This window comes from Triturus cristatus, chromosome 12 (genome assembly GCF_964204655.1).
Source record: "Triturus cristatus chromosome 12, aTriCri1.1, whole genome shotgun sequence".
In the NCBI taxonomy this organism is placed as follows: Eukaryota; Metazoa; Chordata; class Amphibia; order Caudata; family Salamandridae; genus Triturus; species Triturus cristatus.
In genome coordinates, this window is record NC_140595.1 from 87,672,708 (window position 1) to 87,816,886 (window position 144,179).

Genomic DNA, 144,179 nt, shown 5'->3' on the forward strand with positions numbered 1-144,179 from the left:
GTGATAAACCAGACCCAAGCACCACTCAAGGATACACGAGAGAAGCACTGTTAGCCCTCTCGCACCATACATGCTTTGATCATACACCGTGCTAAAGAACTCACCCAGGGGATACGTATGGCCCGTTCTCATGCCTTGCCTGTAAATGGTGCTGTCTGGGACAAAGCCAGATGATAAGGCAGATGGAACCGGACATCCTTAAATTGTCATGTATATATTTTAATGCGAGATCAGTACCAAAGCATTCAGTCAATATTTGGGACACACTTAATGAAAGGAACCCCGATCTTGTTTTTAATCACAGAAACATGGCTGGATAAAAACAACTCCCCTGACGTTGCTAATGCTCTACCAGCCAACTACAAAATTGTCAGGCAAGACAGGAATGGTCGAAAAGGAGGGGGGGGGGGGGTAGCGATATTGTTTAAAGACCATCTGACTTGCCAGCCCGTACAAGTAGCCCAAGATGAGCACGAAACACTATCTTTCCGAATACTCCATGACGGTCTCACTTTACTGGCCGGCGCTGTGATATACAATCCTCCAGGTCACCAAGCCGAACTAAGTACCAGGTTACTTACCCAACTCCTACCGGTTTGCCTGAAATACAAGAACTACTTAGTAATAGGTGATTTTAATGTTCATTACGAAAAAGTTGATCATCCGGTGGTCTCAAAACTGGAAAGTGACTTGCAAATTCTCCAATTAAAGCAATGGATCAAGGAGCCCACCCACATTGCTGGGCATACCCTCGACCTATTATTCTCTAACATTGAATCAACAGTCATCCAAGAGATTAAACCATTACTATGGACAGATCACTCACTCGTATCATTCTCACTGGAACTACCGGTTAAAGTAACTCAACCATACAAGCCCAAACAGACACAGACAAATAACAGAGCGTGGAGGTTAGTTACCGACACATCGTTCCAATTACACTCGCCCCCCCACCCCCACCCCATCACCCTGTCCCTGAGTGAGCTCCCGGCGAGCACAGCTGCAGCTCACCTTGAGTCTGAAATCAGAACGACTTTGAACCAAATCGCCCCAAACTAAAGCCCAGACGATCGCAAAGACCTCTCACTGAGAAATGGTTTACACCCCAACTCAAGGCACTTAAAAGAAAGTGGCAACATATCGAACATCAATGGAGACTGTCCAAACTGGAACCAGACAGATTTCGGTACACAGCTGAACTTAAAATATACAATCACGCTATAAAAATGTGAATAAAAGCTACTATGCGCAACGAATAAACGAAAACTGCAATTCAGCTAAAGAGCTATTCAAAATAGTTAAAGAACTTAGTAAACCAACAAGCAGGTTCCAAATCCTTCCCCCTTCTGTAGAAGCTTGCAAAAAAATTAGCAATTTCTTCTCGGACAAAATAAGCCAAATATACTCCACTGTTAGTCCTACTACGGAAATAGACATTACGAGCCAGAAATTCCAGACCCCACACCCAGAAGACATATCGGAAATGAGTAACTTCGCTCCCCTCACGGAACTTGAGGTTTTGAAGGCAATGGGCGAAGTTAAGTCAGGATCCCCCCTGGACCCCTGTCCACACTTCATTTTTGCTCAGACAGCCCCAACCCTCTGTCCACATGTCACCCAGCTCCTCAATAACTCACTCAACACTGCCACTTTCCCAGATATTTGGAAACAGGCAGTAGTAACTCCTCTGCTTAAAAAGGCAGGAACAGACGTTCTCAATCCCGAAAACTACCGCCCAATCTCCCAACTCCCATACCTATCTAAAGTTCTGGAGAAGTTGGAGAACAGACAATTATCTAATTACCTTGAATCTAATGACCTGTTGGACCCCTCGCAGACGGGTTTCAGGGCTACCAACAGCACGGAGGCAACGCTACTGGCAGTATCGGATAACATCAGGTCCTGTACTGACCAGGGAGGAGCCGCAGCTTAGATACTTTTAGACCTGTCGGCAGCGTTCGACACGGTCTCCCATAACAGAATGCTGGAAACCCTTCATAAAAAGGGAATCCATTCTACAGCGCTAAAATGGCTCAGCTCGTTTCTCAGTAACTGAACACAAACGGTTCGACTAGGTCATTTCCAATCCAAACCCAAGACCATCGGCTGTGGTGTCCCACAGGGAGCATCGCTAAGCCCCACTTTATTTAACACCTACATCTCATCTCCGGCGGAAATCAGTAGAAAGTGGGGAATTGGCATCTGCTCCTATGCAGACGACACACAGCTAATGGTGGCTCTTGAGGAAAGACCTGAAGTCACCAAAATAAAGCTACACAATTGTCTCTCAGAAATGGCACAATGGATGCAGAAGCATTGCTTGAAACTAAACGCAGGGAAAACAGAAATCCTGCTTTTTGGAGGGGCCAAGTCGATTTGGGACGCCACGTGGTGGCCACAAACACTTGGGGCTGCTCCAATCCCTAAACAATGCGCAAAAAATGTGGGCATCTTCATTGATGACACCTTATCCATGAAGGACCATGTGCGGGCCCGGTGTGGCAAGGGTTTTGCCACTCTGAAACTGCTACACAGGCTTTTCCCATGGATCCCACTAGACTGTAGAAGATCAGTCACGCAGACCCTGCTTATAAGCCAACTTGACTACGGAAACGCCCCATTTGTGGGCATGAATGAGTCTCTCTTCACGCGGCTACAGGTACTTCAAGATGCCGCAGCCAAGCTAGTGTGCAATAAAAGCAGACTAAGCTCAGCATCAAAGTGCTTGAAAGACCTGCACTGGCTTCCCATGAGCCAAAGAGCACTATTCCAAAACGGCCCCAAAATACTTCAGGGGAAAATCGAGTTCTATGTCCCTACAAGGAACCTACGGTCTTCGTACCAAGCACTAGCCAGAATAAAACGTATAAAGAAAGTAAGGTCCGGAGGGCGCTCCTTCTCATATCTGGCAGCCAAGAGATGGATCGATCTCCCCATAGACTTACGACTCACATCCAACTATCTGGAGTTCCGGAAAAAACTGAAAACTCATCTGTTCCCTAAAAACTAATACTTACTTGCCTGTACCAGCAGCCTATTACCCTCTTTTCGCTATTAGCGCCTTGATTTCCCCTGGGATGAATGTCGCGCTCTATAAATAAATTAATAAAAGAAGACTTCTTAATTCGTTGGAAGATACAGGACTAGTTCCTTAAAAGAAACATCATAATAAATGAATAATTATCTGATAAAAGGTATTTAGATTTCTCCAATCTACCTTGGGCCTGATTATGAATGCCCTGGTGGGTAGGCAGTATTTATTGTACCCAATAAACCTTAAAATAAATAAATGCAGACTTACACTACAAACAATGGCTGGACACCATGGAAATGAACATTTTCAAAGAAGATGTTAGTACCCACAGATGCAAAGTTGTAACTGCTATAGACATACATAAAGGTGAGTACTAAACTGCAGCATGCCAAGCTTACTCTAACACTTGGTGTCATTACCCACTGGACATTATACTTGACAAAGATCCTCTCTCTATGGCGCTGACATTTTTGGTTGCCAATGCATATTAGAGGGCATCTGTGTTAGTGGGCATGTCAGGCATTGCTATAGGTGTGGAGGTGATGCCTGTTAGTAGATACAGGAACATATGCAAATGAGAGAACAACATGTGTTATGATAATCTGACAAAACGATAAAAGAAACTGAGGAGGATATGGGGGTTTTGTTAGCAAAGAATGATGAAGGATTATAAGTGAAAGGGAATAGGGTAACAGGTAAAGGGTCGTGAGAGCAGAATGATAAAGCACACACGCAAATACGCATGCATTTAAGACAAATACACATGCATTCAAGAGCAGGGAATAGTTTGTTAAGCATTGTTAGAGCTGCAATAACGGCTGTGTAGAGAATTAGGTTAAATGTTTAGGAACACAAATGACGAAATGTTTCTGTAACCAATGTGTAACTTATAGTATTTTCTTTTTTTTAAACATATTTTATTGATTTTCTTAATAACACAAGTTCTGCTTTCAATGGTGTACATTATTTGAATCACCATTAGTATACTGTATATTAGATCTCGACAGAAATCAAACAATGGTATTGTCAATAAATTACTAGTAAGATAGTCTTACAAATTTAACATTTACAGTTTCATTGTATTGTAATGTCTAGCGAGGTGTCATTACCTCCATACATATAACACAGTAGAGGCGCTTTCAGGGTTACACCACTCATTTCAGTCCTTCCCGCTTAACCTAAACTAACTAGGTTTCCCACCCCTTAGACTCAGTGCAGCGTTTACATATTCATATTGATAGTCGTTTCTTAACCGTTATAGTTCGTGACATAAGTCCGACAATTGTTACCTAATCTATCATATAGTATTGCAAGGTCCAGGTCTCGACATTGCCCATTTTTTGTTGTTGTTTGACACCCTCAGCATTCTAATATTGCCCCCTTAACAGTAACTGTACCTCAGTTGCTATAAATTCCTCCAACAGCATGTTCCATTCCAGTGAGATAGTTTTTTTCCGTAGCCCCTACTTTCTTCCCTTTGTAACTCTGCACTTTCAGAACTTATAGTAACTTAATGTTTGACTTTTTTGTAGTAAGGATTTTCTGACTCTGTATAGTAGCAGCCTGTGAAGCAGAAAATTGAGACTGGCTGCTTACCTATGTGGAGACGGTTGCTCTCCCTGTCACAACAGTAAAGAGCTGTTTTAACCTTGCTGAGAGGAGTCTGGCTTTTTCTTTATTTTAAGTTACCCTGCAACATTTGGCGAACCCGCATAGAAGTCCCTCTTGCCCTCAACCGCCAGCTTCCACTGAATACCGCCTTACACCCACAGCACAGATCATGGCACATCTTTGATGAGGTAAGCAGACACAGTGAGATAGAATGTTTACATCTTCGAGAATTGCAGAAAGCTGCTCCACTGCATGAGAAACAGTTATGGAAGGCTAGAGGATGCTCCCATTCAGGGAATGACCTTATAGACAAACATCTACATGTAAACAAGTGATGCCTCAGGCTTTGCTTATATAATTTCTTGATCAGCTGCATTTACCAGCCTACATTTCAAGAGATCACTTGTCTGCGCAAATACAAGAAGGCTTGTTTGTTCCCAATTTGTATGATATGCTTACTATGTATCTTCATAACTGCACTGTCTGCCAACAATTCTCTCCCAATCCCACATTGAGGGTGATCAATTCTACCATTCCACGAGCACAAGGTACTTTTAAAGCTCTCCATTTTGACTTTGTAGACATGCTAGATAGGTGTAACAACTATCAGTATCTTATAGCTGTAGTTTGTGTTTTTTCCCATTGTATTGAAGCAGGACAGTGTGTCTATTATGATGCTAAGTCAACTCCTGCCTTCCTGAATCGCGAGGTGATTCCACGCTGGGGAATTAAAGGGATAACATCTGACAATGGCACACACAATCTTCACACACCGTACGGCAATGTTAGGGATAAAACATACACCAACCTCCGTTTATCATCCCCAAAGCAATGGCATCGTTGAGCACCTAAATGGCCTGCTAAAAAATAAGATCCGCAAGCTATGCGCCACGTTGCAAAAGAAGTGGTTGTATTGCCTACCATTGGCACTCTTTTCCCTTAGGAATAAGCCTAGTTCTGATCAACACCTGACTCCCCACCAGATAGTGACAGGGAGACCTATGAATGTACAAATACCTGCCACTAGAAGTAATGCACAGGTAAAAAGCTCAGCAGAAGTTTTAAATGATGAAATGCATGCTTCCCTCTTTGAATTAATCAAAGTTGCAAAGTTAATTACTAAACAGGTAACCAAAGAGAAGGAGAAGTGTGCCACTTGAAGCGACCTACCAGTTGTACACATAGGTGACATTGCTCTTGTCAGCAATTGTGTCTCAAAATAGAGACAGCCCAGGTTCGATGGACCATTTACAGGGACAATGGTAACCCCCACTGCCCTCAAGGTAGATGGCAGTAAACCTTGGATTCACCTCTCTGATATCCAGCTGAATCCAGTATCACGCAAGCATCGTCAACAAGGTAAATGGAACAAGAAGGGGGAAGAAGATTGTCATTGTAATAATACCCCCTATACCTTTGCCTTTGGACAATTTTTGGGATTAACAGAACAAAAATTGTGTATTTTTGCTTTCCCTTCCCTTTTTTGTCTCTTAATCATATCTTTTCTATTGTTGCTCTTTATAGCAACATATATTCTAGCTCTAACATCACACATCTACGAAGAGAACTCTCTATTTATGCTGTGTCCGGTAGTGTTCATACCAGATTATCAGATAATATGTGGTATCAGCATATATCAGACATAGGTTCAGAAAGTACCAATGAATCATGTTTCGTTTGCACTCTAATTCCTCATGCCATAAGATCAGATAGGCTACATTAAACTAAAGAAGCGCCCCCAATCACAGCTCTATGTCTTTTGCATCTTTACTTGTGTAGGATCAAAGCCCGTATTCAACTAAGACATGTTTAAGTTGCACATTTTTTAGTTAATGCCACAAAATTTTACTTTTTAGCAGAAGTTTTATATATCCTTATAGACAGACAGGACATTAAATATGAGATAGCACAAATTAAGAAAACAGGTCATCCTACTATTGCAGAATGGATACAAATGGTCTTAGATTTAGGGTTTTTTGGAGTCTCACGCCTGCACACCAAGTGTGATAGTTATTTAGTAAATCCTTTACCCCCATATTGTGTTCATAGGCCAGGTCTTATGGTTACTGGATCAGTTTTGCCCATGATCAATGGCATTCTGATATCGAATCTGATAAGAGGTTTTGAGAGCAGAATGATAAAGCCCAAACGCAAATACGCATGAATTTAAGGCAAATACACGTGCATTAAAAAGTAGAAAATAGTTGGTTTGTTAAGCATTGTTTGAGCTGCAATAAAGAATGTGTAGAGAATTAGGTTAAAGGTTTAGGAACAAAAATGACTACATGTTTCTGTAACCAATGTGCAACTTCTAAGTAACTTAATTGACTTTTTGCAATAAGCATTGTCTGACTAAGTATAAAAGTAGCTGCCTGAGAAGCAGCAAATTGAGACTAGCTGTTTACCTGCATGGAAACGGTCACTCTCCCTGTCGCGACACTAATGAGCTGTTTTTACCTTGCCAAGAGGAGTCTGTCTTTTTCTTTATTTTGAAGTTACCCTGCAACACTGCACTACCATTTGTAAGCGAATAGGGCAAATCTGGTTTGGGGTTGTAGAAGCTCCGCTACAGCATGTTAAACCTCTGGCTACTCTCCCACTCTCACCACATGACCCCTTTTCTTTGCAAATAATATGATGACCAGCATGTAAATTTATTGAATTCTACATGTTGAAGGAGACAGGTTTTCCTATATAAGATACAAAACTTGACAGAAGCCCACACATGGCACTCGGGCTCCCCAGACCAACCAACACCACCTGGAGCATCGGGCACAGACCCCGGCGAACAAATTAGGCAAAATTCTCTAAGTAAGCATTCTTCATAAGCATTCTGCATTACCAATCCATGTTACAATATGGATGTAACATAGCTCCTGTGTCTTGCAGTCCACAACATAGTATGCTCTTTCAACATATCCTCTCCCAAAAAGTTAAAACAGAAAAGCACTCATGCAAGTATGTAGAACTCATTACCAAGTATGTTTAAGTGTGCCTCGACTTTCAACAACTCGACACAAAATCTTCCAGGTACTTGTGGCCTTACTTATTCTTCCCGATCTCCTTTTCTGGCCCCACCATTATCAACAAATGCCCCATTATGAATACACTGACCATCATCAGGCACCCCACTGATATCTGAAGCCCTACTGTCAGCATTGGTCTGGATCTAAATCATCAAATATCTAAAAAATGAATGGAGAAATGCTTTCAGACAGCCTATCCACTAGCAATCGTTCAGGGTAGCGTTCCAACCCATCAATATTGTTTCTCATTATTGACACGTCAGATGAGACCTATAGTATGCAAATCAACCTTGGACCTGCTCCAATAGGATCAGCTGAGCCCCAAAGGCCAAGCCAGGTCCTTTCTGAACCAGAACACAAGTAATACTTTACTGGCTTCAGTCTAGTTGAACCTCTTGAGTCAGATGAATCTTGGTTGTAATGGCACAGCGAGCAAAGGATTAGTGTCAGGGCATACCCATGCCCACTTAGGACATTACATAAAACACACAAAAGATGATGGGAGGAATACTTGCATATAGTCTAAACACCCCATTGTCAACACACTAACCATCATTATCAGGCATCCCACTAATATCTATCTAAGCCCCACTGTCAGCATGATCCGTATTTAAATTAGGTGCACACTAACGCAGTAGTGCCATCGTAGGGTTTAAGGGCATCTATCCCCTTTCTCATATCATTCATCTGTTATCCAACAACCAAGTTCACACCTATATCCAACACGCTGTCCTCTGGTACTTTCCAAGTCACCTTATATTCCACCTTTGAAACGTTATGCTTGCTCCACCACCTACAGTCTTTCACCCTTAGGGACTTCATGGAAAAGTTTGTAACCGTAGTTGCTGGTTAGAATTTTGAACTATTCCATCTACCTTACATTGGCCTCTTGAAATTAACTCGGTCCAATTCACAAAAATCACTGTGCCTGGCACAATGTAAGGCATTGTACATAACCTAGCTTTTTTCCTGAATTATTTTCACTCTTTCATTCAACAATTTTACATCAACCATTCTGTGTGCCTTGCCACATCTATACTGAAACCCCCCAAAAAAGGGTTAACTAGGTTACTGGCATGTGTCTGCAACATAACTGAACAGACTCCTAAGGTGGTATGAGTGTATTATAATAGCCAACCCTCTTAACTGCCTCCTGCCCATCATAACCTGTAATTATGGCCAACTGTATAGTTTCCTTTATCATTTGGTTGGCTCTCTCAACCGTACTATTATCCTGAGAACTATATAAGGCAACCACTGCATTAAAAGAAGTTCCCTGCACCTTTTAAAACTTCAACATCCTGTGAAGGATTGAATACCACTGTCCAACACCAATGTTTTGCTTCGTCCATCTAACTGAAACACACCATCCAAAACCTCAGTGACGTGTTGATTAGTTGGTTCGTTCACAAATTCCTAATATACCATCTTGGATTGGTAAACAACAAGATAATTATATACTGCATATCCACAGCTAGGTTACATAGTGGGCCAATAAAATCAATAACCACCTTTTCCCAACCCTTACTGGCAAAGACCAATGGCCAAACAGAGTGTTAAGTCAAGCCTTTAATAACCGTTTCTTGCACGGTACATGACCCATAAGCTTCTCAATTTCCTGGTCTCTTACAGGCTACATTTAGTATAGATGTATCCTTTTTTGAGTGTCAATTTTACTAACATATTTCTTATTGGAGAACTTTATTTTCAGTACCTCCATACAAGGTGGAGAGACCATATAGTTGAATTTAACTAGCAGCCCACCCACTACTCATTTCATCTTGTACTTTGGCATACGCTTGAAACACCCTTTGCAAATATTTGTTCTAGGGGGCCATCCTTTGGTAATTTCACCTCTAACCTATTCCAACACAACATCAGCTTTGGATGCCTTATTGCACTTTTAAGTGTGATAAACCTCTTTACGCTACTACCCCATCCAACAAACATTCTAGCTCATCAGCTACTTCCACCTAATGTCCCTCATTGATGTGGCATATTGAAAGGGAATAAGCCTGCCTTTTGTTTCAACTTGACGTGGGTTGTACCTCAAACTCAGCAGCTGCATTTTGCACAACAGGTGTATCAAGCAAGAAAATTACTATTTGCCATTATTTTTCAGGCATCACTTTAGAAACAATATTCAACCCTTTGAAGTTCAGTCTTTGAGATAAATGTCAATCATTGTTACTGGCATTTAAACTGCATATTTACAGAGTGTTTCCCAAACAAATATTTTTCTGTGTACATCTATGGAAAACGTTCAGTAGTAGGTCAATGTAGTAAGTTCCAATTGTTTTTTTCCCTTGTTTCAATCATTTTACAAGCACATCTATATCAGTGTACGTTGTTGTAATTCAACTGTTGCTCACCATTTAATTTTACACTTAAATGTTGCTTACTGCCTCCCAAAGGTTGGGGACCCCTGTTGTATGCATGAAGGAATGATTGATTACCACAAATGCAACAGTGGAGAGCTGTTGTGTAGTGGAGCTCACTATACACAGTTCTTGTCTGCTACCACATCGCCTGTGGTATCCACCTGGACAACCACAGTGACCCCAACACCACCGCCCTCTTGGGGAACCTCACCAACATAGGACTGAAGCAACTTGTCTCTACCCCCACTCACACAGCAGGACACACACTTGACCCCACCTTCGCTGGAGGAAACAACATTTGCTTCAGCCACACGACAGAACTGCTCTGGAACGACCACCACTGCATCCATTTCTCCTTTACGAAACCCACCGCACACAAGCACACACACCTTCTTCCATGCCGAAGCCCTCACCAGAACGCCACGAAGACACAAGAAAGCCAACTGGATCACCACGGCTGTCCAAGAATCCAAGTGCTCCTGCCGACGACTGGAAAAGACGCGAAGAAAAAGCAAAACCCCGGAGCACCCTCCACCTACAAAAGAGCCATCACAGCACACCACCAACTCATCAAATCAACAAAGAAAAACTTCACCCAAGACAGAACCCTCTCCAATGCCCACGACTCCAAGGAACTCTGCGCCATTGTTAAAACTGGGGGTCTCTAGTTGGCAAAGGTTTGCACCTATGTCCAAAGAGGGGTCTGAAAGTATTGTCGGCCTTATTCATAATTATTGCAATTCTCTTCTCTTGTTGTTTATGCATAGAATGTGGACCAATGCTCTATTCCCTCTGTATGTCCACGCGTACTACTTGTGTACCATCTAAAATGAATGTTCAGAATGCAAACGACTGTTTAGCAATAGAACGAGAAATTTGTGAAATGATGTTAATTGATATTAACGATGTACATCATACCCCTTAGAAGGAACAAGAAAATGTCTTAGCTTATGCTAAAGGGTCGTCTGTGGAAACGTGTAAGATTTTACATTAGCATAAGCAACAGCCATTTTGGCTGTGGTGTCCATTTTGTTTCCTTCATAATTCTTCCGTTCTCTGCTGTTCGCCTTTTCACCCTGCTTGTGTCATCAACTTTAGTTGACCTCTTTCGACATGGCTAAGCAATGTATGTGCTGGGGGTTTGTAGCTGCTGGTGCACCTGGTCTTAGAGGCTATCTATTGATCGTTTACTGCCGTCCTCTGCTCTTCGCCTTTTCACCCTGCTTGTGTGAGGTCATCTAATGATAGTTTACTGCCGCCATAAGCATTCCTGCTCCCCCTCCTTATTTGCTGACCAAGTGGTCATCCATCTGCCCTTGTTTTCTGATAGCTGTTTCTAAACTAGTTCTTTCCGTTCCTGTTCATATGCTTACATTGCAATAAAACTGTATAGAAGGACAATGGTTTGTGAATTCAATGTGCCTCCTCCTACAACACTTGAGAGTGTTGTGTGGACGTGGTCCCGCTCATTAGTGATTAATAAACTTGCTGTTTTATTTCAACTCCAGCGCTGTTTTCTCTTTGTTAGTCTTCGGACCCATAGACGAGATGGTGACCCTGCACCAGTGTGCTCACTTTTGGGTACATTTCCACAGCTTCAAGTCAGGGTAAGGGGGCTACACTCCTAAAATAACCCCTGCTCAACCCTGTGGTAGCTTGGCACGAGCAGGAAGGCTGATCTCAGAGGCAGTGTGTAAAGCATTTGTAAACACATACAGTATACAGTGAAAACACTACAGATGGACACCACACAGATTTTATAACAATAAGTATTCTTTATATAGACTTGACACAAGACCCCAAATGACAAAAATCCACAATACAGTATGAAGAAAATGACTTAAATGGTAGAAATAGCTTAGTTCAAAGAGGATGGTAAATGTGACACGTTTCTCACAAAGTACCTTTGGATGTGTCACGCATGATAAACAAAAGGTTCGCAGGGAGAACGATGTGCCGGTTCCATGCTTCGGGGGAGGCGATGCGTCTGTTCCTCAGTGATTGCGCAAAGTAGGCAATGCGTCTCTTCCTTACCACAGAGGAGGTGATGCGTCGATCTCATGTTGCGTCCCGATTGCGATGCGACAAGATGGAGCTTTGATGCGATTATCTGGTGCGATGCGGCAAGATGGCGTCTTTGATCTGATGCGACGACGTGAAGGCGATGCCTGCACGCCCGACGGCGAATCTGGAACTTCTGAGCGGCGACAGGCCCAGAGACACGCTTTTCTGGTGATGCGACGACGAGCAGCTGCGACAGACACACAGCTGCGACAGACACACGCTTCTCCGGTGATGCGACAGCGACACGCTTCTCAGATGATGCGACGGCAACAGCTGCGGATGTGACACGCTTCTTCTTGTTGAGTCGCGCTTCCAGCTCCCAACAATACGCAGGCTTCTGCAGACAGGATTCCCAGCAAAGGAATTTAGGGGGGAGCTGGTGGTGAAGTCTTGTATCCCTGTGTCAGTTAGGATTATAAAGATGTTATAATCAAACTGCCCATTCTGGCCTTTTGGGACAGGTAGCCTTGCAATAGCGAAAAACGAAATTGGTTGTAATTCACTATCAGGACATGCCACACACACCCGGGCATGTCCTACCTTAGGGGTGGCTAACATGTAGAAAAGGGAAGCTTTAGGGACTGGTAAGTGGGTGCACTTACTAAGTCGACATGGCAGTACTAGACTGCACACAGGCTCTGCAATGGCAGGCCTGAGACACAATTCACAAGCTGCTTCTGTAGGTGGCACAATCAGCGCTGCAAGCCCACCAGCAGCATTTGATTAACAGGCCCTGGGCACACATGGTGCACCATACTAGGGTATGACAAGTAAATCAAATAAGCCAATCATGGAGTCACTAATCCATTACATCAATTTAACTTAGGGAGCACTTGCACTGTGGCACTGAATAGCAGTGGCACAGTGCCCAAAAGCATCTAAACCTGCAAATCATTTAAAAAAAAGAGGAGACATCAGCAAAAAATGGAAGGGAGACTCACGCCAAAGGTACCAGGTCTAAAAGCCATCATACAGGAATTTGCCAAACCCAACAGCGAAACAACCGACGTCCCTCCCTCTGCAACAAACTCAGCTCCTTCTTTCACCTCAAGATCAAGGCGCTCTATGACAACTTCCACGAGCAAGACCACTGCACCGTGCAAACCCCAACGCCACCCAACAGACCCTCCTCACCTGGACCCCTCTCACCAAAGAAGACACCCTAAAGACAATGAAGAGCATCCACTCCGTAGCACCTTCTTACCCCTGCCCGCCGCACATCTTCCACAGGGCAGCCACTGCCATCGCACCTGAGCTACGCCGAACTATCAACTGCTCCCTCGAGATAGCCACATTACCCAACAACTGGAAGCGCGTTGAAGTCAACTCCCTCCTAAAAAAGACCTCCGCAGACAAGACAGACCTCATAACTTCAGGTCCATCTCACTTCTTCCTTTTGCAGCCAAAGTCATCGAAAAAGCTGTCAACACCCAGCTAGCACACTTCATAGAAACCAACAACATCCTAGACACCTCTCAATCCGGATTATGTAGCAACCACAGCACCGAGACCACCCTCCTCGCCGCCACCGACGACATCCACACCCTCCTCGACCAAGGCCATACGGCAGCCCTCATCCTCCTGGACATATCGGCAGCCTTCAACACCGTCTCCCACCGCACACTAGCCACCAGGCTCCACGACACCGGCATCTAAGGAAAGACCTTAGACTGGATACGATCATTCCTCCCAGGCAGAACACAGAGAATAAGACACCCACCCCTCCTCTCAGAACCAACAGAGATCAGATGCGGAGTACTCCAAGGATCCTCCCTCAGCCACACACTCTTCAACATCTATATGGCCCCCATCTCAACCATCGTCAGAAACCATGGACTCAACATCGTCTCCTACGCCAATGACACCCAGCTCATCCTCTCCCTCACCATGGAACCCAACATCACCAGGCACAACTTCCAAGAAGGGATGAAAGCATTCGCGATCTGGATGAGGAACAGCTGCCTGAAACTCAACTCAGATAAAACGGACGTCCTCATCCACTGCACCGCATGGGACGACACCTGGTGGCCCCCACCCTCAGAAACCTACCCACCCCAACAGACCATGCACACAACCTCGGCATCATACTAGACCCATCACTCACCATGAATCGCCAGATCAACGCCGTATCCCCTGCATGCTTTAACACCAGCTGCATACTTCGCAAAAACGTTCAAGTGGATCCCCTCGACTCCAGGAAAACCGTCACTCACACACTCATCACCAGCAGACTGGACTACAGCAACGCCCTCTATGCCGGAATCAACAAAAAAATCCTCCACAAACTCCAGACCGTCCAGAATGCCGCAACAAGACTTCTCCTCGATATCTCACGGTACAACCACATCACCCAACACCTCTGTGACCTACACTGGCTCCCCGTCGAAAGAAGAATAACTTTCAAGCTGCTCACACACGCCTACAAGGTCTTCCAGAACACCCATCCCCAATACCTCGATGACCGAATCTCCTTCCACGCCCCCAAGAGAAACCTCCACTCAGCCGACCTATCCCTAGCCACCGTCCCACCCTTTAACAGGTCTAGAGCAGGTGGAAGATCCTTCTCCAACCTCGCAGCCAAGACCTGGTACGAACCTCCCCTTCACCTCCGACAGAGCCCGACACTGCACCAATTCAGGAAGGACCTCAAGACCAGGCTCTTCGAATGACCCCAACGGAGCAGCTCACACACACACCCAGCGACTGGAGACCCTCAAGGGTGAATAGTGCGCTTCACAAAACCCTGATTGATTGATCCTCACCAGGACCACCTCTCAGCTCCTGTCACTCCAGCACTCTTCTTTCATGGACAGGATACTGAAGGTACATACTGCTCTTACTCTCTCTCTGAATGTAGTTAACCCCTCCTACAATAAAACCACAGACCTCTGGATATCTGCTCCTTAATCACATTCATGTTCTATCACCCCTCCAAGCGTTTTATCCTCACAAAGTAATTGATGTTTATAAATCATACTTGGCTCCCCTATGTAATAGATTCTGAGCTCAGGCATCGAGCTACCCCACATGGAGCCTGGTGGAAGTCATCATGCCTCCTCGCCAACACCTAACACTTTCTGTGACATTTCCAGAAAAGGCTTAGTAAACCAGGGAAAGGAAAAATGCCAGTGCACAATACCACATATTAAGCTTGAACTGAAATGGAGACATATATGCTGGGGTGCGAATTTCGTCATGATCTCGATGCACCATGGAATTGATGAGGGACAGTCCCTTAGTGCCCACACCGAACACAAAAAATCTAAAATTTCAGCAGCACTGTTGTCGAAGAATATTTAATATGTGTTTTTGCTCTCTACCTGCTGTTTTAGCTCTCTACCTGCTGTTTTAGCTTGGTCTAGGGCACTTGTATTGTTCTAGGTCAATTTCAGGGTTCAGCTGATATATATTGTTTTAGATCTAAAGACTGTTTATTTGGGTCTTGCCTACTGGACAGCGCATGCAATACCTGCTGTGAGACAAACTGTGCAAAATAAACAATTGATGGACAAAATGTTGAACAATGTCAAACATTCACCCCAGTACAGAGATCTGTGCCTCAATCCATCGTTTTTTGCTCCCCGTGACATTCCAGTTTAAACCCAATCATAACCAAATGAGTCTTGACCCTGTTCCCCATGGAACGGGTATTCCCAGACGTGGGGTCCCGTGCTCTCCATGCCACTGAAGTCAAGCTGGCCTGGCTAATAAGGGGTAATATCCCGAAATCGGTCCCAGGATTCTTTAATTACAGTCTAGGGAAGACCTGGTCTGGCAGTTTGGGCTGGCCTGTTCCCATGAGGGGCAATGTCAAGACTGATTTGCATACGGCTGGGTCCAAACTGGGGTGGCATAGTGAGCCAAAGAACAATGGATTAAACCCAGATCTCTTGACTGGGGTTGAGTGGTTGCAAAATGTCAGCACTTCGTCCATCATCTTGTTGTGTTTGCTAATTTTGCCCTAAGTGGCCAAGGGTATACCCAGACGTGGGTCCCTTGCTTGCTGTGCCACTGGATTCAAGCTAGCCTGGCTGATGGGGGACGATACCCCAAAATCAGTCCCAGGTTGCTTGTTTCTGGTTCAGGGAGGACCTGTCCTGGCAGTTCAGGCTGAACTGTTCCCATGAGGGGCAGGGTCAAGACTGATTTGGCTATGGCTGGGTCCAAATTGGGATGGCATAGTGAGCTAAAGAACGATTAATTTAAACCCAGATCTCTTGACTGGGGTGAGTGGTTGAAAAACGTTGGCACTCCGTCCATCATCTTGTTGTGTTTGCCATGAGACATACTGTGGGGTTACCAAGAACATAGAGGGGCTTGGTTTCACCCACTGCTTACCATTTGGTGTCTTTCCTATCAACCTCATTTGCCTATGTGTGTCCCAGCTTGTCCAACTAGTGCTTATACCTCGCAGGAGCACAGCCTCTTTACTATCTGTTTTAATTTGCTGGCTTCCATGCTTCCAATACTTGCTTTTCAAGCACTACTTTTTCTTTCGGATTAAGCACTCCATGGAAATGCAAGTGTACTTCTCTTGCCCAGCACTCCATATTACTCTCCATCGCCTGCACAAATCTTCTGCCCCACTCCTTGTTGCGATCACCCTGATGTACTTCCACCAGTCACTTTCTCACTCTTATGGTTCTCCCCCGCCCACTCCATGTTGCTCTTTCGCCCATTCGCTTCCACCCGCGCTTCACTTTGCACTGCCATCTGCTTTCACCCACTACCACCCTCTTTGTTGCTACCACCCACTAACCCCCTCACGTGTTGCTTTTACCTCGCCAAAAAAAAAAAAGCTTTTGTACTCCGCCCCCACCCTCCTTTTTTTTTTTAAGTTACCAACCCAACTTGGATCACCTGAAACTACAAAAAAAAAAAAAAAAAGCAGCTACATCATTTTGTAGGTGCATGCATTTTGTGTATGTGCCTACAAATTGGCATGGCCAGCCACTTTAAAGGCTTTGTTTAAAATTATTAAGCCATGCTAAGTAGCATCTGCAATGCTATTCTATATGGCTACAAACCATTGGCAAAGCCTATAGGTACCCAAAGTCGAGACCTACTGATTTTGATAAAGCTGGTTCCTCCAATCACTGCAACAATCAACATTGGGTAATGGGTCAGCCCACGTCTGCCCCTGCCCTAACTTACTGACGAGGATGACGGTCTCTTTCACAAGAAGCACATAAACTAAAGTAGTTCCCTTCAGTGATAGGGACTAATTACTGCGTGTGCTATTGAGAGGCAAAAATATTGTCTTTTAGTCAATGTAATTTCTTTTTGTAATGGCACCCAGCACCTCCTACTATGTTTTACAAAACAACATGACAAAACAAAAGAAGCGATGGCAAAGCCAAAGGGTTAATAGCAAATACTAGACCCAATGGCTTTGCCAATTTTTGTTTAATGTTTTCGTTATGCCCTACGATTGCAGTTCTTTAGAGTTTACCTTCTCGATTAATATTTTTGCTGGTTTTCACTGTATGCACTTTTTTGTGATCCTGGTTTTCCGCCATTACCGGCAGGTTTAAGTGCTTTTGGAATTTGGTTCACTATCGCTGCTCAGTTAATTTGTATATGTTTTAATGAGCCATTCTGTGTCTTCCAGGTCGTGTAGTTTGCATAGGACTGTGATGCCAGATTTAGCTGGTGCATATTCGATCAACTTCCGTATCTATTTTTGTAGTTTTGGCTTGTTCCCTGTATCTTACACTGTCTCCAGGTCAAGACCGTCTCGGGAGCGGCACGTCGAGGCCCAGGAGGCGGGGCGGGGAGGGCCAGGCCCGGGAGGCGGCAGTTCTCCTCCTCGGCTCTCGAGCTTCCTGTCGCCGGAGCAGCGGTGGAGTCTCGAGGACCGTGCCCGCTCCTTTCGCGAAGATGCCGGACTTCATGGCGGTGCTCTCGGGCCTCTGCATCATCTTCACGGTCGGCATGTTCACCACGGGCCTGTGAGTGTCCCCCACCCCCCGGCTTTCCCTCGCCTGCGAGGCCCCGGCGCGCGCTCGGTTCACGCCTCTTGCGTTGACGTGTCCGGGCCCGCGCCGCCCCCTCAGCACCGTGCTCGCGTGGCGCCTGCAGCCGGACGATGCGAGGGGGGTGCCCAGCCCGGAAACAAGCCTCTCACCGGTGACGAGGCTTGAGTGCATACAGACCCCTGAGTGGGACCTAAATTTGCAATTCATTTAGTTTTCGGATTCCAAAGTTTTCACCACAAAAGTTCAATTGGAAGGAAAAATGATCTGCTTACCTATTGCGTCGTCATTTTAAGTTGAAATGCTCTCCCCCCTAGTTCCTGCTCACACCTGCAATCGATGCCCTAATTAAGTGCGTTGGACTTTTTCTGGTGCACGTTATGTTTTTGTTTATTAAGCATGTACAGCAACTAATGCGTCAAGTGCAGCCAAATGGAACACTTGTGAGATGTGAGAAGGAAAAGCGAGGAAGACTTAATGAAGTCATTCTAAAAAAACAAGGCAGTATTTCAAAATAAACAAGACACGTTTAAGTGGAAAAAAACATACGATATTCATTCTGATATACTGCGAGTGAAATGACGACACAAGGGAGTAGGTTTTAGTTCAAAAGTTGTGACAGCTAACAGACGAATGTTTAAAAATTTTACTGTAAACTGTTAGTAATGCGTGTGGTGCTTCAGGCAAATTTAATGAAAACATAAGGTAAATAGACACATTTTTTACCAATGGTAATAGTGTTTATCGTTGTTTATTAATAGGAGATGGGGGAAGTGGAGGCTATAATGTGGAAAACTGTGAATGGAAGGATCTTCAGCTCCAAAGAGGTTGCTTAAGGGCTGGTCTGCCAGTTTAAGATGTCAAAATAGTCACTCCATTATTTTTTTTAAAATATGTGAATTGAACTGCTAGGAGGGTCCCTTGGAATTAATTAAAGATTGCATATTTCAATCTTCCAGTTGCTTCCCATGGTGTTGAGGAGGCTGGATATGTTATCAAAAAATATGTGTCAGTCTTGTGAAGAACATTTCAAAGGCCATGTGATCCACTCATACATGACAAGTGCTACAGGGTGGGAAATGGCAGGAGGCATAGTTGTCAAGTGTTTCAGGCCCTTGTGTGATGTGCTGCTTCAGTCCAAGTGCTTTTCTTTAAATTCTGGGACTTGTAGTAATGTGTTATAGTGGAATAAACAAGACCTCAAGTCCCAGCATTTAAAGAAAAACCCTGGACCGGAGCACCACATCACGCATGGAAACTTGTAAAGATGGCAGGGCTGCTGAAGATCTTATGCTAGCCTCTAGAGGTGCCCACATGAATCTCTTTCTAAGCTGATATGAGGTGCACATGTTTGATCGAATAGCCATTATGCACTTTATACATGTAATGACTTATTGTGAGGTGACTAAATGTAAGGTGAAGATGGGAGAGTTCACCACTAGCCTAGGCATTGTGTAGGAGTAGGTTAATTTGGAGCGGTAGGTTAGTAGAGAAGACTATATACTATTGTTTGTTTCTTGAAGGTAGAAGCCGATGCTGGGATATCAGGCCAGTTGACAGTCTCTGTTTTCCCGTTTCTCAGTACCATGCTCTCATTCATGTTAACCTGTAAAGTCACTAAACCGTTCCATTTCTTTCTACCCCCTGATTCACAAATGCCAGTTTGTCTGATAGTAGGACTTTTGAGACCGCCAGATGGCCAATGGTTAACAAGACCACAGCAGGATTGATTAGGAAGTGTGGTAGTGCTCTTGGACTGTGTATCAAAGTGTTTAATTTCAGGTTGTTGGCAGTGTCACCAGAACTGCATGTTAGGGGTGTTCTGCCTACAATTGAGCTATGATAGACAGACAATTGATATTACTCAAGTACCTCTCTTTGCAGTTCCCAACATGCTGGCATTAAGTATGTAGCTGAGAGCCTTAAATACTAAGTCGGCATTTAACCACAACAACAGAACACATGTTCAGTACTTTAAAAAAAAAAAAGTAATTGCATTTTTATTACAAATGGCTTCTGCAGGAAACCCTTATTTGGATTAACTGTATCGAAATTTGACTATTCACTGCAGTGACCTCACAATGGTTGGTAACCATTTTGGTTTTTGGTGACATGAAACCCTGCTCGTGCTTCGTTCTTGCTGTCTGTTTGATGTTCCTCAGAAACTCTTGGTGAAAACCATCTCCAATATTCACAGTTAGAACCTCTCTGTTAAAATGATCCTCATTATTCACAGTTACTATCTTTAATTCTGTATATTCAGCCATCTTAACATTCTCATTCACTTCTACATCTCAAAATATGTGGTTTTGAATTCTCACAGTATGGGTTCATAGGTTTCTGTGTCATTCATGTCGTAATGTCACATTGTAAAACCTTCCCACACAACCAGAACATTAGCTCACAAACAGACTGTTTGTATCTCACTCGGTACAATTGCTGTTTCAAGAGCTGGTGCAAATGTTGACGTATATGAAGGAATGAGATAAGTTCCAGAAAAGTATTATAACAGAACAAATGGAAAGGTTTGATGCCTTAAAAAGTTGAACACACAACTTGAAAATATTACACAGTTGCAATTTTATACTCAAAAATTGTATGTAAAAGTTTGTATTAATTGCATAGCTGAGGTGGGTGGAAACATCAATGAACTGACTCGAGTAAACTTCCATTCAAAAATTATTATTACATTTAAAAGCTGATGTAGCTCGACAGGTTTATTTGGCTGCTTATGTGATCTCTGTGTACAACCTTTAGATTACAGGTTTGCATCTTTGACAATTCACTCAGTCCTTCTCCTTACTGAATTAATTAATGTGGGTATCATCTAGCTTGTTAATGGTTAGATCGGTTACCAGCATTTGGACACATCTTATTTGCAATTGGTAAATTGGCTGTGGAAAGTTTGTTTACGAGTAATAACTCAAATGAATGTTTTGTGTCCGTGCTTGCAGAATGCCATGTGCATGCCCTCTTGATGTGTACATTTCAAGATCAATAGCACTACTTCAGCTCTCATCTTAATCGGTTTATTTTAAGTTAGTAGCTTTAACAGGTCACATACATATGCCCGCCTTTTAATTAGCTTTCAGCCAACAACTCTTTCCCTTTCATCACCCACGGTGCAATCTGTTCCAGCACTCAAGTAATGAATTCTACCTACCACCTGAAACATCTTTAATCCTGTTTACTTATAGATGGTAACTCACTCACAGAAAGATGCCAGAACACTCACCCGACTTCACAAAAAATCTGTCAGACTAAATTACTCACGAAAAACCATTGTCTTGGGGCATGTTCACAACAAAACAAACACCTTGAGACTAAGCCAAACATATATTAGATGACTGTTCTCCTCATCAAAGTGCTTCGATTTAACACTGAGTGATAAAGAAATGCACATTAAAATATATTTAGTAAAATAAACAACTAAGCAATAAGTGTTGATATACATTTAAAACAATTTTGTGAAGACTAGAAGCGACATTTGGCATAGAAAGTACTTTAAAAACCCTACTTTAAAAACACTTTGATATAGTACCACAAATGAACTCTGACTACCTTTTAGGAACTATCAGTCAATGCAAATTGTTAGCAGCAGGTTACAAGAGTATTTTTTCAGGAAAATTAATCTCACATTCATGTCTTTCTTTATTCCTTGGATGCTTTCTAAATAAGAGCAGCAGGTGTCGCAAAGTTTTAATGTGAAAAATATAATTGCATAGTATGTTATTAGCAGGTTTCCACGTGTTTTATTCGGAATTCCTGATGTAATGACGTGAGTGACATGCCAATTGCATTTCTGATCCACCAGATTGCTTTCAAATCGTGTGGTTAATGATTTTGCAAATATGTTAGAACGTTCTCAGGAGCTGGAATGCCGAACCCTTCACTATAGAATGGAAACTCTGAGCAAGTTTGAAAGAAATTAAGTCTTTTATTAGATAAAGAAGAACACAAAACACTCGTTAATGGCAGAAAATGAGATTTTTTGTGCTGTTAATGCGCTCTCTACTCCTTCTGCATCTTCCATGCCATAAAACGTTATAATTGAAAAAAGTATCTCCCACTTATGAACTCTATTTCTTTTAGTGTGCCATTCAACATAGATTGGTATTAACCTCCCCATACCGCACTTCTTTAGGCCTGGCGCTAGCTAAGATCGTTTGATTTTATTATATGTGTAATGCCCTGACTTGCAGGTAGGGGTCCTTCAGTCAGACCTCGTCATCCATTGAATGTGAACTGTGTAACAGAACTAGTAATCAAATGAAAAGCACATTAGAGAAACTCAACTCCTGGAATGCGACACACAAGTGGAAAAAATAAGCAAATACAATTGTTAATAAAGCCAAACAATGGTAAGGAATGTGCTGTCCAAAAGCCCACTGTAAATATTGGTATTGCCCACAGTAGGTCTATCCTATAATAGACTGTTAAAAGCTATCTGTAGGGAGGATCTAAAATAAGCAGCTGTTGAAATCTGAGGGTGGTATTTAATACAAACAGACTTAAACCACAATCTCTTCTTTAATTACTGTAGGGCAACAGAGTAGAGTATGTTTGATACTATTCATTTGTCTGTAAAGTAGTTCCGAGAGCACATGGGTGATTATTAGGTTGACATATGTTATCTTTCCCACTCCCTAAAGAGAAGAGAAGCTACATACTACTCATTTTGCAGAAATTGTGCAGTGATGTGCAACAAGCTTGCAAAAAATGTAAGTGTGCTGCTGCATCTTCACACATCACGAGTGCTCTGCCAGCCTTACACTTGGGAAAGTCCCGCAGTATGAAGGAATTTTCCTACTTCCAAAATAATGAAGTCAGTTTAGCCGAACAAGGTCCTGCGTAAGTTTGTTAATGCCTTGTTTGACGTTTTCTGATCTAATAAGTGACAGTGTTTATGATGCACCTACCTCCCGGGGATCTCTTGGTTTTCGTCTTAAGAGCTGCTTAGCCAAACAAATGAGGCTTTGGGTTTTTCTTAAAGTCCAAATGCTGCATGAAAAACTGATTTCTAGATTCAGGGAGATTTGTGACTGGAGATCGTTTAAGAGGTAGTCACAACTGATTTTAGTGTATTGTTTGAGCTTCTTTACGCCATGTATTGCTGTGATTATATAGAGTTTGGAACCTGATAGCAGCATTAGTTACCATCAGTTACTTTACACTCGTATTTGTCTGCCAAACAGCAGGCATGTCAACCGTACTGGATGACGGGAAGGGGATACAGTACAGCATTAAATCTTGCGGCATCAAACAACAAGAACAATCACCCTCTAATTATTGAAGTTTATTGATTCTCCTAAAATAAGAACACATTCATGATAAAACTCATTCACAACTCTACATCAATCTTAAAATTGTTTGAAAAGTCACCCCCTGATCACGTTATGAGCGGTACTGGTATACCAATTGCATATTGTGCACTATTGTTAGAACTGTGATCATTCGAACACTCTAGGGCCCTCTAGGATTGTGTATTTAGCCAGCTTGCATGTTGATTACCAGTTCTGTTGATCATACTTACTAATGTACAGTGCTCTCAACACTCAATGGTCCAGTCCATGGTTCTCAAGAATCATAACTATAAAAATAGAACTCTATGTCCCTCATTATCTCGGTCATGGTATTTGCCTCCCTCCCCGCCATCACCCCTGGAGTATCAGTAAATCCCTGGGTTAGGAGGAATTAAACAAGATTACAAGATGTAGTCTAAAAGTACCCTCAAATGGGAAGAATTATAGATTGAATCTGGAGTATCGTACATGATGTGGCTGGTAATTACTCATTTGTACTGGGAGTTTATCCAGAAACATTGTATGTGTGACATACCCCAGGTAGGTTATCATGGATTTTGTGATACCAGTCAAGCCGGTAATTCTTGTTACTGGCCCCATCTGGATTAAAATAGAAATTATAATGAGGCCTTATGTCTGGATCTTACTCGTATCCAAATTCTAATACAAAGACAAATTACCTCAGGTGTATGAGTTTCTTGCATGTTGGAGCCGTAGGACCTGCTACTACGATGGGTGCTTACGGGCACCAGTTTATTACTCAGGTCTTTTGGTCCTGGAAAATCTAAGGTTTCTCACTGCCTTTTCTTTTCGCTTTCTTCAAGGACGGACCTGCGAAAGATGTTTTCTACCAGGAGCGTGGACAATATTCAGTTCCTGCCCTTCCTTACCACAGATCTGAAGTAGGTAGAAGCCACAATGCAAATGCACAATGAATTGGTGCACAGTGAGGGGTTTAATGTCCAGGAGCCTACTTGCATGGGTTAATTGAGGGTTGTGTTGGTAAAGGTAATTTGTAGAACCTCTTATTTATGTTTAACTGACTTTCTCTCTTTCCTGCCTTTCTGCTCTTTCATTGACGCTAATCAGTCAGATATTAAAGTCTTTCTTTCTCAAGACTAAGGTTGCCTTGATAAGTTGCATTATGTCCTTTTTGAATTCTCTTCTGCTCTCTCCCTTTCCTCACTCCACTCATAACGCCACTGTGTAACTCTTCACTTTCCTTATTGTCCCTTTGAAGGCATGTTTGGAACCTAAAGAAAGGAGGCTTGAAAGGGATTCTTTCCAAGATCTGCCAATGTTTTGGGTGTACCCCCCTGTCAGGCTGTATCTCCACTTTCTTGTGAGCCACTTCGTCTCTAGGGGCCATATGTAGGTAACATACTATTTACCGATTCATAAATACCGAATTTTACCGATTCGGTATTTATGAATCGGTAAATAGTATGTAGGTAAACAATCGGTAATTATTACCGATTCGGTAAATATCGGTATTTATGAATCGGTATTTACCGAATCGGTAATAATGCATCCCTTCCCATTCATTCCTATGGGCCTGGAGGCCCATAGGAATGAATGGGAAGCCATTTACTATTACCGATTCGGTAAATACCGAATCGGTAATAGGGGAAGCATAATCATGGGTGGCAGGGTGTCACATTGACACCCTGTTGCACCCCTGATTCGTGCATGTGTGCACATGTGGCGCACATACATGCCCTAAGGGCATGTATGTCTGCCACATGGCACTTTTAAAGCAGCCAAATTTAGCTTTTTGATAGGTATTCGTTATTTAACATCAACCTGTAGTTGGTGTTAAATACCGAATCCTTACTACTGAAATTCACTCACTTGAGTGCTCCCTACATATGATTTAAGGATTCGGTAATTTACCGAATCTGTATTTTACCGATTCGGTATTTTACCGATCCCTTACTGATTCGGTAAATTACCGAATCCTTAAATCATGCCTCCTACATCTCACATGCCTAAATACCGGTCGGTAACGGGATATTTACTGAATTTCGGCCGTTACCGACCGGTATTTAGCTACCTACATGAGGCCCTATGTCTCATTTGAGAGAGTGGAGGTAAAATCAAAGAGTGATAATTCAAGCATTGTGGACACTTTACAATCAACCAGCCTTTTTTTAATTTCAAAAATGTTTTATTTGGTTTGGTAAGCAATTTTATCTAGCTGCAAGCTATCTAATAAGCCTATCTTCAATGGCCTACTGATATACAGGCCACCTGGACCGAAAGCAAGCTTTTTAGAAAGCTTCAGAGATATTTTAGAATCATGTATGCAGTTTTCTAATTTTACTATTTTAGGTGATTTAAGTTTTCATTTAGAAACTGACCACAATAAAGACTCAGAGCAACTCATTGATATTTTAAGTGGTTTTAGTCTTTCTCAGCGGGTGAATTCCACTACCCGTGTAGCAGGTCCTTCCCCGGGACGGCATTTTCTCCAACAAACCAGACTTAAAGGTTGTTGATATCCTATCTATTACATGGTCAGATTATAACACCATACTTTTTATCTTAGAAACTGTCCAGCCCTCCCATGCTACTTAAAATTGTGTGCAAATCAAGGATGTCCAAGCTTGGAACTAAATTATTAAAACAGACCTGGTAGACGTCCTAGACAGATCTCACCCCTCAATAATGAAAGATTCAAACTAAACAGTAGGGACATATTCTGAGTGGGTAAGAGTCTAAGTCACCAAATGCGCCCATGTCGAAACTATTAAAAAACACAGAAAAAGGCCCTCTACCCCCTTGTTCTCTCCTCAGCATAAAGAACTATAACAAAAATGTAAAGGCATGTGAAAGTATGGAGTAAAAATTATCTAAGTGAAGAGAAGGCCAGATACAATAAATATATTCAAGACTACGAAAAATTGATTATCGAGAAAATTAAAAATGTCTTGGAGAAACTTTTACTTAGCAAAGAACTTCACAAGGGAACTTTTTTAAACGGTTCAGATTCTTTCCAGGCTTTCATCAAGTTATATAATGGCTCCCCGACAACGTTTCTGTGATCACCTAGTGGAAATTTTTAAAAATAAAGTGGAGGAAATTCATGGCAAATTAAATGCTATGGGAAGGCTCTCAGTCCTGGCCAACAAGTATAGATCTCATAAAAAAACACCTACTGCAGTTTTTCCCCTCTCGTGAACAAAAGAGTAGTTGAACATGTTTGCCAAACAAAATCAGGGCTCCTTCTGACCCCTGCCCACTGAAAATTGACCATGATATAGCAGGGGTGGTTGTCCCTCCCATTACTATGCTACTGAACACCATCATTGGCTGGTCTCTTGTCCTTAGAGTGGAAAAAAGGCTCTGTCCACCCATTGTTGTAGAAACACTCATTAGATCCAAAAGAGGTAAAGAACTATCGCCCTATATCTCGCTTACCCTGAAAAACACATGAATATTGCACTCTAAATTTTTAGATGAGAATGAGATCTTGGATTCGGCGCAATTTGGGTGCAGGCGAAATCACAGCACAGAGTCTGCTCTGGTCTTAGCCACAAAGGGGTTGGGAAGTATCTTGGATAACAGTGGGAAGGTGGCAATGATCCTGCTGGAGCTATCCACAGCCTTCGACACTGCACACCCTGCAGTCCAATGTAGAAATTGGAATCAGAGGCTCAGTTCTTGAGCTGTTCTTCTCTTTTCTCTCGGATAGAGACCAGTAGGTTGCCCTGGGAGATTTTGTATACAAATCCTTTTCGCTGCCACATGGGGTCCCTCAGGGCTCATTGTTGAGTCCTACGCTCTTTAATATTTATGTGGCGCCCTTGACAAGGCTGATCTGCTCTTTTGGTTTTGCCCCAGTGGCGTATGCAGATGATACACAAATTGTCGTGTCAATCTCGAATGATGTTGATGAGACTGCACACCACTTGAATAACTTCATGAGTGCTATTGGAGAATGGATGAGTAATAATAGCCCTAGGTTAAATTCGGACAAAACTGAAGTTCTCCTCTTTGGTAAGGACCCTGCCTTCTGGGATCAACGCTGGTAGCCTCAGGTGCTTGGTTCTCTTCCAACTCCGGTACCCTCGGTTAGGAATCTGGGAATTCTTTTTTACCCCAATTTCTTCTTCAACGACAGATTAACAAACCGATATCTTCCTGTTTTTTTCTGTTGCGCACTCGAAGGAAAATTCTCCCTTTCATCCCATATGAACTTCAAAAATCAGTGGTTACTGCCTTAGTATTGTCAAGGCTGGATTATTGCAATGCCCTATATCTATGCATCCACCAGCGCTCTCTGAAGAAACTTCAGTGCCTACAGTTCCCAAGTTCAAGCCAATTCCCGGGGCATTACGATAGTTCCATTGGCTCTCTGTGAAGAAAAGAGTCCTGTTCAAGCCCGTATGCCTAGCACATAGGACGCTTTACGGGGAAGGCCCAGCATATTTAAAAAAAATGTTCTTGGTATAGCCCCAGAAGAACCTTGCACTTGAATTACTCCAAGACAGTCAATGTCTGCAAAATCAGAAGAAAGAAATGGGGAGGTAGGAGCTTTATCCATACTACAGCACAACTTTGGAATAACCTACCTGAACACCTCAGAGGCCAGTCTAATCTATTCATTTTCAGGAAGTATCTTAAAAACTGGTTATTCTCCTGCCCGGTGTGAGCAACTATAAGCCTTTTAATAAACATGACCTTCTCCTGTTGCTGTGATTAGTTGTAGGCCATTTTTGGCCGCAATCCATAGCTCAAGATGTGCCCTATCTCAATGTAGCAGATATAAGCACCAAGACGCCCTTGACATTTGTGCGCTATACAAACGTTTCAATATCAATGTCCAAATCGATGAGCTGTACCTAGAATACAATACATAAATAGATAGATGCAGTAATTGTTAGCTCAGGTGCAGTTATAATTACAGAACCTGTGTGCTCGTTGGATTTGTGGGCTAGAAAGTTGGGATGCATAGAACCCCCTTCTGGACCTGTATGTGAATTTTGCACTGACGACTACCCCTGGAATGCACGTTTGCACTTTAAGCCCTGTACTTGTAAGTCATGCAGCCAGTGGCAAGAAGAAAACAAATGCGATTCTCAAAGCTGTTGCTGTTCCTTTCTGACGTTTACACTCCTTCACCCTACTGTAGACCTCAGCAGCAAATAGAAGGCCTATAATGGGTCAAGCCTGGGATAAAGATTCACTTCTGTTACATAATTGGGTCTAGTGAGCATGGTGAGAATTATAGACTACCTTCATTCCTTTGCCACTGAGACATTTTATCATACATATGCCATACATTTTTGGAGACACAAAATAACTGGGCTCAAGAGATAACAAAGACACCATCTGTTTGGTTCAGATTTAAAACTAGCCTACATTTTGGCATATTCACACATTAGTATAACTGGGTAAATAACCCCTGAACCAAATGCACCAACACCATGTGTGGTGAATGCCAAATATATGGATAAAGAGGTTTTGCTCCTAGTGTTCCCTTACTGCCCACTTTTGACTAGCTTGAAGTTTTTCCCACTACAGGCCATACTCCTCCACAGACTCACTTCTGTAGTGTTGCCAACACCAAAACGCATGTAGCCAAAGGGCAACACCTTTTACACTTCTACAGTTTAACCTGCCATTGTTCCTACTCGTGTTACCCCAATATTCTGGGCAAGATGGCGGAATCAGAGAATTCCCTGGTATCTCACCACCCAACAGCCCTTATGCCCCCCAGAAATCCTCAACCAACCACTGATCTTTTAGTACAAACCTGTCTACACATACATACAACATTCTCCTTTGAGAGACCTTGACTTATTTGCAATCTGTTCTTCATTTTTGAATTTTACCCCAACTATATTTGATAGGTTTGAGGAGAGACAGCTTATCTCTTATTATGCAATTAGCCACAAATCTACTTAACTTTGAAGGGTTGAGGAAAGTTGATCCTACTTCCATCAGTTTCTGGCTTTTGACCATCTCTCACAACTACCCTACTGTAGTGCCTTTTGTTATTTTGACAGAACCCTTTTGGCTCCCAACGGACACCGTAGAACTGTGACGTAGGTGTCAGAGCGCAATGCCTTGAAAGCTTGTTTTAGAATGTTGGATTCGCAGTTACATGCAGCAGAATAAAGAGGTGTAATATTAAGCTCCGTGTGTGGCGTAGTCGTTGGTGTGTACCCAGGCTGGGAAGACACTACAAATGGTGGCAAGATACGGGATAAGTAACCTGAAGAACGACCGTGCTCTCCTAGAGGGTTTGTCATGGTCCAAGCAGACTCATGCGTGCCATGTGTGTCGCTGTCGAAGAACAGAATCAACTCTTCATGCACGTGCAGGCAAAGCTCAACTGCAGTCACTGTAAAGCAAGTGAAGACAACGGAAGCGCTGTAAAGAATCTATACGTTGATGGTCGAGAACCTGTTGGTCAAGCTATACGTGGATGGTGCCGCACTGTCACACAAGATAAAAGTGTACATTATACAGAATGTTAACGCTGAAAGCAGATTCAACCTGGTTTATGAAGCGCAGCCGCTAATAATCATAACTTGCAAAATAACGCTGCGAACAGAAGCGCTGCAAGGTGGAGCTCAGCCAGGTGTTAGAAAATGTAAATTGACATTTAGAAGAAAATAAATAAATGACTTATTGAATACACTTAAGAGAGTCATCACATTGGAGCTCTCCGTGAAGTTGGCTCAAGGAGAAATGTTTGGTGTTGCGCTTATGGAGCCAGCCATACCTGAAGTGGTTCATTCACAAAGTTGCCGAGTGGGGCTCAGAACAACTTCACAGGTCTTCAGAAAATAAGGAGACCAGACGACTCTCGGAGTAGTGAACATTTTGAGATGGTGGCAAAGAAAGTCACGTTTCCAGCTCTCATTAAAGATGAGTGAGAAGCCAGCATGTCGCAGAGTCTCACAGACGAGTTGCAGACACAAAGTCGAAGGGATCCACCCAAGGTGTCAGTAAGTTTCACGCTAGTCTACAACGCTGCTGCATTTTTTTCAAACCACCACTACCTTACGATACTGCCAAAAAGCAAAATATTGGCCATAGATGGACTGTGTGGCTGGAAACATTTGATGATCTTATTGATGCATTTGAAGAGACTGATAACAAAAAGATTATCAAGTGTCTCAAAAATCTTACTTGTGATGTGTGAATGAAGTTATAAAGAAAATGCTGTAAACTGACAAAGAAATTCCATATTGTCAGATTGAAGAAGCTCTGAATCTCAAGTTTAATCCAGTACCAAATGTTTATTACGAAAGATACATTTTCAGTCAAGAATGCCAAAAAGCTGGTGAAACCATTGATTAATTTGTGAAGAGACAATGCGCTTATCAAAGACTGCAAGTTCAATTAATTTAATGATGAGGAAGTTATGCGACTTAGAGTTATTGATGGATGCTTTTCATTCAGATGACGAATGCTGAGAGAAACCCTTATTCTGGAGAGAGTGTTGATGGTTGCCAGAGCTGAGGAGCGTGCTGAAATACAAGCTGCTGACATGGAGGCCGTAGGTGCCCAGAGTGAATTGGTCAGGAGTATAAAAAGGAAGCCAAAGCAAAAGACTGAAGGACACAAAGTGATGTCTACACATAAAAAGAAGTTATGTTTTATGTGTACTTTCCTTTCCACATGAAGGTAAACATGTCCCGCCATTGAAATGATATGTAAAGGCTGTGGGAAAGAGAACCATTGTGTGACGGTTTATAAAGCGAAGGAAAAAGTAAGCGTATCACGGTGCAAAGACAAAATGGCCTCCACAACCTTCCAGAGGCAACTTTCGATGCACACCCACCAGGCCCAGCGGCGACATCAATTGAGGCAAATTGACACTGAACAAAACTTGATTGTCATCTAAATCATCGTCAAACAGTTTGTCCACCTCACTATCAAATGAAAGTGAGGAAGATGTTTGAGCCATGTTGACGTTTACCTCAGAGAAATGTGCGCATGTAGTACTGGTTGCATGTAAAGAAAAATGCCAGTCAACAAAAAGTTGATGTACCAAAGTCATACAAACATTGTCTGAAAATTACATTGAAAATAAATGACTGCTCAATACCTTTCATCATCAACAGTGGCGCATCGATAAACATAATGCCTGAAGAGAAATTCAATGAGTTATATCCATTGCCTTAACTTACGCCATTGAAAATCAAAGTTTATACCTGGGCTGCATTGAAGCCTATAAAAAGTCAAGGTTCATTTGTGGCTTCACTGAAACATAAGAAAATGAAAGTGCTAGCACCATCTATGTTCTTCATGGTACATCAGCAAGTGCCTGTCTGCTCAGTTTCAGTACAGCTCCTAATATGGGATTGATTTCTGTGAAGTACAATATAAATGCTCACCACAAAATAGTAAGTCTTTCTTGCATGGTTTGGGAAATCTTAGGACTATGAAAGTAAAGTTACATATTACTGATGATTTTATAATGCAGATGTACTCACGGGCAACTGCATGTGTCCGCTATGACAGGGAGGAGGAGTGTACCAGACCTTTTGAGATTGAGCGGGGCATCAGACAATGCTGCGTCTTTGCACCATTCGTGTTTTATCTTTATACAAACAGGATGGAAGCAGTTCTGATGGGGTCTGTTAAAGATGTAACCTACATTGATTCAGCCCCTCTCCCGATACTCCTGTATGCTCACAATTCAGTGCTTATAGCTAGAACTGGTCAAGCGCTGCAGAGACTCATAGAGGAGTAAACTAGCTTCATGAATAGTTTGAATCTCCACTTAAACGAATCAAAGTCCTATGTACTTGTTGCTGGTGAACGGTCAAAGAAACTTCCAGCTTTCCACATAGACACGTACAGGGTTGAGGTGGCGGAAACATTCTCATATTTGGGGATCCTTTTCGACGGAAAGTATACATGGAAAAATATGGTGTCAAATAAAATATAGCCCTCTTATTAGAAAAAAGTATAGTGGCCATTTTTAAATTCATGTAGAAGTTGGGGTCAAAATCCATCTTGGAAATACTAAGTGTATAAGCAGCTAAAGCCATCGCTGGTGCCACGTTTAGGACGGGGCTATGGAGAATGGCCGCAATTGACTGTCTTCAGCGTATCGAGGACTTGTTTTTTATCTCTGCACTGTAGCAGCTCAAGCTCATATGTCACGGCGAATTGTGTGTATCTTATATTTCTGATACTATTCGGCTTGCGCCAATTTCACTGTAGCATTCGATATGGAGAAGGTAGACTGTAACCTTGAATCAAGCTATATTGAGGGACTGTTTAAAACTGGATTTTGCATACAAAATCCCATGGCTGCAGTATGTGAAGCACTCTTCGATAGATGTGGGTTTACATGAATTATTTTAGGCCCCACTCACCTGTGCACATATTACTAAGGCAAGACTTAAGGAGAACTTTCTGGCAAAGGCTGCGCTAGTTAGAATGGAGTCCAACAGAGATAAATCCATCGTTAGATTATACAAAATGTACTCCCCATCAATCAATCAGGGTGTACAATTGTATTTAGCATTTGTGCAGAATTTACAGCATTAGTTTATCCTGATAAGGTTTTGCCTAAATGAAATCCCTTTAATGCTTGGTTATTCACATTCAACAGCTGGACGAGCTTCTGGTGTGTCACTCTGTAGCATCATTCCCAGTGGCTTCTTTGAAGAGCAGGCAATCTCATTTGGATTCTGTGCCAGAATATGAATTGATAGTTTGACCTGCGTTTTGGAGGATGAATTGCAATATCTATGATTAGCTCTGAGTGGATCATGTAAAAAGAAAAAAGAAAACAAAGTCCGTGTGCTTCTAGAGTCCTCTCTCCGGTAGTGGGGCAGATGTCTGGGTCTGTTTCTCCTCTATTTCTGGCTGTCCGCGAGGTCAAGGTGGGAGAATCGGAGTAGTGACCCTCAAAATAAAAAGAATATAAACAAATTCAATTAAGCTGTCCTGCTTATCACTGGGTACCGTCACCATCACCCGGGAATTTGAGCTCAGGGTCTACAGGGTGAACACGTGCAAAGGAGGGAATGTGCTGTCCCCCTCTTTTTAGACAGACGGTGTAGAAATACTCAGTGTCCCAGCCTCCACCACCCTGTGCTGAGATATTTAACAAAAGGAACTTGCCTTCGGCTACGGCCCTCCTGGGTCGTGGCAGTAGGGGTCTTGCCGCCCTCCTCCTCCTCCTCGGGTCGGTCAGACCTGCATGTCGTGCCTCTAGGCGGTAGGATCGAATCTTCCTCTCCTGCGTTGCCCTCACACTGCAAACCGAGCCGGGCCTCCCGAACCTGCAGGGCCCTCTCTCCCGCTTCTTTATTCTGCGTCGCGATCTTCTTCTCTGTATTTTCCTTGTCGGTATCCTTCTCCCCTCCTCTGGTCTTGGCGTTCTCCTCTCTCTCGTAGCACCCCGGCAGGGCTTCACTTCTACCCTTTTGGTGTCCCGGCGTTCCAAACACTAGACCGGTAACCTCCCCCTCTGGGAGACGGGTCGCGGGCGCCATCTTGGAAATCCCGCTTGAGCGCGACGCGGTATTACACTGCCTCTCCTCCATGTATGGACGTTCGGGCCATACGGACTGTGGGTATCGGGATAAGAAGTCTACGTTCCCTTGAGCTCGTCCTGGGGCATGGAGGGCCTGAAAAGAAAAAGGCTGTAATGACAAAAACCATCGGAGGACTTTGGGGTTGGTCTCTTTGTGAGTAGCAAGCCATGTAAGTGGGGTGTGATCAGTCACCAGAAAGAAAGTCCGCCCCAACAGATAGTTCTGCAGTGCCTCCATAGCCCACTTAATAGCCAGACACTCTTTTTCCATGGTGGCATAGTACATTTCTCAAGGGAATAGCTTTCGACTCAGATAGAGAATGGGCCGGAGTTCTCCCTGTGGGTCGGGTTGGGACAATACGGCCCCAAGGCCTCGGTTCGACGCGTCTGTTTGTAGTACAAAAGGTTTACTAAAGTCAGGACACTGTAATACAGGGGCCTTACATAGGAGGGATTTCAGTGTCTGGAAGTTGTTTTCTTGGTCGTCAGACCAATTTAGTTTGTTGTTTGGCTGTCGAAGAGATAGTAAGTCTGTGAGGGGACAGGCTATGGTGGAGAACTGGGGAATAAACCGTCTGTAGTACCCTACCAGACCAAGGAAAGCTCGTACATCCTTTTTCGCAGCTGGTCGGGGTATCTTTTGTATGGCTTCCAGTTGGTTATGCTGTGGTTGTAATGTTCCAGCCTTTATAGAGTACCCCAGATATTCTATGCGTTCTGTGCCCAAAGTGGTCTTTTTTGGGTTTAGAGTCAATCCTGCCCGAGAAAGGGAAGCAAAAACCTTTTGTAGATGTTGTAGATGGCTTTCCCAATTAGGACTGTACACTACTATGTCATCTAGGTATGCTACCGCATACTGTTGGTGATCTCTTAGTATAATATCCATTAGTCTCTGAAACGTGGCAGGGGCACCATGGAGCCCGAAAGGCATGACCTTAAAATGGTATAGTCCTGAGGAAGTGGAGAAAGCTGTTTTCTCTTTGGCTTCTGGGCTTAAGGGTATCTGCCAGTACCCCTTTGTTAAGTCGATGGTAGACATCACTCTTGCTTGGCCTAATCTTTCTACAAGTTCATCCACCCGGGGCATAGGATAACTGTCGAATTTAGAGTGGGCGTTCAACTGTCAAAAGTCAATACAGAACCTAAGACTACCATCTGGCTTGGGAACCAAGACCACTGGTGAGCACCAGTTGCTATGGGAAGGTTCTATTATGTCTGCCTGTAACATGGCCTCCACCTCACGTTCTACTGCCTGACGTCTTGCTGCGGGTATTCTATAGGGTCGTAATTTTATTATTTTTCCTGCTTCTGTTTTGATGTCATGGGTTACTAGAGACGTATGCCCTGGATGACTAGAGCTCAAACCTGGGAGGGTATCTAATAAATCGTATAGCTGGTGTTTTTGTTCGGTACTAAGGTCTTTCCCTGTGTTGGGCCGTTCTAAGGGATTTTCATAGGAAGGTTGGAGTGGTATATCCATGTGTTTAGTAAGGGTGATATGATAGGAACTACTGCATGGCTTTGTGGCGGGACCGGCTCTTCCCATTTTTTTAATAGGTTTATGTGATACACCTGTTCCTGGGATCCGGTTCGGGGTACTGCTATTCTGTAGGTGACAGTGGTATCACAAAATGTTCTACACGTCGGTCTGTTTTGATATAGAGTTGAAGGAAGGGGCCCGAGTCGGGTTACCGGGTCACTCATGACCACCTATATGCCTTCCCAATAAATGAAGAGTCTGTCAGACGGTGGAGAATACAAACCAGTTCGTTTATTGGTAATATGCTGCAGCAGAGCCCAGTTGACCAGTCTCCTTAGATGACTGTGGAGGGGTCTGATCTCCCCCCACATGGGAGTACAAGATATACAATCCCAACACCTCTAGAGTCCCGCCCAAACCGGAATTTTCCAACTCGGGCCACGGTGAACAAAGGAGACACATAAGATGGGCAGTGCCATTGGACAGGGAACATGCTATCTCAATCTCATGGCCATTCAGCAGCTCTCTACCATGTAAAGCTGAGGGAATAAGTGTATCTAACGGTAAAGGTATGCAATAATGAACAGTACATTCATTAGTACAGCGAAGCTCCAACCTTGAGAAGTACAAGCAGGAGGTGCAGGGCAGCCTTTCTGCATAGGCAAGCATTTATGAGACAGACATTCGATCTCTGTTACAAAGCAACATGGCGTCAATAAAGATGGCGCCATGCATGCTAACTTACCCAAAATAGGGGTTTGAACATAGCCGATGGAACGTGTTAATCATGCGCATTACGGAAATAACATTTCAAAACTAACAGAGTTTTGGTGTGTGATCGACTGCAGAACTTTTCCAAGACACCATCAGCATGTCATACAGCCGCTTGGGGATGCATTCAATTATAGCAATGACATGAATACTCGGAGCTACACAGAAGGAGCATGATAAAGCTCTCACCCAAGTATGCCATTTATTGACTGATGCAGTCTTGACTTTGAATGCAGAGAAGTGTGAGTTCCACAAGACAAAGTTAACATTCTTTGGCCATATCTTCTCAGATGGGGGGTTTGACACTGGATCCTGCCAAAGTACAAGCCCTGTCAAATGCTGAATCCCCCACAAAATGTTGCTACTATACGTTCCTTTTGTGGCATTAGCAGTTACTGCTCAAGATACATATGCAACTTTGCTATCATAAGTGCTACCTTACAAGAGTTAATGAAGAAAAATGTTTCATTCAAGTGGTGACATGAATGTGAGAGAAGTTTCAAGAAAATCAAACAAGCCATTGAAACTGCTACTGAAATGGTGTATTTCAGTCCAAAGCTTCATACAGAGGTTGTTGTTGACGCTAGCCCAATCGGGATAGGCACTATCCTGGCACATCACAGAGGACACCCACATGCCCAAAGGCATATTGTAGCATATTGTAACAACAACAAGGAAACCTAGGGTCAAAAAAACAGGAACAATACAAGAAAAATACAAGAAAAAGCTAGTCGAGTACTTTCTCATTTGTAATAAATCCCATCAGCCGCCATATTAGTAGCTCACATCATCTGGGATTAGATAGCCCTTGCTGATCACTTAAGAGAATCAGGGCTACAGACTAAATAGGCAAACAAAACCCATCCATCTAAGGTATGGTGTCTTACCTCATGTTTTGATATGGCTATCTTCTATGTAGGTGGTGGTGATGAAAAGCAGTGCGAATGAAGAGTGAAAAGTGAAATGATAAAATCATCTACTAGGACAGAAAAATGTTTAATAGTATCTGTCGGAGCGACAAGATTAAAACCAGTGTAGAAGCAGTTTTGAAAAAATAACTACTCAAGTTCAACAAAGGAGGGTCTACATGTTTCAGCCTCGAGATTAAATGATAATCAGGCTTTCGTCAGGACCTATAAGAACTCGTGCTACTGCTGTATATGTAGTGTGATCCAAAGAAATCAAACACACCAGTGAAGTAAATTATATAACCTACTTAAAGTAAGGATTTTCCAAACACTCTCCTTGAATTTCTCAGGAGTATTCTTCAAAATCCTAAAGAAAAAGAAAAATACTCAGTCTAAATAATTATGTATACAGTCCTGCTTAATCATTATTGTCAAAGTGAAATCAATTTTGCAACTGTAACACCTGTTGAATGTGCTACTGGAAACATTTGGAATTGTCAATCTGCCAATTTCCATTAATTCAATAGAAAAAACACAACACACGCTTACCCGTCCAAGTACGGGAACACTCCTCACCTCACCTGGCATCCGCTCAGAGAAATGAGGCCCGCTCTATGTAAAGACAAATGGGTATGAGATGAATTTCAAAACACAAACCCTAATGTCTTTATATTTTATATTTTAAAACCACATTGCAAACTTTTCAAAATAGCGTCATACCAAAGTGGCTGTCTAACTAGTTGTCTTATCATTCAGCAAAACTGTTAGTAATAAGAATGGACAGTGACGACATGTCTCAGAAGTCAAAAATAGAGATATGACATACATAGTCTGTCATCGAGTGTCTCTCTCTCTAGCCCACTAGTATATAAAAAAACCTCAGATGTTACTCTTTCTTTGTCCATAGGGTACTTATATATAAAAAACCTCTGAATTATACGAATATGCTAAATCATAAGCGTCTCCAATATCCACCTAGGAGATTAGCAATGCTCATTATGAGGTGAGTATGTTGCTTACACCCCATATTGATAACTTAATATAGACACATAAGGAGATACACGGCCACTCCTTTATCAAGAATACGTATATTATCATACCCTGAATCAGCACTACCTCTCGTGTTACTACCGGTAGTGGCAAAATCTCACTGCCTCATTCTTTCCTTAGAATGAGCAGTTATTGACTAGAAACGATCGCAATCTGGCTCCATCTATAGCAAAGCAATTTTTCTTTAGTAACTAAGACGTTTTCTATTACTATAGCTTGGTAAAAGGTCGACCCGATTCAACTAACCTGTCCGTCGGTACCTCCGTGATTAGCAGAGCAGGATGGGGAGGTGCCGCTGCGCGCGTACCTGATGTTTAAATACAAACCATCCCAAGTGCGCTGGTGTTTACGCGTCATCAACAAGCGTCATCCACAAGCGCCCAAGTATCATGGGAGTTGTAGTCTCCCGTCTACGTGTACGTTTCTGACACAGAAAAAAGAAAAGTTATTGTAACCCCTTTCTGTCAGGTATAAGAGTATGTATTAAGGGATAGCGGACTTGCTCGAATAACATCTCAGTAACATGACCAGGCACAGTGGAGCCAATGGAAACCATCTGTGCATATTCACGTGCATTATGAAGAGAACACAATTGTGCCCCCTACAGTTTACGAAGTGAAATAGATAGATCGAGATGTTATTTTTCTTCTAATTTAGAAACAGCCATTTACAAACAAATGAGACGCTCTCTGATAGCCAAAAAGCGCGGCTATCTCTCCATATGCGATCACAGGGCCACCTCTTATTTTTCATTACACCCATTCACAGCTACAACTAGGTTTTGAATCTGTATGTCTAAGGAAAATGACATCTCGATCTATCTATTTCACTTCGTCAACTGTAGGGGGCACAATTGCGTTCTCTTCATAATGCACGTGAATATGCACAGATGGTTTCCATTGGCTCCTACTGAGTGAGTCATTGAGACTCAATGACATTTTTGCAACGTGAAGCGTTCCAGCCATTTGGAAGTCTGATAATGGCACGCCGGTCAACTGTCAAGAATTCAAGGTTACCTTGGAGCATCAGAAGAGTACACCTTTGTGGCCGCAGTCCAACTGACTTGTTGAGGTTTAATGAGCATGCTAAAGAAAGCAGTACAGCATGCAACTCTTGCAATGCTCAGTTTAAAAACTGTTTTGAATTCCTCCTTACAAGCCTATTGTTCAACACCTCACTCGACCACAGGCGAAAGTCCTGCAACTTTGATGGTCGGGAGAGCAATGACAACCAAGTTACCTCAATGGACCAACAAAAGAGAAGGAAGTTAGAATACAGCTCGGATGAAGGACTTGGTTGATAAGGAAAAAATAAAAGCTTATGCTGAAATTACGCGACATGCCAAGAACATTGAGTTTAAGACAGAAGATCTAGCGATCGCCCGCCAGCTGTGAAGGCGAAAATCTGATGTTCCATATAATGGTGCACCGTTCCACGTTGTGTTCACCAAGGGACGTATGGTCGTTGCCCAGTGTCCTGGAAGTCTGTTACCAAAGACCCTTCTCACTTTTGGTATTTAATTCGTTGGTCTTCTGATCAAGATGGTGAAAGAAAGACTGAATCTGAAAACTCAGTGACTGCTATTACTTCTTTACTAACTTTGAAAATCTCTGACAGTGAAGATGACTGCTCCCAGATTCCAGTAACCCGATATGGTAGAATAATTAAAGCTCAAACACAAGGTTTAATAGGGACAATAGCTAACAGTGGATGTGGGGAAAACACCCAGGAGTATTAAAACTGCCCTCACACACAGCAAGCTGTATCATGCTTCATCATAGGGCTGCTAACACACCTCCGCGCAGACCAACGCTGGAGGTGGCGCAATAGGGAGGGGGAAGACAATACAACATAAGATAACAATGATGGGGGATCACAAGTGAAAAATTGTGTAGATATAGTGATTTAAAACTGGTTTCAGGTAATCCCTATTCCAATTTTAATACTGGGTGCCCAGTCCAGATTAAAAATTGAAACAGTGGATGATGGGTTGGGGGAGCTTATAATGAGAAACCCAACCCTCCACTCTGCAGAACTGTCGACATGTTTCAGCCGGCAAAATGTACTACCCCGGCTTTCATCAGGACTCTCAACAATATACCTTGGATGCTAACCCTACCTCCTTATAATCCATGGGTTAAGGAAAAGTCACCCTACTGAGTCTCTGCTCAGTTTAGATGTGGACGAACCCTTCGCTCTCCAAGAGGAACCTATTAAAACCAAATCAGTGAAAAACAAACAAGGTGTAAGGTGCTGAGCCATTCGTGCAACACCCAATTCACATCCTCAAGGTGTCTTGCACCCAGAAACACTCAGCTAAAAACATGCAGGACGTAACGACACCAGCATAGGCCAAAGGTCAAAGATATGATGCCCGGTCGCATGCCGATATTGAATGAATAATTAAATCTTCCTGTTTGCGTGTACACGCCTTATACTCGAAGGTGTACATCGTAATACCATATTGGTGATGATTAAAATTTATAGGTATCAATGCTAGGAGAAACACCATACAAATTACATAAGCCATAGTGTAATGCTTACCGAGTTTATTAAAATCTCGACTTGAAATGGCGGGGGAGTGAGCACAGCTCCCTGTAGTCACACTCTGTTAAAAATGGGGGATAAGACGTAATCACAGTTGGTTACTTACAGAGGTTGGTATGTGAGACGGCATGTCATAGGCGACATCATTAGTCAAACCCCATTACTGCCGAAAAAAGTGCGATCCACTCAATACCCCATGGAAAATCCTGTGGCGGCATAGTCAACCCCGCAGCCTCCTTTAGCGAGGCTGGGCACAAATGACTCAAAGAGCGCTATCATCTCTTCTAGTTGGGCCCCGCGTTTCCCCACTTACTACATCAAGGTGAGCTGTGGCCAAGTAATACTTTGTCTCTCCCGGCGCCGTGTAGAAGTACAATACGGTGCTGCCAAGGCTCCGGTTAAATGAGACAAGTTCCGCCAACGTTTCCGCAACAAGTCCCACATGACCGCCGTCACCAGGAAGTGTTTGAGAACTAGAGCGCAAACCACCGCGTTCGTTCATACGGGGCACATTTGATTTCAAGAAAAGCCCGGGGTGGACTTTATCAGCAGGTTTCCCAGAGCCCGTGTGTTGAGTATGTCATTCAAACGGGAAGGGGAGGCCATGCTTCAAGTAAAAGAGAAGCCATTGTATCCAATATATGATTGTAAACTCTCATAATTCCCAATGGTGAGGAGGATGAGATTCCTATCACCAGTATATAGACGCTCTCAAATGTGGGATATAAGCAATTGCTGGAATAATCACCCATATATCAGGGAGTCAGACGCTATGGTTCCTTGATGACATGATTTTATAGGAGCAACCTATACAGCTGGTTAGAAATTATTCACACTGTTCCAAGGTATGTCATCGTTCAACCCATTTGTGTGGCTACGAGCCCTATAAATCCAGTTCTGTTCCCTAATAAAGAGAATCCACTCTGGATCTCTCATATTCAGGTTAGGTTTGTCGATGACCGTCCAGAAGAAATCCTCAGCCAAGTGATTCTTCTCTTTGTAATGAGTAGTACGTTTACTGACAGTTCTTTGGCATCTGAACATAGATCTGTGCTCCATAATCCTCGTTTTCACTCGCCTGGTCGTCATCCCGATATAGATGAGATTGCAGGGGTATCTCAACATGTAGATTACATTGGTGGAATTACAATTAGTGTGCCTCCGTTGTTCCCACAGGTGGGTGAGACCGACGTTCATGGTTTTGGTGTTAGCTGATAGGTGGCATATGTCGCACATCACACACCTCGTATGTCCCATTACCGGGGGGAGGGTCCAGGTGAGTCTTCCTTCCTCTGTGGGTTCACGTCTAAGTATGGAATTTTTGGGTCTAGTATGGACCAACATGTCCTTAATATTCTGGATCCTCTTAAATGAAACAAGCATTTGTAATGCAATAGGTCTCGCATTTGCGAGAGATTGAGCTATTGGCATTGTAAATGACAATGCCTTTTATCTATGTGTTTTGAGAACCTGCAAGCAGTATGTAAACATGCACTTTGCACTTATAGCCCTTGCTTACGAGAAGCAAGGCTGGCAGTAAAAGAGGCGCAGTTACTGCCAGCCTTGCTTCTTGTAAGCAACAACTATAAGTACAAAGTGCATGTTTACACACCGCTTGCAGGTTTTCAAAACATATAAATATTAGGCATTGTTATTTACAATGCCAATAGATTAAACTATCGCAAATGCGAGACCTATTGCATTGCAAATGCTTGTTTCATTTTCTGCAGGTCTCCACATGTGGGCGACTGAGCTCAAAGTTAATATTGTCATTTTGAGTTCTTGCACTATCCTTGGGGCCACTGCACTCAGCACCACATCTCTGAAACAAAAAGCTTTGCCTCAGTCATTGCCTGTGTATGATCTATCTGAAAATAGTATAAAAATTAATTAAAATCTACATAGATTCATGCAGTGATGATATCGGTGTTGTACTTGGGCTCTTTCTGTAGGGTAGCCTTGTAATGCTACTTGCAGTAATATGCATACACCGCTTTTTGATAAGGGAGCTTGCTCGATCTCTGCAGAGCTTATGCATGAGAAAAGCTTAGTAAAACCATTTCGCTACAGACGTTAAAACAACTGCCATTGTCAGTGCTTGCAAAGGGTATGAAAGAGTATGATTTCAACTGAACACAATACTGTTCTGTACATGGAACCTAAAGTTGTAGAGGTTTCTGCTAGCACAGACGGCATAGCTGAAGAGGGCTGTCTAGTTCAACTATATACCATAAAGATGTAAAATATACTTGAAGGTACACATATATTCGAGCAGCAGGTGGATTAACTCAGCAAGCTGCATTTCAGAAATAGAAGCCTGTAACAGAATGGACACAGATCACGGCAACCATCTCACTGAACTGTGGAACCTGCCACTGACAGTCTCCGTGGCATGCTCAACTCTCCTCTCTGTTGCTGTGTTTTCTCGAGCTATTGTCTTACAAGTACTAAGCCCTGAACAATAGGATACATGTAAAGGGATTCAAGAAAGTTGTTTACTTTTCAAAAGTCATGGTCCCTCCCACTTGAATCTCTTAAAACCCTCCTTATGACCAACCATCAAGCAAACCCCCTCTGCACCGTCTCTGCCGTCCCACTTTATCTTTTTTTATTTGGGTCCACTGATAGGACCGTCAATAAGTTAAACACCTGTCTCTCATGCACCTGCCTCTCACTTTCAATCTCATTAGGATAAACTCTTATAGGAAGAAGCATTGACAACTAGGTCACTAGGGACAGCGTGTCCAATGTCAACATTGGCTATTATTGACATCCATGTAACGTCCCTTCACTCTTGGTCACCGTTTCTCACCTGGAGGCACCCGCCGTGGCTCACATTAAATCATGGCTTTTCGGAACGGAGATCCAGCCAGGGCGCTGCCATCTTTAGCGTCCAAAAGAACACGCGTTCAACACGCACATCCGGTGTTCTGACAGAAACTTCTTCTCCTCAAAAAGTGATTCAAGGGCATGGTTAGGACAGGAAAGGACATGCGCATGTTTAACTGTGACAGGAACGCTTGCTGACAAAACATCGGTAAACTTTTTAGCAGGCTGTCGCTAAGCAAATAGTAGCAGCCGACAATCAAGGTTCATCTGGGGGTACTATAGCAAAGCTATTTGAGTAAGTGTTGGGGCTGCGAAATTTCACACGTGGCGGGTCAAGCAGCTAGGGAAAGTACAAGGGTTCCAGGTAGTGATTCGTATGGTGGCCAGATTTTCAATAAAAACAAGAAGAGAAAGCACGCAGGGGAAGTAAAAAAAGTGGAAGCGTGCCGTTTCCGCACACCATACCCGTGCACATGTCCTGTTCAGGTGCGTGCACATCTCCTGTCCGAGATGTAGGAAAAGTGAAAGCGCGCCATGCGCGTGTTGTGCTGAAACGCCCATATGCGTGCGTGCACATCTCCTGTCCTCCGTACGCGTGCACATCTCTTGTCCCCCTCCAGCCGGCAAACCGACAACAATAGATCTCGCCAAGGTGAGCTGCGCATGCGTTGCCTCGCTAGGCGAGACCTAAAAAGGAGCTTTTCCAGCTGTAAACCATTAGAATTGAGGATCTTCCAGTTTCGTAGGATGATCTTTTGGATATTGCTAGAGGCAGTATTGAATGTGGTTAAACATACTGTTCTTTTGGTAGATGGTTTCTCTACTGGCTCCAGGAGGGCCTCTTGGTGACAATTGCTTTCTCTCTTGCGAGCACTCTTGATAGTCCGTTGTGGGTACCTCCTTTGAAGGAGTTTCTGTTGTAGACTGGTAGCTTCTGAGTTGAAGTCTGCTGCATTAGAACAGTTACGGCTGAGGCGTAAACACTGCCCTACCGGGAGATTTTCCCTGAGGGATTTGGGGTGAAAGCGTTCGAAAGAAAGCAGACTGTTCCTATCAGTTGGTTTATGGAACATTGTTGTTTTCAGTCCCCCCTCCGCAGGAAAAATTGTGAGATCCAGAAAAGGGAGTTCCTTTTTAGTGATGGTAGAGGTGAACAGGAGTAAAGGATTATGGCTGTTAAGCCAAATCAGGAATTCATCCAGCGACTGTCTGTCCCCCTCCCAAATTAGGAGGACATCATCAATAAAACGTCGCCAGACCTTTTTTATTTTTATTTAGTGCATGATTACAATGTTGCAAATAATGCAAATAAATGTCGCCAGACCTTGATGTTATCGTGCCAGATTCCTCTTGGGGCATGGATGTACTGGTCCTCGAAAGCTGACATATATAGTCCTGCTAGACTGTGGGCGAAAACGCTTCCCATGGAGGTCCCATGCGTTTGTAGTTAATGGGTCCCCTGGAACTCGAAAAAGTTCTTGGTCAATGCAATTTCGGCCAAATGTAGAATAAATGGTCTGGGTGTGCTGAATTCTCACTCAATTGAATACAGAATTTCCTCAACCACTCGCAGGGTCTCCCTCTGCGGTATATTAGTATATAAGGATTCCACATCCAGACTTACCAGGAACTCTTCGGCAGGATTAAAACATAGATCCTTGAGGTACGCTGGTCTGGATTGGACTATAGGTTTGAAGAAAAAATCACAAAATTGTGAAAGTGGCTCCAGTAATGACCCAATGCCTGATACTATGGGTCTCCCCGTAGGTGGTCGTGTGGGCTTGTGCACTTTCGGGAGGGTGTAAAAGTATGGGGTTACTGGTTTAGATTGATACAGGAAATTCCCCTCTTTCTCGGTGATCCACTCATTTTGCACTGCCTCCTCCACTACACAACCTATTTCCTTCCTGATGTCCTCAGTTGGGTCCCCTCTCAACACTGATAGTTTCTCCTGTTGGCAAGAAGTCTCAAACATTCAGTTTCGTAGGCAGCCCTGCTCTGAATGACGATGGCTCCCCCTTTATCAGCCGGCTTGATTACAAAATCATGGTTGTTTCTGAGAATAATTAAAGCACCAAGGAGGTTGAGGTTGATTGAAGAAATTTAATTGTATATATAAATAAATATATATCGGTTGATTTGCAAAATCAAAAAATGTATTTAACAGAAGGCGGAGATTTAGTGTAGTGCGTTATTTTATGACAGAACCGTTTTAGCTCCTAACAGACTCTGTAGAGCTATAACGTAGGTGTCAGAGCGCAATGCCATGAAAGCTTGTTTTAGAAAGTTGGGTTTCTCAATTACACGCAGCAGAATAATGATGTGTAATATTAAGCTGTATGTGTGGCGTACTCATTGGTGGGTACCCAGGCTGGGAATATGCAACACCTACCTGATGAAGCACGGAGGGCAAGCTCAACAGAGGCAAAAACACACCTGCCTGAAAACCCAGGGTAAAAATTGCAGATGGTGAAATCCTCAAATGCCCTCTGTTGCCGACCAGTGTGTCCCAAGCTCGGGACAATTTAGGGTGATCAACCTAAAGGGGCCTCCTTTATGGTAAGCACATTCCTTACATGATGAAAATATGACCTGAAACACATGGACTACTAGATGTTGCGGTATATTTCTTAATCAGTCTCACATAAAGATTCAAACAATTGGAAAACCAAGGTGCCACTTTCATGATGTTTTCCTGTGGCATGCCAGTGTCAGACCCCCACAATTCTCACCTCGTATTTGTGGAGGAATCCCACAGGGACGACAGGAGCAACCCCTACCTGAACCCTTCTGTTACTGGAAGGACTGAATACACTAGCCAGTTTCAGGAGGGAACCGGGGGAGATTGCCAGGAAGGGTGGTGCGAGTGGGACTGTGGATGGCGTGACGGGGATACCCTTCGTGGCTCCTTAGGCTGTGTAGAAGTCCACGATCCCTAAGGCAAGAGAGGAAACAGGGGTGACTACAGTACAGGGTTAGAGCGAGAACATGCACACCCTCCGAGCTTTTGGGGGGAACACAGTACTAAGTGGAGCAGTACTCTCATCTGGTTACCTGTGAGCGCGGTGTTCTTGCACTGATGAAGTTCAGGTGTTGGTATCAAACGAGGTCCTGGCGGAGAGTGAAGGTCACCAAAGGAAAAAGACCCCGAAGGTATGCCAGGGTCCGAGCGCTCCTGCGCTCTTAGGAAGGATCAAGTACCAGGAAAGCGCCACTGCGCTAGAGGGAGGAAATACAGGTGTGGCGACTTCGTGCCGTCGCACAAGTCGGGTGTGAAAGTAAGCAAGGGAAGGCGCCACTGCGCTCTGGGGGACAAGTAGGCAGTTCTGGCGACTTCGTGCCGTCGCACGAGTCGTCTCAACAAAGGTAAAAGCGCAACTGCGCTCTGGGGTAAATAGACAGAGATGGCGACTCCGTGCCGTCGCACGAGTCGTCTCAACAAAGGAGAAGCGCCACTGCGCTCTGCGGTAAACAAGGCAGGTGTGGTGACTCCGTGCCGTCGCACGAGTCGTCTTTACAACAAAGGAAAAGCGCCACTGCGCTCTGGGAAGGTAATAGTGCAATAGGATGGCTCCGTGCCAAATATGAAGGAAAGGCGGGATCTTTGGGCGCCCTTGCGCGGTCCGGACCGACTGTCCGGTTGCTGGAAGAGCCTTCGCTACGCTCCTGCGTGCCTGCGAAGCTCAGGGAAAGAATCCGAAGCGCCGAGCCTACCGTCCTCCGTAGTGATATGCTCAGGCAACCGGAAGTGACGGCCGGCCGGCGGCGTCCACTACGTGCCGCCGAAAGACTAGACTGCAACCTGCCGGGACCACCCAGGGGGAGGAGTCCCGTGTCGACTGAGGAGTGCCCTGCTTCTGGTTCGCTGGTGAGGGGCGCAAGGAAACATGACAGCACCCACCCTGAAAACATATCAACCCACCCGGTCACAGAGGGGTAACAGGGCGAGGTTTCTGGGGATGCCGGGCATGAAAGGCTCTGACTAAGGAAGGAGCATTACGGACGTGTGACAGGGGTTCCCAGGAGCGTTCTTCCGGGCCGTAGCCTTTCCAGTCCACTAGGTAAAACAGTTTTCCCCTAGTTCTGCGGGAATCAAGAATGGCCCGAACCTCGTATTCCACGTGGTCTTCCACGGGAACAGGAGGAGGAGGTTCTGCCAATGAGCTGTCTGGGTGCACAGGGCGTAAGAGGGAAACATGAAAGACAGGGTGTATTTTCATGTGAGATGGTAGGGAAAGCTTCATGGACACTGGGTTGATGATCTGGGTTATGGGATAGGGACCTACGTATCGGGGCAACAGTTTCTTGGGGCCATGCGTGTTGAGGTTCTGGATGGATAACCACACCTTGTCTCCCACTACATAGGCTGGTTCGGGTTGCCGGTGTTTATCGGTGTTGTGTTTGTAGTATTCTTTGGCCTTAGCGAGTTCAAAACGAGCCTGTTGCCATATGGTGCGGAGGAAAGCATGGTGTTCCTGGACAGTAGGTACTCCACACGTTCGAGCTTCCACCCAGGGGGTCGTTCTGGGATGATATCCCTGGAGGCAATAAAACGGGGAAACCCCTGTCGCCGCATGTTTGCTGTTATTGTAGGCGTACTCTACGATCCACACCACTTTGGACCAGTCGGTTTCCATGGACAATAGCAGGCAACGGAGGTACTGTTCCATAGTGCGATTTGTACGCTCGGCCTGGCCATCAGTTTGGGGATGGTAGGAGGACGATAAACAGGCTTCCATCTGTAATATCGAACAGACTTCAGTCCAGAATCTGGATACAAATTGGGTACCTCTGTCCGTTATCAAAACCGATGGGATGCCATGTAACCGTACCACGTTCTGCATGAACAGTTCTGCCGCTGACGGTAGATGCGTTAGAGGAATGAAATGCGCCATTTTTGTCAAGTGGTCCACAATTGTAAGAATGGTGGTGTGTCCTGTGGAGGTCTTAGGGAGCTCTACCACGAAGTCCATCGAGACCGTGTGCCACGGGCAAGGCGGAACCGGAATGGGGTGTAACAACCCTACCGTGGGTTGTGAGAGCGTCTTTCCTTGAGTACAGATGGCACATCGGGCGACATAGGCTTGTGTGTCATGGTTGAGGGTGGGCCACCAGAAGTGTCTCTGCAGTAATTCCTTGGTTTTTTGGTACCCTGGGTGATCAGCTAAGGGGTGGTCGTGGCACAGGACCATTGCCTGTAGTTGTTGGTTGAGCAGCGGTAAATAGTATCGTCCGTCTTTGAACAGGAAGCCGTTGTTTTCTGTGATCCCTTGGACGTCTCCGACCCAGTCGTCCCTGGTTTTCTGTTGTAACTCTTGGTGGAGTTGTGTCAAGAAGTTGGAAGACGTAATTGCACCCTGAAAGCAGCGGAGGGGAATTACGGGTACTGGTTCTGCTGGGGGTTTCTGGTCTCCGTTTTCCTCGATTCGTGACAAGGCGTCGGCTTTGGCGTTCTCTCTTCCGGGTCTGTAAGTGATCTGGAAATCAAATTCGTTAAAAAAGAGGGTCCAGCGTAGCTGTCTTGCCGTTAATGCTCTGGCTGAACGGAGGAACAGTAGATTCCTATGGTCGGTGAAGATGGTCACCGTATGGTTGGCATCCTTGAGGTAGTGTCGCCATTCTTCAAATGCTGCTTTGATGGCCAGGAGTTCCTTGTCCCCAATGGAGTAATTGCATTCAGCGGGTTGCAACTTTCTGGAGTAGTATGCTACTGGGTGAAGCATGTTAGTCTTGTCGTCTTTCTGTGATAATACTCCCCCGAGGGCGTTTTGCGAGGCGTCGGCTTCCACGATAAAGGGGCGTGTAGGGTCAGGATGTTTCAGGATTGGAGCCGAGGTGAATCGGGCTTTCAAGTCACGGAATGCCTGTTCTGCTTTGGCGTTCCATGCGAACAGCACCCCTTTACGCAGAAGACCGGTAATGGGGGCGACAATCCGGGAGAAACCATCAATGAAGCGGCGATAGTAATTCGCAAACCCTAGGAATCTCTGGACTTGTTTCACGGAGGACGGGGCTGGCCATCTCAGAATGGCATCGACTTTTTTGGAATCCATCTGAACACCTCCTGGTGTCAGAACGTGTCCCAGGAATTCTACGGTTGTGGTATGGAACACGCTTTTTTCCAATTTCACGTACAGCCTGTGTTGTTGCAATTGTTGGAGGACGGCTCGTACGTGTTGGCGATGTTCCTCCGTGTTCGCAGAGTAGATCAGTATATCATCGATATATACTATGCAGAAACGGTCAAGGAATTCCCGTAAAACCTCGTCGATGAAGTACTGAAATGCGGCCGGGGCATTGCAGAGTCCGAAGGGAATGACGCGGTACTCAAATAACCCGTACCGCGTCCGGAAGGCGGTTTTCCATTCATCGCCCTCTCGGACTCTGACAAGATGGTAGGCCCCTCGCAAGTCCAACTTGGTATATATGGCCGCTTCCTTCACTTGGTCCAGTAAGTCAGGAATTAAGGGGAGTGGATACCTGTTCTTAACGGTTATGGCATTCATTGCCCGAAAGTCAATGCATGTGCGTAGATCCCCCTCCTTCTTTGCCACAAAGAAGAGAGGGGAGGAGACCGGAGATTTGGAGTGACGGATAAACCCGTTCTGAAGGTATTGAGTGAGGTAGTTGCGGAGATGGGTGTTTTCTTTTTCTGTGAGAGAGTATATTCGACTACAAGGGAGCGTGGATCCCGGAATCAGATCGATTCTACAGTCAAAGTGTCGATGTGGCGGCAGAGTATTAGCTCCTTGTTCGTCAAACACTCGGGCCAGATCCCTGTATTCCTGGGGTATAGACTCCTGTGTGACCGAGCCCATGCCGTCTCTAGGTAGGATACAGGCTAGGACCTCTCGGGTCGCCTCTTTCCCCGTGGAGGGGTAGCAGGATTGGGCGCAATAAACAGAGTCCACTGTTGTTTTGCCAGTAACCCAATCGATCAAGGGGTTGTGCTGAACCAGCCAGGGAAGGCCTAATATCAGCCTGAACTGGGGGGCATCAATGACATCGAAGGCAATGTTCTCGGTATGCTGATTTTCCAACACCATTCGCAGATCTTCCGTTTGGTATCTAACCAATCCTGAGGTTAGATCCGTACCGTCGACGGCTTTGACTATCTCGGGTGTCTTCTTGGCTTGTGTCAGTATGCCCAACCCCCTCATGTACTGTGCATCGATGTAATTCCCGGTTGCCCCAGAGTCGATTAAGGCAATGACACGCCAGGAAGACCCTGTAAAAGACTGAAGGAGTACGGGTATACCCATATGGTGATGGCGGGCGCAGGTGTTCGAGGTCTGCGTCTTCTCGGTGTGTAGTCCCAGTAGACAGACCCCATTATCTACTGGGAGGTCTCGTTTCCCGTCCTTTCTTCTCTGGTGATCGATAGAGCCGAAGGGTTCCTCTCCTTGGGCTGGCGTGGTTTAGCAGGGCAATCCCGCACGAAATGCCCATTTTTGCCACAGTACAGGCATAGGTTCTGCTTCCGTCTCTTTTCTTTTTCTTCTTTCGTCAAGGGAGCCCGAACGCCTCCGATCTGCATAGGCTCGGGTGTTTCACGGGGTTTGGGAGTTTCCCGGTACACCGGGAGTCTGGTCTCACTTCCTCTGAACCTATCGGTTCTCCGCTCTTGCAGACGATAGTTTTGTTTCACTACCATATCAATAAACTGATTTATGTCCTCAGGAGGTTCCGTCATCTGTGATATGAGATCCTTCAATTCTTCCCGAAGACCCCTGTAGAACACTGACACTTGTTTATCTTCTGGCCAGTGAGCCTCCACCACCAATCGTTTGAACGTTGTGATGTAGTGCAACAAGTCCGTGTTGCCTTGTTTTAATTTGAGCAATTCGTTGTCCGCGGCTTGGACGAAGGTATGGCGGGCAAACATGCGTCTCATGGTCTCCTTAAAAACTGGAAAGTTATATAGCAGAGGTTTGTCGTTCTCTACCAGGGGAATGGACCAATGAGCGGCGTCACCCCCTAGATAGGATAGAACGAAGGCGACCTTTGAGGCATCATCCGGAAAGGCGGTGGTTCTGGCCATGAAGTGCAGGTGGCACTGGTTGAGGAATATGCTGAACTTCGCACTATCACCGTAGTAACGTTCTGGTGCGGCCAATTGTGCCATGGGTTGGGCTAATACCTGAACGGGAGGAGGATTAGACGAGACAGTAGGCGCCTGACCCCATGGGTTAAACAAAGGAGGTCTTAGTATTCCGGCTGGTTGGGTTTGTTGTCCCTGGGGTGCGCCCCAGGCTCCTGTATGTCCTGCACCCAACTGTCCTTGTAACGCAGTGACATCGCTACGTAAGCTCCGATTCTCAGCTTGGATGTTAGTTAACATTGCTGCTATGTCCTGTAACGTAACATCGGGGCCCTCCATGTGTCCGGGTAGGATGATAAACTTGGGCTTCGGATTCTGTCAGACCCCCACAATTCTCACCTCGTATTTGTGGAGGAATCCCACAGGGACGACAGGAGCAACCCCTACCTGAACCCTTCTGTTACTGGAAGGACTGAATACACTAGCCAGTTTCAGGAGGGAACCGGGGGAGATTGCCAGGAAGGGTGGTGCGAGTGGGACTGTGGATGGCGTGACGGGGATACCCTTCGTGGCTCCTTAGGCTGTGTAGAAGTCCACGATCCCTAAGGCAAGAGAGGAAACAGGGGTGACTACAGTACAGGGTTAGAGCGAGAACATGCACACCCTCCGAGCTTTTGGGGGGAACACAGTACTAAGTGGAGCAGTACTCTCATCTGGTTACCTGTGAGCGCGGTGTTCTTGCACTGATGAAGTTCAGGTGTTGGTATCAAACGAGGTCCTGGCGGAGAGTGAAGGTCACCAAAGGAAAAAGACCCCGAAGGTATGCCAGGGTCCGAGCGCTCCTGCGCTCTTAGGAAGGATCAAGTACCAGGAAAGCGCCACTGCGCTAGAGGGAGGAAATACAGGTGTGGGGACTTCGTGCCGTCGCACAAGTCGGGTGTGAAAGTAAGCAAGGGAAGGCGCCACTGCGCTCTGGGGGACAAGTAGGCAGTTCTGGCGACTTCGTGCCGTCGCACGAGTCGTCTCAACAAAGGTAAAAGCGCAACTGCGCTCTGGGGTAAATAGGCAGAGATGGCGACTCCGTGCCGTCGCACGAGTCGTCTCAACAAAGGAGAAGCGCCACTGCGCTCTGCGGTAAACAAGGCAGGTGTGGTGACTCCGTGCCGTCGCACGAGTCTTCTTTACAACAAAGGAAAAGCGCCACTGCGCTCTGGGAAGGTAATAGTGCAATAGGATGGCTCCGTGCCAAATATGAAGGAAAGGCGGGATCTTTGGGCGCCCTTGCGCGGTCCGGACCGACTGTCCGGTTGCTGGAAGAGCCTTCGCTACGCTCGTGCGTGCCTGCGAAGCTCAGGGAAAGAATCCGAAGCGCCGAGCCTACCGTCCTCCGTAGTGATATGCTCAGGCAACCGGAAGTGACGGCCGGCCGACGGCGTCCACTACGTGCCGCCGAAAGACTAGACTGCAACCTGCCGGGACCACCCAGGGGGAGGAGTCCCGTGTCGACTGAGGAGTGCCCTGCTTCTGGTTCGCTGGTGAGGGGCGCAAGGAAACATGACAGCCAGGAGCTGTGCCTCCTTTTTTCCTCTATAATAAGGGCCACCAGATGCTCCTGGCTCACTGCTTCCCAAGAAGCTGCTGTAGATGAGTGGAGTAGGAGTGATGAGGAAGTAATTATGAAAGGCTTTGATGGCTCATTAAACACTGTTGGATTTAGGGTAATCATGCTCTAGGTGTCCCCATCTTGAGAGGGGTGTGGGTGCTGAATCTTTCCATCACCTGGTTAGGAACAGCACTTGGAGAACCACCAAGGAAGTGCACCGTTGACCAACCCTGGAAAGGTGAACCATTCACAGCCAAGTAGGGCATGACGTCTGGCAGCTGCACCGCTTGCAGGGCAACTGCACTTGATGGGGCCTGCTGCTCACGGTTGGTGGTGGAACCCACGCAAGCCCGTTTTATACTCTGTGGCGGTGACATTCGATTACATCGGTGTCTTCCAGGAAAGGGAGGCTTGGGTGTGTGTTGACGCCCTATGCTGCTAGGGTGCCCCGGAAATGATTTCTGCACAATGGGGGTAGCAGCCACATTCTGGGCATGGTTGGACTTAGGAAAGGAAAAGTCTGGCTTGCTTTCCATTCATCTGTTAAAAGTAGGAAATTGCTTCGTTTCTTTTAATGTTTACTTCTAATAGTCTACTTCTCATCACTTCTAGCTTTTATACCCAAGATAAAGGAAGTGCAGCCTTTGCCCCCTAGCAGGTTGAGCTTGGTGCCCCTGAGCCTTCTCAATGAAGAGCCAGGCCTCACCGGTCTAAGACCACTCCACTCGTCAACTTAATTCCCTCTCTGCCCAGGGCCCTCTGGGTTACCGCTGTGACAACAACCAGCAGCTGAACAAATCTACGCACTAAAGGCTGTGGCCAAAGTGACAATTTTATGAATATATGCATTATATAGTAAGGGTGTGATGGGTCTTACTGCATGTAAGTAAATTATACTCCCTTGCTTCTGTCATTGCAGTGCAGTATATCCATCACTCACCTGGTTCTCTGTGCCACTGCTCCTGTTGCACCTATGATAGCCATGGCCTTTGACATTCGTGTTTAGTTATATCTAGTGCTTAATTTGAGCCAGTGGTTTCCGGTGTTCAGCACTGGCACTTTATTGTCAACACCGGCACTTCTGACAGCCTGCCACATGGTGGGGCTGTTTGCGTAATTTGGAGAACGGGAATAACAACAGTTGTTTATCAGTTCATTATACATTGCAAACGATTAATACATGCCACCCAAGCTGGTCGTTTAACTTTGGAGGCCTGGAATTTTCTGAATTCTCACACTTGGAGGAGTGTGATTTTTTGGGGGGAGGGAGTTTTATATAGCGTTAACTAGACCTGAAGGTATCGGAGCTCTTGATATGAGCACCAGTTGCATTACAGACGGATACATTAATTTTTGTTAGGCACGGGGAGAGTAAGTGATTTGCCCAGAATTGCAAGATATTGGGCATCCCTGCTAAGACTCGAACCCTGTTCCCCTGCTTGGAGGTCGACCGCCCTAGCCATTAGGCCACATCCTCTCCCAAATGGTTAATAGTTGCGTTGTCACTGGTACTCCTGATGAGAGCACTGGCACCTATTTCTTTACAAATTAAGCACTGGTTATATCTCAGAGATCTTGGTGAGAAAACATGAGTCTTGGATATGTGTCAAGCATTCTCCACAATTCTAGCCAAAGCAGTAAAAGGCGACCTCTTAGGGCTGCGGTTCTTAGCCGGTGGCCTGTGGACCGGCGTGGGTCCGCAAAGCCTACACAGGTGGGCCACGATTGCAAAAGCAAATTTTGAAAATGTTAAAATGCTCTGTAAGTGTTTAGGAATTTAAACTTGGAGACTAAAAATTAAGTTTGTTTGCCAAATTTGGCTTGTGGGGGGAGCGCATGTACAGCAAACGGAAACTAGTGTGGAAGATTGGTGACCTCACTTGAAGCACTGGCATGCAGCGGCTAAGAAAGAGTATGTATTAGTAGCAAAAAAATTACAAAGTGATGTGCTAGAGCTCAGCATATCGCCTCCTTTTTTAGAAAATTTTGAATAGCTCTAAACTACCCATTAAAATAATTAAATCTTTGATTTTTTGCATTTTTTTATGTTAATTAATTAAAATATGTCTTCATTTGTTATTTGGCTTATGTTTACTTGTTTCGGCATTTTTTTGTGTTGTTTGGAGGTTCAAATTGTAGATGTTGCTGGGTGGGGGTCCTCTGCTTCGAGTGGCGAGTCACTTCACCTAGGGCATGGAAACCATTAGGCGGCCTTTTCTGGGACTTAAGCCCTGATTATGAGTGTCCTGTCCCACATACAATAATTATTAGACAGAGTAAAATCCAACACCAAAGTGATGGTAGTTAAGGGCTTGTTATAATTGCTGACCATTGCAATTTTGCCTGACAAAAGGGAGTAAGAGAATTACTGGCAAACTATAATCAAAGACACTGGAATTATGCGATTCTGTTTTTCGCAAAATTAGGGATTTGCTGAATTTGCCAAATTTTCCATCATCTGCTGCATTGTTTGCAAATGTTAACAAAAATAGTTCTAGCTCAAACGGATCAAAAATTACTTTAAAAAAATGGCAGAGACGTGTTGCTGAGTTGTAAAAGGCTATTTGTGAAGGTCGACAGTAGCAGACTATTTGAGAATTAAAGTAGTACTAATTAGATCAAATGTTTTCTAAGACAGTATTAATATGGATAAAATGACAGAATAATGGAGTACTGTCACAAAATTGCTGCACTGTGCCCCATTGTTTGCCTCTCTTGCAACATAATTTAGTCAATTCTGCCACATAATTTGATCCTATCTTGCCGCACATTCCCAGTGGCCCTGACTATAATTCATACGTAGCTTTCACCAAACCTCCAAGGAAGGCATTGTTTTCCCCATATATCCTGAAAATGGGGCATAACATGCAGATTTTGGTTTGTGTTGATGTCTGTACATTTCCCGTTTTTTTTTCACCCGTTAATTTGAGGCAGCTTCGACCAACCAAATTTTAATGGCGGCGTGGACTTTATCACGCCCAGTAATTACAGTATGCTATATACAGGGCCACTGGAATTATGCGGCAGGGAAGGCCGAAATTATGCAGCAGGGTTGAGTAAATTAGGCAGCAAGAAAAAGCAAATTATGTGACGCAATTCAGCACATTTTTGATAGTATTCCTTCATTATTTTGTACTGTTCACACTTGTTAACACTGTCTGAACATTGGTTGCACCTCCTTAGTACCAGTTTAACTCCCAAATATACCGATAAGCAACAGAAAGGTGACCAGTCAACATTTGCAAATGGCCTTCCACTGCACAGCAACACGTGTCTCTGGGTCTTTTGTAACTTTTGACCCGTTTGATCTAGAAACACTTTTTTTTGGTTAAAATCTGCAGATTATGCAGTATATGATTGATTATGTGGAAAATGCGGCAAATCTATAATCATGCGAAAATCGCCGCATAATCACATAATTCCATTGGCATTGGCTATATACATCACACAGTTTACAATTGCGAACTCTGGGTCGTAATTTAAATTTACAGGGCAATTTATAATGCGACCCTAAAAGAATCTCCCCATCTGGATGTCAGCCTTGTGGGACTACCGACCTCCGCAGCACGTGCAGACATCTGGGTCACATTAGGTAAAAAGTGTTGCAAAACGTTGTGCTTTTTGTACGAAATGACCTATCCATCCAAAAGAAAAACAACCCTTAGTGTCGCAGTGGGCATCCGTTTTCGTGCTGCTCGAATTGAAACCGGATATATTCGTCTTCTCGCCAGATGTGTGTGTGCTCTGCGTGCCCCCCACGGTGGGACTCGCCCTTGTAAAAAGTGCGTTAGTGGGCCCACAAACTATTTTACAGGGCGAGAAGTCGTGGAGTGGGCCACAGATAGAGGGGTTTACAGAGTTCTTGAACCCTTGAAAGGAAAGGAACAGAAGTGTTAATGGAGAGGGTTGTCATAGGAGATGGAGAGGGCGGCACGTTTCACCTTCTGGCTTCTTTTTTTGTTTCCATAGTAACATGGGCTGGTTCTACTACGGGTACCTGAAGGACGACTGGACGCTGATGAGCGTGAACTGCATCGGTGTGTCCCTCCAGACGCTCTACATACTGGTGTACCTCAGGTTCACCCCGGAAAAGGTACAGAACAGCGTCTACTTCCTGGTTCACCTCTGTGTGCGCTACTCATGCTGTTTCACTACACTTGGCGCCTGAGTGAGACCAAAAAGGAGGGGTGCCCAACACTGTTCCAAGATGGCTGGACCCTTGCCAGATTTTCAGTATAAGCCACTGTGGTACATGGAGGTGCAGAGGATTTAAGTGGGGTCAGTGACGTAGTGTGGGCAGGGCCACAGGGGCGGTTGCCACAGGCGCAAAATTCTTAGGGGCACAACATTTTAATATTGTTCGTCCGCTATCCCTCTCAATCCAAATAACTGACTAATATTCACCACTCAAATTACTTTCATATTTCACCATACTAATTCACCACTAATCCTTTAGGGGTTTCGAGTAGCGTGCTACTCGCTGAAAAAGTGCTTCAACACCACATCAGGGGTAACAAGTGCTATATGAATGCAAACCTTTTTCCCTCTTCTATCCCTCCACTATCCTTCTGAATCCAAATAACTGACTAACCGATCCACCACTCAATTGACATTCATATTTCAATATACTAATTCAACACTAATCCTTTATGGGTTTCCGGAGAAGTGTGCTACTCACCAAAAAAGTGCTTCAACACCCCATCAGGGGTAGCAAGCGCTATATAAATGCAAACCTTATTCCCTCTTCTATCCTTCCGCTATCCTTCTGAATCCAAATAACTGACTAACCTATCCACCACTCAAATTACTTTCACATTTCCATATACTAATTCAACACTAATCCTTTGTGGGTTCCAGAGTAGCGTGCTACTCGCTGAAAAAGTGATTTGACGCCTCGTCGGGGGCAGTAAGCGCTATATAAATGCAATTACAATACAATACACTAGGGGCACAAACAAAATTTTTAAAGAAAAGTGGAAGAATACTTGCTTTGCCCCGGGCGCTGGCAACCCATGCAACGCCACTGAGTGGGGTTTACATAAAAATACGGCTATGATGGCGGCCTCCTGGAGCAATACCTTCTGACCGTTTTGTTACCGGCACCGCTGGAATTTTCATGTCTCGGCAGGTGCAAAAATAATCGAAATCACCTAAAACTGATATTTTTAGCTTTTATATGTACATACTTTAAGCAGCAAATATAAATAGAAAACAATTTTAAATGTGTCCTAGAGCTACGTTAATCATTCCTGACTAATAATTAAAGGGAAAAAAGCAGAAAAGAAATGTCACAAATAAATTGATAAGACTTTGTTTGAATTTCTATTTATTATCATGCCCTGGCCTTTGCATACTCTCAAAACAACAACAAATGGCTGGTAGTTTTTCTTGGAAAGGTGGCAGCCCTAATGTACACACACCAAGAATGGCAGAAAGCTCTAAAAGTTGTAATTCAATGTTCTTAATGCTCAACAGCATTAGAACGCGCTACCTCGATTCGTGCTCGGTCCGTGCTTGATGTATATATGTGTCACAAAAAGTACTCCATGTTTAATCCGATCATTTTTATACTCCATCAATACATTTTCATCACAATATTTTCACAAGTGCCACTCAAGGCTTATCTTAGCAGCTCTACAGGGTAAATTTGGAATAAACATATGTTACAATAGACAAAGCTCTTGGATTCATTGTATATGGTTGTGCATCTTGTTTGGGGACCTGAAGAGGCTTCTTTTTGTGACAACCCTAAATGTACACCATTGCTGTAAATTCGTTGTTTTTGATGCAAAACACAAATTTCAGTTTTTGACATTGGCGTACAATAAGTTTTTATTCCTACCCAACTGAGTCATTTTTAGTAACCTCAGTCTTTAGAATAATGAACAATTGATCGATAAAGCCACAGAAGCGGAACCTTCAAAGAGGATGACGCGCTCATCTACTCATACTGATTTCCATGTCCTACTCTGGTCACCTCAGCTGAAAGTTGTCAGGTACAGAGCAAGAAAGAATCTAGTTAACCAGACCCAAGTCAGCACGACTCTGGGTATTCCCACCTGAGTGCTGAGCGTACACGCACACGTCAGTGATCCATGGCAACACGCCTGTACTCTGTGGCAAGCACACAAGTAAGTACACAACATAAAATAGAAGCTGATTTCTAGTTCAGACAGAGCAGAGAGCATTCCCTTCCCAGGACAATGCACATCCTGCCAGTCACATAGTAACCTACACCAGTGGTACCAACCATTGCACTTATCCCCAACGCGTCAACAGTGCAGATCACACATAAGCACCCCTGTCCGCGATGTTCGGTATCCTTGCAAGTATTTTCAGAAAAACAACACCTAAATAGTCGAAATTAATAGTAAGCTTGAAAATAACAAATGAAACAACAGTTCACAACCTATCTTAGTGCTACATCCCCACACATTTCAGTCTACAAAATGTTAGGCTGGGAGAGATGACTGGTATCTTGACTTGTTGCCATGCATCCTCTCCTTGGTAACCAGTTCCCTGCTGCTTAGAGTGTGTGACGTCATAGAATGTTTATGTATGCTTTGAGAGATCAGTTCCAGAGAGTGGGCTGAGCTGCAGGAGGCTTTTCCTGTTGGGGCCATGCATTGCCCAACTTATCTACCTGTAACCTGAACCTAATCTTTACAATAAATTTTCCTCATATGTTCAACATTACCGGCTATGGGACTTCCTGCTTACGAGTGTCTATCCGCGGTTATTACAATGACACGTAAAATCTGTTGTGCCATATAATATTTTATCTTGCTTTTGTATGTCACTGGGATTAGTCCAGCTCCAAACTATTTATGTAAAAAAAATATTTTCTGCTGTGTGATTGCTTTTTTGGGGTGTTTGCAGTTGCTTTGTAAATATTTTGACGGTCCCATTCACTTTAATGGAGTTCCATACAAAGGATATTGGGTCATAACAAAAACGTGATTGCTGACACAATTTGGCATTTGTGAACATAACAAACAAGTGAGACAACCAAGAATAGTGTTGTTTAGACTATTGCACAGCTGCAGGATGCAGCTACAAGCACGTTTTTTTGCATTCTGGTGTGTAACAGTTTTGTTGTTGTCCTGCTGTTTTCCAGTCTCAATATTTGTTTGTGTTATGCTGTGTTTTGTTATGTGATTTTGTTTCTTTCAGTTATTCCTGTTATTACAAATATTTTCTAATGTATGACTGTTTATACATTATTTCTGCTTCCCTCTAGTGTGGGATTATTTATTTTTTGCTTGTTTAATCATTCAACAGAGTTGTCACTCGTTTTTATTTATGTTCCACTCTTTTTTTTGCACGTCTGCTTCTTCCGTCGTTTCTACTGCTATTGAGTGTGTGATGATGTTTTCTGTGGTCCTGCTGTTTCATAGTGTTTGATTATTTCTGCATGTTTTCTGTTGTTTTCTAGTTCTCCATCCTGGTGAAGTGCCTGGGTTCGCTGGCGGTGCTTATCCTGGGTTATTGTTATTTCTACATCCAAATCCCTGATGTGCCAACGCGCTTGAGCCGGCTGGGGCTGTTCTTCAGCATCTTGACTATTGGCATGTACATGTCCCCACTCATAGACCTGGTAGGTCACGAATGATTGACAGGCACGACTAATGGCTCCCCTACTGCCGCTGCACGCCCTGTTACCTACAATTTGTGGTATGAACAACGTAAACAACCAGCATTGTCTGAGGACATAGTTGAGTTGGAACTGTTTACACTTGTCAAGACCAACCTGTAGCTGGTGGAATTTGAGAAATTGCCTCTTGTAGAAGATACAGATTCATAGTTTTCAGTTAAGCGTGCTTGATGTGACTGAGCTTTCTGCAGTGGTGGGTGACCTTCTGCACATTTTTAAGTAAGGCTTTTCCAGTTAATCCTGCTGTGAGAGAAGTTACTCCTCTACCGCCTGGATAGTTGTGAGTAGGCCCTAGGCGCGGACAACTGTATATATCACACATTTTCCTTCTCCCCTCGGGTGCACTGATAGTATAGCCATACATTGACTTCTGGTTCAGGGCTCAGATGGAAGCGCAATCTTTTGCTCTGAAAATCTGGAATAGCATACCATTGAGTTTGTGGGAAATCCGATCAGAAGCCTGTAGAAGGATATTAAAAAATTGGCTTTTTAATTAATTCCTGTCTTCTCATCTAGCGTGCTGAATTTAGGGTACCCTCAGATAATCAAAACCCTGGAGCTGTGGCATATCATTAGAAGCATCCATGCGCTCTACAAATTAGCACCATCATCATCATTATCACTGAATGTGCTGTTTCAGGCAGGATGCAAAAAGAACAATTGATGGACAGAATGCAGAACAATGTCATACATTCACCCCAGTACAGAGATCTGGGCCCACATCCATCGTTTTTTTGCTCACCATGCCATTCCAGTTTGGACCCAGCCATATACAAATCAGTCTTGACCCTGTGCCCAATGGGAACCGTCCAGCCCGAACTGCCAGGCCAGGTCCTCCCTGGACTGAAAACAAGCATCCTAGGACCGTTTTTGGGCTTTCAGCCCTCATCAGCCGGGATAGCTCGACTCCAGTGGCATGGAGAGCACGGGACCCACGTCTGGGCATAACCGTCCTACTCGGGGTGACAAATGCAAAATCTCTTCTAAATCCTTTACCTTGCCATGCGGCATTCCACAGGTGTCATCATTAAGTCCCACGCTATTTAATATGTACGTGTTTCCGGTCCAGGGAGGACCTGACTTGGCAGTTTGGGTGGACTGTTCTCATGAGGCACAGGGTGAAGACTGATTTTCATATGGCCAGGTCTAAACTGTGGTGGCATGGTGAGCAAAAGAATGATGGATTTAACCCAGATCTCTTGAATGGGGGTGAATGTTTTGATTTGTTCTGCATTCCATCCATCATCTGTGTGTCTTTTGCTTTCTCGCCAGAAGTGCGCATGGTATGCCCAGACGTGGGTCCTTGGCTCACTGTGCCACTGGATTCAAGCTATCCTGGCTGATGAGGGGTGAAACCCCGAAACCGGTCCCAGGATGCTTGTTTCCGGTCCAGGGAGGACCTGGCTTAGCAGTTCAGTCTAGACTGTTCCCATGAGGCACAGGGTCAAGACTGATTTGCATATGGCTGGGTCTAAACTGGGGTGGCATGGTGAGCAAATGAACAATGGATTTAACCCAGATCTCTTGACTGGGGGTGAATGTATGATTAATTCAGCGTTCCGTCCATCATTTGTTTGCATAGCACTTTTCACCCTAAGTGGGATGGGTATGCCCAGACATGGGTCCCTTGCTCACTGTGCCACTGGATTCAAGCTAGCCTGGCTGATGAAGGGTAATACCCAGAAACCGCTCCCAGGATGCTTGTTTCCGGTCCAGGGAGGACCTGGCTTGGCAGTTCGGTCTGGACTGTTCCCATGAGGCACAGGGTCAAGACTGATTTGCATATGGCTGGCTCTAAACTGAGGTGGCATGGTGAGCAAAAGAACAATGGATTTAACCCAGATCTCCTGACTGGGGGTGAATGTATGATTAATTCATCGTTCCGTTCATCATTTGTTTGCATAGAACGTTTCAGGCAGGATAGCACGTTACAAGTAATTGTTACATCGTATAAGGTCATTTAATTCTAGTTTTGGGATGATGGAAGTGCTCGGAAACATGGTCCTGTACTTATCTTGTGACACACTTGGTTTTCGGTTATGGTTTCAGTGATAAAAGCTCCTAGCGTGCATTCTTCTGCAAGAACATGTACCGGATATGTTTTCTTTTATGAACTCTGATTAATGCATCCATGTTATTGTGTTCTGCACAGGCTAAGATCATCAAGACCAGGTCCACCAAGTGCCTGTCTTTTCCACTGACCGTGGCAACCTTCTTGACCTCAACCTCCTGGGTCCTGTACGGACTGCAGCTCAACGACCCCTACATCATGGTGAGTGAGCCATTCGCTGCCGCCTCCTTCATAAATCTAAGTGATGTTTGTTCTCCACATGTTCAGGGGGGATGAAATCTTGTTACAGTTCTGCCTGGGGGATGTGTGTTGAAGACATTCACAGTTTGAAAGATCTGACCATGCCAGTGCTGCTAGGCTATTTCAACTTTTTTAATGAAACCCTGAATCCTTTCTACAACAGTGTCATGTGAGAAACCTGCAACAAGTGGGCCAAACATTGCTACGTTTTCTTAAGATTTCCTTATCAGGACCACATGTTTTCCTTTGGGTTTTGCATTGACTGCACTTACTACCTACTGCACATCAACATATGGATCCTACCACTTTCGTAGGCCGCACGCCCCCATTGGACTATGTTTCCTTCCATAGATAATGCTTCTTTCTCAGGTAACGCATCTCTCGCCCTTCCTCAGCCATGTTTCCAAACTCTTGTGGGACATATTTCACTGGACCCTATTACTTACCTTTGCTAAATCTAACTTAGATAGCACCTCTTGGATAGGGCTGTGTTGCTTATGTCTGCCACATCTTCATCCATAAGCCAAGCCATTTTAACCCACGATTCATTATATGTGAAATATGAAGAGCGGATCCCACTCCATTGTGTTTGTATCTTCGGTACGTTTTGATGCCAAAGGTCATGACTCCCTGACCACACCTTTGTCCTTACCGCACACACCCTCCTGTAATTTGGATACGTTTGCATGTGTTGTATGTTAAGGTGAAATGTTTCGTATCAACTTTGATACATTTTGAGAAAAGATTGTCAAATTCATGCTTTGTCAGTTGACAAATTGTTCTTCTATTTTATTACCTGGCTGTTATGATCTTTCCTTCTCCCTGCTGGCTCCCTCCACTCTCTTTCTTTCACGCTCTAGGGTTTAGGCCAGCGCTTTGAGACCCCCGGGTGATATGTGCGCTCAACGAAATCCTCTGACTATTTCAAAAAGTTAAAGTTGTGCACTCAACCTTTATTTTTCCCAAAATTATATAAATTGGTTGAATACCGTACCTTTGTGTTTACAAATCCTTCATCTTAAGCACAGCATCTTAGCAGAAGAGTAGTTGTATGGGAGCAAAAGTACGACATTTAGAGAACTGAGAGTTTCAGATGGATTAGACAAGTCCCAGTTGTTTTTGGTCCAGATGTTATAAGTGAAGTTGCATCAAAACCAAGCATTTTGTATATAGTTGTGCTACAAATAGAAGATTCAAGTTTTACAGGTTGGCAAGAGCTCTTTCTCTGCAACTCAAAGATTTTGCAACTATACTCGGTGGACAGTTGGTCAGTGGTACTTTGAAATCTGTCATTTAGTCCTCTCTAGTACATTCTAAAGGCTTAAGGTCCTAGGACTTTGCTCCAAGTTAGATATTAGAGGCGGGAAAAGATGTATTTAATTAAACTTGTCCTTCCCTGACCTTGGGTATTGATTGACGGTCTCTGCAAACTCGATATAGCTTCATCCATACATCAGTTGGGCAAAGAAAAATTGATGGACCAGACAAACATAATTCCGCGAGAGAGGCGTATACGTGCAGATCTTTCACGACTTACTTAAGGGGTCTTTTAGCTCAATGCCTGCATTAAATGGAATAAAAAATTAGCACAACGATTCAGGTATTTTTTTTTTTTTTAAAATAGAATGATGTAGAGGGAACTTTAAAGCTGACCTGTTTGTATGAAACTGACCTGTCGTTTGCCAAAGTGTTGTTTTCCAAAAGGCTTGAAGAATTGGATTTATAAGAATTGTTGGTTACCCAGCACAATGATTGAGATTATATAGATAGTAAAATGTTATGTATTATGGCAGCAGTTGGGACAAAGCCACGCCACCCTAATTTCACGCAGTGAAAACTGTTTAGAAGAAAGCAAGTACGTAATAGTCTGTACTCCGAAGCGGAAAACCTTTCACATCAAGCACTCAATTAATGTTATCTGTATGGATGTCCTATCAAACACCTAAGAATAAAAATATAAATTATAAATACGCAGTCAGATTTAAGTGAAGGATTTAGCAGCAAAGCAAAGATCTTAAAACAGTCTCCTACAAATGGGCTTGTTTATTTATCATTTTATGTTGCGTGAACCACACCTAAAAGCCGAAAGAGGGTTTTACATAGGGTCAAGCTGCAGTTACAAATTATTACAATGGGAGACTTTTGCAATCATACAGAAATAAGACCAATAATAATTAGGAGAAAAAGATGGGTTTCATACAAATGCTACCAGTATATACATAGAGAGGAGAACCTGGTGGGTTATTTATTTATTAATTTTTATTTATAAAGTTTTATATAGCGCGCACATGACCCACGGGGGTATCAGAGCGCTTTACAGTGCACTGTTATCAAACAATTTTACATACAATCGGAAATTGCATACAATACAAAAGAGGTAGACATTGGTGTTTGGATACAATCGGTGGCAAAAAGTCATCAGAGAGTTAAAGTTTTAGGATGGTAATTTGTTCATTAGAAACATTTTCGCTTCTTTTTTGAAGCCGGTAAAGGATGAGATTCTGCGTACATCTGGGGGAAGGGTGTTCCAAATCTTCGGTGCGATACCTGAAAAGGCTCTGCACCCAGTTCTCTTTTTGTGGAAAGATTGAGGTTTTAGTAGTAGTGACCTCAAGCTTCGCGAATGTCTGCCTCCTCCCGACCACTCCAGCTTTTGTGCTAAATAGCTGGGGGTGTTGCTATGTAGGGCTTTATGTGTCATGCAGGCGATCTTTAGTTGTATTCTCGGTTACAATTAGAAAGATATTTTATATAGGAATTCTGTCTTGATGAAGATGTTAGCTCTGTGACTTACATTTGGGATACTTTCTCTGTTGTCCCTGATCTAGAAAGGGAAGGCACCACTGGAGGGAAACAAGTTCTTCAATGGCAAGAAAGACTATGTCACTGTGGACTTTTTACTGTTTGCCCTGTTGTTTCCCCCCCCCCGGGTGAACTCAACGGTGTGTGAATCCCTTGTAGGTTCTCCATGTTAGAATGTTAGAATGATGTTTGTTCATTCAAGCAATAGACCCTACAAGACAGGGGGTGACTACATTCAATGGAGAAGGTAGCTTCGGCCAAGTGTGTCCGTCCTCAGGTTATCAGGAATAATGACTTATAGATTTGTGAAACGTTGATACTTGCTTGCCACTTGTGAATTCAAAAGTAGAAAAGTGAGGGATGTGATTGCTTTTCGTTGTATTTGTATCGGACTTGTATTTCTGTGACAAGACTTGATCCCTCAGAGTACCTGATGTAGCAGCGAAGAAGGAACAAAGAATTTGGTCTGTGTGAGATAATCCTATGCCTCTGACATGTTGACATTGGGGCTTTGGAACTCACCCCTCTTCATAGGGAAGCTGTAGGTCTCAAGAATAATAAAGCAGTTTCTTATTAATTTGGAGTGTTTCTCTAACATCCTCTATTTCTGCCACTCTTAGTTTTTTGTTGTTTAAGTTTGTTTATATGCAGAAATAGAGGTGAAATGTGGCCCTTAAATTAATAGAAGTTCTTTTTCTGCTTGATAAGATCAGAATATCTGAAGTTGAAATGGGTTTCCAGGTGTAATAACTGCACCCACAGCAATGTTACAGTTTGCCACTCAATGCATAGTATACTACTATTAGGGAAAATAATGGATTTGTTCCTATGCCTGGAATGCAAGGGCAATTTTGTACTTCTTTTGCTATCAGACATAGTTGGCAGGCAGAAAAATTGAAATGATCGCATTTTCCGGAATCTTTAATTGTGCTATTGTTCAAAATCAGTGCTGCGCAGCCATATCAAACGAACACACGATAAGACGTTAGCAGAGTGGAGGTCACAGGAACCTTAACTGTATTGGCCCAACTTGCCTGCCTCATAACAATGTAGAGCAATTTTGGCGCTCTCTCGCAGTACTGGAAGGGAATTCATGGGGAAGTATAGTAGGGGGTATCCAATTTATATGCAGGAGGAATGGATCCATGCCAGATATTCAAGATATAAATCACTCAGCGATTCCAAATGGAACCCTAATTAAATACTCCGTGTTTATCAGAAAATCTTTCTCGTCTGGCTCTCCTGGACCTCTGTTAATGTCCCCGAGTTAGACGCATGTTGTGTACGTGAATCCATAGTTACATGGCAAAGAGACAAACGTGGCTTTTTCTAGAATGCTGTATCGGAGCGCTGTCTTTGAAAACTGGGGGTTACAGAGTTGGAGACTTTGGTGTACACTATATACTTCAACAGCCTGTAAGAATCCGGTTTTCGGTCAGATTAAGCGTTGCAAAATCCGAGGGGGGTTAATGGTCAATTGGAGAATTTGTATGGCACGCTGTTGGCCTAGGCTTTTCAAGGTGCTTTGCTTGGTTTATGGATGTGGGCAGAAGGAGCCCTTTGACAAATGCCTAGATCTCTCAGTCAGGTCTAGGCTTGTTAAATGCTCAGGTCCAAGCAGGGAATCTGATCACTGACTAGACACAAGCACAGTGGAGGATTTGATGCACAAAGGGGTTTGGACCGAGCTTCTGAATGCAAGGTGTGCCGGTAGTTTGGAAGTATCTGGTGAGATATTGTTTTAGAGGTGAGCACAAACAGAGACATGATTTGAGTCTTGTCCATCCCTCCTGTAATTCCATCCCGTGTCTGGAGGGCCGAGCACCGGAAACCAATTAAGTGCCGGTGCGGAGCACCGGAAACCACCGGCTCAATATAAACACTGGTTCTAGTGCAGATCTACGACTATTTCCAACCTTTAGGTTGTCACCTATTCAGCCCACCGCAGGCTCATGCCACAATGTCCATCGTCGTCTCCTCGCTGGGACTCAGTGATCATCTAGGGGACCTGACACCTTGGGGCCTAAGGTCCGCATTGGACAGCCCACTTTTCCATGAAGACATTCCCTTTTACATCTGAGTGGACAACCACCACCATCCATTACTTCAACAGGCAGGCAGCCTGGGGTTGTTGACCCTTTATTGTGAGCCAATTTGCTTCTTTTTTTTTTTTTTTTTGTTGCATATTTATATATCGCGAACTCGACCCGAAGGTATTGGAGCGCTTTACATAGCACCGTATTTACATTACACATTCAGGCACGGGGAGATTAAGTGATTTGCCCAGAATCACAGGATGTGGACGCGACCTCGAGGCTCGAACCCTGGTTTCCTGCACCAGAGGTGGCAGTGCAGCCGACGGACCACATCCTCTTGCAGTGGGCGCAGCGATGGAGAATTGTCCCAATAGCAGCTCATCTCACAGGCTCCCTCCGTGTGAGGGCAGATACTTTAGGTCATCTCTCACTGATGGCTCATGAGTGGGAACTGTACCCCAAAGTGATAAGGTCCCCCTTTCCAGTTGGGGGTTTCTCAAACAGAAAGTGTCCTCTGTTTTGGGATATACAATTCTCTTTTAGGGGTTCCCCTGGGGTTGCTTTGGGGTTCAGTTGTTCAGAGGGCCCACTGTACCTGTTTCCAGTGATTCTGCTGATCTGGATCCCATGAAAGGTGCCAAGCACAGCGGATCCTGATTGGGCAAGGAGGATCTAGCTGAACTGCTGGCCTCACCAGAAGTCTGTCATCTTTGCTCTCCCTCACAGGGTAAAGCTGCTCTCACAGCAGGATGCTCAGGTCCTCCAGCCTGTTCCCGAAATGCAGTTGCAAGGATGGAGATTGGCCGGTGTCAGCTAGTCCTTCTGCCTTAGGGATGAAGACGTGGACCTCATCTTGGTGACCAGGAAACACAATATGAAACCCATCTAAGAGGTTTGCTGGATCAAAACCTCTGATCGGTACAAGTGAGAACGTTTAGATCCCACTAAATTGCCTCTCGGACGTCCTGCGGCTCGTGTTGCCCCGGGTTTGGCAGTGGCTACATACAATCTGGCTGCCGTGTGCCTTCATGTGTCTTCTTGGTCAACCATCCATGTTTTGGTCTCCGTTTCCTGAAAGATTTCATTTGTTTGTTTTTCCCCACTCTGATTAGTTGAATCCTGTGTTAACTTTCTTGATGGCATCCCCACTTAAACCAAGGTATAGTTTTCCAGTTCGGCATCTTTTCTTAAAGACAGTTTTGTGGGTGGCAGTGACTTTAGCTTATAGAATCGGAGAACTTCAGGCACTCTGTGTTTCAAAGTTTTCCACCTACATAAGGTGGTCTTTTTGCACCTGCCCATCCTTCCCAAGGTGGTATCTGCATTTAATGAGAGTCCTTCTATAACATAACATAACATAAATATTAGTAAAGCACACAATCACTCTGAAGGGAGGGTATCTTGTTGCAGAATAACAGATGTTTACTGTTACCCAAATCAATGGTACTCATTTTATCGACCTGAGAAGGATGAGTGGTCCTGCCGGAATTTGAACCTGTGACCATGAGGTCAAACACAGGCCCCTACAGTGCACGCATTAGTCCACTGAGCCACCAGACCCGCTATTGCCCTCCCATCTTTCGACCCTTCTCACCCAACCACAGAGGAGGATCAACCACAGAGGGAAAGCAGCTGTAAAGACTGGGCTCAAGACGTTCTGGGCCATACTACATTGACAGCACACATAAGGACATATTGGATGATGTGCGCTTACGCTGAGCTAAAAGGGCAAAGCAGTGACTAAATGCACAATTTTGTGTTGGATCATTCACCACATCAAAATCTGCTTTGCTCTGTCCAACAAAGTCCATCTCAATCCATCAGGGCTATTGCTGCGTCCACAGCTTTTTCATGAGGCTTCCATGCTTTTGACATCTACTGAACGGCCGCATGGTCACACTTGCATATTTTTGCAAAGCACTACTACCTACATCCTAAGCATGCAGCGATGGATACTTTGCCCAAGCTGTGTTGCATGACTACTTTGGTTAACTGACACTACTTGAGCCCACTTGTCAGAGGTATTGCTATGGGACTGGATCATGAGGTGTGGAACCTTTGGGAAGATGGATGCGGAGAGGATGTGGCCTGACGGCTAGGTCGGGCGACCTCCAATCTGGGGAAACGGGTTCGAGTCTCGGCAAGGACGCCCAACATCCTGTGATTCTGGGCAAATCACTTAATCTCCCCGTGCCTAAAAATGAATGTGTGTCCTCATGTAACGCAACTGGTGCTCGTGTAAAGCGCTCTGATACCTTCCGGTCAAGTTTGCGCTATATCAAACACCATAAAAAAAAATGGTAGATACCTAATCTTCACGCAGATTCTTCACTGTATGGCAATAAATTTCAGGATGATACACCAGTGTGGCAGTTGGCGCCCTATATACTTTGGTTTCATGTCTGGAAGCAGAGTAGCTGCAGAAACTGCATTCTGCTACATAGTGAGAGATATTGCTGGGGAAAGGTTTTGAGGGCCAGTTTGCAGCCTATAAGGATAATTCATGGGGTTGTGAAACTGTGGAAAAATAATAGCTCCACCAGAAATATCCTCACTCAGGGTAAGTATCCAGCGACGGCTCCTCCGCTATGGCGGAGGAGTGTGCCCCCCCCCCCCCCAAACGGCAGGAAAGGAAAAAAAACCTGCACTTGTTTTATTTGCCCTTTCCTGCCGAGTCTTAGGGCCGACGCCAGGTAGTGCTAGGCACCGAGGGGAGTGGCAGTGCACTCCCATCACTGCGCATGATGGTGTGACCTGCTATCTCATGCCGGCCAAACCATCATGCGCAGTGAAATCTCTCTCCTGCCCAGCAACGCAGCAAGGTTGGAAGGAGCAGGCACAGTCTCACATTCTGTCCTGGAGCATGAATTGAGGGCGCTCAGGCCAATCCTGAAGATGCTCTGTGCGCGCGAGAAGCTTCGGGATTGGCCACAGGGCATTCTGAGAGCCCGCGCCTTCCTTGAGAAGTGTAGAAGAGCGCGACTGGGACGGCTACAGGTCATTTTTTTTTATTCCCCTCGCAACCCCTAGTGCCACTTCTGCCACCCCACTCCTCCAGCATACCGGCCGCTCCTGAAAGTATCTATTTTGTTAGGTTCTGTCGACAAAACTCTTAAGATGCTCCTACAGATTTTCAAGCTTTGTCTTACATAAAACTGATTTTTCCTTCATGTTTTTGCAGGTCCCCAACTTCCCAGGAATACTGACAAGTATTCTACGGTTCTGGCTCTTCTGGCAGTATCCGTCAGAAAAAGAATCTTACCCATACAGGCAGACGGAGGCATGAGGGAAGTGACTCTGCAACGCGGAGTCCAACTCTTCACAGCCACTCGGAGGGCTGTCAATAGCACCCCGTCATTGGGGTTAGTGAAGGTGGTGGTTCGACCCTCCCTATAATGCGGTTCAAAATGCCAAAGATGAAGGACAGAAAAGTCAAGTGCAAGTTTACGCTGTGACTGCAATGTGTAGCACTTCTATGTGGGGCTTCTGTGTGCTTTCTGTTACTAGCAGCAAAACCATAATTTGTGTATGGTACTGAATATGTGACGTTACAAAGCATGCCATTACATCGCATGCCGTTGCAACGCCAACCTTTACCCGGACTTTCTGTCGGGGGAGCGCTGGAAGTTGGAATAGATTCATTTTCTTTTCCAACTCCAGTGTGTGCAACAGTAGGGAAGGTGTTGGAGTTAAATCCAACATGTTCTACCCATTGCTGCACATCTTTTTCGTTGCAACGGCATGCGATGTAATGGCATGCGTTGTAACGGTTGCGTAGTAAAGGCTGTTTCCCGTGGTACTCAATACAAAAGGAACTGGTTTGTGAAGAATGGGGCGGTGGACTAGTTGGGAGTGGAGGCTGTGAAATCTGCAGTGTGGTGCAGTTATGTGGTTCTGTGTCAGAATATAGAGTACAAAAATATTGTAGCTAAAATGAAGGTACGTATGAGTTTACTAGTTTTAAGTCCATATTACGTACCTTGAAGTTATATGAATAATTAAGGTATACGGATGTGGAGTTAAGAATTCTTGATCTATGCTTGCCTATGTATGCTTACTTTCACAATATTGAGTTAGTCGACGTCCTGGCTACGGCATTAATGTGGGACAATATTTAATACAGAATATTCTGTTAGATTCTGATTTACTCCATAAAGCATTAGGCCTTTGGCAGTTGTAAGGTGACGATGGCAAGAGAGTAGGTTCTCAGAGATGCCTAGCTGATAGGGAAATTGGAAGTTGTCTTATAGCCTTGAACGTCCAAAATGCTAGGAGGGTGGGAGCAGGGTCCTTAGCTTTATAGAACACTAGTCTGCGGCTGGTCCTCTGCCTTCTCGAGGCAGAAGCCTGGCAGAAAGCGTCCCAGCTTCCCTACAGACTAGTACGGGTGCACAAGTGCATAGTGAGGGATGGTGAACTGATGCCGGGAGATGTGACAGTGTGCCTGTGACTGGTGGAGGGGTTGTGGCTGCCTGTACTTTTAGCAATAGGCACAGCCCAGGTATGTCGGTGTTTGTGGGATGACGCCTCCTCAGTACAGAAATTTGGACATACATGTTTTTGTCTTGACTGTGTTATCTCCTCGTAAATATCCATTGTCCTCCTAACTGCCGCTCTTAAAACATAAAATATATGCAATGGAGACCCAACTTTTCTTGCCAGATGCAACATTCCAACAACTTTGTCTACTTTTTTTAAAAACTGAGTCACTTGCCGGTATCTTCTTTTGCTCACCACTTTTTCACTGGATTTTCACTCCCTTCTTATGCAATGTTCTCCTTGTGAGTTTGTTTACAACAGTTATAACTACCAAAGAATATTGGTTTAATTAGTTCCCAGTTGAGGTTACCAGTTGAATGTTGCTGTGTTTGTTGTTTTGCACATAGCGTAGTATTTTGTACTTCTAAAGTCTTGGTGTTGGACATTTGAGAGCTTTCATCTTTCCCCAAAGCTGGCATGCCAGTGGAATAAATAATGTGAAATCGAAATTTGCAGACTGGCCTCTAGGTAGGGTTAGCTTGGGCTCAGGATAACCAGTAAAGCGTCTTGGCCGGGAGTTGGACTGGCCTATCCTTGGCTATGGAGACCACCCGTGGAGGTTATTAGAGTCAGGAGGGTGTAAGTCCCATCTTAGACATGTGACTGACTCCACAGAGAAGCCCAAGAACAGGCAATGCCCAGATTCATCTGTTGGCCTCTTTTTATTTTTACCATCAATAGCCTGGGAATCAAGTCAGATTATCTGACTGGCTTTCAGAAGGTGCCGCCACAGTTTGCACAATGGTGCTGCAGAGGATCACACAAATTAGAAAGGAAACCTTGGAGAGGAGGTGAAAGAGAAACATTTTGCATAGGGAATTCTTATTTTAGGATGAATTCTACCCTGCCAGCTGTACATTGAGGTCTCGGCCCAAGAGCCGCTCTCTTTAGAGTTTGGAACTTGCAGGCCAGGGATGAAGCTCCCCCCAAAATATTAGCAGGAACCCAGCCCCCTGTCTGTTAAGTAAGGATGTAACATTCTGACACATCAGTCCAGCGGCTGAGGCAGGGTGTTGGCAATGTTACTGTTTTGTTCTCAGAGGAAACAGGGCCACTGTGGATGATTCTGCTGAGGGTCTCACTCCTGAGCCGAGGCCAGGAAACAGCAGGGGAAGTGAGGGAACTCCTGCAGCCAGCTATGCAAACATCAGTCCCACGCGGTGCCCAAGGTACGGGGAAAGCAGCAAGCGGGTCAGGGCCCCGCGCTGACCCCTGCATCCTGTTCAAATAGTGCATGGGTGGCACTATCTGCAAGCTAAAGGGAGAGACTCAGTAGATGGTCCCAGTGGGCAGAGGGGAGTCAGTGTGTGCACTCGAGAGGTTGCTGCTGTCCTGCAGAGTGGTCTTCCATTGGGGATGTGCAGTTATTGCACAGTGACTGAGGTAATTCAGTGCTGCGTAATTGCACAGAATGACCTAAAAATTCTGCATGAGTACACATAATTACGTTAGAGGCGTAATTCAGCTTTTGATGCTATTTTTTAATATAAGAATCCCCCTACGTGTCAAAATTGGGCACAAGAATGCATTCTGTGCCAAGAAATAGTGCCAAGTGTGACAGGACATGAATGGTAAGCTCAAACAGCAGCTCGCACTCGCTAAATGTACTTTTGGGGTAGGATTTTCATTCAAATTAGTCCGGACTTTTAGCGCTATTGTATCGCACAATGCCCCCTTCATATCCAAAATAGGCGCAAGAAGGCATTTGGTGGTAAGAAATGGCGCTGAATGTGCTGTTAAGGTATTTTCCTCAACTTACACCCAGCATCTTGCGCCATTTTCTTAGAGCAAAATGTGACTCGCTTCCAAACGGATGTAAGAATGCATTCTGGCATTAAGAAATGGCGCTAAATGCTGCAGAGCACAAGTAGCAAGCACGAGTGGCTGCTTGCTGTCGCAAAATGTGTTCTCGCGATAGGTTTGTTTTTCCCCAGATTACTCGTAATTACACGAACAGGCCCAATTGCGTTATTATTGGTAATTACGAGTCAAAGAGTAAAGCGTAATTACAGAACTTATTCCAATTAAGCTAGTGTAATTAAAATTATGGAACAGGGACTCACCGGATGTAATGTGTGTTAATGCTGTTTTTGTACATGGGTTTCTCCATGTTCCACTCCATGCACCTACTGTTTCTAGGGTTATTCCATGGGCTTGCCACCCATCTCAGGGCATGACCAGTGGCATCTACCACTATCTGCCCTTGACGACATTCCGAGCCACAAAGTATGCAGCAGTGCCAGCGTGCATGTTTCTAGGAATTGGTATGTGTGCCCACCCATTACAAGCACTGGTACATGTGTGCATGGAGTTGCACACTTTGTACTTGTCCTCAGACAATTGCAACCCCAGTTAATTAGCACAGGTTGTTGAAAGTGATACATTTGCTCTACCATTGTCTTGCACCAGTACTTGGGCACATGCAATGCAAGCAATGTTGTTATACTTGTGCACAACCAGTGACCTTGGTACTGCCTGCAACAAATGAAGCTGCCAATTAGAATTACTCTACAGTTTCCCAAGGTGACCCAATGTTTGATTAGCCTAATGCTCAGAAGGCAGGGAGTGACAGAGCTTTCTTCTAGGATTGGTCAGACTCCAGTGACTGCCACATGTACTCCTCTGCGTAGCACCCCACATGTTGGAAGAACGGTTTTAGGACTTGCAGATACTTATGCTGGGGTTGACTTTGACACTGGTCATCAAAGTGCTGTTTTGGGGTGGCTTCTGCAACATCACAACAGCAATGGGGCACGAAGCACCTTTCCAAATTCCTACTGTCTCCAGATCTGAGCTGGATGGATGACAGAACATGCAAGGCTGCAGAATTAGATGGAGAGGCCCCAACATACAAATCTGACAGGGCCTAAATGAATGCACGGATATATCTAATAGCCGCCCATAGCATAAGTCATTAATATGTCTAACGACTACGCTCTTTAAGCATGTAAGACATTAAGAGTGCTGCTCTCTCAAAAGGAAGGCTTTAATGCACTAACATGCAGAAGAGTGTCCCTCCTTGAGCAGGAATTTTTATGTAGTGCATAATAGATTTACCAGCGCTGTCTCTTGCCTTAATACACGTGATACAGCACCCATCTCTCAGCAAGCAAACATTGACATAACTCTCTCACCGGGTAGACCGCAATCCGCTATTATGTGTGATAGAGCCCCTCCGCGCCTGTTCTTAATGCACTAATATGTGTAGTAGGGCACTTCTGTCATTAGGTCGATCAGAGCCTAAGTCTAAAATGTGTGGGTAATCGCACAATTTGTCAACAGGTAACGCCTTAACGCGATATTTAGATGCGCGAGCGACTCCTCCTTAGCCATGAAAGCTCTCTGGCAACAATCGATTGCTTACCTTGCCCATAAACTTTGCTTCGAGATCTAACACGCCATGCACAGTTTTTTTTAGCAATATAGGATGCTGCTAGACAGAATTATCAAATACCCCTCTGAGGCCAGATGTTTTAGGGGATAACAGCACAGAGTGACGCATTCATTCCTGATGTTCTCAGTTGTACTTCGGTTTTTTAAGATTTTTGTTTATGTCGGTTGTGGGCGTTACAAGAAGTGGCCTATATATCAGATTTATGTCTTCCAATTTATAAGTGCCTTAATAATAAAATATATATGTTTGTTAAAAATGTGGGCCCGCGTCTTTCTATTATGTGGGTTTCTACACCCCCAAAAGTTAATAATTCAACAATGTATTTATTTTAAATTTAGTCAGTCCACAGTTTAAATAATAATAAAAACGTAACATTGTAATGAACATTCATAAATTAGAAATGTAACATTGTTCTATTCAGGTAATATTTTATATTGGATATATATATATTTTTTTACACTGTTTTGACAACGTATACATCATCTGTGTTCATTTTTTTTGATAATCAAATTTTATTAGCATTTTATATGAGAAACAGAACAAAAACCAGCGTATTTCAGCATGAATATACAATAGCCATGTCCAACAAACAGCATAATCCGGCTCTAGGGAATGATTGGATAGCTCCTTATGGCCATGCACAGGGTAACAGGCACTTTGACATTTGGAGGGCAACATGAACGCTAAGAAGGCAGCAAATTCAACCACTTGCCCCATCCCTTCTGGAACTTCATTGGACATCCCCGGGCCTCGAATAGGGGTTCTTCTTGGGTGGCACACCAATCCACCCCTCGTCGCCATTTTCATACATCATCTGTGTTCATTAACATTATAAACTACTGCAGGGTCAGATTTCTACTTTGATTTGTATAGAAATAGTGTGCTTGTGATTTGTCTATACATACGAAAAACAACTATGGGTTACAGAAATGAACATACAAACATTTTATGAAAGTGAATGGCTGTCAGGCACCATTTAGGGAGGCTCTGGGCAGAAAGCAGCTACCGAGACCCTACCGTGGGGGTTGAGGTAATTTGCAAGTTATGTCCAGTGCCTAATTTGAGCCGGTGGTTTCCGGTGCTCAGCACCGGCACTTAATCATCAACACCGGCTCTTTTCATGAGCACTAGTTAAGGACACATTCATTTATGGTAGGCAAGGGGAGATTAGGTGATTTGCCCCAAATCACAGTATGTTGAGCCAATGCCGAGACTGGAACCTGGTTCCTCAGCTACGAAGTCGGCAGCTCTGGCCATTATGCCACACCCCTTCCCCACTTTCATGGTTAGTAGTTGGTTCTGTTTTAGGCGGCTCTAACAGGAGAAATGGGCTGGTGCAAGCTGCCTCCTGACGAGAGCCCCGGCACTTATTTTCTAACAAATTAACCACTGCTTATGTCCCTGGTCTGCCTCACTGCCGCTCAGTAAACGGAGCCAAGTTTGTCTCTGCAAACTGGGACAACTCCTTCAACACTTGATTCTCAGTGGTAATGATTGTGAGCTGTGAGAGGCTTCGCAGGGATTTACGCTGAGGATGCTCGAGCTCAGAGCACAACAATCATTCACCAACACAATAAAAGAAGGTCCAACTCAGAGTTTATCTTTTCAAGAAAGAGAAGTAGTTCAGTGCATACTAAAGCGGAATACTACACACTATGATAACAAGATGCAATTTAGTGTACTTGGAGCTATCAAGAAGGTAAGTGTCTATCCGCTATCCCTCCAACCCTTTTCCCCTGATGCAGGCTCTGTTATCCCAGATACCGGTGGCCTCCCATCCTTTCGGGTATAAGGAAGTGGCGTGATTATGGCTCATGTGCAGTTATTTCTCTCCTGAATCCAGTGTGCTCAGTTTTTAGTTCTCATTGTTTTTTTTGTTTTATATAGTGCCAACTAGACCCAAAGGTATCAGAGCGCTTTACATGAGCACCAGTTGCATTACAGAGGGACACATTCATTTTTTTTGTTCAGCACTGCGAGATTAAGTGATTTGCCAAGAATCACAGGATGTTGAGCGTCCCTGCCGAGACTCGAACCCGGTTCCCCATCTTCAAGGTTGACCTGCTATAGCCGCAAGGCCACAGTACCACACAAAGTGGATCAGTCCCTGTAGGATGGGGCAGCCACTAGTGGCGGCTCCTCCGCTAAGGCAGAGGAGCGTCGCCCCACTACCTCTGAGCAGGAAAAGAAATGAAAAAATAAAAATGATAATAATTAATGGTATTTTCCTTTTATTTTGTCCTCCTGCAGCGGCAGCTTGCGTGAGGGGGTGGGCGGAACTGAAGAGCAGGGAATGAGTGGTGCAACCCTCTTAAGTGCGCAATGACTGTTTGGTCGGCCCTCTCGGGCCGCCCAAACCAGTCATGCGCACATTCCCCCTTCTCCATGCGGCTGCATTACAGGCTGCATGGAGACCATGCCCACCCCTACAGTCCCTGGCTGAGCGCCGTAAGGCGCTCAGGCCAATCACAACGCTGCATTGCGGCGTTGTGAATGGCTGGGGGAGCAGGGGAGCCCTGGTGCTTCCTGTTTCTCACAGGTACCCAGGAGAGGCGGCGCCCGGCCAGGAGGTAAGTGGTTTTTTTTTTATATTGATCCCACCTAACCCCTGCCCCTCTTATCCCCCCCACCCCGCCGCCCCACTGCTGCTTCCAGGTAGCAGCCGCAACTGGCATCAACTCGGCTCTGCAGCACCTTCTCCCATAAGCGGTTACGCACCAGCCGGCAGCATTGTCTGTGAGTCTAGTTGCATCTCTTGGGCCCACATTTGTGCAGTGCTTCTGACAAAAGCAGAAGACTTGGGGAGGCCAGGTATTGCAGCCTGCACATGCCAGTCACTCTGAGCAGCTGCTGCTACGCACATGCCAATCATTCTGGGCATTTGCAGCCACAAACATACCGAATACTCAGACATGCAATCACAGCCCTGACCAGGCTTCTGCATTGGGGTTGCGATATTCATGCTTTCCGTTAGGATCCAGTACAGTACAGAGACTGCAGGGACACATTCCCTGGGGTCCTGATGTAGCTCTGGTTAGTCTCTTTCTCTCTTTTGGGCACTCCACAGACACCTAGGGCAAGCTGCACCTCACCTTTCCTGGACAGACACTCCCCCATATGGTAGGTATGTGCCATTTCCTTCTGAGCAGACAGGCAGGCTTCTGGGCAGCTCCTTCAGCAAGAGATGAAGACTCCCGATGATGTTGCATCACCTCTGTGAGACTGACCATCAGACAGACACCAGCCGTCACTGCACAGCAGGGCTTTAAGCTGTGAAGCATTCTTTCCTTGGCTATAGAAGTCTATGGAGCTCAACCCCCAATTAGGGCCTCACCTTTATGCAGAAAAGTCAGACAGGAGATGTGGATTCACAGTCTGAAACTGCAGAACTCTTTAAGAATGGTTCTGTTTTCATACGTCCTTTTCATGGTGTTCTCCAGACACAGCTTTGTGTAGAGTGATGTCTCCCAGCAGTGTAGCCTTACAAGAGGTGTGAGATTTCTGCACCAGGCTGGCATCAGCTCACTGAAGGAGCAATCAGGAAAATACAAAAGAGCACCCCTTACTTAAAGGTTTCCTCACCTTGCAAAACAATGTTTGCACACCCAACCTCATCGCTATCATCCACCAAATGGCGTGTTCCAGGAAGACAAATCAGTGGCTCCTTGCTGAGCTAAAGCTCTAATTGAATATCCAAACTAGCCCTGTCTTCACTCCCTCTCTCAAGACAGTAATCCTTCATCAGGGACTAAGGGTATGCGTTGTGTGCCCCATACGGTCACCAAACATTTTACGGGCCTACTCATGTCAAGGGACAGACCTAGACCTCTGTACAGTACACTTACTGATACTATGTCGATTGAGCACATGGACACTTATTAAGGTTACTGTGACGTTATTCATTATCATACATTATGACCGTGGAGAGTGATGACACAGTTCATACTGGTTTATATATATACTATGTAACATTCGATGGAACTACACATATTCATTCTATATATATCCTGACATATTAGCGCTCTACACTATTAAGCCCTGATGAAGTTCTAAATTCAATTGGAACGAAACACGTTGGCTGGATGTTGTGTTATATTTGGATTTAAGAAGAAATAAATAACATTTGGAGTTTGATTTTACATATTGGATTCTTTATTGCCCCCTACCGGTGCACCATTCCATTTGCTATCATACCTCTGTGCACTATATTAGCATGAGTCCAGGGCCAAAACTCCAAAACCCGGCTGCCAGATAATACACTTGCTGGAGAAAACAATTGTACACCATGTAAGGGACATTCCTACCAGAACAGTAGCGCTGAAAGAAGAATTGAGAATTAGCAACGTTAATTGGCCTGAGACTGGCTGCCAGTCTTTTGATTTTGTTAATGCTTGTTTTGTTTTGTCATGGTTTTTGAAAAACTTTATTGTTGAGAAAGCTGCCAGATCTTCATCAATCTAGGGAAAAAAATGTGTCTGAAACAAAAAACATGTTTTTGGTCTAAAAACACAACATGCTTTCACAGTAAAGCTAGCCAATGGCTGGAGCGGCCTGACCCACTGCCCCCTTCTGTATGCTGATGTTTGTGGGAAAATATGTGAATGGCACAATAACAGTCCAGTCTAAAAGCCCCTCTGAGTATATTCTACATATACTTTTAGCAAAATTAAAAGGTCTTCGCTAATCTGATTCCTAAATTCAGAAGTGCTTAAAACAGTTCTGAGCCTGCTATAGTTTCTGTGATCTCCTACTTAGTTGGCACATCAAAGGGCGTTTTCAGGTACGTGGGACAGATGTTTAGCGAGGATTTATTTCCTAAAAAGTTTTTTTTAAAACATTACAATTATATCAAGCTACCGCCACACTGAGAGGCAAATGTGCAGTCACAACTTGAGTATTTTTTTGTTTAATTTGTCTTTTTCAGTTTCCACAAATACAGCTACATCTCTATCTGAATGCAAAACCTTTCCATGTCTCCACCCCCACTAAGGATTGTTTTAAAACATCCAATGTTGCTTTGTAGTGGATCTAGTCCTTTTTATACCAGGGCTATTGTAAGTCACAAAATCAACCACCTCTCTGAATTTCTATGAGGATTCAATCATTGAAAATGTGTACAATACGAAAAAGCAGTCTTCATACACAGAGGGTGCCCTAAAAAGTGGGAGCGGGTGTGGGGCAAGTGGAATTCGTTTTGTGGCAATATTTGTACACCCCCGGCAGAAGAATCAGATCCAGACTTAAGCGACTAGCCCACAAGGACTATTAGAGGGCCGGACACACGCCCAGGTTTTGGGGGTCTTACACTCTAACAATTCGAGATGTGAATTACGGCAGCTCGCTACAAGGCATTACCTGTGTATATAGCCAATAATGTATGTGTCGAGATAATGGACATTGCGAAGTGTAATCAGCACTGTTTGTTTTTATTTTTTGAGCAAATGATAACAAAAAAAAGTTAAAAAAAAAAGAAAATGTGTACAATACAAAATAAGAGATCATATCTCAGCGATAATGAATTAAACATATCCAAACGTAATGTGGATTAGGATGGAGAACGTATGTTGTACTCCTTGCTCTGTGTTACTGATACAGTCGGATCCTGGGATGAGTAACCTTACTGCTGTATCCTCCTTCGGATCTACTCAGCCTTTTCCTACGCTAAGGATGCAAGGTTGAGTGGGACCTTAAACTTCCGAAGGCTCACGCCTTCAAGGGATCACTGAAGGATGCTGTTCTCCATCGGCCCATGTTTTCTTGTTACTGAAGAAAAATGTTAGGAGGAATCCACTTCTGTGTTAAGTCCATATTTTGGAGTTTGCATGATCGTACTCCTGGGAATACTCACTCACAAATGGCCAGGAGTCAACACCTATTTTTTTTTTTTTAAAGTGAAACATTTTAGCCTTGAGTCCGTCACGCAAATCCCAACAAATGTATTCGTTGTGTATGTACCAAAATGTAAGACGCATGGGTTAGTTGTCAAAAGGAGTTTCTCAGTGCACTCACTTATAGATCATTGTTACTAAAACAAACAATAAATCATAGCAGTAAAATATACCTCAGTCTCAAGATAACATTATTATTACAAAGTAAGCACAGTATACCACCTAATTATTGCGCAATATTAATTAAATTTAGTTCATTTTAGCAGTTGATAATGTGCCAAATGAGAAACAAAATTTCTACTTCAGCCGTACTAATGGCAGAACAGGCGCTATTCAAATTTATCTAACATAGAATAACATTAATATTATAATTTAAGTTAAGTGTATTTCTACTGGTAGCAGCTGCCTTTCCCCAGTACTCAATGTTGTTAAATTCTGCATCTCTTAAAGCCTTGTAAAATTACAAGAGCACTCATCCAGCACTATGGGTGTCTGCTGGGGCGTACCAGTCCTTCCCGCATTGGTTAGGGCGTGGCTGAAATGGTTCTCAGGTAGTCACTGGCTGTGGCTGAGTTGTTTGTGCTTTCTCTTCTCTTTTCCAGTCGAGTGTGACTTGCCAGGTTAGAGATCATGGTTTAAGACTGAAGTCCTTCCTCATACTTCATCTCAGTTGCGTCACATGCAGAGGAAGACATCATTTAATATGTGCAGCATCTCTGAAATGTCAGAATAATTAATAGTTGATAGTTTTGGTTATTTATTTAACCACTGCATTTTTTTTCAGGAAATCCGTTCCATATTTTACTCTTCCGGCTATTCCTTATTTTCTTTCCTTTGTCCTGCATATTCCCACCCAAAGCGTAAAGCAAGACTTCTAATTCCTTTTTTGTGTGGAATAACTTCCTGTAAAACGTATGTAAGGAGGCTGACCTGGGTTCACGATGTGTTGCAACTACTCTTTCTTCCTGTTGCTCGCCCATTGGACTCGTTTAGTTCTCCTTCTTGTGTTTCCAGTTTATTGCTCCGCTTCTTCTCTTGCTGGTTTGGCCTGAAGTGTCTGGGAGGTTGGTTTTTCTGGTCTCTTTTTTCCTTCCACCTTCATTAGTGCTTCCTGAGTAATCTTCAGGTTTTTGTTACATTATGGAGCCTGAGATTGCTACTTTGATGGCAATTTGCTGAATTAAGTTTGTTTGAACTGAACTATTGGAGGCGGTGGACTATTTCTTCGAACAAAGAAAGTTTTCAAGCAGTCACTCGGAAGACCTGCTCTTGGCACCGCCCCTCCTGTCTTGTAAAGAAGTAATGTTCCAGACCAGCTTTGTTTTCTCTATATTGCACCAGTGGAGTTGGAAGGAGCCTGTGGGTCTGGGAACCATAGGCAATGAACAATAACTCCTTTTTAATTTGAGCTGTGAAAGTTATCAAAACAGGAGTATTTACATTTGTAGATTAGGATTTTCTTTTATTTGTGGTGCTTCAGTGTAAGACATATGACAATAGTTACCTGGTTGCAGGCTACCAGAGACCTCTGTTGGTTATGGGATTTCTGGTTCTAACTCATTAGGGTGACAAAAAAATTCTAATCGCTGAGTTCTGCCAGGTTAAAAGTCTGTGATAGTACCCTTTCTGGGACAACAGCCTGACAAGTTTCCCTCCTTGAAAAATGTTTTCCCTGTCCGGGACTGATGGAACTATTGAATTTTTTACACCAACTGTTGTGCTTTTTTTTGGCAATGAATGTGACCTTGTTAATGGTACCTTGTGAATGGAAGGGAAAGGGGTCACCCTTAGTGCATGCTGAAGGTTAAGAGATGCAACTAAGGATCGAGGTGTTGTTTCTTGGGACTAGGAAGTGTAGGCGGGGTAATAGGTGTCAGGAGATGAAGTAGATGTTAGAAGTTGGTGGCGATGTTACATATGGAACTCACTCGGAGTACCCTGGTGTGAATTTATTGTGGCCTTTTAAGCCTAGGTCTACCTGTATTATTCGTTTTGTTCCAATGATTAAAGCTCTGCCGCTTCAACCCAGAGGCTGTTGAAGGCGGTCCTTAGTGATCAGCTGCACTTCGGACCTCTGTGTCACTTTAATAAAGATAAATTGAAAATAGTTACATAAAAATTTAAAAAAGTAGATTTGGTTCTGCATTTGAAGCAGCCATCCCGGACATGGTTATGTGTTGCAATAGCTTGCAGCTCCATGTCACGCGTTCCTCCTTCCTTTCAGGTTACCTAGGCTGGAAAGGAGTGTATTCTATAGGTTTGAACCTTTGTATATTGGAAGACGGAGGGTGTGTTATTCCTGTAAGGTTTTAGGAGAAGCTGTGCCACGGTGTGAGGCCACAAGCCTTCTCCTTTGCACTGCCCTCCTGTGTTGTCATTGCTTAGCAACAACTGAACACACTGCCCGCCCTTTAAGTCCTTTCTGGAGTACGAAGTTACACACTTCTAAATACTTGATAGAAGATTCTTCCCCAAAGGAAGTGTTAAAATAGAGGTCAAAACCGTCTGCAATGGTGCCACGGTGTCCGTACATCACTTGCACTCATAGTGGATGCTGAGCTCCAAGGGAGGCTCCTGTGTCTTGCTAGGAAATTCATAGAAGATACAATATCAGCCAGAAGAATGGCAAAAAAATAGATCGAGAGGAACATTTTAATCCCCTAGTGGGTTTTCCATCCATACTTCGGACTGCGTTGTCCCTTTGTATCATGAGCTCGCCCTCACTAACGTCCACTGGTTTCTCCTTCCATTATCACATTTGGATAAAGGCTCTCTTGTTTTACACCCAATAATTTTGACTATTCCCTTTCTTATCTTTGGATATGTACTTTCCAGAGCATTTGATAGAACCCTCCACTACCGCTCTGTCCTGCTAACTTATGCCCTTTAATCTCAAAATTGTAGCTCAACACATGGTGCTTTGATAGGTCTCCTCCCTAGTCTATGTTACTGTCCTACCCGCTCTGCGATATGGGCTTATAATCTGATATTACCAATGTCATGCCCTCCCGTCCGATGCAAGACATGGGTGCTTCAGCGATACATGACGATTCCTATATAATTTAAGATGGATGGTTCCTTCATTAAACTTAGAAGCTGTTAGTGCAGCTGGAAAAGCATCTAGCCACAAATATTTTTCTTTCCTTTCCCATATTATTTTTAACTCTACACTTTTAACTACCACTTTTGGTATTTTAGACTATACCATTTGAAAGAGACCCTGTCACATATCCCTCCGGTTTGTCCTAGTCTCCAAGTTTGTCTTCTCATCTTCTTATAAGGGCACAGTCTTGGCAAAGTCAATTAAAAAGCTATTTTGTCTAATAACTTTTGCTATATTTCCAAACCGTTTGGCGGGAACAATACAAACAGTGAAAACAATGCAAACTTTTTATCTAGACGCATAGATGTGATAGCAGGCATTTAGCAATGACAGGACATTGAATCAAAAAAGTTATTGTAGCTAACCTTTCCACATAAAGAAAGGCCCTATGAGAGGAAGCTGTGGTAGGTGATGAAACTGAGCCTCATCGTTACTTGTCCTCAGCATAGCTCACGTCATGAAGTAAATGCAGTGCATTCTAATTGGCAAATGCAGTCGCAAGTTCCAATTTAGGTTCATGGGCCTTTGCTGTTATCCTGTTCTGAATAAGGGAGAGTGGATAATCCTCAAGTAAAGAGTGGGTAGGGAGTTTTCAGAAGGATCTAAAAGCGGCAAATAACCCAAAACCCTTTCATCATCTGATCCAGACGGGCAACTACACTTAAATCTCAAAACGCGAAAAAGCTAATAGAGCCATGCTCAAGAGACTCATATGGTCTAGCTACTGCAATAGACCTCAGATGCGTCTATTTATCTCTCAGAATACTCAAAACCGTATGGTTTCAGCAAAGCTAACGTTCAGGTGACGCAGAGCTTGTGGGCAGTAGCAGAGCTACCAGAGAGATTTAGGTCTTAAGCAAAAGAACTACAATTTAGGATGCACCGCAATAGCAGACTGAAATCCAAAAGAGTGGAGTTACTCCTTAAATTATAGGGACCTGTAGTTTGGATCTAGCCTGCATTACTTTTAAAAGATCAGGCATCACACAACAGAGCAAGGAATTAATATGCTCATGCCTCTTAAAGCTAAGTAATCATCCGGTTACACGGGTCATTCAAGCCTCAGGTCCACACTGTTCTTTCTGATAAAAACATGACTGTGTTGGAGCTTCACAGTGTCTTTTCACTTCTTCATGTTTATTGACATAATCCTGCCATAATTTATCACTAGCACCCTCCTTAGCAACGTTCTCGTGTTGATTGTGATTAGCAAAAATCTTCAGAAGAAATTAAGACCCAAACATCTCTAAAAACAAGACAAGTGCCCCATATTCTCAGGTTCCGAAGCACCGTTGAGTGCTCTCTTTCGTTTGATATCTTTCCTAGTGTCACAAGTGCTCAACTCCATATAAGAAATACATTTTCTTTTTTCACTGTCTTTAATCCTTAAAATATTTTGCAATCTCATTCTTGCTTGACAACATCGTTGCCACACACCGGGATATTGTTTTGGGATGGTTGTACAGCTGGGAGTTTCCTAAACAGGTTATACATGGCTTGTTGAAACATTGCTACCATCAATGAGTAACTATCCCATTGACAAATTATGCAGAGGTTTCTATTAAATTAAAATAATTAGTTTTATGTTCCTCTGATTTACAAAATTCTATTTATAAAGATGCGTGAGTAGATTACCCACCAGGTCTGACACATCACTAGAATCTTTTGTAGGAAATTCTAGGGATTACATTTTGATTGTTGTAGAAGTTTAATCTCTCTAAATTGTTTCTTCCTGACAAAGAAATCCTTACACGCCACTTTGTTCCCCTACTGACCCCAGTCCTAATGTCCCATTACTCTATAAATATTTTATTTTAAAAATCATATCCTAAAATAGTAATCATGGAGCCTGAATTCATGAACATTGACACCCTCTTCTCCTTTCAATTAATATGTCATAAGGATATTACTTTCTTCTACCTCAAGAAATAAATCCTCCACATCACATGAAATCTTTTTGCCACTCATACTGCATTATTCAGTGAAATGCATGCTCCCGCTGTTTTCATCGATTATGGACAGTCTCTGCACTTGGCCAGCTGGTGCATCCTGGCCAGTGAGTAATGAATAAAATATATAAGCGCAGGTGTACCGCGTTTCTCTTAGGAGCCTTCCACCGGTGCTGCTGAATGCCAGAAGTGCCAAATACCAATCTTGTCTTGATTCCTCTACATACCTCTACACCACTTCTATAACGCTTCTTGTCTTCATCGCACTCTAGCAGACTTTTTTTCCATCCCTGCCTTCAACCTTTATCACCGTTTTTGTGTCTTTCACTTTCTTCTCAATTATGCATTTCAGCCTTTCTATTGTACCCTGGCAAAGTCTGATGATGTAGAATGAGTCACTGTCGCTCAATATGAGCGCCATTGGTGACCACCTGCAACCACCGGAACAAATTAAGCACCGCCAGTTCTATTAAATCTTCTTAGGTGTTTCCAAGTTCTTTTGGCACACTTGTCAAAGCAGAACAAACATTCCATGATCTGTATGTACAATCATTTTGATCTGTTTCAGTTCACCACTGCCCAGATCTCTGACTATAGGGTATACAGTTCCCTGGTACTATCCAGACCACGGAAACCCTCATGCACGGCAGCCAACTTGATTCTCCAAAGAAATCATCGACTGCCCATTTGCTATTTCTTCAACGGAATGCCATTACAACCAGTGCTACATTTTAAGTAACTTTTTCATTTCTTGCAATATTGACTGAGTCTCTTTTACCCTGCATTGCAACCTTAGATTTAGCAGAATTCTGTCCAGGCCCAGAGCAGTTTCCAAAGCCTGCCTGAGGGCTAGCATTTTTTACATTCATTAAACAGCCAACTCTATGGTGTATCACTCCGGGTTAGGAAGAGCTGTCTAAGATCAGGGCTTGTGAACTGTATAAGCTAAAGACCTCTAGTTTTCACCGGAGATCATCTCTCCAAGTTTTCTTTTAATCATAAATACATATTACTGTGAACCATATAAGCTAAAAACCTTGTTTCCATGAGGTGCGCTCCGAATACTCAACCACAGTTACCACTATAGAGATAAGGAAACTACAAAGGACAATCCTATCACTGTAGGTCTAGTATCTGGGCCCAGCAGGAAGAAAATAGAAGATCTCAGATAGATAGGTATCCATCCGAGATCTTCTATTTTCTTCCATGTATACCTATGACAGTCTTTTATTCCCCTCCATTCGCAAGATTCCCTCTTTCTCCTCCTTCAAACCAAGTTGAAACAACTACCTTGTCAATGATAAATTTTCTCGTCTCCCTTATCTCTGCTTTCGATGCTAGATCTAAAACTTGTTTTAGAAGGCATGTGTATAAAACTTCCTTTCACATTGTTCAGTTTCGATTTTGGAAATGCAGACTGATCGCGGTTTCTATCGGACCAGCTCCATCGGGCTTTATCTTTGAGTGTAGGTTCTTGGGTGTATTTTTTCTGTATATTATTGGTACGTACAAGACCTCACCAACATTATATGGGCAAGCCTTACTTGTATTGTGTGAGTGATATCAGGGTGTTGTCTCAGTATCTGGTTCATAGATTGACAGTGATCTTAGATACATTTCCACCCACACTACTGTTGATCCGCATGTCTTGCATAGAAATATCTCACTAAGTTATGTATATATGTTTTATATCCTTTTCATCCAAACATTTACTTGAAGTGATTTGTGAATTGTGCTGATCTATGTAAATCTCACTGATCCTCTAGGTAATTGTGTTTACAACAATAAATATGAAGTAAGAAATACATTACTTACAGGATTACCTTTGACACTGCTGGGTGATCCATGCGAGTGACATAATACATGGGCCCCATGTTTCATTCCTACGTGCAAACTGGGGTTGTGCCATTTGCACAACGAGACTGGTCTGTGAATGGGAATGCAATGTGTGATGCGACCTATGTACTAATAGATGGCATCATGAATTATTTGCGTTAGTCTTAAAATGACCTGCTTAATCAATATTAATTAGGCATGTTACAATTTGTGACCCTCTGTGAACTTCTGCCAATGAAGGGATGGAGGCCTGCATGGGGCAGCAGACCTCCATCACTGCATTTGGTTTCGGAAACAGGATTTTTTTTTTTTTTTAAAAGCAGCCCATGTCTATTGAAGAGATAGGTGCTCCATTTTTTAAAAAAAATTCCCGTTTGGACAGCCTTTGGGGGGAGCAGGAAGTGGTCCGCTGGACCTTTGCCTGCCTCTCCTAAGACCACTGGCTTGATTCACAAAGGGACAGGTTACTAAAGTTACAACTTCTAATTGAGAATAGTTCACCGCAGTGCCTTGCAGGTCGGTAACTCATCAATGGTTTGCAACTGCAGTTACAGTCACAAACAATTAATACATTACTTTCCAAACTGCAAATAGGGGCGATGACCCTTTCACACTCCCTTCTGTTTGCGAATCGGAGAGTGCAAAAGGAAACAAATTCTTCAAAGGACCTATCTCGAAACATCCAAATCCAGGGTCAGGGAAGTATATTCAGTAGAGGAAGACACAGCTTGCATTTTATTTACATAGTGCTTATTACAATTGACGAAGAGTTGAAGTGCTTTATGCCAGGCAATACGCTGCTCCGGCAGGGGCGGCTCTAGGCTCATGGTGGCCCTGTGCAGGGAGCGCAGGTAGGGGGCCCCGGAAGAGGGGGTCCGGGCGGGGCGGAGCTCAGGAAGGTGTTTTAATAAAACGTCCAGAAAAGGCGTTAGATGACCAGTAACATGGTAACAGAAAAACGACGTTTACTTTTTGAGTGCTCATCACTTGGATACTTTGTTTTAGAATCTGGGTCTCTGGAGGGACCCCTTTCAACAAGAAAAACACGTTGCGCGTCCGTAAGAGAGTTCGGCCACAAAGTAGGATCCCTCCAATCACATAAATCACATTCAGAACACGGGTCTGTAACATGGTCTTGCTCTTTGGCTTCCTTTTCAATACCAGCATCATCCGTCTGTAAACTCTGAACCTCCTTCAGAATGCCAGATGTTGATGGACCGATGAATGATGTTTCAGTTTCTCTGTCTGAGGGTCTTTTGTAATAATCCTCATCCTGAGTTGGTAATTACTGCATGTTTGTATCAATTTCAGAGTCACCTTGTTCATTTTCATTGGTCTGCTCATGAGTATCATTCTGCTCATGGATATCATCATTTTTTTGTTCTTCTTTATGGTCGTCAGCGCCTGTTTTACCTAGTGCATCAGCAGTACTCTGGCCAGAGGATTCTCCATCTTTAGGTTTCCCTTGGGTGATAAAGTTCAGGATTGCTCCTTCCTGTGACACTATGAAAGCCTGCTGAGCCACCTTTCTCTTTCGTTTCGAATAACCAGATTTGTGTACTCGAATTCTCTTCATTTTGCTTGCAATGCAGCGGGCGAGGCTAGCAGTGGGTAGGGAAAAAAAGAAGACAATCAGCAGTGGCGGCTGCTGAAAGATTATGATGTGTCATTTTTATTTTCTTGCAAAAACAACAGTTGATGGACAGAATGCAGAACAATGTCATACATTCACCCCAGTACAGAGATCTGGGCCTAAATCCATAGTTTTTTTGCTCACCACACCACCCCAGTTCAGACATGGCCATATGCAAATCAGCCTTGACCCTGTGCCTCATGGGAACAGTCCAGCCCGAACTGCCAAGCCATGTCTTCCCTGGACTACACAATGAAGGACCAGCATACCTTAATGAACGAGTGAATTTCCACCAACCTACCAGGAAAATATGTTCCAGAACCATCTCCCTAGCAGCCACCCAATACAGCCACTGATAAAACAGTGGAGGCCGCTACTTCTCCCACCTGGCAGTGAAGACCTGAAAACCCTCCCCCTGCACCTCAGAGCCTCACCATCGCTCCAGCAGTTCAGGAAGGACCACAAGACCTCGCTGTTCAACCAACAAGCAGCATGATCCAGCAGCATGAATCCCACACCGCCTCGAGACCCTTATGTGTGAAGCAGCTGAGCTTTACAAACCCTGACTGATTGATAGTAATTACCCTTCCCACTACATGTATGATACATTATGAGGACTAGCCACATATGGAAGGTTTATTTGAAGAGTGCTATAAAACTATAGGGTAGATCATGTGACTTGGCATACAAGGTCTGTTTTCTCAGTCCACTGAGAACAGTAGAGCCTGGAGAATAGTTCATGATCTATTTGGGAAGTGACCTTAGCAGGAAGAGAGTCAGCTACCTTGAAATCATGGCACACAGAGACCTGTCTCAGTACGTCACTAACTGATCCTGAAGACAGCCTACAGGTAACCAAAGACTCGTCCACTTTACCACATTGTCAAAAGACAAAATACAATATATTTAATTAAGGTTTCTTGTATAGTGCCATATTCCAGCAACCAGTTCTGCTCGCTTTCAAGCACCTATTAAACAAGGATTAATTACAGTGAGTCCTAAGGCTATGAAAAGGCACTAGAGGTTCACTGAAGCAAAATTAATGTGCAAGGAACATCCAGTCAGGAGACAACTTTCAAGCAGACGTACGAATCACTAGCACAGCGTACCAACAACCCCATGGGCCGTGGCATAAGCAAGGAAAATGGCCCCTTTGGCTGCTGCTCAGGAAGTAAAATATAGCAATTATCAGGGTTCAATGGGCCCCTGAGGGTTTTGGGTCTCAGTACCACTGTACTTGCTGAACCAATGGTAACTATGCCCCTAGTATGGACAGAGAAGGCTGCTTCACCAATTGCAAACTGAGGACTAGTTAAACTAGTTTTCTCTGCTAGTCACATGACTAGCACTGGAAGGTAATTAAAGAAATGATCAAGGAGCCAGTCTCCTACCAAGGTCTCTGCAAAAGGGCATTAGATTGAGTTAACATGGGTAGGCACTGCCATCCTATTCCAGGCGTCCATCCATAGGTGCTTGCATTTCATGTCTGCCTCAACACCATATAAACAGACATAACCAAATGGCAAGTACATTCGAACACTCGATGATTTAAAAGATTTGTGCAGGCAGATCCACTCATTAGATCACAAGTATCAGCTTCATACTCTGTTTTCATGATTGTTGATAAGTAATTGTAATCATTTTAATGAATCCTTAACATTACGTCTAACACCTCGTACCCTGCTCTCCTCTTCCCCCCAATACGACCGTGCCTCCCAAGTTACACCTCCAAAAGTCACCATGCCTCCCCTCAGCCACAAGTAAACACCGCCCCTGCACTCCTGACTCACTCTTCCCTCAACATACAGCGCCGATCTGTACCACTCCCTACCCCTGGCGCACGGTGACCACCTCTCCGACCCGCGCCCTCTCAGAGATGAATCGTGAGAGAGAGGCTCTCTCTCACGATTCATCATGCCCTCCCTCCCCATGACCACCAGAATACCTCCAGCTCGCCACCTCACATGGCTTACCTCCACCCAAACCCAAAGCACACACCATCTTCAATAACATCCTCACCCAACCTTCCCCACGCCCCCGGCTCCTCACCCCCACGGGCTGGGATACATTCCTACGCCTGATCTGCCCTCCTCCCCAGGGCTCCCCACACCCTCGTCCAATGGCTCACCTTCCCTCGGGTTCACTCTGCAGTGGCACACGCTGACCTCCTCACTCCCCCTCCCCATGCCCTGACCCTCGGGCTGCTCACCTCGCAGCTGGCACCAAAGGTTGCACACTGGCATGCTATCCTCTGCAAGGCGGCCTTTCTTGGCCAGGGTCTCTAGGCGCGCCGGTGCATGGCCTCGGCCGGTCTCGGTGCTGCTCGCTGCACGCCGGGCACGGGTGCTGCCACCCCTCCTGCCGCCAGTGATGCGTGGTGCTTCTGTAACCCCTTCGCTGCAGGACTCGCGGGCACTGCGCATGCGCGCGCATGCGAGCCTCCGGAGGTGCCAGATCTGGACTATTAAAACAAGCTCGATTCTCCTGGAAAAAAAGTTCTAAACAAGCACAAGACCTACCAGAAGAGCCCGAAACAAGGCCGACCCCACACAAAGACGAGACTGGGTTAGAAAGGAAAAGAGTATAAGAACAACCATTCAGCGTGCATCACATTGGATTTAGCACGCCTCAGTCGTTCATGCGCCAAATCCCTGCCAGGGGCCGCCACGAATATGTATTGTATCCGATTCCTCGTGGTGGCCCCTGAGGTTTGGTGGCCCTGTGCAGGTGCACAGCTTGCACATGCCTAAGGCCGCCCCTGGCTCCGGAACAAGGTTAGTGCTTTTTTCATTGGTTGTCGGGTTTAGTATTTATTGCGCTGTCAAGGAGCCCATTCAGGGCATTTACTCCAGGTTTTATTTTGTAGATTACATTATTCTGAGTTATGTGTGATCTTTCGTGAAGAGGTATGGGAATTTGTGCAGTTGGTTGCGGATATTAATAGATGAGCTAGAGGAGATTAGATATTGTTAGGTTCCATACGCCTGACTGTTAAAGGAGAGGCAGAAATATAATAGGGATTAAGAATACATGCATGTGACTTAGAGTAGGCGGTGAGAGGGTAATGCAGATGATCAAGAGTAAAGTTCATTTGAAAGAAAAGGAGAGCCAACAATTGGAAGCTTTAAGTTTAGGTCCGTCTTTTGGGATGCCAAACTGAGGAAAGAAACAGCATTATTTGCATTTGAGGTAGTGTTGTATTGGGTATTTTTGATGAGCACTAGGATCAGGCAAGCAGTATATCCACTAAAAGGCAACTTCTAGACTATCAAGAACAGCTGATTAGCTCAAGGGGTGAAAGTGTAGAGGAACCAGCGGCGGCTGGTGCAGGTAAGCGTGTCGGGGCGGGAGGGGTACAAGTCGACAGACGACGGAATAGGGAAAATTGAATAAATAAATCCTATTCCGTCGTCTGTCGACATTCCCTGCCTCACCACACTTACCTGCACCGACCGACGCTGAAAGTAACTTCTGATTGCAAATATGGAGAAATATGGCAATAAAGGGAATGCAATTTACATACTGAAATATCCTTGTGAAAATACTTATGTACGACAAACAGATGCATAAAATTGAGAAATAATTCATGTAAACCAAATACAAGGTATAAAGACTCCAGAACAACTGTTGAGAAACATTTTATTGAGACTTGTCGCAATATTTCAGTCAAGACTTCTGATTTGCAAATTAATTTTACCAGCTTTGGTTATTCCTCTTCAAAATTACTGCAAAGAGACGGTTGGCAAACTATAGTCGGATGGCCTTAATGAGAGGCTAGACTTTTCATGTTTGCTATAAAACCAGGAAAGTGCATTCCATGTATGCAAACATTGTTAACTGTGATAAAGATCAAGGAAAGCTTGAGGGATGGAAAGTAGGGAAGAGGGAAGAAAAAGTATGAAATAAAAAAAATGTTGGAAACAATTCAGCTAATGGTACAAATCGAGGGGTAAGTATTATATTGTTACTCCTTTGGGTAACTGCTTGGTGAGAACATAATATAACGATAAACATGCATTTTTAGTTGAACCATGAGGAATGGTGTGTTGATGTGTTTGACTGGCTTATCAAATGATATTGACTAGAAGATTTGAAGTATGAGTGATTAATGGATATGTACACGTTGTTTACATATTTGTTGCATAAATATATCTCTTGTTGAAGGGATAATTACTAATCCCAAAATATGTTGAGTTAAAACATATTTGTGGGTGAAAACATTTGAAAACATTCACTGAAGAGGATGGTGTCAAAATCATTTTGTTGACAAGTGTTAAACATAAAGAAAATTGTATGTAATTAAATTTAATAAAACACATTTATTAGCATTAAGGAGGCCTCTATTAAACAAGAGTAGAAAGCTTTTTACAATGGATTGTTGCCGGGAGTGGGTAATGGCACAAGTGTGTGCACCTACTGAAAATCAAAATCCTTATTGGAAATTATGGAATGTGTTAGTTTAAAAATGATAGTTATTCTGTTTTAAGTTACAACGCACTCGCTCCGGCAACATTCAGTTCCACCGACTCTATAGTCTAAAGTCACTGATGCACATGGAGTCATTTCAAGTCACAGTTTGTACCGCAAAAGTAAATCCACATATTGATCTGCATGGCCCATTCTTGAGTATTTCTGGTCCACAAACAATTTAGCGAGTGTTTAAGTTGGCCTCACCCGTCTGCATTCCAGCTAAACAGGTGTTATACCAAAAGTCCTAAAATAAAAGCAAAAATACAAACCACTTAAGTCTGTCAGCAGACCAAAAACAAACACTGCAGGTTGGCCCCTTTTTCCTGGGGTTTGTTGCATTCCTGAGGCAAAGGAGGAATGTACATTTTTTTAAGGTTTGACGTGCTTAGTCTCTGGAATGAATGAAAGATGGTGTTATTGTACTCTGTCACACACTCATACTGTGACCTCTACATTCAAGAACAAGACACAGTTGTGACCCTTCAAACACACACAGTGATTGCAACAACCCATAAACATCAGTAGTAAACTTGGGATCTCGAACACCCCCACAATGAAAATAACCACAAAATACCAACACTTAACTAGGCCCAGGCGAAATTTTGTTTATGCTGGCATGATTTTATGTACTTTCTGGCATTTCACATTACAGTTATTACGCAAAATACCAGAGATTGGGCCATTTATGTCACGCTACGTAAGTGAGACTTTGTGTGGGTAAAAATCTTATCAAAGAAGCATAGGATAAACACGAACGAACCAAATGCAACTGGCTGTTTGTGTTACCTGCGCTAATTTTTTCACCTGGAAATGTGTCCTCGTGCCAAAATTGGATCTGAGGATGCATTAATTGCAAAAAAAATAGTGCAAAACGCAGAAGCGGTATTTTGAATAAAATGGGTAATTTTGAGTTTGTTTTAGGCATTTCACATTATTTCCGCGAAGAAATTTTTTATTTCTAGTGCAAAACGCAGAAGCGGTATTTTGAATAAAATGGGTAATTTTGAGTTTGTTTTAGGCATTTCACATTATTTCCGCGAAGAAATTTTTTATTTCACCAAGGCCTAAGCTCAACATAACTCCAGAATACAAAACCTGAACAACTGTTAAACTCAAACACTTAACGGAACAACATAGAACACAAACTCTTAAAAACCCCAAAGCAACACTGATCCCATCAACAACAAATACCAACACAGAACCCATTAACAGAAAGCATCAACAGTTAAGAAGATATACAAAAGCCAACACAAACTACAGTTCTGTAAATGCCAACACTAAGGGCCTTTTTACGAGTTTGACGGTCAACCGGTGTAGGCCGCGTCCACCCCGCCTGCAGCCCACGGTGCTGGCGGTCCAAAGACCGCTGTATTATGAGTTGACCACAGGGCCGGTGGTGTGGAGGCAGGGATCTTGCAGCGGTGGTAAGTGTTTTTCAAAAATATGTGAATGCCTGTGTGTGCATTTCGACTGCATATGTGTCAGATACACACATATGTATGATATATGTGGAAAAATACCATATACCCATTACCGGGGTTCAGCCCATGAGTGGGTAGTCCTGGCTGGCAATGGGTATATGGTACGAAAACAACTCACCTGTATATCGCTGCACAGAGGGTCGTAATCCTCGGGTGAAGATCCTGCTGTGAAGGGGGGACCTGGAGAAAGGGATCCACATCGGAATCTGCCTGGAAGAAGACGAAAGGGGTGAGTACGCACTCCAAATCCTTTTGTCATTGCCACCTTGAAGCAGGTGGTTGGACCGCTGCGGTCTGCTTGTGGATCAGGCAGCTCGTAATACGGAAGGTAGTGCAGCTCCCCTGTACCACCCTATGGCGGCTGCCTTTCCCCGACCGCGAACCTGGCAGTCTACTGGCAGTCTTGGCGGTGAAGCAGCGGTCTTTGCAACGCTAATCGGCCCAACTCGTAATACGGAGGTGACCGCCGAGCTCACCGCGCTCGGACCGCCTCTGACAAAACAGTGATCCATTGGACCGCCAAACTCGTAATAAGGCCCTTAATTAAAAAAAAAGAATTCTGTACACTACTTCTACACACACACAAACAAAGAGAGGACAGCAACACAAATCACAGCAACACAAATACTGAGTGACACTAAAGAAACAACAATGGACACAGTAACCACAAAAAAATGTATACTAGCACATCTAGTTTAAAACATATTCCATTAACACAACCGTTAAATGCTCACAATGAACTCAATCGCAAGGCAGCATTATTGAGCACAGCAACAAAACACTCAGCTGACGACAGTAACTAGAGAACACCAAAATTAAGACAGCAAAATTAATACAAAAAACATGCACTAACTATACCAAGCACAAAACCCAACACCGACTACAGCAGCACAATGCTAAGAAAATACAGCAATATGCTACTAAGAGAAAGACACAGTACCTCAAAATGGCGGCACTTAATAGAGCAACACAGAACATTTAAGCTTACCTACCACAACCGACAACATGGAAGAAAATAATCTCAAAACACTTACTCACCGTAATAATCACAAAATGTGTGCATTTAACACAACTGCAAAATCCACCACAATAACTCCAATGCTAACAGTGAAGAAAGCAGTAAAAAACGAATACCGAACGCAATTAGAAACTCATATTGCACAAAGTGCCTTAAAACAGTAAAACTGAACAAAATGCAAAACACGTCTGGTAACAACATCAAAACAACAACACTCAAAACAGCAGCACAAAGCACTTACACTGAAAACAATCCGAAACACATTTCCAGAACCCAGCAACTGAAACTACCACCACAAACAGCACCAGTGTGAAAAACAACCCCAAACACCAGCACTGAACAAAAAGACAAAACCCATTAATGGATGAAAATAATCAAACCAACATCAACACAGTAGGTTTAGAACTTTCTACCAAAATGTGTTCTATGCAGTAATGCTCCATATCGCAGGTGCGGCCATTAGACAATGTAATATACTCAGTGTAAAACTTCTAAGAAGGGCTCAACAGATATCAGCAGCAAGCACTTCACTCACTCTGCATTTTTATTCATCAAACATTTAGTATATTGATGTGTAGCACCACCATGAAGATACCAACCACCAAACAATAACACTGAATACATTTGCCACCAAATGCATGTGCTGAATAACAAGTACTAGACAACAACACAACACTCAAAAAAGTAACTTCTGCCAAGACCAAGCCATGGACATGTACTGACAGTGTAATACTGTCAGCACACTTTGTTCCCTACAGTTTGTTTGTTAACCGTTAAAATACCAATGCTGGATGCAAACAGTGTTCTAAGTGGGCCAGTACTGAGAGCCTGCAATCTATTAGAAAGGCGGAGCACCAGCCATCCTCAGCGCTGCTGCAGTACATTTAATGGAAGAGAAACAGCACTTTTCAGGAGCAGACAGGCACTCCAGATAGCGAATAGCAACACTTTTATAATTTAGTTTAAAGCCATGAATGCAGTACAAGACTGAACATTACAACACAAAACTTCGCCGTTCAGCAAAACAATAATGCTGAACACAACCACCAAAAAAACACAGCAAAACAAGAATTTTTAACATAACCCCGGAAATGAAGAGACAAAAACACACCGCTGCAAAACACATCTGCAACATGTCACAGAGATTAAAACCGCTGAATATATTACAATTCCAAGAACTGTAAAATACCAGCACAATATAAAGCAAACTGTGCCCACGGTAAACCAAAAACAAACACTCAACATGGCAATCACAAAACGTCAAAACTGAATGCAGCAAACCTGTAATTCTAGTAGCGAAATTAACAGCTGCAAAACACCGACATTGTAACCTAAAAGAACCAAGACGAATCAGAGCAATCGCAACCACCAGCACTGTACAGCTATCCCTAAACACATACACCCAACAATAAATTCAAAGCTCCACTTTGAACATAAAAATCAATCTGCCAAGTCTGTGTCACGCTGGAGGCCTGGCCTAAGCAAAAGTGGTAAAAAGGGTCTGCACTACCACACTGGACGCCCAGGGTGAAAAAGTTAATCAACCCCCCCTCTGCCGAAAAACCCAACAATTCCTTGCCAAAAATAATCTTGAAATGTCTGGGGAGTGGCACGGAAGGGGTAAAGCTGTGCCACCCTATGCATACAGTACTTAGGAACAGTTCAGGGATAAACGGATTTGAACTCACAAAACCTTTTGCTCTTCTATCCCTCCACTATCCGTCTCAATTCAAATAACAGACTAACATAGCCACTGCTCAAATTAATTTCATATTTCACTGTACTAAACACCTATACTAACTCACCACTAATCCTTTTGTGTTCCGGAGTTGCCGGCTACTTGCCGAAAAAGCGCTTTGACGCCTTGTCGGGGGTAGCAAGCGCTACATATATGCAAAACTTTCTCCTTCCGCTATCCTTCTCAATCCAAATAACAGACTAACATATCCACCGCTCAAATTATTTTCATATTTCACTGTACTAAATCACCTATACTAATTCACCACTAATCCTTTTGTGTTCCGGAGTTGCCTGCTACTTGCCGAAAAAGCGCTTTGACACCTTGTCGGGGGTAGCAAGCGCTACATATATGCAACATTTTCTCCCTCCGCTATCCTTCTCAATCCAAATAACAGACTAACATATCCACCGCTCAAATCAATTTCTTATTTTACTATACTAATTCACCACTAATCCTTTTGGGTTCCGGAGTAGCGTGCTACTTGCTGAAAAAGCGCTTTGACGCCTCATCAGGGATGGTAAGCGCTATATAAATGCAACTACAATACAATTCTTTCATCTTTAACGACATGCGCATTGAAGCCGTAATGATGGCAATAGAGCGCTACACAGATTTCTGTTAACATAACATGAGACTCTCCTCCAAAATCCATTTTCCTGGCAACAGACGGCTTCAAACATCTGCCTCCAACAAACAGCCTGTGGCCAGATCGTGCCACCATCTTATTGAATGTAAACATTGTGATTCCGTGCATTAATTTGAATGCTCGTGGAATCGCCTGGTGGGTGAACAGCTGAATGCAGGCTGGGCCGTGGGGACATGCTGGGACAGAGGGAGACGCCATATATCATTTAAGTGTTATTTATTTCGAACCGGTTTGCCCTTCAGGTGCCAGCGCTCGTTATAATTACCGCCCGCAGAAAAAAAAAAGCTTTTTAATTTTAGGTGTGGACATTACTCAATTGAGCCAGGCCTGTCGAGGCCTGAGCTACCACGGTTACAGGGCATGTGTGAATTAGTACATGATGCGAATTAATAGGCACTCACAGGTGGAGCTTGTACGTGGTCCGCTGCCAGCAGCCTGAGCTGTGGTGGCACACCGCATGTGTAACAGAGCCACCACTGTTAGGGTAATAATGATCTCGGTGGGTTAATGCGCCTGCTGAAGATATCTCTAAGGAACCTGCAGGATTCAGGCTCGGGTCCCACTGGGGCAGACACAGCCTTTCATCTTTGTAGGGACGACAAAATGAGCGCTCCTGAGCTGCATGATGCAAACTTGCAACTGCAGAGGGGAATAAAAATAGCAATGTTTAATGTTACCCGAATCAATGGTTCACTTTTTATCGGCCTCTCCAGCATATTGTTCAAAGTCTTTCTCAATTCACTTTCTGATGTTCCCACCAGTTAGTTTACAGAGAAAACATTATATTTAAAACTCCTATCATCACCCCTGACATGTCATATGCCATTGCGCCAGGGTTTGGATTTACGGATCCACCCAATGATGCTCCCTTGACCGCTTTTATAATTGCCAAAGCCAATAAGTCTCGGCCTTAAAAGGTGAGTGGCAACGTTCTGTTTTTGCCAGTGCTTTTTGCCAAAGCTATTGGCTTCAGCGAAAAGGCAAAAACACATAAGGCAAAATGGGTGCCTGTGCTTAGTGATGCTGGTACAAAAATGCACATGCATGGCGGCGACGTTGTACTGGGCATCTTTTTGCTTCATGAGAAAAAAAATCCATGCTGGTGGCCATCTTGGAATGGTAATTTACATTTGTCAAAACAGCCCCTGATGCCTGACTACACATGTGCACGCAATTCAGTGGCAGCCGCCACATATAACAAGCATTGAAAATGCAATAGGTCTCGTCTTTGATTAAGTTAAAGCCATTTCCTTTGCTAATGGTATTGTATTCTAGCTTTGCATTATTTAGTGTATATTTGTGTTATGTTGTAGTTGTATGTAGTTAGAATTGTTTTGTTAGCTGTGTAGTTGTTTAAAGCATAGCGTAGTAGGAAAAGAGCAGTGTTTCAGATTTGGGAGGTAAATGAATCGAAGAATAGTATGTGTTAATTTCGTATAGTGAAGATTACAATAGCATGAGGCAGACGAAAGGGGCGAGGGGAGAGCAAATATATGCACATATCACAAATATAACTAAATTATGCAAAGCTAGGATACAATACTATTAGCAAAGCAAATGGCTTTAACCTAATCAAAGGAGCCATACATTACAGTTCATGGACTACATTAAGTACGTAGGAAAAGAGATCTTAAATTGCATTTCTTAACATTAGCGGCAGCATGGTATGGCCTGCATAAGAGTTCAAAACAGAACCCTGTTAGCTGCAGTGGGTCTTTTTTGGCTGCCGAGATTGCGTAACTTTGATTTTAGGTCCTGGTTGATTAGCGGCTCTCGTAATACACCTTACAGGTGCTTATCTGTCATCTGTTTCCAGAGGAAGCCGCCGTAATCTGCTGTCGGCAACAGGCGGTCACATATTCTCTTTAGGCACTACGAGCTTATGAAGAATTAACAATGCCCGTTGTAAAACATACTTCGCAGTGTATATCTTATGGGACAAATTAATCGTGCATTTTCAAGGACAAAGCGGCGATCTCTTTCCCACAAGCTTTAGTATGTTATTGCAAAGGGGTGCCTTTAGCTTGGGGGAGAGTAGTATGCACACCACTGCAAGTGAACCACCATAGGCGAGGCTGCCTGCTCCCGGACCCTGCTCTAGGGTGTGTGCTGTTCATCTCCTCACCTACCAGAGCCTGAGGGATAACATCCAAGTCTAAAGAAAAGGAAGGCGTGCAAGCCTCTTCCTCTGCCCGCCCCCGATTGTGCGTTTCTGTGATTAGAGGAGGCATGAACTGTCACATGGCACGGGCGGTTTAAAGCACCAGTAAACCTTTAAAATCACATGAAACATCGCCCACCACACAGAGTTAACCACAGAGGACGACATGTGGGCCATTAGGGGCAGGGCGCAGCTCTACCCAGCAGTTACCCATGGTGGGATGGAGCTCAATGAAAGCAAAAGTAGGTTGGAACTCGCGTGAAAAAATAGCAAGTGGAATCCTTCGGCTATGGAAACTCCATTGAAGGCGGTGTTAGTACCAGAGAAAATGTAGAAAAGGTGGGGACACGTCAGGCATCAGAGAGAGCGGCAATGAAAAAGCCCACTAACGTTGCCTTCTGGGACTTGCAGTCCTGTTTGTTCCATTACAAATTCAGGACTAAAAGTTCCAGAATGCCAAGCAAAACATGACTGGGTAAACATGAGAAACGTTATCATGTGCGGGGAAAGAGACAATCTTCCAAATGACAAAGGAAAGGGGTGCTTCTATCTCCCAATAAAAGATCTTTTAAAGAATGCAAACTTTATGGGCTGAAAGGTTTCCGAGGACCTTCAAGAAGTCTTCAAACAAAGCAAAAGATTCTCTATACTTACAAGGACGCCAATAAAGGAGAGGAGGCTGGGGTTTAGAAAAAAAGGGGGCAGCAATGGGCGGACTTTAAATGAGGAGGAGTTCATAACAGGGTTCGGGCACAATACTCTGTGAACCAAAGAGAGGGGAACAAGACCCCAAAGAACCGGGGCACTCACCGATCGCCAGCGTCACAAAGGCCACCTGTATGAGCAGGGACAGCTAGCTGGGCAGTGAGCAGGTAGATGAACCACATGCTGCAGCCGGCAGAGGCTTAGGGCGCCTGCTCTGGGCCGCCCTCCCCAGCCCCCGCCGTGCAAAGCTGGAAGCGGCCACCAGGCTCCAGCTGCGGTTCTGAGCAACTCGCACCGGAACCAGAGAGCCACTGCTGTGCCTTCCGGAGCCAGACAAGCCGCAGTTAAAGCATTTATGAGAAGCCATAGTGCCACATGCAAGCGGGAGGCTAGACAAGCAGGACTGAGGTGTACCTATAGAAGAAAGACACCGCCCCAGAGAACCGAACCCTCCCACGTCACGGGAACAAAGATGGCGTCGGCCTGTCCACATGGGCCGTCCTAAAAGTGGACAAGGCGGTAGCACAAAACCCTGATTGCCAATCACGCGACAGCGTTTGACATAAAAGCTGATGCGCACCAATTGAAAACAAGGGCGTGGCTTTAAGTCATTTTGGAATCTGTATCGATAGTGGCTAACTGTAAATAAATACAAAAAATGTGCTTTCACTGTTGCTTGTTTTTAGTAAGACACACAGATGGTAAGGCAGACAAATGCTAGTTATGATGTTTATGATGTAACTACTTGGAATGTAAAGTAATACTTCTTGATTTGGGTTTCAAGTTAGTGTGTTGATAAAAGTTGGTCCTACAATTGTAATATAAATAATGTAAATGGGGAGAGGATGTGGCCTAACAGCTAGAGTGGTCGACCTCAAAGCTGAGGAACTGGGTTGGAGTCTCGGCAGGGACGCTCAACATCCTGTGATTCTGGGCAAATCATTTAATCTCCCCATGCCCAACAAAATGAACGTGTCCATCTGTAATGCAACTGGTGCTCATGTAAAGCGCTCTGATACCTTCGGGTCGAGTTTGCGCTATATAAAACTCCGGGGAAAAGAATGTGTCTGATAGGCAGAAAGAGACATAGGGCCTGATTCATATCTTGGCGGGTATGTATTCTCCATTGCAACGGTGACAGAGTGTACACCACCAAGATAATAGCCCGCTAGCCACGAAGGAAACAATTTATTTTTAATTTTCAAAAACTAAATTCCAGGTGAGGGTTTTCTTTTTGAAAATAAAAAAGAAAACATTTTGGTGCAGGGCTCCTTCAAGTTGACAGAGCCCTGCAACAAATTGTAAACAGCATTGACAGAAACCGCTGTGACAGCGGTTCCTGCAACGCTTTAGAAATGACCGTCAGGATGGCGGTCATTTCTAAATTTGTTGGGCAGCACCTCCATCAGGGCAGCTGAGTAATTTACTCAGTCCCCCGTGGTGGAGAAATGGGCCGCCCGCCATTTTATAAATTAGCCCCATAGATACAGAGGCAGGCATGGAGATAAGAATGACTGACTGGCAGACAGGCAGGCTTACTGAGTGGCACACAGCCATTCTGACTGGAGGATAGACTGACTGACTGACTAACTGGTAGAAGGTAGGCTGAGTGGAAAGTAGACAGGCTGAGGCAGATAGGTTTGACTGGCAGGTAGGCAGACATTGGCAGATAGGTAGGGAGGTAGACTGACCGAGAGAGAGAGACAGAGAGAGACAGGCAGGTAGAGACAAATAAGCAGCAGTGAGATGGGCAAGGAGACAGATGGGCAGGCAGGCTGGCAGACAAATGGACGGACAGGCTGGTAGATAGATAGAAACCCAGATAGATGGGAAGATAGAGAAATACTGGGATAGAGAGGCAGATAGATAGATACCCAGATAGATAGATACCCAGATAAATAGATCAGCAGATAGATACCCGGATATATAGGTACACAGTTAAGCAGATAGATGGATACCTAGATAGATAGATAGTTAGATAGATAGAGTAAAAAAGTGTCTTTAGTGGCTGATGGATTTCTCGTCGGTAAGTGTTGGAAGAGCACGTCACAGACCAGGTGGGGTGATTAAGTAAACACTCATTTCTGCTTGTGCCAAGCGATACACAACAAATAGGCAGCCAGAAGCCGTTTAGTGCCAATAATGGGTTGCTTTATTACTTTAGGAATATTTTCCTTAGATTTTCTTAGACTTACTATTAACAATTGATGTAGGAGCAGCATTGAAAGCTGATTAAAATGACATTCGAGAGGTTAAGCCGGAATGACCCATGCAAATAAAATAAACATTATTGAATAGGTTGGCGCTTGGCAGCCGTCCCTGTCTTGCTGTATTGACAGTCAACATACCGTCACTACCTTGTGAGTGGTGAGGATTTCGACGTAGTGAACATTAATTTGGGCCTTTCCAGTGGCGTAACACAGGCCCCCGCGGTGCGGGGTCCTCCAAGCTCCAGGGGCCCCCTCAGCACAGAACTCTGGCTGGAGAGCTTCCGATTCAGTCCGGACGGGGCCCTTCCACGAACCTTGCAGCGGGGGCCCCTTAAGTTTCGTTACGCCAGTGGGTCTCTTTTGACATTCTAATTTTAAAGCTTACAACTTAGAAACTTTAGACAGTAGGACCCTCACGGGTGATTTGCCGTGCTTTACAAATCCTTAATTGATTGATTGATTGATTGATTGAGGAAACCAATGAAACAATAATTGCTTTAAGCAGTGATGTCAGTCCCAGCGGCTCCTTGACCCCGTTGCCAGGGCAGGCGCTCCCCACGCCACTGTGCCTGTGTTTGTTCCCAGCTGATTGCTGCTGCTGGGAAGGTTCGTTCCTGCTCACTGGTCACTCTTGCACCTGTTACTGTTTGCCTGTCACCTGCTTGTGTACTATTTTGTACTGTACTGCCTTACTGCCCTGTTTGTTGGTATTTTGCTTCTATACCCTTGTGCCTTGTTCACCTCGCCGCCCCTGCCATCCGCACTCCTGCCGCTGCGTCCCCTGCGGCCCCGCCCCCCTCGCTCCCATTCGCCGTTTCTCCCCCCTCCCAGCTGCTCCTCCCTCCCACCTCCCCTTTTTATGGCGGCCGTGCGCAGCGGGCAAACCGCTGGCACGCCAAAGGCAACCCCATCTGCGCCCGTCCGCGCCTGGACCGCGCCCAGCGCCAGAACCCCTGGACCCCGCGACCTCCACAACGCCAGACTCCGATACGATGCCAACACCCTCCACGCACTCAACGCCGGGCGAGACCACACCTGCTTCCAGGCAACCCCGAATCGCACCCACGGACCTTTCTCCTGCCGCACCTGCAGCTTCACCTGTGACAGAATCACCAAGGACCGGACCCAACCACCTCCGCTGCATGCTACTAAACACACGCTCCGCACGCAAACACGCCGTAGAGCTCTGGGACCTGCTCGACACCTCCGCCCCAGACGTTGCCTTCCTGACCGAGACCTGGTGGAACGACTCCTCGGCACCTGACATCGCCATAGCTGTCCCGGACGGCTATAAGATCTCCTGCAGAGACCGTACCAACGGAATTGGAGGAGGAATAGCCATCGTACACAAGTCCACCCTCAAGGTCTCCACCCACGCAGATGACACCATCAGCACCGCCGAACACCTGCACTTCCGGATCCACAACGACCCCAACACCACCCTCAGATGAACCCTCGTCTACAGACCCCCCGGCCACAGTTCAGCGACTCCATCGCCGACCTCGTCAGCACCCACGCACTCGCCTCCACGGACTACATCCTCCTCGGGGACCTGAACTTCCACCTCGAGAACAACAACGACGCCAACTCCGCCACCCTGATCGCCAACCTCGCCAACCTCTGCCTCAGTCAACTCATCACCGCTCCCACCCACGCCACCGGTCACATGCTTGACCCCATCTTCTCCACAAGCCCCCACGTCTCCTTCGACCACACCACCGAGCTCCACTGGACCGATCACCGATCCATCCATTTCACCTACAAGAAGCCCACCACGCACCACCGCACCCAACAGCTGCCCCGCCGCTACTGGAGTAAAGTCACGGAAGAACAGCTGACCACCACCCTCACCCAGATCCCACCCACCGACCCCACCGACCCAGACCGCCGCACGCAACTTCAGACAATGGATCAACGACTGCGCCAACACCCTCGCCCCGCTCAAGAAACCCTCCAACAGCCGCACCAGCAAGAAAGCCACCTAGTTCACCTAAGAGCTCCAGACCTCCAAATGAGCATGCCGGAAACTGGAAAAGAAATGGTTCCACGAACGAACATCAGACAGCTACGCAGCCCACAAAGACGCCACCCGCAGACATCACCACCTCATCAGATTAGCCAAGAGATCTTCTTTCAAAGCCTGCCTGGACAACAACGCACACGACAACAAAGAGCTCTTCAGCATCGTGAAGGAACTCTCCAACCCCAGCGCCAACACCAATGACATCCCGCCCTCACAAGAACTGTGCGACTCGCTGGCCACATTCTTCCACCGCAAGATCGCTGACATCCACGACAGCTTCAACACCACGACCGCCCCGACTACGCCAGACTCCACCCCCCCTGCGAACACCACCCGCTTCAACCGCCTGACCTCCTGGACCAACGTCAACGACGACGAAACACGCAAGATCATGAACTCCATCCACTCAGGATCACCGTCAGACCCCTGCCCACACCACATATTCAACAAAGCAGACGCAGCCATCGCACCCAAACTACGGAAGGTAATCAACATCTCCCTCAAGACAGCCACTTTTCCGGAAAGCTGGAAGCATGCCGAGATCAACGCCCTCCTCAAAAAGCCCAAGGCGGACCCCAAGGACCTCAAGAATTTCAGGCCCATCTCCCTGCTCCCGTTCTCGGCGAAGGTTATCGAGAAAGTCGTCAACACGCAACTGACCCGCTACCTTGAGGACAACAACATCCTAGACCCGTCCCAGTCCGGATTCCGAAGAAACCGCAGCACCGAGACCGCCCTCATCGCCGCCACAGACGACATCAGGATCCAACTAGACAAAGGCGAAACATCAGCCCTCCTCCTCCTGGACCTGTCAGTCGCCTTCGACACGGTCTGCCACCGCACACTAAAGACACACCTCCAAGAAGCCGGAATCCAAGAGAAGGCCCTGGACTGGACCACATCCTTCCTCTCCGGCAGAACCCAGAGCGTCCGCCTCCCCCCCTTCCACTCCAAAGCCACCGACATCATCTGCGGCATACCCCAGGGCTCATTCCTCAGCCCGACGCTGTTCAACGTCTACATGGCCCTCCTCGCTCACGTCACCCGCCAGCACGATCTCAACACCATCTCCTACGCCGACGACACCCAGTTGATCCTCTCCCTCACCAAGGACACGCACACCGCCAAAACCAACCTCCACGAGGGAATGAAGGCCGTCGCCGAATGGATGAGGAACAGCCGACTGAAGCTGAACTCGGACAAGATGGAGGTCCTCATCCTCGGAACCACCCCCTCCGCCTGGGACGACTTCTGGTGGCCGACCACGCTGGGAACAGCTCCAACACCCACCGACCACGCACGCAACCTGGGAATCATCCTCGACTCCTCCCTCTCTATGTCAAAGCAGGTCAACACCGTCTCCTCCTCCTGCTTCAACACCCTCCGCATGCTCCGCAGGATCTACAAGTGGATCCCGACCGAAACAAGAAGAACGGTGACCCAGGCCCTCGTCAGCAGCAGGTTAGACTACGGCAACGCACTCTACGCAGGTATCCCGGCAAAACACCTGCGACGACTTCAACGCATTCAAAACGCCTCCGCCCGACTGATCCTCAACGTCCCTCGCCGCAGCCACATCACCCCCCACCTGAGAGACCTACACTGGCTCACCGTCGAAAAGAGGATCACCTTCAAACTACTCACCCACGCACACAAAGCACTCCACGACACCGGACCAGCCTACCTCAACAGCTGACTCAGCTTCTACACCCCCACCCGCCAGCTCTGCTCCTCCAGCCTCACACTCGCCGCTGTCCCCCGCATCCAATGAATGACCTCCGGCGGCAGATCCTTCTCCTTCCTCGCCGCCAAGACCTGGAACACCCTCCCTACCCACCTACGGCAGACCCAGGACCTGCTCACCTTCAGAAGACTCCTCAAGACCTGGCTCTTCGAGCAGTAGCAGCACCCCCTCCCCACAGCGCCTTGAGATCCTCACGGGTAAGTAGCGCGCTTTATAAGTGTAATGATTGATTGATTGATTGATCCCAGTTGTATATGCGTTACTTCAAATATAAACCTTTTAATTTAGGTTATGCATGGAAAATATTTGCTTGGAGTGAGGGCCAAATCAAGGTTGCGCCAGCCAGTGCTGGTGGTATTGTTACTAAAATATTGTGGTACACGCACTTAACGGTAAGTAGATGCTTGAAAACATCAGCCTTTACAGCCACTGATGAACAAATTGTAAGTCATTGTTGGATAAGTAACCTCTGAGGCTGGCTGGAACAAAAAGGCAAATATGCTTTTGCAACAACGACAGACACACTTAGTAGTGTTTTGGGTAAATTAAAGTGTTTTCGTAGCTTCTTCTGGATTTGTTATTAGTATTTACATGAGAGTGAAAAAGAGATGGAGTGAGAGGCAAATGTGTGACACAGCAACAAGGAGCGCATGGAGGGACAGAGCTGGAAGATCCATGCACTCTCATGGAGTGCTTACCAAAAAGAAAAAAGTAGTTCCTTCAATGTGAGCAGTGGAAGGAAACAGGCCAGCTAAACAAGAGGATGGTGAAGAGGCTATGCAACAGTAGAAGGAGAAACACAAGATGGAACAGGATGGACAGGGGAAGTTATCAAATAAGAAGCTAGGAAATGAGAGTGACAGTAAATAAAAATAATGGTCGGCAATGGGGGAGGGCTTTAAACCCTCTGTAAGTTCTTGACAAGCCCACATTTAGAACCAGACAGTCACAACCAGACAGCTTACAATCAAATTATGAGAGTAACTCCTCTAATCAGAAACCAATTGCTGTCGTTTCTTCTTCATCTTGAGTTTGTCTCTTCTCTAGAGCATGGACGCATTACTTGAGTCCTTCAACTGATCATTTTCCAGGCACTATTTTTGTTCTTATTGTTTAAGCCCTCAACAAGAGTGCATTTGTTTTCCAGCTGTCTCCCTAGTCTGCTTCCCTTCTCCCCTCTGTTCTCCATGTTGTGCTCTCTCTCTTGCCTATCTGCTACTCCCCGCCCGCTCCCATGGCTGTCTATCTCTGTTTACTTTTCCTCAGCCTGCTCCATGTTGCTCTCGCCCTTCCAATTGGTTTGCTTCCCTCCTCGTGCCCTTGGTTTTGCTTCTCTCACCCGTGCCCTGAGTTGCCTTCACCCTGCCCTCTTTGTTGCCTCCCCATCTTGTTTTTCGTGATTCTGTCTCCGCCCCTCCACATCGCTCTCTTTTTCCTTTAATTTTCTTTCTTTCCCACCCATGCTCAGTGTTGTGTCCGCCCTGTCCGTGTTGCGTCTGCACCTTCCCGCGCTACACATTACTGGTTCTCGTCTACGTGTCTCCCATTTTGTGCTCGACTCCCTGAGAAGCTGAAGATATTTGGATCTGCTTCACCTGGGATCAAATGACCTGCACAACTTTTGATCCAATTTCACCAGGGAAAAAATACTGCAGCTCCACTTCTAAAGGTGCATGGTGGTACCAAAAGCCACAGGACCAACAATGACAGCCTTGTGTGCCACAGTGGAGGAGATCAAGCCAGTGGCTTTTTTTTTACTGAAGTGTATGATTCCACACTCTGACACCTAACATCAGCCATCCTCCTGCCCTCTCAGAGATGCTGCGGAGTGAGTGCCACAGAGGAGCAAAGCAGGAGCTCTTTCTATCTGCTCCACAAATTTTAGGTTTGACTCCAAGGACTCCACACTTTTGAAGCTCCTCAATTTTTAGTTCTTGCCTTTGAGACAGCTTTTAGTCGGCTTTAGACAAAAGCCTGTTAAGGGCCACAGTGCTTTAAGTTGGAAGAATAAGGTATGAGGAGGACTACAATGGGCATTGCACCAGTAATTAAGGACATGGCTTAAAACATGTGAACTACAAGCCTGTGTTTTACAAAGCATGCTGCCTGACCAGCATGTAGGTGTCTGTTTGTGAGTTTTCTGCTATTGCATCCAGACATATCACACAGCAACAAACATATGCTTAAAACAAGCCAGACCTATTGGCTTTGGGAGTGCTTTCTAGCAAATGATATAAATGAGCAACAATGAGTTTCTTGTAAATAATTAGAATTGGTCATTACAATGGCATATATATGACCATCAATATGTGCACTGGAGAGAGGCCAAGGATTGGATAAGCATGTTTTCTGAACACTGTCATGGCCCAGTGACTGACACTGCCTTCAGCATTGGGTCCAGAACTCTCCACCGTGCCCCATTATTAACAACCAACCACTACCAGAAGTCATACGGACACCTAAATGCGAGTCCGCTCAAATGCATGATACAAGCATTGGAAAACCAATAGGACAGCCTATTAACCTCTTGGCTTTGTCAATACTTAGTAAAAACCAATTCAAATTACAATACAGCATTGTACTAAAGCAAAGAGTTTACAAATGTTAACAAATTCAAAGTCTTTCCTTATGTAAAATATACCATGTATATACTGTATCATATTGCTAAACCCATTGACAAAGCCGATAGATCCCAAAGACCAGAGCTATTGGGTTTGCCAGTGCTTGTATACGGAACAAGCTGTCCTTGCATCAGCCACCTGGAACGTATGGTTCTGCTCTGATGAGAGAGTTTGTAGTGAACAACTCACAAAGGCTGCAGCAGAAGCACAAGCCTTTTCAGACCGTGCACCAAAGTTGTGGAATGTAGTATAGCCTGTATATAAGATTGATTGAAGGCGACCTGACCTTTAAAGAAGATAATCTTAAAGAAACATCTTTTCTCACCAAGCCAGTCAGTGGGTCACTTGAGACTAGAAAGATAAAGCTGTATAAATAACATATATTAGTGTCACTCTGTTGTGTGCAGTAGTGTCGCAATCGTGTCATGGGCTCTAGTGCAAGCAACGGGAATGTCCCTCACATGCTGTTCTTTAGGTACTGAAATACTGCAGTATTCTTGGGTCAGCGAGTCCCTTTGGTCTCTGGCCTGTACCACTGCACCTGATGCACCATTGATTGCTACGCCCCAAGTTTATTGGCGAATGTTGTGGTACATAGATGCCATTAACGGCACATTCTCGAACCACGGGCGTGATCCTGTTCTATGGGTCGCGTTGCTCTGAGCATTGAGGGGAGCTGTATGGTGAGGGAAGGCTTCAGATTGTGGGTCCAATTCAGAAAGTGAGGCTCTGTTAGCTCTTGAGATGTGATAGAAACTTTTAAGGACACCTTCTGTGTTAGACACTCTCTCCCGATGCCCGGCCTCTTGAGCTAGTGATTTACTGGCACATGCATCAACGTAGGCTTTTGCGATTCCTTAATTGCGGTTATTAAGGGATCGCAATTAAGGAATTGCAAAAGCCTATGCATGTAGGAATCGCTATAAAAATAGCGATTCCTACACATTCCTTAATTGCGACTCGCAAATTGAGGGTCGCAATTAAGGAATGCCGTCCCATTCATTCCTATAGGCCTCCAGGCCCATAGGAATGAACTGGAGATTGCATGAGCAATTTTCGAGTACCAGTAGGTACTCGCAAATTGCTCATGCAATTTCAAGGGTGCAAGGATATCAAAATGACACCCTATTGCACCCTTGAAATTGATCTGTGCACATATGTTGGTGTGTGCGCAACATGAAACTTTGAAAAATGCACAAAAGTGCATTTTCAAAGTTTTTGCAAATTACCATGAAGTTCAACTTCATGGTAATTTGCTCCCCCTATTAGCGAAATCGCTAATTTTGTTTACTTTAATGCATTGCATTTAAGGAATCTCAATTTGGGATTCCTTAAATGCAATCGCAATTTAAGTAATCGCAATTTAGAGATTCCTTAAATTGCGATTTTTGCATTTGGGATGATGCATCCCAAATGCAAAAATACCGGTCGCAAAGGGGCAGATTCTGAGAATCTGCCCGTTTGCGACCGGTTTTTCCTTTGATGCATGTGCCTGCTTGTACATATAGCTGCATATTCTATCAGTACCTGAGCAAAGATGTCATGAGACCTGATTCACTTGAGCAAAATGGACCCATTCCCTCTGATTGGTAGTTTAAAAAAACAAGAGCTATATTTATGGTGCAGTGTGCCACTGCACCTGCTGAACTGTTATCAGGTCCATTCCCTATGTTACATTCCAAGCTTCATCCCTATACTGCAGTTACATTACTCTGCCAACAGAGGGCAGCAGCATGAGCCAGCTGCACATTAGCTACTTCAATGTGTGGATACAAGCAGGGAAAGTTCCCTGTGTACTCAACAGCTGGTGAGAAAGGGATGCAATGTTTAGGAAACTTTAGTAGGAATCGTTTTAGGAATGACACACCACCAAAGCAAGTAAGATACATAACGTTTCAATGCATGGATGTATAGGATAGCACCGCCCACATTTCAGTTTTGAATCCATTTACCGTGCCCCACTTCCTTTTTTAAATCTATTAGTCCTTTCCCGGTACTCACAAGCTGCCCAATGGATGCTCACCATGACCTTTTTGCCTTCTGAGGGTTGAACTAGGCCCATAAACTCCATCCCTGCCGTCAAGAGGGCTACATCAGAGAAGATCTATAGATGTATGTCCATTTGAAGTTCTATCACCTGTCAGCTGCACACCACAAACTGTACATGTGTTTCTATAATTCACTTTTAGGTGAACTCTTGTCGTCTGATGACTTTGTTTACCAGTATTAGTCTCTTCCCGGTTTAAGTCTGTGAGTTTGGGAATTAAGCCACAAAAGAGTAAGGGCCAGATGTACGACCCAACTTTGCATGCGCAAAAGGGTGTGCAACCTGTTTACACATGTAAAAATCTATAGGGCCATGTACAAATCCTATTTAGCGAGTCGCAATTTATTTGCGACTCCCTAAATAGGATTTGCGACTTGCAATTAGAAAGGGGCGTTCCAAGAGCATCCCTTCCAAATTGCAACTCACTACCCTATGTAAGAATGTTTTGCGACCACAATTCCGGTTGCAAAACACTCACAATTTACCTCCCTCTTCAAGAGGGTGGTAATGCACTCGCAAATGGGGAAGGGGTCCCCATGGGATCCTTCCCCTTTGCAAATGCAGGGGAAAATATTTTTTAGGGGCAGGCAGTGGTCCCAGGAACCACTACCAGCCCTTAAAAAATTAAACGAAGAAACCCGACTCGCCCTCTATCAATGTGTGGTTTACCCGCCTGTGGCAGGTGGTGGCGATGGAGTTCCTCACGGCACGTCTTCAACTCCGCGATACCAAATTTAGGCGGCTTTGGCAGCCCTTGATAGACCATTTGGGGCGACTGGAGCATGTTAGACTACAGCCACCACGGCTCCGAGCCCTGAAGCTCTTCGATGATGTAGTGGGCCCTACAGAGCCAGGGAATTTCTGGAGACAGGCAGACAGTTTGAGGTCCCCGACACTCGCAGACACCCCCAAGATAGGGGGGAACCCGCCCCTGGATAGCCTTGACTTCCAGCCTACGTCCTGTGGTAATAGTGGGGTCCGCACTCCCTCCCCCATGCTGAGCCTCCCTCCTTAGACCCTGCACCCCCTCCTTCCCATTCCCTTGTTCTGCCCCCCCCCCCCCGTTTGTTGGTTGGCCGCCTCCTACCTAAATTTCCGATGCAGGTGCAGTGGCGAATGGCTTTAGCGCGAACACAGCGCAATGAGGACGGAGTGGTTCCTAATCTGTTGTTACTGTGCCATGACCTGCATGCTGGTTGCTGAACTACGCAATACCCAATAAGATACTGTTGGACGCTGGCGAGCCTATACCGCACAGCATCTAGCGGTTGCCAGTCCTCTCATGCTATACTTACTGTAGGCTATGAATGGGGTGTTATAGAGGGTATGATGGAAGGTATACCTATGCGCTGTTCGTTCGACTTGACACGGTATGTTGAGATGCACTGCTTGTCATGGCCGAATTGTACGATATGCTAGACAAACTGCATGCGGATACAGCTACGCTCTCATGGGAATGTATAACAACTGTGGCAATTGAGATCTTTAGAACATAGGGTCATTGGCCCTTAAGGGCGAAGTTGGTGAAGTTCAATTAGGTTGAGCTAGCTTGACAAATGTTGTAATGTTCCAAACTTATCTGTCGGACAGATGGCTCGCGCAGGGCATAGTGCCTTTAAAGTGGAACCTTTGCTAGTGACTATCTGCTCATAGGCCTGCTTCCGGGGTATCGCTAGGGTCCTCGGGCTTCCCTGACTCTGAATTTGCTCTCTGATGTGTGTAAGCTGTTCGCTGCCGGCCTATAAGGTTGTAGGCGCATAAGCTGTGTACTGCCTCTTGCACGACCTGTTAAAAATTAATAAACGTTGGTTAACAAAAAATTAAACGAAAACGTTTCATTTTGTTTATTTTAATGCAGCCCGTTTTCCTTTAAGAAAAACGAGCTGCATTTACAAAAACAAAACTGCTTTATTTAAAAGCAGTCCCAGATATGCAGGTCTGCTGAGCCCAGCAGGCCACCATACCTGGGAGGGCCAGCCATTCTCAATTGGGTCACAAATTGCGAGTGCCACATGAATATTGATCAGGCTTGCAATTTGCGAACCCATTGAGAATTGCTAACAGTGTCTCTGACACTGTGGTACATAACATTTAGCGAGTCGCAAATTGCGACTCGCAATTGAGCGCAATTTGCGACATGCAAAATGACATGGTCGTACATCTGGCCCTAAGCTCTTTGCTAGTCACAAACTGCACTTCTATAGTTACCATAGGCAAAAGGGTCACAAAACAGTTGTAAATGTACTCCGCTTAGACCTGGAGTTAGTCCCGCACCTCACATAGCCAACCTCTGGTACTGCAACATACTTCCATAGAAAATAGTGGATGTAGGAACATAAAATAGAACTGACCCAAAGGAAATTACATTAAAATTAATTTATTTATTTTGATGTTTTAAAATATATATAAATGTAAGTTATTCTTTTTTTTAAAGTACATATATTTTATTTAAACAATTGTAAAACGTTTAATTGAGATATAAATTAAAATAATTAATTTTTTAATTAATTTTAATTAATTCTATTCATATTTATGTATAAAGTTGGTACTTTTGAATACATAATGACTAAATCAAAATATTTTACTTTTAAGTGGATTTTTAAAATAAATCCGTAGAAAACATATTTTAATTGAATATCTTTAATGCAAATTTAAGTTAATAGTGCTGTAGCATTTTTATGCAGCTCTACATTTGAAATAAGTATATACATTTAATTTACATTAATATTTATCATAAAAATAGTCATTTATTTTTTACGTTAAATAGACTTTTTTTTTTTTTTACTTTTCCCTATTCTTTACCCTGGAGAGAGCTCCACCCCAATGATAGGACAGAGACCTACACTTTGTAGTAAATTTACACTAAATGGTGAATGACCAAAAGTACAAAATTTACCACTAAGTGTAATTGTAAATGTACATGTATAGATTTACTCACATCTATGTATAACTTTGTGAATAGGACCCATGCATTGCACAACCTGTTCAGTGGAAGTAGCTAAAGGTTTACTCAACAAGTCCCTGGAACCAGGTTTATTTCCACCTGAGTTGAAAATCCTCCTACATTAGGCCACTCCTCAAAAGGAAAAACCTTGACCCATTCAACACCGCAAATGGCAGGCCTACGTCAAATGCACCATTCCTAGGAAGAATATTTGGAAGAGAAGTGTTTACTCAACTATAAATTTACAGAAGAAAGTGATTTAATGTCAGATAAAGCCTGACTGGCTTCAGACCAGATGTCAGATGCAATATCCATTCCAGAAACCCTACAAATCACAGTGGACAAGAACGGAGTGGCTCTTGTATTGCATCTGGACCAATCAGCTGCTTTGTATGCTGTCAACCACTACAGCATGACTCCATCATCATGGAATCTGTAAAAATGCTCTAAAATGGTGTGCCTCAGCCTCTCACACCCAACACGGTGGCGTACTTCAAAGGTCCATCATATCTCCTCTATTATTCAACATCTACCTACCATCCTAAACAGACCTTATTGGTTCATGCAACCTCATCTTTAACAACTATGCAGATGACATGCAAATCATTTTAGAATAGGTGTCCCAGAAAACCTTGACAAATTATAACGTGAGGACTGCTTTTATTCCCTAAATAAATGTGTGATGAGTATCCACTTAAAGTTCAGTTCTGCAAAAACAGAGAACATAACCAAGGAACAATGAAAAAAATACCAGCCTACCACCAGATGGCTAAAGGAACTCGAGGCACTTCCAACAACACCAAGAGAAGTAAGGAAGCCATGGGTAATCATAGATTCAAATCTATCCTTGATATCACATTCCACACACGGTCACAAAGAGCGACTTCTGCTCAATGAAAGCACTGTGTCCCTTGTTCCCATACCTTGGATACCAACAAAATCTACAAGCCACCCTCACATCGTAATCGCCAAGCTTTACTATGCCAATGTCCTATACCTTAGCACACTAAGATTCATGATACGCACAACACAACTAATCCAAAATGCTACTACAAGACTCCTCCTCCACATTCACCGAAAAGATTGCATGACTCCTGTCCTGCAAGCACTCCCCTGGCTGTCCATAGCTAGCAGAGCAATCTTCGAGGCACTCTGGATTGTCCACGGATCCTCCCAAGGGAAAAGACCACTGTGAATACACATTACATTGAAGCAATTCAAAGAAAACAGGAGTCTGAGCTCGAGACTTGCTGCACGCCTCATCGTATCACCTTACCATAAGAAATTCATTGGGGGCACCGCTTTCTGTGTACAAGCCACCAAGCTGTGTAACTCACTACCAGCCAAGATTTGAAGCATTCAGGACCATATACAGTTCAGAAGACAGTAGAAAGCATAGCTGTTGCCAAGACAATTACATCATCCCACAAACCTTGGAAAGATAATTGCATCTTAAAGTACAATCTACAGTTTATGGGCCAGAGCATGGAACACCCAACTAGCAAACTACTTTCAATTTCCAGGTAAGTTAAAATGGCTGATCTTTGGCTTGGCTGGGTATTATTTGGTAATGTCAATTCATATTTAATCCTTCTAGGCCACACGAATACTAGTACCATTATACTCAGAGGTCAGCAGACAGTTGTAGCTCACACAGGCTGCACAATAACTCCCTTATACTGCTTATTCCTGTTAAGCTCACATACGACATATCTGCTGAGGGTCTTGACAATCACTCTATACTGTGCCCGCCCATAAACCAGCCATCAAGAACAGAATAAGCATGGAAGAACTAAAGAGATCTGAGACATTCTGCTGTCCGGACCGTAATCTAGTCCACCACTGCAGAGCCCAACTAGCAGCATACTATGGCCGCTTCTTTACATCTCACAATGACATTCAGATATTCGATGATAGTAAATAAAAGTCCATCCCAGCGGATCTCCGCACTTCCCTCTCCACCACACTGTGTCCGATAACACAGTAACTTCACCATGGTGGTCATCACACACGACATGGAAACACTTTCAACATAGGATCAAAAAACAAAGACACCACACTTTCAGACACACACCCTACACGTGTTGCTTGCCGTCTATGTAGGCCAGCCATCAGTGACCTCACAGTTGTAGTAAGCCTTATATAAATGCTGGAATACAATATATTTATGTTCAAAGCAGTGGTAACTGGCATCAGTAACTGGGATAGGTATTTAATGGAACCAGTGACTAGCAGTCGTGTTGCTTTATTATATAGCGCTTACTGTACCTCAGGCTGCACCGAAGCACTGTAAGGGAGCAGAAGAGGAAAGGGAGGGCGAGAAAGGAAAGAAAAGAGAGAGAGGCTGTGAAGGGAAGAACAAATGACAGTATGAGGAAAGGGGAGCAATTCTATGGCACTGAGTTTTTGTATGGTTCTTATGCCACCCTCAATGTGCTGAGGCTGCTCTCTTTATGGTCAAAAGGAAGAGTTTCACTTTAACTTGGAAAACAAGGGCGTTTCCAGTTGGTCTGTGGCTTGTTGCGGCTCATCCACATTCAAACCCCTGATGGTAAAGCTCATCAGTACGTTATATCAGTACATTATATCGAGCAGAATCTTCACTGTACTGTAGTTACACCACCTCTGGGGCTGTGGAGGACTGTTTGAGTACCTAGAAAGAATTCTCTCGTTGCAGGTTAAAACAAGCACTGGCAATGCCATGGTCTGGCTTAAAATAGAAATTGTTGCTTCGGTCACTCTCTACCCGCTCTCTACTGCATTAACTTATGGACAGTGTTTTTTATCTTTCAAACCGTATTATATTTTTAAAACCCTTGTTTTTTAAATATGAAACTGTCCAAAGCAGGAAAGCTGTTGAGTTGTTATCAGAAATGCGTTATTTAGATATGGCAGTAGGAATTTCTCGGTTTTTACGGTCTGTCGAAGAGTTTTACTAACAAACTGTAATAGGAGGGGAGTGTTGGGCCGGCTAGATGGGGTTAAATTATTGACTTTAACTGTTTTATGTGTTTTTTACAATGTTTATGGACAATTGTCTAAATAAACTTGTTTTCTACCTACCTACCTTTGGTGACTAGTGAGCTTCAACACTCAGTAACTCACAGACTCTCTCCTGAGGCGGAAGCCGGGAGATTTTAGCCTCACTAGCACGTTATGTTTTTTAAATCTGTAATTGATTGTCACTTGAATTTACTCTGAAGCGCTCACTCGCTGATGACACCTGACCGCCCAGCAGATCCATTGCTGTAGCGGAGAGGGTTGCCACAGCAACACCGCCCTCGGCCACAGGACACGCCCATCGGCGCTCACCACGCCCACAAGCCAGTCCTTAAATTGATTCGCGCTGCGTACTAGCGCTGTTTCACAGACTCTCTCCTGAGGCGGAAGCCGGGAGATTTTAGCCTCACTAGCACGTTATGTTTTTTAAATCTGTAATTGATTGTCACTTGAATTTACTCTGAAGCGCTCGCTCGCTGATGACACCTGACCGCCCAGCAGATCCATTGCTGTAGCGGAGAGGGTTGCCACAGCAACGCCGCCCTCGGCCACAGGACACGCCCATCGGCGCTCACCACGCCCTCTACTTTTATCCAACTCAATACTATTTACATGCACAGGAACCGGAAGCGCAGCGGACGAGCGCAGCGGGCGCGACGATTGCGCGCTGAAGGCGCGCATAAGGCAAGCTCGTCTGCGCTCGTCCGCGCCGAGGCCGGGCCTAGGGCCACCCCCCCTGCTCTGCCTGGTCCGCGGCCCATCACCAACTCTCCTCTGCTATCCTACTCCTCCGCAGAACTCCTGAGTTATAAACCATACGCCGAGAAAGCCCACCTCACACCCCTCCTTAACCACAACTCTTGCATCGGACCGCTTAAATGTCCCACATGCACGGAGACGCCGTCCACAGACACCACTACCTCCCCACCCACAGTGTCGGCAGCCCTAATAAACGTCCGTTCCTTACCTAAACACAAAATTGAAATCGCCGAGTTCATTGACTCCCATGATCTGGACATATTATTTATTACCGAGACATGGGGAGACGAATCCTCTGGACCTGACTTCAGAGACGCCATGCCTAACAACTATTGTGTAAGCAAGCTAGATAGACCCTTAAGAAAAGGCGGAGGAATAGCAATTATACACAAAGAACACCTAAAACTAACAACATCAGAAACAACTCTTCCTGAGTGCGAGGCTCTCCTTTTCGCCATACGCATCTCCAGTAAAACTACCTTTAGAGGTTTGCTAATCTACCGCCCCCCAGGATCCAGATCAAAATTTCTCTCAAACTTAGACAAAATCATCGAGATGTCTATTGGATCCCAATACTTCACCGTTTTAGGTGACTTCAATTTTCATCTTGAATCTCATGAAGACCCTGATACAGGAACATTACTCGGTGACTTGGAGACAGTAGGCCTCATGCAAATTGTCAAATCACCCACCCACTTAGCAGGGCACACCCTAGACGGCCTATTTACCAACAACAGAGACATCACTATCACTAGGGTCATCCCTCTAATATGGACAGACCATTCTGCAGTATGCTTTTCAGTTCCCATTAATCCTTGTCCACCCTCCCAGACAACTTCTGGATCAACGAAATTCAGAGACTGGAAGAACATTAATCTCAACCAGCTCACTCAGATCATACATGACAGCCCTCCGCTAAACAATCAGGACCCTGTAGCTGCTTCAGCTACCTACCTGGAGAATCTGAACGTAGCCTGTAACAAACTAGCCCCCACAAAAACCTCTCACAGGAACAGAAAGCTTCCATCCGCCCCCTGGTTCTCGGAATCCCTCAGATTACAGCGCCAATATTGCAGAAACTTAGAAAGGCAGTGGCGCCGACACTATAATAACCCGGACAAGATTAGCTATAAAAACTCCCTCTCTAATTACAAAAAAATGATTACATCCGAGAAAACCACCTACTACACCAACCAAATTAATCAGGCCAAAAACTCATCAGGAAAACTGTTCCAGGTGGTAACATACCTGTCCAACCCTCTGCCACCCTCCTCAGAGGGATCCCAGGCCCTTTCAGATGCACTGGCCACATTTTTCGAAGATAAGGTCAGAGCCATCTTCTCCACTTTTTCGCCTGACCCTTCCTTATCCCATACCGAGCACTCCACTGCCAATAATACTCCACATTTTTCAGCCTTCGAAAATACCACGAAAGAAACTGTTCAACCCCTGATCGCCCGAACCAAATCCGGATCACCACTTGACCCATGCCCCCCTGCCGTTCTCAACCTTGTCGCAGAAGCCGTTGCCCCGTCACTCACCACTATCTGCAACGCAATGTTCACATCCGGCACCTACCCTTCGGTATGGAAGGAAGCCATTATTAAACCACTACTCAAAAAACCCAGTTTAGATCCTTCTCTTCCAGCCAGCTATAGGCCTATTGCATGCCTCCCTTTTCCGGCCAAAATCTTTGAAAAGATCATGAACCAGCAATTGTCAACATACATCCACAACAACAACTTACTGGATGACACCCAGTTCGGGTTCCGTCAGGGACACGGCACGGAGACAGCACTCCTGAAAGCTGCGGACGAGTTACGATCCACTATGGACAATGGAGGAGCTGCAATCCTCATACTTTTAGATCTGTCCGCAGCCTTCGACACGGTCGATCATACCACACTGATCGACCGTGTCGCGGCTATAGGAATAAGGGACAAGGCTAAGGAACTTCTCGCCTCATTCTTGTCAAACCGCCCACAAACGGTGAAGTTGGGACAATACACCTGCCAGACTTTCTCCTTGCCTTGCGGTGTACCACAGGGATCCTCGCTAAGCCCGACACTATTTAATATATATGTGTCTGACTTAGCGAGGGTCATCAAATCCCACGGAATTTCTCTCACCACATACGCAGACGACACACAACTGGTGTTGTCCGTATTCGATGATGGCCAAACAGTAGCTTCAAACTTCCAATCTGGTATGAAAGCAATAAGCTCCTGGATGTCATCAAACTGTCTCAAGCTAAATTCTGATAAAACAGAAGTGATGACATTCGGGAGACTACAACCTATCTGGTCTCCACAATGGTGGCCCCAACAAATGGGACAACCTCCAGAACCAGTAGTCAAGGTATGAAATCTGGGGGTTATCTTTGACAACAAATTGTCCTTCCAGCAGCATGCAAATTCAGTGGTTTCATCCTCCTTCCACACCTTAAAAAAGATCAAAAAACTCATTCCGTACTTACCATCTTCTGCAGGCAAAACTTTAGTCAGCACGTTAGTCTTTTCTAAAACGGACTATTGTAATGCCTTGCTTCTAAATGCACAACAAAAGGTCCTCAACAAACTACAGACTGTACAGAATGCAGCAGCCAGGACCCTGCTACCCATTCCCAAATTTGCATCTGTCTCCCCCTACATCCAACAGCTACATTGGCTGCCGGTGAGGAGCCGCATCAAATTTAAAGCCTTGTGCATAGCTTATAAAGCGATCCACAATCATGGCCCCCTATTCCTAAAACAAGCCTTTCATCCGCCCGAACAGCGAAGAATACTGCGTTCATCCTCAGCCCATCTGCTAACAGTCCCCCGCACAAGAAGGGCTAACTGGGGAGACAAACGCTTCACCGTTGCCACAGCTAGACTGTGGAACACTCTCCCTCTCCACATCAAATGTGCACCAACTCTGCTTAATTTCAGAAAAAAACTGAAAACATGGTTGTTCCAAGCCTAAACCCCCTTCTCCGACAGAGAGTTCTGTGACAACAGCGCCGAGACACCCTCGGGTATTTGTGCGCTCTAAAAATCGCCATAAATAAATAAATAAATCATACATGCACTCAGCCACTCATCCTTGCACTCATGTGCCCATTGATCAAAAGAAGGATTCATTATTGCATTCGCCCACTAATCCATCCACAGTAAATAAAAAAAATAAAAAAATAAACAAGCATTTGCAACATTCTATAAATTAATAAAGATAGAAAGAATGTCCCTACATGAATATAATGGGTTTGTACTTGAAATAAGCAATAAGTATAACATTCAATATTAGTGTTGCGCCAAGTGCAACATTATTTTAAAGTTCCAACGTTGGCATCACATGTTGAATCTATGTGTCAGTCAACCTGGAACAGTAAAACAATGGCAGGCCATATTTCCATTCTAATATGGATTACCAGTAAACATCACACTGGGCAGCCATCTTGGAATTGTACTACGCATACGCAGTATGCATAGTTAATTGTAGTCACAATAATCCAAGATGACGCTCCATATATGGCAATCATTTCCAAGATGGCCACAGAGTATAGTAGCAGTGGACCAATAAAAGGTAAAAATGTAAAACGAAGGGACAGGCTCATTCGTCCTTCCTTAGACGTACAGTCATTTCCAGGTAGAAGAACACCGCTCTCAATATTGCTTATTAAACCTCATTAGTGTTGATCACATAAAGTCATTCAGGTGCAGCTGTGCTGCCTAGCCAGACATAAACAGTGGAACCAGTTCTCGAGATTGATTCAAGGATGTTTGCTGCCAGACATAAACAGTGGAACCAGTTCTCGAGATTGATTCAAGGATGTTTGCTGCATTAGTTGATGGTATCGGATTGTGATTGCCTGTTTAATAGACACCAAGCCCACATTCACCGAATACCACATTATCCTTCAAAAATAAATAGGCATTGGCAAAGCCAATAGGTTTGGTGCTTGCACTTAAAGGCAGATAAAAACATTAAACAGGTCTGCTGCAAGGCAAAACTATTTAAATAAAGGAATGCTTTCTCTATACCATGCATGGGTGAGAGAACAAATTAGTTGTGTGATGACAGAGTGTGCTCTTCAGATATAACATAATCCCACAAATGTACCAGAGGTGATGGAAAGATACACCCAAACAGCCAAAAGAAAGACGGTGAGACTAAAATACTCCTGTGTGCTGATCCAAGGGGTGATTGGCAATGTTCCCAGCCTATGGCTGAAGGTTAATAAGTTAAAGAAGCCAGTGACTGAAGGGGGATGAAATAAAGCCTCTCAGAGTATGTGCAACCGACGATATGTTCACAATGAATGGTGCAGGCACCATTGCACCTCCAACCCAATCACACACCCACACACCCTCTTGCATTCTTTCTTCCTGCTATCCATTCTCTTCCTCTTGCACCTTCCTTTGTCTTCCCTCTCTCTTCGCCTTTCTCTTTTCTCCAGTTTCTTTCGGGTTTTTCCCCACACCTCTATATCCCCACCCATCTCTCGCTCTTTCTCTGCCATTCTCTTCTAAATCGTCTCCACCTTTCTCTCTCTCTCTCTCTTTCTCTCCCTCTTTCTTTCTCTAGGCACATCTGGTAATATTTTGTGATAACCACCTTAACTATTTGAACACTCCTGGAAAGGAGCATTTGGAGTGTTTAAGGATACCATATATTTTTTGTAAACGTTTATACAACTCAATTTAGTTGGTAAGTTCTGTAGTCTTTAAATAGAAGCTGTTTTTTCTCAACTCTTTCATTTTGTTTTATGTAGACTAGGAGCATTGTTGTATCTGATTCTTTTATGTACAATTGTTTACAGAAACTTAGAACAGGTTTTACTTACTGATTGAGTAGCGCAGCATTAGTGGCCTCAATGACATGCAAAGACATCTAAAGGTACCTGTGGATGGCACATGCTATTGAAGGGCATCAGTGACTGGCACAGGAGTCTCACAACATTGGTAGCTGCTGCGAGAAGATAGCCAGCATTAGCTGCTGGTTGAGGGATTTGATGACTTTAACTAGGAAAGTTGTACAATTGAAATGGTAACTGGCACGTGATTTAACCATATCAGAGACAGGCACGCGTGTTTCACGCCATCACTTACTGGTACAGCTATTTAAATACACTGACTGGGCACCGTTTTCTTCTTCACACAACACAAATGTAAAGTTCTGCTGTAGGTTGTGTTGTTGGGTCCACAGTTTGTGATGTTCTTTTCATCTGAAGGTTGGTACTCACCTGTGTTAAAATTCCATGCACTCCAAAACGTATTTCTAATAATGATAAAAGGCCAGAGCACCCGCTGTGGGCGCCAGTTACGGTGCCACGTTTCAGTGGAATTGGCCCCTTCCCTACTGAGTATACCCTAGGTCTGAGGTGTAAGGGAGTCTGTACCACTGGACCCCATAATAACAGTAGGTATCATTAATGGTGGCATCTGTACCCCCATGGAACCCATAGTAATGTTAAGTTCAGTTATGAGTAAACATGCAGCACTGGAACCCATAAGAAAATTAAGTTAAACACTGGGGGCTCCAGCAGGACTTAACCCCATAATAAACAATGAGTTCAGTGAAGAGGGCGTGCGCACCAGTGGGATAAACAACACTGGGGCCATCGGCACCACCAGAACCTCTAATATAACATTATGTTTTAGTGACAAGGACGCATACATTACTGAGCCCAAAAATTAGACCAAGAAGAGACCAAAAATCACACTAGAGGCAGCATCCGCCCGTATTTGGCATCTGACGCATGTTCAAGAAAATGTAGCTGACTACGCAACGAGGTGAGTTATTGCATTCCCATGTGTTTCATAACCTGTGCTCTAAAATCAGGTCACACACAGGAGTGGCCTTTCCCATTCATAAAAACACCTGGCGAAATCCTCTCTATAAACTATGGAAAATACAGGTCCAGCTTCTGGACTTCCTCTGCATTACTTTCACCATAACCTACTAGCCTAATAGTAAAGCACAGGTGTGACAGTCCTGCCTCACAAGTCTTAATAAAAGAGGCTGACTTACAACATAGGCCTCTACCTTCAAAAGATCCTCCAACATGGCCTGGAAGTGATATCTCTGTTGTCACTTGGTGAGGGTAAGAAACTCTCATTTTAACCCCCAGTTGTCCCCCATCAACAAACGAACCTAAAAACCGCAAATAGGTGCCGTCCTATTTCAGTAAAAAAAAAAAAAACTTTCCTGAATCCCTTCAAATTCCAGTTTGCCTTAAACTTAATAAAGTTTTGAATTCAACACAAAAAATAAGCTTGCCATGAAACCCTCCTATGACATCGTCAAATGCTCACCACTGTAGCTCGCGTGTCCTTGACTCGCTCAACATGGCCGCTGCGCAGGACGTTGAGACTCACCCCGCACTCCACAAAGGCAAAAGCTGACCTCGGCAGAACTCCTCTTCCAAAGACACCCCTGACAAACTATATCAATCAAAGACTGTGCCCTTTGTGCAGGAGGCACACCGCTGTAAAAGCAACTGTCCTAAAGTACACAAGAACTAAGAGAAGGCAATTTTAACAACAAAAAAGATCATAACTGAAGAGTGGTTTTTGATGCCATAGCCAGCGCCTATGAACACTTCTAAGTGATAAAAAGAATCATTGCGGTCGAATGAAGTTGCCAGTCATCAAACGCTGTAATTTGTGATCCATTAATACTGGTATTAATGCTGTAACGGAGGACCAAATTATGCAACAGCGATGACTAAATTGTTGGCGAAGTTGGTCAAATTATGCGGCATTGGGCAGGACAGTCTGTGGTAGCATCATTTGCACTAATTAGTTATTAAAAAACAATTGGAGGAATATGCTGTAAGTGCTGTAAACCCACAATTATGAGGGAAATGTTGGGGGGGTGCAATTAATCACTTTATTACAATGGTCTTGGTAATAACCAACTTATGAAGACACAATCATGTCAAGTCATCCTTGAAATCACCCCATTGGATCCCTGTGGAATCAGAGTAAAATGTTTATCACCTTGAATGACGCACAAAGCCTATTGGGGCAAAGGTCCTGGTGCCTTCAGGTAGCTGGCTCACCAATATGCACCATACAGGAACTGCCCGTCGCTTCTTTTCAGCAGACTGAACAATGCTTCAAGAGGCTAGAAGATGGTTGAAGACCTCCCACCCTAGTAAACCTAGATACAAACCAAACTGGCTTCTCTCCCCGACAAGGAACTGACAATGGCACCTATCAATGTCTGCGAAGACCTGATTAAGACTGAAGATTTGAGCTTCCTCAACATGTTGATTACCCTCATACTCTGCATCATCTGTGACACAGAAAACCACACACCTGTTCCAGCCGCGTCCCGTGCAGGTAAGAGCGGTGGGGTTCAGTGGGGGCGATTTTGATGGATGATGATGAGGGAAAATTAAATAAAGAATTGATTTTCCCTCCTCATCGTCCATCGAAATCCCGCCCACCGGGTCCCACCGCTCTTACCTGCACAAGCCGCGGCTAACCTGTTCTCTGTCCCCGCAACTGTGTCTAAGGCTAATCTCCCATATGTTTTAAATACTTCAGGTGCCTGCGTCAGGTCCTCACATATAGAAGTCAATTTTCTCATGGACATCTCGCACTTCTGCGTTGATGGCTGGAAATATCTCTGTGTGTCACAGGAGGTGGGGACCAGTTTAAAAGCCATGTGACAATGTCTCAGGGCAATAGATCCCTGGGTAGGCGGAAACAGCTTTAAACCGAATAAAAGTCAAAGCTGAGATACTATACCTAGACCAATTCCTGAACCCCTTCTCAACAACTTTTTCTCCATATACACGGTGCCCATCAAAGATAAAGTAAGAAATTGGGCATAAAATGAGACATATTACAGTAATCAACTTTCTACTTCGGAAAATGCCATGAAAAATCCTCACCTTCACCCCGTCAGAAAGTCATTCCATCGGCACATTAACAAACTCACTCCTTGATGGTTAATGATGGTTAAAGAAAAAAATGGTGATAGCTGACGCTGAACAGCATTGGCAAATAAAAAATATGCAACGATGTACATGTGTGTATGTGTCAAGATACTATGGCGACCCTAGCCGTGCGACATATGGATTTGTATGCAAAACTACGTATGTTCGCCTATGTATATTGTTGAAGATGCCATCTTGTTTTTTCACATTTAATGTTCCAAGTTTGCAGATGCCTTTCATGGAGCGTATTTTTTTTTTTAAACTGTGTAAATAGATAAAAAGTAAAAAACAAATCATTGAAAATAAAAAAGGAGAGTGCGAGGGGTGTGGGATCAACAGAGGAGCAGGAGAGGTAAAGTTAGCTAGTCAACACTAACAATGAGCGACAGTAAGCAGGAAGGGGTAGTGGTGCAACAGAAGAAAGTCGTTGAATAAGAAGCAAGCAAATAAGATTGACAAGAAAGTCAACCAATGACAAGCAATTGGCTTAACCAAAGCCTGGTGTAAGAATTGGTGTTGTCCACAATATGTCTGTCGACAACAGATAGCCAAGGCCGTCTTCAAGCGAGACCTAAAACCTACAGAAAACAGTTATGGGTGGCCGCTGCCTTGCCTACGTTAAAGAAATGGAAAGAAGACATGGACTGGTGTATGATTCGCGAGAAAACTGTATATGTTGCACGGGGCTGTCCCAAAAAATGGTTAGCTATCTGGACTAAATGGAATGTATACCGAGGGGGGTTGTGTGAACCACCGATCGTCTCGGACCCAGAAGATCACTGTACAGTTTAAGAATTGCATTGCATGTATTATAACATTACCCGCTAAGTTGGAAATTATGTACTGACATGTGTTAAAACTGGTGCAGATAGAAAATGTAAGGTGCAGAACTGTATCACATGACCAAGGTTTCTCTAAGTTAAATAAACAGAGTTTAAAAAAAAAAATTACAGAAAAGCTTTGTATTTGTATTTCATAACCTTGAAAGGCAGGTACCTAAAAATTGAGTGAAAGGATTTTGTAGCTGGAAAATCTATAATACCGAATATATTGCACGTAACCAAATCCGGATCAAGGTACGATTTTGAAAATGTGGCCACCAGCAACCGAAGAAGGTTTAAAAATTCACGTTTCACCTACAAACAGAGAGCACATGAGACAAATAAAAGTGACAATTTGTGTTTTGTTGCAAAATATTATGGCTTTATGTCAGTGTTTGTCGGTGTGTTATACAGGATTTTGATGATTTGAGTCGGTCAACACCCAGAGACTCATTCTAATACTACGCATATTAATTGCCTGGTTGTGAGCAGCCTCCTCGCAGTAGGCAGAAAAAATGCAAAGTGTTATCTTTCCAGGAACCATATGCCATGCTTTGACATCACTCAAGGGAATTAACATCAGACTGTCAAACAGTGGCGGCTGTCACAGATCGGTGGTGGAATGGCGGAGGGCAGGGGGGAGGAGGGGTAAAGAAAAAGAAAAAACGTATCTCCTTGCCGCTCTCCACCGATGTCTCCGGAACAGAAACAGAGCACCCAGGAAGAACCCGCCCCTGAGCCTATCACAATGCTGCAATGCAGCGTTGTGGTTAGTCTGAGCGCCGTGGTTCGGCGCTCAGACGGGGACTGAGGGCCTGGGCATGTTCTCCACCCAGGCTGTAATGCAGCCTGGGTGGAGAACATGCAAAGTGCACATGAATGTTTGTCCGGCCCTAGATGGACGGTCATACATTCATGCACACTTAGGGAGTGCAAACCACTCCTCACGTCCCTTGCTTTGTCTGCAGAGCAGCCCCGCCCCGTCTGCAAAGCCGCCACAACAAGGAAAACAAAATACGATAATAACTTAGTTATTATCATTTTATTTCATCTTTATTTATACTGCTTAAAAGTAGTGGGGCGACGCTCCTCTGTCTTAGTGGAGGAGCAGCCATTGTGTCAAAAGACTCCTGAGCTAAGATACCAGGCGGTAACATCACTGTAGGAACCGGATATCAGCTGTGACATCAAACTGGAAAGTAGACATCACACTGAGACATCACTCCAGGAATCAGATTGTGACATCATGCTAACAACTTGATATCGGACTGTGACATCACCAGGAACCGGATATCACACTGTGACATCACCAGCATGTGGCTATCAGACTAAGACATCACTAGCATCCGGATTTCATTATTAAATGATTTTTTTATTTAGTTATTTCAAACATCATAAAGCAGTGGTAGGCATAGTTTTCGTAAAAGCATATCATTATCTCGTCATGATAAGACATTAAACATTCAATTGAACAACTGTCCGAATAGCTGGTTCTTCCGCCTTGACATGTCCAATTCCACAGTCGGGGATACACATAGGCCCCCCCTGTGTGTGTGCTGGAGCAGGATTTTCTAAATGAAATCTATAGGGTTTTGAAGCTCTGGTTTGTCTATTTGTCATAATTTAATCTACTAATTATTAATTATTAATTATTTGTTTTGTGTAAGTGTTTTTTATACTGATCAACATGTGTGTTTTAACAAGAGGGAAATACACGTGGGAATGCATATGTGTGCTAACTAATAATAATGTGCATGTTTTATTAAATAAACGTTGCTGAGTGCTATTTATTTTTAAGCACGAAACGCTTTTGAATTAATGCTTTTTTGTGTTGCTAAAGCTAGATAATTGCATACACATAAGGGTATTAGTGGGGTTAACACTGTTCAATCACTATGCTGTGGTAACGTTGTTTTTGTCTCTTTCAATTAAGATGGTCTATTGTGGCCTATTGTGGCCTAATCAAAGATGGCTGACTTTTGAAGCATGGTTTCGAGTGAGAATTTGTGATGGAAAAGGCCTTGCTGAATATGGATGCGAGTCATCTGTCCACAGTCCTTGCCTGGTTAAAACTTTCCGTGAGGACAGCAGCAGATCTGGGCAAGTCTCCAGATGCATTGGGACAGCAGCCTTGGCAGCCTTGGAAAACAAAGGAGCTTTAAAGAAAGACTCTAAACTCTGAGCTCACCAGAGGAAATGTGTGGAAGTTGAGAAGATACATTTAACATTTAGTTCCTGTTCTGTTTTTTTATTTTTGTGACTTTTTCTGAGCGGAGATTTTTCCAAATGTAGCGATGCTACATCCTTTTCCTTCTCGCTCTGCTCAGCGGTTCGGCGGATGAAGTAATATTAAATGTTTCTTTCCTTTGTCTGAATTATTATAAATATACTAGACTAGAGAGGGTTTCATCCATTGCGTTTTGCCACTTTGCCATTTTCTTCCCAAACCTGCGTTGGTGAGGATCGATGCTGTGAAGACGGTGACTTGGGAGATTTCTACTGAGAGACTTGTCCTGATGACCCATTCTGACATTTAGCTAGAATAGGTAATTATGAGAAAATGATTTATTCTGATTAATTTCTTTTGACTAATTTAGATAAAGAATCATAATTTTAAATACGGTGTTGGTGATTATTTCTTGTCAATTATTGAGTACTCTATTTGATTATTGATGTATAGATTGTTTAGATTATGACAATTGCAATAGCTAGGTCTTATCGACCTCGGTGTAGGTGTGGGGTTTAGGAGTTTTCTTTCCACAGGTTCAATGCTGGTAGAGTATTTGAGTGTATGTTAGTGAAATGGGCCCTAGTGTATGGTGAGTGTATGTGCATGTAACTGTGAAATTACTCTATCCGTGGAAGTAGGGAGATTTTGTACACCCCAATCTGCATCAAGTTCCTGGTAGCAGAGTGATGATGGTTATTGATGATTGTCTTGATCTGATTAGATTGCTTGTACATTAGCTTATTGATTATTGATTATTGATTGATGTTGGTATATGTACTAATACTATATGTTGGAGTCGTCATGTTGAGTTATATGTAGTGCTTCTGGAACTTGGGAGCTAGTAGCAGTTCCGTAGTAGGGCAGAGGGAAGTATATGCTGCTCTCGGGAAAGACGGGATTGTTGGTCCTGTACGTATGCAGGAAAATTCACATTGTCTGGATTCGGAATCAGTGACATTGTTATATGTTACTATTAGAGATATTTCTGGTATATAAGGAGTGCGTATGGTAGTGAAGGTTATCTATGAAACTCTGGTTTTAAGTCCCAGGGATCCGTAAGGTTCGCCGTTAAAGCTTATCGCGGGAGAAGTAATAGGTATTCTCTGAGCTTGTTTGAGAAACTGGGTAGAAGTAAGCTGCTTGGTTGATGTGTGTTATAATTCTGTAGTGGAGCAGATTGTTCGCTGTTCTCGGGAAAAGCAGGATTCTGTGTGTATGTACTATATTTTCTTGTATGAATGTGCGTGAATGTTTGTATACATTTAGTTGATTGTAAGACTCTTTGGACAAGTCCTAGAGGAAACAGTTAATGAATGTATGTTAGAAGGGCAGAGTAGAGGGATGTGCTACTGTGTCAACGAGAGGTTTCTTGTGAAATAGATTTTCTTTATTATTCTTTGGTTAGCGAAGCAGACAATGGAGATGTTTATATGTTGTAACTAATAGATTTTGTAGAAATTTGACACGAAGTCTACTGAGAAATTTTGTAAAGGAGGGGTAGACGACTGACAGGAGACAGGAGCGAGAAACTGCAGCGACTGCTGACGTCAAACAGACCGCGCTCTCATTGGATATTAGATCAGAATAGTGCTCGCGCTGAGATTGGTGCGTTGGTGTGAGCCGCGCAAGGATTGGTGGAGCTATTCTAGTGACGTAACGTTCCAGGATTGGTGCGTTAGTGTGAGTCGCGCTGTTATTGGTTGAAAAATCATATTGTGTAGTTGTATTACGGAAGGGATTAGAAAGTTTTGGTAAGCGTTAAAATGTATTACCAAGAGGAGAAAAAGAAAAAATCTTTGTTCAGAAAGATTAAAAATTGGTTCGACAAGGATAAAGATGTTAAAACGAGAGAGGGTGAATTGTTACCTCCATCGAAAACGCCTGCATCCTTCATGGCTGCGAGATATGGGTATCATACCTGTATATGGTTGGAGAATTGGCTTAGGTATACCAAAGAAGATGGAGTTTTAGCATTTCCAGAGCATGGTTCATTTAATCTGGCCGTGTTGAAAAATTTACGGGAAAAGATGTTATGTCTTGACCCAAGACCAAGGCCGACACAATTCGAGGCTTTAGTGGAATGGGAAGAGGAAGTACATGAGCGAGAGAAACAGAGGTCTGGAGGCAACTATAGGTATATGTTTGGGAGGAGACATGGTCGTGAAACTCATCATGATCGAATGACGAGATGGCGAGATGCTAGTATGTCAGAGGGATTATATCCTGTGAGAACAGTTGAAGAGGGAGCAGAAAGGGTTCCTGAGGCAGAAGTGAGAAGATATGGAGTTAATGAATATGAGGATGAGGTTTTAAATGACATGATTTACAAAAGACCACCTCCATATAGACCGGAACCAGAAGAGAGTACACCAATTGTTTCTCCGATAAGAGATACGCATCGTATCATTGAGACAGAAAATGTGACACCTGAGTTAAGAAGTGGTAATCCTTTCAGGGAGAGAGAGAATAGAAGCAGTGGCGAAAATACGAGAGAATTAGCCAGAACTACATCGGAGTTGACTGAAAGGATCAAGGAACTGACAAAAAATCTAGATGCTGTTACGGTACCCGTAACCATAGGTCCGGTTATGCCTGTTTTTGATAAGCAGAGGAAGGGTGAGAATGGTTTGGTTATTCCATATGTTGGGAATAGATTGACAAGTTTGGCTGGTCCTTCAGGAGATTCAGGAAAAAGGGCAGGAAAATTCAGACATGACACCTGTAATGAAGGATTAGAGGAGTCTAACTCAGGACTGGATGCTGGTGAAGCTAGTTGTTCAGGGATGCCGATTTTAGAACCGCAGAAGAAAGTGGTTCCAGTGAGAAAATCTACAGAAATAACAGCTGAGGATCTGAATGAATGGATGAAAGTTCTTCAAAAGAGTGATAAAGATTCACAAGCAATTGATGTTGCTAGGTTACGTGTAGAATTAGAAGAGCTTGTTGCAGGGACAGTTCCAACAGAAATTCTAAAAAATCATCATGATGGTGAATTATTTTTCATGTGCAAGAATATCACCTGGAGAGCGAGAAATACACATGACAGATTAAGAGCAATAGCAAATGACTATGGAGTTGACATTGATAAAGTGAAAGTTTTGCAGAAGTCTTACAGGATGGATTTCACAGACAAAGACATAGAAAATTTGAATGGTACTGGTAGAACAGGACAGATTAAAGAAATGATCGCTTTATTGCGAAAATGGGGTGATGTTGAAAAGTGGAAGGATAGATGGTACAAAAAGAGAGAAGAATCAGGGGATAGGACTTATTCAGCATTTCCTGTGAGAGAAAAGGAAAAACCAGTGGATACTTATCCTATGAGAGAAATACCTGGAGGAGGATATGTACATGTTCCATGGACCAGACAGGATATTTTATCATTTACAAATGATTTCCCTCGATTGAGAGAAAAGCCCGTCGAGTGGTACAGGCAAGTAGACAGGTTTGTGAAATTGTCAAAAGTGCTGTGGATTGACCTGAATTGTCTGTTTGATATAATTGTTCCAGCAGACTTGTGGGCTGAGTGTAAAATAGTTGTGAGTTGGCCTACTGAGGAATATCCAAGGGATCAGAGAACAGGAGCACCAGATCCAGAAGTAATGAGAAAGTATGAGCAGGTGATTGTATACCTGAAAAATAAAGTACCTCCAAAAGAAACAGACTGGGTTAAAATAGATCGAACACATCAGGAAGCAAAAGAATCAGTTCATGCTTTTTACGAGAGGCTGATACTGGCATTTAAACAATTCAGTGGAGATGAACACCTAGGTGACAAGGATTTGAGTCATTTTGTATACAGATTTGTATATGGCCTGAGACCTGAGATTAGTGAAAGAATTCATGAGCATACTGTGGATTGGCAGAGTAAGAAAATAGATGAGATTCTGAGACATGCAAAATACTTCAGTGATGAGATTGAAGCAAAACAGAGAAAGCTGAAAGAGAAAGCAATGTGGGCACAGGTGAAAGTTGCGGAAAGACAGGAAGCACAGTTGGTAGAACAGGCGAATAATCCAGGAAATAATGCAGGGAATAGACCTAGGTATGCAGGGAAAGGAAAGGGGAATCTTGAGGAAGCTAAGAAAAAGTTCCCATGTCACAACTGTGGCCAACTGGGACATTGGAGATCAGAATGTACCAATCCACCATTAGTGAATAATGAGGGAAACTCCTTGAATCAACAGGTGCAGAACGAGGGGAAAAATCAACAGCAGCAACAGCAGAAAGTTGTGAGACAGCAGAGTCAAGAGACAAAACCGCCCTTGCTGCAGAATAGAGGAGCACAAAAGTATAATCCGGATTCGGGATTCTACAATGATGAGCAGGTAAACAAACCAAGGCGTTCTAACCAGGTACAACAGTACTTGTTAAAGAATGAAGGGAGTGAGTCTGAGGGTGATTATTGACGGTGCCGAAGAGAGGAGGAAGAGTGCATACTTGGTGCAACTCTAGAAATAGACCAGGCAGGACCATTTGTGGATGGAAAAATAAATGAAGAAGGTGTTACTTTTTTAGTAGACACAGGTGCGACAAGATCAACTGTCAGGTCAACAGATATTAGAAATCTTCCTCTCTCGGATGAAGCAATCCAAGTAGTTGGTGTAGCCAATACACAAATCAGAACACGTCTTACTGAACCAGTAAGAGTACAAATAGGGAAATTTTCAGATATGCACAGATTTATCGTCTGTGACACAAGTCCAGTGAACCTGTTAGGTAGGGATCTACTCTGTAAGATGAATTGTACAATTTTTTGTACACCAGATGGAATAGCTTTTGAAACACCAGATGAGGATGTTTTGTACCGAATGACTCTAGAAAATAGAGAAAGTGAGTTAATTGGTGCATATGCTGTGTTTGATCCAGAAGATTTGCCTCAAGAGCTGAGAGACACAGTGAAAAGGACAGCTTGGGATTTTACTGGAGAGGATGTGGGATTGATGAATAATGTAGATCCTGTGAAAATTTCAGTGAAAGAGGGAATTACTTATCCTAACATTCCTCAGTACAAAATGACACCAGAAATAATTGAGGGAATAACTCCTATAATTGAGAAAATGATTCAGCAGGGAGTTCTGAGAGAACTACTGAGTAGTCCGTGTAATTCACCGATAATGGGGCTAAAGAAGCCTAATGGGAAATTCAGGATCGTACAGGATTTGAGAAAAGTTAATCAAATTGTGGTGGCATGTTGTCCTATTGTGCCAAATCCATCAGTGATTTTGTATCAGATTCCACATGATGCTGAGTGGTATACAGTGATTGATTTGTGTCATGCTTTCTTTTCAATTCCATTGCATCATGACAGCCAGCCGATTTTTGCATTTAGATTTGGCCAGCGTATTTTAGCATGGTGTCGTATCCCACAGGGGTATACAGAGAGTCCTTCAATATTCAATCAGTTATTGAAAAAGTCATTGGAGAGTTTGATCATGCCTGAAAATTCAGTATTAGTGCAGTATATTGATGACCTACTTGTGGCATCAAAGACACGTGAAGCTTGTGAAGTAGATACTATAGCTTTACTGAATCATCTGGCAGATGGAGGGTTAAAAGTATCTCCAGCTAAATTGCAGTTCTGCAAGAAAGAGGTGCATTATCTTGGACACAATATTGAGAAAGGTCTGAGAAAGGTGACTGATGACAGGATCAAAATTATCAGGGAAATGAAAGCCCCAAAGACCCAGAGGGAAGTGAGAATGTTCCTGGGAATGGTGGGTTATTGTCGTCAGTGGATAATTAATTTTTCGCTGATAGCAAAGCCACTGATTAAGCTGACTAAAAGTGAGATGACAGACCCATTGGAACTAGATGGAGAACAAATGGCAGCATTCGAAGAGCTGAAAAGCAGAATGTGTGAAGCCCCTGCTTTGGGTATGCCAGATTATGAAAAAGAGTTTGAGTTGTACTGCAGTGAGAGAAATGGATGTGCACTTTCAGTGTTAATTCAGAAGCATGGATTACTGAGAAGGCCTATTGCGTACTTCTCATCGACACTTGACCCTGTAGCTGTGGGTTTACCAGGTTGTCTGAAATCTGTGGCTGCAACATGCAGAAGCCTAGAACAGAGTGAGGGAATCATAATGGGATATCCTGTAAGGGTATTCGTACCTCATAATGTGGCAATTCTTTTGACAAGAAGCAGAACTCAGTACATGTCACATAGTCGGTTGACTAAATATGAAAAAGTCATTCTGGGAGCATCAAATGTGACTCTTGAGAGAACTGTGAATGTGAATCCAGCGACATTGTTGCCAGATATTGAAAATGTGGGTGTGAAAACAGAAGATGATCACAATTGTTTGGATGTGCTTGATTACTGTACAAAACCGAGACCAGACATAAGGGATCTTCCCTTGCATGAGAGTGATCATGTGTTGTTTGTGGATGGATCATGCCTGAGGAATGATGAGGGTGTGCTATGTGCAGCATATGCAGTATGTAAGGTTTCAGAAGTAATGGAAGCATCATCATTGAAAGGAGTGAAATCTAAGCAAGTTGCTGAATTAATTGCATTGACAAAAGCTTGTGAAATTGGGAAAGATTTGAGAACGACTGTGATGACTGATAGTCAGTATGGATTTGGAGTTGTGCATGACTTTGGCCAACTTTGGCTACAAAGAGGTTTCTTGACGTCGAGTGGGACTCCAATAAAGAATGCTGAAGTGATTGGGAAATTGCTTGAGGCGATACAGCTGCCTAAAGAATTAGCAGTTGTGAAATGTGCTGCTCATGGACAAGGAGATGATTTTGTGACAGTTGGCAACCGATATGCTAACGACATTGCACAATATTGTGCAAAGAATAATCAATCTATTAATCGGGAACGAGAGAGTGAAATGTCTTTTTGTTCTGTGATGTTTACTAATGTCTTAGAGACATGGGATGAAGTGAAACAGTTGCAGGATGAGGAAGAGGAGGAAGAAAAGAAAGATTAGATTAAGGCAGGTTTTGCCCCGAGAGAGACAGACCATGTTTGGGTCTATAGAGATGGCAGACCAGTAATGCCCAACTCTATGCTGTCGACAATGGCAAGGATGTATCATGGCCAGGGACATTTGGGGAGGGATGCGATGATCAGGTCTTTTAAACAGACTTGGTACAATGCAAAGTTCAGGACAATTGCAGAAAGTATCTGTCAAAGATGTTTGATTTGCCAGCAATTTAACACTGGGAAGAAGACAGTGGTGAGTCTGGGAACAATAGGCAGAGAAGGAGGTCCTTTTACAAGAATGCAGATTGATTTCATTGAAATGCCCCAAGTGAACAGACTGAGATATGTACTAGTGGTAGTCTGTTTGTTTTCAAGATGGGTTGAGGCCTATCCGACTAGGAGAAATGATGGAGTAACAGTGGCAAAGTTACTGTTAAGAGAGTTGATTCCTAGGTACGGATTTCCAGTAACGATTGAGTCTGATAGAGGTGGACACTTCTATAATGAACTCATGAGTTTGATTTGTGAAGCATTAAGCATACAGCAGAAGCTACATTGTGCATACAGACCAGAGGCTTCTGGTGTTGTTGAGCAGATAAACGGCACAATTAAGAACAGGATTGGTAAGATGTGCTTAGCCACTGGCATGAAATGGCCCGATGTCTTGCCTCTAGTGCTAATGACTATTAGATCTACTCCAGATAGAACTACTGGTTTAAGTCCGCACGAGATAATCATGGGACGTGCAATGCGACATGCATATGTACCTGTCAATAAGTTGATGACAATAACTGATGACATGATTTTGGATTACTGTAAAGGCCTGGCTGACGCAGTTCATTCTGTGTTTCACCAGATTGGAGAAGAAGCTACTACACTTGAGAAGAAGCAAGCTCATGATCTGAGTCCAGGAGACTGGGTGAGGATTAAAGTGCACAGAAGAAGAAATTGCTTGGTTCCAAGGTGGGGAAGACCAAGACAAGTCATTCTAACTACGACGACTGCAGTGAAGTGTGCTGGTGTGAAAAACTGGGTGCATGCGAGTCATACTCTGAGAGTTCCAAACCCAAAGGAAGGGACTGGTAGAGAGTATTTTGAAGAGTCAGATTCCAGTGATGATGAAGACCCAGAACCAGTGAGAAAGAATCAAGGTTCAGGAAAAGAAGCCTTTTCTTCAAGTTCAAGAGAATCATTGAGAATTTCAGAAAGGAGATCTGATTCTGAGAGAGAGCCTGAAGTTCCAAAAAGTAGTGGAGGAAAAAGAAAAGAAAAGAGCAGTTCCACAGAAATTACTCCTGAATCAGAAGAGGAGGAGATTGAAGAACCACTTGAGATTATTTCTGAAGAAGTAGGGTCAGAAGAAGATAGAGAGGGACAGATTGCGGAAGACCCCCGAGGAGGTGTAGGGAACACTTCTAATAAGCTAGGTGAAGGGACAAGTAGACAGCAAGAAGATTGCGTGTCGGAGACCCGAGGAGGGAAAGAAGTAGGAAAGTCTCAAATAGTGGTGAAAAAGACTGTGGAGCGAAAGAAAACTGCTGAAGAACAAGAGCAAAAGAAAACTGCTGAAGAACAAGAGGCATTTGAAACAGAATCGGATGAAAGTGAAAGTGAAAAATCAAAGGGTCGAGTTCTGAGAAAGAGAACTTGGATTGGAGAAAGAAATAATACAGAAATAAGACCGAAAAAGGTTGTAAGAGGAGATTTTTGGCCTAATAACAGAGTAAAGAGGCTGAGATACAGACTGATAAGAGGAAATACATCGAAAGCTGAACAAGGGAATGAAGTATCGAGTCAAAACGAAGTAAAAAGGAAGGAGCAAAAGGAGTCAAGAGAACCTGAGGAAATAAAGAGAATTAGAAGACCCAACCAAAAGTACAGATCACCGGAATGGTCTTATGTGGCACTGTCTGAAGAAGGAGAAGAAGAAAGAGTGACTCGAGATAATCCGGAGGGGATCTTGAGAAAAGTGGTTGAGGAAAAGGAAGAATCTGTTGGAATCTTAAAAGTTATCCTGACTGACATTGGAGAAGAGTCAGATGCACAGGATGTTGTTGATGATCTGATACAATTTGATGTTGCTGAAGAAGAAGGAGTGAAAAGTGATGAATATCCAAATTGAGTGAACTGAAGAAATCACTTGGAAAAAGTGAAAAGGAGAAAGTCTGAAACTCAGCTGTCTGAAGTAATCCAAAGTTTGAGAAATTACAGTAGTGGAGTAGTAGAGGCTAAGTCAAAAGACAAGGTCAAAGTAGTAAAATGGCTAACATAGAGAATAATCAAAGTAGATGTGCCTTCTTAAGAAGATGGTGTAGAATGTGCTGCTGCTGTACTGGATTATTAATGCTACTATGGGGTATTTTAGCTTTATTAGTTACATTTAGAGTTTCAATAGGTACATTTGAGATACATACTGAAAATGAGACAAATGTAGAAAAGAATTCGCAAAAAGTAGTTCCAACTAGAATTAGTAATACTTACATGCATAAAGATAGGTCAATTAATGATTTTTCTAGTAATGTTTTTTCAAAATTGTTATACGAATATGTGAAAACAATGGAAGTAAGGGATTGCTACGTTTGTATGCAATTACCTGCATCCGTTTCAGAGGGTGTTACTTATCACCATTTACCAGCTACGTATGGAATTTCTTGTAGTGTATTAAGTAGTGTTTTTTATTTGTTAGGGAAAATAGATTATAAGATGTCTAACAAAGATAGTATTTTTGGGCACTTGCCAATGAACAAAGAGCTGAATCCAGCTAAAGAAGCTAACATTTTTGGTGAGATTTTTATTGAGAAAGAAAAATTAACATTAGATTACATTTTTAAGAATAATTTAACTTGTAGTTTGGAAGAAGAGGAGAAAGCTTTCCTGAACATGGTGGAGGAAAGGAGATTGAGTATGCATGAAAAGGCAGGGAAATATAAAGTGAGTGAGACAATTTGGGACATTGAGATGGGAAAAGAATTGAGAAATGGAGCTAGTCCAGCTTTAGCTTTAGATGCACCACAGAAGGGTAAGCTGTGCATTACAAGAGGGAAATCCCAATATGATACATATTTTGTTGGGACTAGTGAATGTCATGATACATACTTCATTGCAACAGGATGGGGTTTCAGAGGTGGAGAAGATACAATTTTTCCAGGAGTGTATTATGTTTGTGGGAACAAGGCTTATTACAAGTTGCCTGACCATTGGTATGGCACGTGTTATGTGGGCCTGGTTTTTCCAAAGATTTTTCATATAGATAGAATAGAAGATGTAGAACATATTAATTTACTAATGCGCTTCAAGAGGGAAACTTGGTTTGAAATTGTGGGTGACATTTTTGGAGCTTTAATTCCAGCAGTGGGAATTTCTTTAAATGCTAATGGGATTCGGAAACTGTCAACAGTGGTGGATCGCTTATCGACAAATACCGCTGGAGGGTTTCTTTTGGTGAATACGGAACTAATTGCCGTACGTGCCATGTCTATGCAAAATAGACTTGCTCTTGATATTCTTTTAGCTAAGGAGGGTGGAGTTTGTGGAATGCTGAAAGTTCAACATTGTTGCACTTACATTCCAGACGAAAGCAAAGACCTGAAGGTCTATATCAAAAATATTACTGATTTGTATGAAGAATTAGTACCACTTGAAGCTGAAAGTATCTGGACTAAAATAGCTAATAAGGTGATAGCTGTTAAGAGTTTTATTGCAAAAATAGGTAGTACTATTGTAGGTAAGATATTGTTTCCTTTAACTTGTATAATTGTTGCTTTATTGATATTGAGATTAGTGTGTTTGTGTTGTAAAAACAGGGGAGGGAAAAAGAAGTTAATTAAAAGAAACAATGAAAAGAGAAATAAAAGGTTGAAAAGAGAACCACAAGAAATTGAATTAGAAGAATTAAGGGAGAGTGTCTACTTAGAAACAAAGAGGGATGATGAAAGAGTGTCTGGTGTGTAGTGCTGTGTAAGGAGGAAAAAGACATTTCAAATTTCTCCTAAAATGGGACTAAATTTCACAAAAATTTTTTTTTGGGGTTATTTGGTGATAAAATCACCAAAGGGGGGATTGCTGGAGCAGGATTTTCTAAATGAAATCTATAGGGTTTTGAAGCTCTGGTTTGTCTATTTGTCATAATTTAATCTACTAATTATTAATTATTAATTATTTGTTTTGTGTAAGTGTTTTTTATACTGATCAACATGTGTGTTTTAACAAGAGGGAAATACACGTGGGAATGCATATGTGTGCTAACTAATAATAATGTGCATGTTTTATTAAATAAACGTTGCTGAGTGCTGTTTATTTTTAAGCACGAAACGCTTTTGAATTAATGCTTTTTTGTGTTGCTAAAGCTAGATAATTGCATACACATAAGGGTATTAGTGGGGTTAACACTGTTCAATCACTATGCTGTGGTAACGTTGTTTTTGTCTCTTTCAATTAAGATGGTCTATTGTGGCCTATTGTGGCCTAATCAAAGATGGCTGACTTTTGAAGTCTGGTTTCGAGTGAGAATTTGTGATGGAAAAGGCCTTGCTGAATATGGATGCGAGTCATCTGTCCACAGTCCTTGCCTGGTTAAAACTTTCCGTGAGGACAGCAGCAGATCTGGGCAAGTCTCCAGATGCATTGGGACAGCAGCCTTGGCAGCCTTGGAAAACAAAGGAGCTTTAAAGAAAGACTCTAAACTCTGAGCTCACCAGAGGAAATGTGTGGAAGTTGAGAAGATACATTTAACATTTAGTTCCTGTTCTGTTTTTTTATTTTTGTGACTTTTTCTGAGCGGAGATTTTTCCAAATGTAGCGATGCTACATCCTTTTCCTTCTCGCTCTGCTCAGCGGTTCGGCGGATGAAGTAATATTAAATGTTTCTTTCCTTTGTCTGAATTATTATAAATATACTAGACTAGAGAGGGTTTCATCCATTGCGTTTTGCCACTTTGCCATTTTCTTCCCAAACCTGCGTTGGTGAGGATCGATGCTGTGAAGACGGTGACTTGGGAGATTTCTACTGAGAGACTTGTCCTGATGACCCATTCTGACATTTAGCTAGAATAGGTAATTATGAGAAAATGATTTATTCTGATTAATTTCTTTTGACTAATTTAGATAAAGAATCATAATTTTAAATACGGTGTTGGTGATTATTTCTTGTCAATTATTGAGTACTCTATTTGATTATTGATGTATAGATTGTTTAGATTATGACAATTGCAATAGCTAGGTCTTATCGACCTCGGTGTAGGTGTGGGGTTTAGGAGTTTAGGAGTTTTCTTTCCACAGGTTCAATGCTGGTAGAGTATTTGAGTGTATGTTAGTGAAATGGGCCCTAGTGTATGGTGAGTGTATGTGCGTGTAACTGTGAAATTACTCTATCCGTGGAAGTAGGGAGATTTTGTACACCCCAATCTGCATCATGTGTTCCACCCACCCCATTTCTTATCCCATTTTTTGGGGCACCCCCTGGCTTTATACACTGCTTTTTCGGCAACCATGCATTTGTCCATGTCCGCTACCCAGTGCCTGATCGACGGTCGCTCCGTTGCCCCCCATTTCATTGCTATCGCTCTCTTGACCAGTGTATATCCCAATGTGGCTAATTGTTGTTCTATTTCCGTAAGATCCGTAGCGTCCCAGACATTGAGAAGCCCCAGTGATGGTGTGAAAATTATGTGCTTCCCCGTGGCGTCCTGCAGTTGTGTTGTCGCCCCTTCCCATATGTGGTGTAGGAGCTGACAGTCCCAGATAATGTGAAAAAAGGTTGCCTCTTGTTGACAGCCACGTAGGCAGAGTGCACTCTGCCTGGCGCCCATTTTTACTAGGGTCCCGCCCGAGAGATACGCTCTATGAAGGACTTTTAATTGGATTAAATGAAAGCGGAGAGTGATAGCTGCTTCCCTTGGAAGCATCTGGATATCAGAGTGCCACATCCAGACTCAGACATCAGTCAGGCAACTGGACATCAGGCTGTCATTACTCATGGAACCAGGCATCACTTCTGGATTTCACTCCAGGAACTGGAGGTCAGATTGTGACATCACTCCAGAAACCACGTCAGGCGGTGACATATCTCCATGAACTTCACATGAAACCGTGACCTCTTCCGGAACCAGGGCGACATTTTGAAAGAGGAGCCCTGCCTATGTGTGACTCGAACATTTAGGCCATATGACGAGGAGCCTGGTAATTAGGGTGTAAGATATGTGTTAGGGAAATACATTAAGGAGACTTTATTTATGTCTCAAGTAAGGGGGAGCCCACGACCAAGTCCTCGCACGTCCGGTCAGAATGAAGATTCTCATCACAACTCCCAACCAGCAAGAACCAGGCACGTTGGCAACCATTAAATGAAAACGACTCTTACAACTACACCTGTGCACCCTGTGACGCGGCACACAATGAGTACACAACAATAT

At 44.0% G+C, this 144,179-nt stretch overlaps 1 protein-coding gene across 1 annotated transcript; it reads left to right on the plus strand.

Annotated features, from left to right (window-relative positions):
- The first annotated feature begins 17,843 nt into the window (after window positions 1–17,843).
- On the plus strand, window positions 17,844–76,128 carry SLC50A1 (solute carrier family 50 member 1). The gene is made up of 6 exons (XM_085640148.1): window positions 17,844–18,067; window positions 24,219–24,296; window positions 57,106–57,229; window positions 60,572–60,733; window positions 62,943–63,062; window positions 71,121–76,128. The coding sequence occupies exons 1-6, from the start codon at window positions 17,997–17,999 to the stop codon at window positions 71,223–71,225; spliced, it is 660 nt and encodes a 219-aa protein (XP_085496274.1). The 5' UTR covers window positions 17,844–17,996; the 3' UTR covers window positions 71,226–76,128.
- The last annotated feature ends 68,051 nt before the right edge of the window (window positions 76,129–144,179 follow it).

Bases quoted from the DNA above. Each gene is read 5' to 3' on its own strand.
- SLC50A1 (XM_085640148.1), top strand. From the start codon at position 17,997: ATGCCGGACTTCATGGCGGTGCTCTCGGGCCTCTGCATCATCTTCACG. The intron at 60,734-62,942 runs GTAGGTCACGAA...TGTTCTGCACAG, and splicing joins TGTCCCCACTCATAGACCTG to GCTAAGATCATCAAGACCAG. The intron at 63,063-71,120 runs GTGAGTGAGCCA...ATGTTTTTGCAG, and splicing joins TCAACGACCCCTACATCATG to GTCCCCAACTTCCCAGGAAT.